Here is a 123,409-nt window from a genome sequence, read left to right on the forward strand (position 1 = left end):
GGATTTAGGGTGTAAAGAAAGTGCAGATAAAGTGCCAGGGGGCAGAGTGACCTCATCAGAGGAAGAAGGTGGGGGAAGTGGGGGGTTCTGGCTGGCCCTCCTGCCTTGCCTGTCTCTCCAGCCTCATCCCTCGCCAATCTCTGCCCCGCCCCACCCCCACGAGAGCATCTCCTTCCACTCCAGCCCTTTGTTCAAAATGTACCTCCCTCCTAAAAAGCCTGCAGAGAGGCCGACTTCCACTCATCTGCCACATCTTAGCTCAGCCCTTCCCCCATTCCTTCACTGATGCTCCTTAAACCCTGCACTGTGGCCGTCACTGTGCCTGACTTTCAGGCATTGGAAAGACAGTCAAGGACAAGGCGTGAGGTCTCTTGCCTGCATGGAGCTTACATTCTAGAGGGTGAGACAGAGAGCAAACTGATCAGCAACCAAAGCATCAGCCTCCTCCAGGAAGCCTCCCCTCCTCAAACCTGGGGCTTCCTCTCTGACCCTGGTGCCCCTCCCCCACCCACACTTGATTTCTGCCTGTCTCTGTCTCCACTTAGGAGACAGGACGGCTGAAATTCCTGCCTTTCCCACCATTTTCCCGGCAGACCTGGCACTGGTGATCACCGTAGCTCTGAGTTGAATTTCACAGGCTGGAGAGTTGAGGCCTGATGTTCTGGGCGGAGGGGTAGGGCCAGGGTACTGTGTGTGCAAGCGCCTGCACGTCTGGGGAGAGGATAGGGTACAGGTGAGGGGCGGGCTGAAGGCGGCATGACCATGTCATGGAGGGCTGCTCAGGTTTCAGATGGGGTTCTCTAGCTCTTGCTTTGCAAAGGGAATATTTTTTTACATATTTTACTAAAACATGTTTTAGTAAACTATGTTTTACTAAAGCACTGAGATGGCTAAGTTACCTGTGAGGTCACATCTGAATAAGTTGCCCCACTCTCTTCCCTGTCCTGCCCAACAGCGATTTGTAGAAGTGGAAAACGAAGCGTCACAGTCTCAATCAGCAAGTGCCTGGCTTAGGGAACCTGTTAGGTGACCAAGAGGTTAAGTAGAAGTTGGAGTTACTCTCATGAGTGACCTATCCATATAGGGTGGTAAAGGGAACTGGGATGACTTGGGGACATCCCTAACCTTTGAGGCTGACGTCATGGTGATAACCACTCACCCACAACACATCTCGTGGTGCCCATGCTGGACCGAGGTGAATGAGGTCCCTCACACGGGGCTGTGAGTCTGTTGCTCTTACGGGCACGCAAAGGGAGCCAGCCTCCGCCCCACCCCACCAGGAAACGGCAGAGACACTAGAATCGTTTGAAAGGCTCTTTATTCTTTTATTCGGCAAGTATTTCCCAGAGTCTTCTCCTCTAAGGTGCCCACCACGAAAGGAGTAATAAACCACACATAGGTACCCCGGAGATATTCGATTCAGCTCCAGACCAGCACAATAAAGCAAATATCTCAATAGAAGGGGTCACACAAAAGTTTTGCTTTCCCAGTGCCTATAAAAATTATGTTTACACTATACTGTAGTATGAAGTATGCAGTAGAATTATGTCTAAAAAAACAATGTACATACCTCAGTTTGCGCTCAGTCATATCCAGCTCTCTGCGACCCCATGGACTGTAGCCCACCAGGCTCCACTGTCCACGGGATTCTCCAGGAGAGAATACTGGAATCTGTTAGGTGACCAAGGTGATCCTCCTCCAGGGGATCTTCCCGACCCTGGAGTCTCCTGCCTTGCAAGTGGATTCCTCACCCACTGAGTCACCTGGGAAGCCCCAATTTAAATTTACCTTAATTTAAAAATACTTTATTGTTAAAAACGCTAACTCATCTGAGCCTTCTGAGTCCTAATCTTTTTGTAAGCCTCCTGTAGGGTGTGGCATCACACAGGAGGAGGTGCTTGAGATGGGCACTGAAGGATGGGCTGTATGACCACCAGGTAGAAGGGTGTTCCAGAAGAACAGACACTTAGGGACGCAGAGAGGTGTGAAACAGCAGGTCCCGTGGAGTGAGCATTAGGCAGCTCTGGGTGTGGCTCCATTTATCCTGGCCATCCTGTGTGCCCAGCACTGGACCACACTGTCTCACTAATCAAGCCCAACTCAAAGGTGATTTATAGATGAATAAGCTGGTGCCCAAAGAGGCTGGGTAATTTGTCTGAAGTCCTATACAACCAGTGGCAGAGCTCAGGTTCAAATTCAGGCTCATCAGGTTCCCAAATCTGTGCTCCTAACCACCATACTGAACTGCCCCATGACATGATACATGCCCCCATTACATGATACAGGACCTGAGAATCCAGGGAAAACCATTCAGACTTGAGTACCAAGGGCAGAATTCCCTGAACACGGGGCATTTGAGCTCCATCTTCAGGAGACCTGTCATATCTTCAGATGTTCATTGTCTAAATGCTTTTCTTTATTTTAAAAAAGTTTTTCTTTAGACTTATGGACATGGGGAGAGGGGAGGAGAGGGTGAGATATATGGAAAGAGTAACATGGAAACTTACATTATCATATGTAAAATAGATAGCCAATTAGAATTTGCTGTATGGCTCAGGAAACTCAAACAGGGGCTCTGTATCAACCTAAAGGAGTGGGATGGGGAAGCAGGTGGGAGGGAGGTTCAAAAGGGAGGGGATAAATGTATACATATGGCGGATTCATGTTGAGGTTTGACAGAAAACAACAAAATTCTGTAAAGCTATTATCCTTCAATAAAAAAATAAATTAAAAAGAAAAAAAATTTTATGTTTGTAAATTGGAGTAAAGGTGACATATGATGTTGTGTGAGTTTCAGGTATACAGCAAAGTGATTCACAAAGTGATTCACAAACCTATTCAGTAGGTTCTTGTTGGTTATCTGGTTTATATATAGTAGTGTGTGTATGTTAATTCCAAACTCCTCATTCATCCCTCCTGAAACACTTGTCTTTATATGTTTCACTTTTAAAAACTCAAATTTAAGTCATTTCTTCTTGACATACAACACATATGAAGAAGTACACAAATCAACTGACTTTCACTCAAGTAAGAAAAAGCAATTTTTCGCCTGGGTCAATAATATTGTGTGCTCTCAGCCACCTATATTGTGGCTAGTACTTCCATATATTGTGTCTAGTACTGCCTCCTAGACACAGACCCTCAGGTTACCACTCTCTGAGTTGTAACAGCCCAGATTAGTTTCATTTGCATTTGAACGTCTCATAAATGCAACTTTAAAAACTGTTCTTTTTAATGTGTCTGGCTCAACATTTGTGTAGTTTAATTTATTCATTCTCACTTTTATACAGCATTCCATTATGCGAATATAACAGGATGTATTTCTCCATTCTCTGCTGACATGTAACTTGTTTTCAGTTTGGGACTATTATGAGTAGAGCTGCCATGAGTATTCTTATGTATGATTCTTGGTGTCCACACATACTCATTTCTGCTGGGTTTATACCAGGAGTTGAATTCCTAGGTCAGAGAGCAGTATGGAAATGCCCAGGTTCAGTGAATATGGCCAGTTTCCCAAAGTAGTTGTTAAAAATTACATCCTTACTACCAATGAGTCAGAGCTCCAATTACTCCACAGTCCTGTCAACATTTGATATTGAAAGTCCTTTTTTTCTTTTTAGTCCTGGTGGGTGTACAGGGATATCAAATTGTAGTTTTAATTCACATTTCTCTGATGACTAATGTGGTTGAGCATTTTTCATCTGTTCATTGGTCCTTTATATATCATCTTTCTTTGAAAAGTTTCAGCCTTTTGCTCATTTTTCTATTTGCTTTTTCACTTCTTTTCATTTTCCTTATTGACAAGAGTTCTTTATATAATTCTGGATGTTATTCCTTTGATGGATATATGATTTATGATATCTTTTCCCAAATAAATTAATTTTATCGACCATGATTACTATGAATAAAAAATCAATATCACATCTCATGGATAGTAGGTAATTGCAAAATACAGAAGATAAAAAGAAGACAATGTTACTATATTCTAGCTAAATATCACACAGCTGGCAGCATGGCTAGAATCCTGTTAAAAGATTAGCAAGTGAAAAAGAGGTGTTAATGACATTCTAGCAGCACGTGGAAACTTTCCCCTTGATATCTTCAGAAGGCTGGTGGCTTCCTAGGTGAGGCAGTGGTAAAGAATCCACCTGGCAACACAGGAGATGCAAGAGACTTGGGTTCCATCCCTCCAGGGGGTTTAATCACTGAGTCAGGATGATACTTTGGGGTAGAAATGGCAACCCATTCCAGTATTCTTGTTTGGTTCCCGGTTTAGGGACGACCCTACATGTGGCATGGTGCACCCTGCCCCCAAAAAGAGAAGGTTGGAAAGAATTAGAAAAGAAACAACTTTCTCATTTTGCAGCTCCATGTTAATTATCACCTCAGTCTACCCTTTGTCCTGAGCTTCCTATAGTTATACCACCCACTGTGTGAGGTGGGCACAACTGCAATGAGGATTTTTTAAATTTTTAATTAAATGAATTATTTTGGGGCTGTGCTGGGTCTTTATTGTTGTGCAGGCTTTTGTCTAGTTGCAGTGAACAGGGGCTACTCTCTAGTTGCGGTGTGCAGGCTTCTCATTGATGTGGCTTCTCTTGTTGCAGAGCAACCAGCTCTAGGGCACTTGGGCTTTGGTTGCGGCTTGCTGACTCAAGGCACAGGCTCAGTAGTGGTGCATGGACTTAGTCGCTCCGCAGCATGTGGGATCTTCCCAGATCAGGGACCGAACCCATATCACCTGCACTGGCAGGTGGATTCTTTACCACTGAACCGCCCGGAAAGTCCCAATGAAGTGTTTTTTTTTTTTTTTTTTAAATAAGGGGTTGACATATTGAAGTTGATGTTTTAGAAAAATCGTTTAGATGAAAATGTGAATAAAAAGCAGAACTAGAAGTGAGGGACCCAAGTTAGGAGGAGGTGAAGAAGTCCAGGTGGTAAGTGTCAAGGGTCTAAAGCAGGGGTGAGCCAGGGACTGGAGTGAATGTGGGGACTGGAAAGAGGTAGAATCGGGACAATGCAGTGGCTGTTGATGTGTTAAGAGAGTAAAAGGAGATGTCTAGGGTGACTGGGGGGTTTTAAGTTGGAGGACTGGGAGGAGGGAGGCAGCAGAGACTGGAGAAGCAAATTGTGTGAGGGAGGAGATGGTGAAATCAATCTGGTGTGTGGAATCTGAACTGTTTGCAGGACCTCACAGGGAGAGTCTCCCATTTCTCTATTCATTCATTCATTTCACAAATATTCACTGAGCACGTATGGGTGCCAGAGGTGCAGCAGTGAATCCAATGAATAAGATTTCTGCTCTGATGGACCTTAACATTCATGAGAAAGACGGGTGGTGGGAAAGATAGATAAGAACAAGCAAAGAATGCCCAGGGCTCAGGGCCATGGGGTGAATTGGGGCCCTGATGGAGTAAGCGCAGCAGTTAAAGCTGTCAGTGTGAGGGAGCTTGCCTAGGGAGAGGGGCAGAGCGAACCAGAGAGGAGGGTGGAATGCCACCGTTAGGGGCAGCAGGGGAAGGAGCACCCTTTAAGTAAACCAGAGGAATAATCGGAAGGGGAGGAGGGCAGAAGTGGATCAAAGGAAGAGGGGCTCAAAGATCTTTCAACGGATGCATTCATTCATTTATTTGATCAGACTTTACTTGGCGCCTCTGAGTACCAGGCTCTGGGGAACCAGAGATGAATGTGAAGTCTCTGGGGAAGGCAGTCATGTAACCTACCAGTGATTAGGCTACAAGAGAAATTTTCTATTATGGAATGCACACATGTATGTCCTGGGAGCGCAGAGGCTGGGAACTCCCACTTTTTGAACCTACTATGTGCTGGGCTTCCTAGAGGAGTGGGCACAGAGCTAAGAGAATGGGAGGAGGGGAGGCAAGGGCACTGACAGAGAAGGACCAGCTTGAGCAAGGGCAGGAGGTGGAAAGCTGCTTGGTGAGTTCTGGCAGCCGGGCATCCACAAGCACCAGAAGGGTGGAGCAAGCCAGAGGACCAGAAGGCTGGGACAGCCTTAAGATCACGCCAGGAGAGTGGGCTGAATTCAGAAGATGGTGGAGCTGCTGCAGGTTTGGAAGAGAGTGCCTGCCACTTGGCACTGTTCCACCAAGCCCACAGGAGCCAGAGCCCCTGGAGATGCCCTTCTCTTCCCACCTCTCCCTGCCCCAGCGGTTAGGAGGAGCTGCACAGTGAAGCCAGGGCCCACTCTGCAAGCCCCACAGAGCCTAGAGCACCCTGGGTGAGCCCTGGGAGAGGGAGTGGGCTCGTGCTAAAAGGCGTCTTTCAGAGAGGCATGTGAGCGCCGGATAGAGTATGGGGCGCTCCAGCGTCTTGGGAGCGTTCTTGGAAGAGTGGGCTGAGAACTGAGGGCACCTGTCAGGGATGGAGAAGAATGAATGGGGTGGAAGGTGTCAGGGTCCAGCCTGGTGGCCTGAGCTCCGAGCAACCCCTTGAGCGAGAGCCCTGGGCTGATGAAGAGTCAGAGCCCTCTCTCTCTGCATCTCCTCTTGGTCCATGTTTCACCTTACCTCCTCCCCCAGGGCTTCCCTGGGCGCTCAGACAGTAGAGAATCTGCCTGCAATGCAGGAGACCTGGGTTCGATCCCTGGGTTGGGAAGATCCCCTAGAGAAGAGAATGGCTACCCACTCCAGTATTCTTGGCTGGAGAATTCTATGGACAGAAAGGCGACTAACATACGCACATGCCTCCTCCCTTTCTACACATCATCAGCCTCATCTTCCAGCCTTGCAATTTGGGGCTGCGCTGAAACTTGGGGGTTGGGGGTTGTAGGGGGACAAGACTCTAGGTTCTCTTGGCCAACGCCCACAGAGGCCTAAAGCTCTGGGCAAACCCTCCTGGGTATTCAGGGTTGGGACTCACCCTTTGCGGAAAAGACCTCTGGCGCCCCCTACTGCCATCTCAGCTTCAGCAATCACAATCCTATCTCTCCCAGCCCACCCTGAACCCTGAGGCCAGAATACACTGAGGGCCAGTTTCAGTGGCAGGAAGTAATGTGGAACCTCACAGGGACCCAGGTCTGGCTTGTGATGTTCACCTGGACTCTGGCAGCTTCCTAACTGATCTCCCTCCCCCCTTCCTCCACTCACAGATTAAAGAGAATCTCTTTAAAAGCATAACTGTGGAATCAGTTCAGTCGGACTGCAGCACTCCAGGCCTCCTTGTTCATCACCAACTCCCAGAGCTTCCTCAAACTCGTGTCCATTGAGTCGGTGATGCCATCCAACCATCTCATCCTCTGTCGTCCCCTTCTTCTCCTGCCTTCAATCTTTCCCAGCATCAGACTCTTTTCAAATCAGTCAGGTCTTCATATCAGGTGGCCAAATATTGGAGTTTCAGCTTCAGCATCAGTCCTTCCAATGAATATTCAGGACTGATTTCCTTTAGGATGGAATGGTTGGATCTCCTTGCAGTCCAAGGGACTCTCAAGAGTCTTCTCCAACATCACAGTTCAAAAGCATCAATTTTTTGGTGCTCAGCTTTCTTTATAGTCCAACTCTCACATCCATACATGACTATTGGAAAAACCATAGCTTTGACTAAATGGACCTTTGTTGGCAAAGTAATGTCTCTGCTTTTTAATATGTTGTCTAGGTTGGTCATAACTTTTCTTCCAAGGAACAAGCATCTTTTAATTTCATGGCTGCAGTCACCATCTTCAGTGATTTTGAAGCCCCCCAAAATAAAGTGTCACTGTTTCCACTGTTTCCCTATCTATTTGCCATGAAGTGATGGGACCAGATGCCATGATCTTAGTTTTCAGAATGCTGAGTTTTAAGGCAACTTTTTCCACTCTCCTCTTTCACTTTCATTAAGAGGCTCTTGAGTTCTTCGTTTTCTCCCATAAAGGTGGTGTCATCTGCATATCTGAGGTTATTGATATTTCTCCCCACAATCTGGATTCCAGTTTGTGCTTCATCTAGTCCAGCATTTCTCATGATGTACTCTGCATATCAGTTAAATAAGCAGAGTGACAATATACAGCCTTGATGTACTCCTTTCCCAATTTGGAACCAGTCTGTTGTTCCATGTCCACTTCTAACTGTTGCTTCTTGATAACGAGTAGTGAACTACCCAACCACGCAACAACTTAAATGGCTCTTAAGGACATTAAGCTGAGGGCAAAAAGCCAACCTCAAAAGGTTACATACTTTATGATTTCATCATATAACATTCTTGAAGTGACACAATTATTGCCAGGTTGCCAGTCATCCAGGAACGGGAAGGAGGACAAGCCTGTAAAAGGGCAGCAGAAGCCATTTCTTTTAAGGTGATGGAACAATTCTGTATCTTGTTTGTGGCGGTGGTTAGATGAATCTAGACATGTAACAAAATGCCATGTAATTATACACAAAGAAACACACAAAAAAAGTGCCCAAAATGGTGAAACTGAGAGAGGTCTGTAGTCTAGTTGGGTCTAATGTCAATCACTTCTCTGGCTTTTGTAACAAGCTGCTGCTGCTGCTGCTAAGTCACTTCAGTCGTGTCCGACTCTGTGCAACCCCATAGACAGCAGCCCACCAGGCTCCCCCGTCCCTGGGATTCTCCAGGCAAGATCACTGGAGTGGGTTGTCATTGCCTTCTCCAATGCATGAAAGTGAAAAGTGAAAGTGAAGCCGCTCAGTCGTGTCCGACTCCTAGTGACCCCATGGACTGCAACCTACCAGGCTCCTCTGTCCATGGGATTTTCCAGGCAAGAGTACTGGAGTGGGGTGCCATTGCCTTCTCCGTTGTAACAAGCTACAATTATGTAAATTGTCATCGCTGGGGGAAGCTGGGTGATGTGTACATGCAACTTCTTTGTACTATTCATGTGACTTCTTTTGAGTCAATAATTCTTTCAAAATAAATAGCTTATGCAAAGGGGAAAAAAAGCACAGCTGGCCATATCAGCTACCTGTTTATCTCTACCTTGTGTCACTGGTGGGCTACAGAGGATGAAGTCCTTTGAATGAAAAGTGCTACCTCCTTCAATAAACCAAGCTCTCCTCTGAGGCTGGCAATAGAAAAATAGTCCCTCTTGGTGGGCACAGGGGGCTGGGCCCCACAACCTGGGGGATTGTTGTTGTTCAGTTGCTTAGTCATGTTCAACTCTTTGTGACTCCATGGACTCCAGCACACCAGTCTTCCCTGTCCTTCACTATCTCCTGGTGTTTGCTCAAACTCACGTCCATCCAATCATCCCATCCTCTGTTGCCTCCTTCTCCTCCTGCCCTCAGTGTTTCCCAGCATCAGGGTCTATTCCAATGAGTCAGCTCTTCGAATCAGATGGCTAAAGCTTCAGCTTTAGCATCAGTCCTTCCAATGAATATTCAATGTTGATTTCCTTTAAATCCTAAAGATGCCGGATGCTATGATCTTCATTTTTTGAATGTTGAGTTTTAAGCTAGCTTTTTCACTCTCCTCTTTCGCCTTCATCAAGAAGCTCTTTAGTTCCTTTTCGCTTTCTTCCTGGGGAGACTTGCTTGTTAATTCCAATGGGTCCTCTCCTGTACTGGCCTGAGGCAGCACTCTCTCATCTCTGATACTCTGGTCCTCAAGTGGACAAAGTACCCTTCTCTTAACACTGGGGGCTCAATCTTTTTTTTTTTTTTAAGTTTTTCTCTCAAATTTTTTAAATGATGACATTAATTTTGTAATCGGGAAACAAATTTTTTTAACTTAAAAAAATTTGAGACATCTCAAGCTTCATATGTAGATACAGTCATGTATGAAAATCATATCTGAGCACTTTAAAAAAATTAATTGATTTACTTGTATTTATTTTTGGCTGTGCTGGGTCTTTGTTGCTGTTCTTGGGCTTTCTCTAGTTGCAGCGAGCGGGGGGGCACTTTCTGGTTGCAGTGTGCGGGCTTCTCTTGTTGCATAGCACAGACTGTTAGGGCACAGGCTCGGCAGTTGCGGCACATGGACTCTAGAGTGCAGGCTAGTAGCTGCGGCACATGGGCTTGGTTGCTCCTTGGCACATGAAATCTTCCAGTACCAGGGATTGAAACCATGTGCCCTGCATTCACAGGTAGATTCTTAACCGCTGGACCACAGGCAAGTCCTCAGCACTTTTCTATATCACTCTAAATCATTTCAATGGCTGTGTTCCTCTATATGATGTTAGAAAGCTAACTAAGCATTGAAAGGCAAACATTTCACCAGCTAAATATTTAGTCCTATTTCAGTAAGACATTTTATTTAAACATATTAATAAAATTTCACAAGAATACAGCCTGGGAGTGGTAGAACTATCCGTTGACAGATGCTGCTTACATGCATAACACAATAATAAGCCTCTATGAAAATGTTTCTGCAGAATGCTGGTATCCTCCTGGGTATCGCGAATACATTCCTGGGGCTCAGTCTTAAAGAAAAGGCTGCTCTGGACCACCAGGAAACAAAAAAGCCATAGCCCAGTGTGCTGTCCTGCCCCGTGGCTGCACCCTGGGGGCTCCCCCAGGACGCTTCCACGGGTCCCATCATAGAGACTGTCTTGCCCCAGGACCCAGGACTCTCCTTGGGTCTGAGGGAGGAAGATTAGCAGGACTTCACGATGTTTGCATCAGTTTCTGGGCGATGTGTGTTGCACCTGTCTCATTTTATAATCATAAGAACTCTCCAAGGTCAGTGTGAATGTCCTAACCATCCATAGGAGCACATGGAGCTGTACAACCTGGCCAGGGTCCCTTGATGGGAAAAGGCAGAGCTGGGTCTTGAGCTCTGACTTTCTACCTTTTCATGTGTTGGTTCATTAATGAGTATCTACTGAATACCTATCTCATGCCAGGCACTATGCTAGGTGCCAGGCATATTGGGGTGAGCAACAACAGAGTCCTCACCCTCCTGGGGCTTACAGTATCATGGCAGGGGATATGTGTGAAGTCTCTAAGTCACGTCCAACTCTTTTGTGACCCTATGGACTGTAGCCCTGAAAGGCTCCTCTGTCCAGGGGATTCTCCAGGCAAGAGTACTGGAGTGGGTTGCCATGCCCCCGTCCAGGGGATCTTTCCAACCCAGGGATGGAAGTTGCCTCTCTTTTTATCTCCTGTACTGGCAGGCGGGTTCTTTACCACTAGTGCTACTGGGCATAGATAACAATAAATAATCATGATATATGATTGTAAAATGCCAAGCTGAGATAAGAGAGGCACATGGGTCTCCAGTGGTATATAACCAAGAAAATTGACTGAGCTGGGCATTCAGAGGAGCTGCCTGAGGAAGGGTTGCCTAAGCAGAATGCAAAAAGATGACTGAAGAAGGGGAGAACAGAACTGCACTCAGACCACTCCGACTCCTCGTGACCCCGAGGACTCTAGCCCTCCAGGCTCCTCTGTCCATGGGATTCTCCAGGCAAGAATACTGGAGTGGATTACCATTCCCTTCTCCAGGGGATCTTCCCAACCCAGGGATCGAACCCAGGTCTCTGGTCTTGCAGGCAGATTCTTTACCTTCTGAGCCCCCAGGGAAGCCTGGAAGAGTGAGCAAGGGCTGCAAATGGTGAGAGGAAGGAGCCAGCTGGATGTTGTGGTGGTCGCCCTGGGTACCACCCAGGTGCCCCTCCAGGACTGAAGCACTAATTGCTCCAGCTTCAGGAAGGTTGGCAGCTGAGAGCTCTCATCTGAGCCTCTCTTCTGGACGAGCCCTGGGCTATAGAGAGCCTCTTTGCTCAAATTCATGCACCCCACCACCAGCTCCCCCTCCCCCAATTGTCCAAAGAAGCCTTGATCCAATGACTGGTAGATAAGGCCTTTTACAGTCCTGGCCTCATTGCCACAATGTGCGGCCATACTTAGCGTGTCCCAGCCTCAGAGTTTCCTGCAGGGCTGGCTGAGGCCTGAGATGGGCCTCCATCACAGTTCAGCTTTTCCCTTGACCCAGCTCTTTTCCCTTGGTCCATCCCACACAATCCTTGAACGCCCCCTAGTTAACTGCCTACAGGCTTCTCTCCGTATCCTGCAGAACTCAACCAGAGACAGCAATTAAAAGCAGAAGAGAGGAAATGGCCGGTGATCGGGATACTTTCTGAAACAAAGGCAAGAGATGAGCTGCACCCTGGAGAGAGGTCTGCTCTGAGGTATCAGGGACAAGGAGGTGAGGGGGGTTGTGGTGAGGGAGCTCCGAGCTTGACGGTGGGATGTACAAGGGTTCCCATATTTTCTGTGGCATAGCGAGGTTGCCTGTTGAGAGAGAGAGAGAGAGTGGGGGCAGGGGGCTGGGGAGAATGAAGGCCTCAAACAGATGTCACAGCAGGCAATAGAGAACAGAAACCTCCCACGTTGCAGGTTGGGAATGTACAATGATGCAATCAGTGGAGAAAAACAGAGTTTGACCAAAACTGTAGTTTGACAGTTCCTCAAAAAGCTAAACATAGTTACTGTATGAACTAGCAATTCCACTCCTAAGTATATATGGAAGAGAGTGAGACATATTCCTATGAACTGACTGTGTCCCTCCCTAAGTCATGTGTTGAAGTTTTAACACCCAATGTGACGGCGTTTGGAGGCGGGGCCTTTGAGAGGTAATTAGGTTAGATGAGATCATGAGGGTGGGGCCTCAGGGTGGGATTAGGGTATTTATAAGAAGAGGAAGAGATGAGCACACTTGAAACTAACCCAACATCGTAAATCAACTAGAATCCAATATAAAATAATTTAAAAAAGAAAGCCATTACCAGAATCATTTTTAAAATAAACAAACTGATAAATTTGGCCCTGTGCTGTGCTCAGCTGTGTCCCACTCTCTGTGACCCTATGAACTGTAGCCCACCAGGCTCCTCCATCCATGGGGGGTCTCCAGGCAAAGAACAGTGGAGTGGGTTGCCATGCCCTCCTCCAGGGGATCTTCCCAACCTATGGATTGAATCCAGGTCTCCCACATTGCACGTGGATTTTTTACCATCTGAGCCACCAGAGAAGCCCAAGAATACTGGAGTAGGTAGCCTATCTCTTCTCCAGTGGAGCTTCCTAACTTAGGAATCGAACCAGGGTCTCCTGCACTGCAGGCGGATTCTTTTACCAACTGAGCTATCTGGGAAGCCAAATTTGGCCCTAAAATGCATCAATTTTCTTCACTATAGAACTATGCCACAAAAAGCTTGATTATAACTTTTAAATTGAATCACAGGTACTATAATTAATTGGTTGATTCTTGTTATAGATAAATGCATAAAACTGAAGCGGAAATAAATTATGTTTTTAAATAATGCAATGTAAGTTTTTAAGGATATTGAGTGAGGCATTATAGTGAGTTGGCTGGTTACCATTTTACAGTGCAGCAGAAGAGAACCAGAATGAATTCTCAAGACTTTGTGTTCACTTTACCTTGTAGATGAAACTGGCCAATGGTAGTCAGTGCTGGACTATTGTTAAGTTTACCCCTCAAAATATTTGATAAATGAATGAATATTTTTTACTTTTGATTTTTAAATTTTTTGACTCAAAAAAAAGTGAAGAGGAAGAGATGAACTTTCTCTCTCCCTGCCTCCCTCTCCCTCTCTGCTGTATAAGGACACAGCAAGAAGGCAGCCATCTGCAAGCCAGAAAGAGAGCCCTCACCACAACCCCACTGTGCTGGCATCCTGATCTCAGAATTCCAGTCTCTAGAACTGAGACAAATGATTTCTGTTGTTGAAGCTACCCAGTCTATGTTATTTTGTTATAGAAGCCCAAGCTGACTAAGACAGTATTTCCACATTAGAAGCTCATGCCTGAATGTTCACAGCAGTATTATTCATCAGTTCAGTCGCTCAGTCGCTCAATCGTGTCCAACTCTTTGTGACCCCATGAATCGCAGCACACCAGGCCTCCCTGTCCATCACCAACTCCCGGAGTTCATTCAGACTCACATCCATCGAGTCCGTGATGCCACCCAGCCATCTCATCCTCAGTAGTCCCCTTCTCCTCCTGCGCCCAATCCCTCCCAGCATCAGAGTCTTTTCCAATGAGTCAACTCTTCTCATGAGGTGGCCAAAGTACTGGAGTTTCAGCTTTAGCATCATTCCTTCCAAAGAAATCCCAGGGCTGATCTCCTTCAGAATGGACTGGTTGGATCTCCTTGCAGTCCAAGGGACTCGCAAGAGTCTTCTCCAACACCACAGTTCAAAAGCATCAATTCTCTGGCGCTCAGCTTTCTTCACAGTCCAACTCTCACATCCATACATGACCACAGGAAAAACCATAGCCTTGGCTAGACAGACCTTTGTTGCAAAGTAATGTCCCTGCTTTTCAATATGCTATCTAGGTTGGTCATAACTTTTCTTCCAAGGAGTAAGCGTCTTTTAATTTCATGGCTACAGTCACCATCTGCAGTGATTTTGGAGCCCCCCAAAATAAAGCCTGACACTGTTTCCACTGTTTCCCCATCTATTTCCCATGAAGTGATGGGACCAGATGCCATGATCTTCGTTTTCTGAATGTTGAACTTTAAGCCAACTTTTTCACTCTCCTCTTTCACTTTCATCAAGAGGCTTTTTAGTTCCTCTTCACTTTCTGTCATAAGGGTGATGTCATCTGCATATCTGAGGTTATTGATATTTCTCCCGGCAATCTTGATTCCAGTTTGTGTTTCTTCCAGTCCAGCATTTCTCATGATGTACTCTGCATATAAGTTAAATAAGCAGGGTGACAATATACAGACTTGACGTACTCCTTTTCCTGTTTGGAACCAGTCTGTTGTTCCATGTCCAGTTCTAACTGTTGCTTCCTCACCTGCATACAGGTTTCTCAAGAGGCAGGTCAGGTGGTCTGGTATGCCCATCTCTTTCAGAATTTTCCACAGTTGATTGTGATCCTCACAGTCAAAGGCTTTGGCATAGTCAATAAAGCAGAAATAGATGTTTTTCTGGAACTCTCTTGCTTTTTCCATGATCCAGCGGATGTTGGCAATTGGATCTCTGGTTCCTCTGCCTTTTCTAAAACCAGCTTGAACATCAGGAAGTTCATGGTTCACGTATTGCTGAAGCCTGGCTTGGAGAATTTTGAGCATTACTTTACTAGCATGTGAGATGAGTGCAATTGTGCGGTAGTTTGAGCATTCTTTGGCATGGTCTTTCTTTGGGATTGGAATGAAAACTGACCTTTTCCAGTCCTGTGGCCACTGCTGAGTTTTCCAAATTTACTGGCATATTGAGTGCAGCACTTTCACAGCATCATCTTTCAGGATTTGAAATAGCTCAACTGGAATTCTATCACCTCCACTAGCTTTGAAACAATCCAAATGTTCATCAATTAGTGAATGGATGAAAAAAAATGTCACATATATGGTTTTTTCAGTAGTCATGTACAGATGTGAGAGTTGGACCATAAAGAAGGCTGAGCTTTTGAACTGTGGTGTTGGAGAAGACTCTTGAGAGTCCCTTGGACTGCAAAGAGATCAAACCAGTCAATCCTAAAGGAAATCAACCCTGAATATTCATTGGAAGGACTGTTGCTGAAACTCCAACACTTTGGCCACTTGATGTGTAAAGCCAATTCATTGGAAAAGACCCTGATGGTGGGAAGGACAACAGAGGATGAGCTGGTTGGATAGCATCATCGATTCAATGGATGTGAGTTTGAGCAAACTCCAGGAGATGGTGAAGGACAGGGAAGCCTGGAGTGCTGCAGTCCATAGGGTCTCAAAGAGTTGGACATGACCTAGCAACTGAACAAAACCAAAATCTGTACAGTGGAATGTTATTTGGCCTTAAGAGTGAATGATGTAGCCCACGTAGCCATGAGCTACATGGATGCATCTTGAAGACATGTAGCCCGTAGCCTAGTGGTGACAACAAGGACATGGAGGCGCAGTTACATCACAGGGAGGCAAGTGTGATGAGAGAGAAAGGCCTGTTTGCTACGAGAAGAGATCTGAGATCTGGGGGCAAGTGTGAGCTGAGGCTGGGAGGGGGAAGAGGAGGCCAGGGGAAGGGGAGGAAGACGGGAGACTGTGGGCCCAAAGGCAGGGAGGCAAGGAACATTCTGGAGTGGGCTGGGAGCCACACCCATGGGCACAGAGGTGTGCAGAAATGGGGGGTGTGGCTGGGAAGGGCCTCAGGGGTCTTGGTCAAATGGCTGCTAAGGGGAGGATGGAACAGGGAGGGAAGGAGCCCATCCAGATGAGAGGCTGAGTGGAGGTGGGAGAGGCTGAGCTGGGAAACACTTAGGAGGAAGATAGGGACTTGGTGGCTGACTGGTTGTGGTGGGAGAGGTGCCTCGGATGCTTGGAGGTGCTGTGCCCTGAAAAGGAGGGAGGGGCTGGTTTCAGTTTTGTTGCAGGCAGGCTGCACTTGGGGTGCCTGGCAGCCACCCATGTGGGTGGACATTTGCACTTGGAACTCCGAAAGGAGCCGTATGGGCTGCTGACAGAGATCTGGGTGACGCACGTGCTGGCTTGGTGACTGAGTCCCCGGAGTGGATCGGATGAGGGTCGTCAGGGAGGGTGGAGGGAGAGAGCAGTGGGCCAGGGACATCTACAGGCTGGGCCAATGAGCGAAGGATGCTGTGTCTCTAGGATGACAGGCAGTTCAGAAGTCCACTCACATGAGGGCTGGGCGTGACCTCCGAACTTAGCATCCAGACAGGCACCAGAGGCTGTTTCTAGGGCAGCATCAGAGGACCTGGGGCTTCTGCTGAGAGGGAGAGAGAGACGGGGAGGGGGCCCCCTGTGACAGCCCTTATCAGCTGTGATACCCCCAATTATTTTTGTCTGCCCCCCAACCCGATGGCACTTCAAGACAGCAGATACTATTTCTATGTATCTTTGTGTCTTCAGACAAAATCCAACTCATCTCAAATGTATTCACTATACACCTTCTAGCTTGCAGTGGAGGGTTTATGACTGAGGAAGGGCTTCCCTTGTGGCTCAGACGGTAAAGCATCTGCCTACAATGTGGGAGACCCGGGTTCGATCCCTGGGTCGGGAGATTCCCCTGGAGAAAGAGATGGCAAACCATTCTTGCCTGGAAAATCCCATGGATGGAGGAGCCTGGTAGGCTACAGTCCATGGGGTCCCAAAGAGTTGGACATGACTGAGCGACTTCACTTCTTTAGACTTCTAGTGGGCTCACAGTAGATGCTCAGACCACATACAATAAGCTCTGCCACCAACCTGCCCTGTGACCTCAGGTGAGTTATGACATCTCTCCAGGAGCTTGCTCATTGGTAGTAGGTAATTTCTTTCCTGCTTTCTCTTTCTTTTTAAAAATATTAATTTATTTGGCACCGAGTCTTAGTTGCAGCCTGCAGGATCTTTTAGTTGCAGTACTCAGGACTTAGTTCCCTGACTAAGGATAGAACCCAGGCCTCCTGCGTTGGGAGCTTGAAGTCTTAACCACTGGACCACCAGGGAAGTCCCCACAGTAGGTCCTTTCTGAAGCTCCGCCTGGTGATAGAATGTGATGATTTCGGGACTTCCGTGTCTGTGACTATATTACTGAACACCCACCAAACTCTTGGCAGGGTCAAAAACCTGGGGTGGGCTGGGGTGGGGAGCTGACATTTCCCAAGACCTTCCTGCCCCAGGATCCTCCTGCCACTGTCCTGCCACAGGCCCCCCTTCATCGTGGTCCCAAGGCCCTGAGCACTCTCCCCTCTGCCGGCCTCTCCAGCCTCACCTCCCACCCATGCCCACTGGCTTTGCGGGCTTCGGTCACCATGGTCTTCGCTCAGATTTTGTTCTCTCCACAAGCCTCCCTGCTTCAGAGCTTTTGCTCATGCCGTTTCCTCTGACTAGACACCCCTTCCCTTACTTCCTCACCCTGTTGACTCCTCTTCGTTCTCTAGTGCTTGGCTCAAATGTGACTTCCGCAAAGGCATCTTGGGCCCCTGGGGGACAGTCACACCCCAGTGACACACCTTCAGAGCACCCTGCACTTTTCCCAGCTACCATACACACATGGTTAGCCAAGTAGTTGGCTGTTTAATATCCATCTAGTTCTGCCCTTAGAGCTGTGAGAGGGGGTCCCTGCCCTGCCATGAGTCTCACTTTAGAAGGTTCTACTGTGGTACTGGAAAAGACTCCTGAGAGTCCCTTGGACACCAAGATCAACCAGTCAATCTTAAAGGAAGTCAACCCTGAATACCCATTGGAAGGATTAATGCTGAAGCTGACATTCCAATACTTTGGTTACCTGATGCAAATAGCCAACTCGCTGGAAAAGATACTGATGCTGGGAAAGACAGAGGGTAGGAGGAGAAAGGGGTAAGAAAAGATGAGATGGTGGGATGGCATCACAGATTCAGTGGACATGAACTTGGGCAAATTCTGGGAGATGGTGTGGGACAGCAAAGACTGGCATGCTGCAGTCCATGGGGTTGCAGAGTTGGACACGACTTGGCAACTGAACAACAACTCTGGACATTCTCTGTGCCTCTCCCCCCAGAATGAGGACTCTGTGGGGTCCCCTTAGAGCCCAGGCCCATCCCTTTAGACCATGCTCCTGATATGTGGGACCCCATGTCCCTTCCCTCAGAGGGTGGACTGTGTGGGGCGACCAGGGACAGCAATTTGCACTCGTGGTTGGAATGCCCACGTGTGTCCCTCTCCTTGGGCCAGGATGGCCTAAAGGTGGGAAGATTAGGGGTGGGGCTGGGTTGAGAGCAGAGCCAAAGAAGTTAACGTTAGAACCTGGCTTTCCAGGTCATTGTAAAAGCATATTTATCAGAGTGGGAGAATTACAACATCCCTGGCGGTCCAGTGGTTAAGAAACCACCTGCCAATGCAGGGACATGGGTTCGATCCCTGATCTGGGAAGATGCCATAGGGCAACTAAGCCCAGGGCCCACAGCTACTGAGTCGGCATGCTGTAGAGCCTGTGCTTGGCCGCAAGAGCAGACACTGCAATGAGAAGCCTGTGCATCGCAACTAGAGAGTAGGCCCCACTCTCCGCAGCTACAGAAAGCCCGAGCACAGCAATGAAGATCCACAATGGCTAAAATAAATAATGAAATAATAACAATAACAAAGTAGGAGAATATTTTTAAAAAAATTAAACAACAAAGTAGGAGAATAGAACACATTTTATCGGTTCAGCTTGATTTATAACTTTACAACATGTTGACGTAGGGAATGAAGCCTTCATTTGTCCTCTTGCCCCAGGCCTGCTGGCATCAGGGCTGGGCTTGGGTCAGTCCCATCCACCAGGCCAGAAGCTCCACCAGGGAGGCAGTGTGTGGTATCCCTGCCCCAGAGCACAGTGCCGGGCACAGAAAAGTAGATAATAAATACTGGCTGTGAGAAACGAGTGAGATAATCCAAGTAAGATGCTTGGCGTGGTACAAATGTCAATAAATATAGCTTCTGTTGTTTGAACGCATGAACGGGTGGGTGGGGGAAGGAGGCCGAGATCCATAAACTGAGGTGGTTTGTGTCGAAGAAGGGAAGGGGGGCCCGATGACGCCGGGGTCGGGTTCACACTTCCTTTCCTGAGGTCATGCCTGCCTTCCCCCTACCCTGCAGGTCTCTTTCCCAGTTCTTCACAGCAAGGTGGGCACCAGGGAGGTACACGTGACAGCAAGGGCACTGAGAGGGGCTAGGATAACTCCTGCCAGTGCTATTATTCCTCCCCCCAGAGACGAACAGCTGCGCAGACTCCCTCTCTGCCCTCAGGGGCCTCCTCAGACAGAACCCACCGGCTTCGTTTCACTGCTTTATCCGAAAGGCCATGCTGTTGTGGGGAGCTGGGGAGCTGGAAGGACTGATGGCACCTTCACAGGAGGCTGTGCTCTGGTGTGACAGAAGGCCGAGCTGGGGAGTCCAATCACCCACCAGACCCAGAACAAGTCGCTTGGCCTCTGTAAGCCTCAGTTTCCTCATCTGTCAAATGGGATTGTGAGTAGAAATGGTGGGTGTCAAGTGGCAGGTGCAGAGTACACATTTAGTGACCAGGAAGAACCCTTGCACAGAGCACAAAGTGGATCAAGGGAGTGCAGAGACCCAGAACTCCAACTGGGAAAGTGCTTGAAAATGGTGCACAGCCAGCCAGTGGCTGGGCCTGGCAGGAGCTTCAGCCCAGAGGCCTGGGGAAAAGCAAGTTCAGCCGCCCACTGGATCAGTCCTGTTTCCGCAGCAGGGAAGCTGTCACTTGCTGCTTCATGATGCCACGCACAGGGCCGGGGACCCGCAGGGTTGCCGTGAAGGCCTCCACCAGGTGCAGGCCTGACGAAACTCCCTCGGCCACATCCCCACCGGGCATCAGCAGCTGTCCCAGAAAACTCGCCCCCCACCCTGCATCCTCGCACGTGCCCAGTAGGTGGCGCTGTGGTAAAGAACAGACCCCAATTAACCGAACAGGCCAACTCCGGGGGTGGGGTGTGGGGGTGGGGGTGGGGAACCCCCACAGTTTAAGAACTGCCCACCAGGGGTCACCATGCCCTCAGAACCGAGGGGTTGCAGAACTCGCAGCCGCCTACGGTCTGGAGGGAGGCGGAGGTCTCAGCCAGAGATTAACAGTCTAGCCTTGCGGCCTCCAGCTGCCCATGCAGGACCACTGTCGCCGCCTCCACTCCCAGGCCCAGCAGCTGGGGTGGGGCTGGGGGCTCGCAGTCAGTGCGGCGGGAAGATGTCCGAGCACTGTTGCAGGATGAGCTCCACCACCTGATTCTGGAACACCATGGTCATGGGCATGCTGGCTTCCTCCGTCTCGGGCCGCAGCAGCGTGGGCCCGAAGACTATGGCCACGTTCTGCACTGACATGCGGTTCCGTTCTCCGTGCTCGATCACCCTGCAGCGGGGTTGGAAGGTTGGAATCAATCCCCAGAGCTGGGGGGAGAGGGGTGGGGTCCCCTCGGGCCGCCTCCCCATTCCCGCGCAGCTCCCCGCGCTCACCGGCACAGGTGCTGGAAGAGCACCCGCAGCGTGTCGTGATTAGGGACGGGCAGCGAGCGCACCAGGTCCCGCACACAGCGGAAACGCTTGGCCGGATCCTGTAGCTCTGAGCAAGGGTCGGGTCAGAGGGAGGAGAGGGGGGAAACAGACGGGGCTGACTTCGGTATTTGGCGGGGAGGCCTGGTCGCCGCAGGAGCGTGCGTGAGGCAGACCAGGCCCACCGTACCCTATCCGCCCCACCTCCCCCAGGCGCTCACTGATTGCCGCGAGGAACTGGCGGAAGTGTGAGAAGGGGAAGAGGGGCTCGGGCAGCTCTCGAAAGAAGAGCTTCAGGGCGCCGGTGATAACATGAACGTCCTCCCAGTGCCCGTCTTCCAGATCCAGACGTTCATCTGCGGCGGGGGGTCGAGGGGGTAGGGGGGGAAGGAAGAAGAGGTCAGCTCGTTCCTTCAAGCGCCTGCAGGCCTGGGGCAGGGCCAGGGGGCGGGCCTCACCGTGGTCCACCTTATAGCGCAGCTTCTGGATGGTGGCCAGGTTCCCACTGATGCGGTACAGACCGTCGATGTCCAGCCCTGGAGCGGAGGGAGGCGCTGACCCCGGGTTCAGTGGCCTGGCGCTAAAGCCCTTGCTCTGATTCCTGCTCGGAAGCTCTCGTTCTTTCCCCCTCGACCCTGCGCCCCACCCCCTCCCTGGAGGTCTCCGTCTGGGGTTCTGGAAGGAGGCCTTCAGGCTCGGGAATGCCCGGCCGGTGCGGTTACATACCCCGGGCCTCGACGGCGCGGATGCTCTGCTGCACGAAGCGCGGCACTGAGCTCTTCTCGCGCTCACACAGCTCGGCCAGCGGACAGCCGAACACCTGGTCTGGGGGAGAGGCTCGTCAGCGCCGCCTGGCCCCTGGGCCACTGGCGCCCCGCTCTCCGGGTCCCTCGGGTACCTTTGATGTAGCCCTTCTCCCGCAGCGACTGCAGCGTGGGCCGCCTCAGCAGGAACTTGAGGAGCTTCTGCCGGACCTTGCTGATGTCACCCTCCAGACCTCCGGGCCCGGGGGTGGGCGGTGCTGCCCAACGCCAATGGGAACGCGAGGGCTGGGTCAGTCGTTGGCACCACAGTTGGTCGGCCCGGAGGCCCCAGCCCGGTGGTCACCGCTCCCCTTAAGAGTGTCTGCCATCCGCCTCCACCCGCCTCACCCCCACCCAAGCACACCTGCACCAGGCCGTGGCTCGTCCTCCCGCCAGCTTCCTAGGCGCTCACTGGACCCAAAGTTCACGCCGCTGTTCTCACTTTCCTCCTCGGGAGGCAGGTCTGCGGACTAGAATCACACAGTCTCAGAGAGGCAGAGCTTGGGGCCAACTGGCGGGGGCGGGGCGGGGGGATCCTTCTGGGATCGGGTGAGGGACTGAAATGCCCTCCCAGCAGGCCTGGACTGAAGACCCCCAGGCAGAGAATTCTCTGTTCCCTTATCCAGGTCAACTCAGCTTTTCTTCCATCAGGGAACCCATGCACACCCCCCCCCCCCCCCCCCCCGTTAGCTGCATGGACCCCTCCAGGTGTTGGAGTCAGGCATCCTGTTCTCCCCTACGTTTTCTCATCCTGACTACCCCTACCACTTCCTGGTTCCTGGTCCCCTTCACCAGCATTTTCCTTAGCTCTTCTGTACACACTCCACTAGGTCAGCATTTCGCAATACGTAGCTCCCAGTTAAATTTCGCTGGGACCAGAGCACTGCCAACCACTTCACCAGCATCACCTTTCTGGATCTGGATTCCTACCATTATTAATATAGCCAAGCAGGGCATCCAGTGTTGCCTATTTCCTTAATAGGGAATAAGGATCAAAAAGCCCCAGGCTGTTTCCAGGTGAAGAGCTGTCAGAGTGGGCCTGCCCCATCTCTACTTATGCAATTGATATATTGAACTTAAAAAAATAGTAGACCCATCAATTCAGTCCTTTTAAATGATGTCTTCTGGTTTCAGCCTTTCTCTCCAGCCTGAGGTTGTTTACCAGAGTATTTACTTTTCTCCTGTCTCAGTGTGGAATGGGTCACTACTCTAGGATACCTGGACAGGCATCCTGTAGGGCCAACCCCAGGGGCTGGATTCACTTACTTAAGAAAGGCTGTTTCTTCAGCAGCCCATCTGTGTCTGCAGAGAGGACTACTTACCCACCAGTGTCATGGAGCTCCCAGTACCCAAGTGGAGGGCCCCACCCACAGTGGATACAGCTGCCCTGCATAATGGCTGGCCACCCCCTCCCCACCAGCCCTGGCAGCCCCCAGCTCTGCCTACCATCTCCTGGATGCCCTGGATGATGGCACTGTGCCAGGTGCTGATGATGGCCTCCGAGTCGTGCTGGATCAGGTATTCTGAGCCATCTCGGCTCCGAAGCTGGTGGGACACAAGTCACTCAGTCATCTCTGGTTTCCTGGGTCTGCCCCAGGGCTAAGCCCCAAGGGGGATACAGGGGTAGAGGTGATCTATTCCTGTCTCCAGGAACCCAAAGACTAATAGAGCCAGGTCCTCTCCCCAAGCCAAGGTATTCCACCTCCTTAAAGAAGTAGGTAACAGCATCTCTGTGTTACAGATGGGCAAACTGAGGCTCAGTGAGTTTAAGCAACTTCCTTGTGGACACACAGCTAGTGACTAATGGAGCGAGGATCTGAGTGCAGCAGAACTGCATGGCTTAGCCATCTGGTGTGCCTTCTCTTACCCCATCCTGCCTCCCCATGGGAGGCCTACCCAGAGCAACAGCCAGCAAAAAATCAATGAAAGGAATTCCGTGTGGGAGGCCCTGAAGCCACTACTCTATACTATTGTGTTGCAAGCAGATATTAACCACCTGGGTTCTTTATCAGTTGACTGCTGTTTCTGTAACGAAGCCTACAAAGAACAAGGCTAACTTGGATGGATCTCTCCTCGGCCTCTGGCTCTGAGAACCAAGCCTTCAAGGTGGATGGGAATGGTTGGTTGCTGCAGCTCATACCAGCCCTGCCTTTGGGTCCTGTGAGAGAATAAGAGTCAGCAAAAACTGTCTGAGGGTCTTCCCTGGTGGTCCAGTTAAGAATCTGCCTTGCAATGTAGCAGACGCTGGTTGGATCCCTGGTCTGGGTACGAAGATCCCCCATGCAGCAGAGCAACTAAGCCCATGCACCCCAAGTAGAGAGTCCATGCTCCGCAATGAAAGATCCATATGACACAACGAAGAACCTGTGTGCTGTAACTATGACTCGACACAGCTGAATAAATAAATAAACAGATAAAGCTGTCTCAGACAGGTTATAGCTTCCAGACGCAGTGCAGTGCTTTGGCTGTCTAATTATTTAACTTGGACTTGAATGAAATTTAAAATGCTTTCAAAGGCAAAACAAAACAAACCTGAATGTTCTACTCCATCCTCCTCTCTGCAAAGACCAGAGACCCTTCAGTGGGCAGAGAGCACAACCTCATTCTAATCTAAATGGACAGGGGCCCTATCTGTTATTCCAGAGAACGAATGGCCTAACAATGCTTCTAAAACAATTGCCATTCTTTTCGGCAGCTGTCTCAAAAGCGGTAATCAGTTCACATTCGAGTTTCATATGGAAGGCAAATCTGTCTAGTTACGTATCAATATATGTACAAGACATCCATTCTGTTGAATGCACAGGCAGCTATTGTCAAGCCAGCTATTGTCAGGGGCCACTAGGACAACTAGGAAGACCAGCCATCCTCGATGATACAGTATTTAGGGCGGTCTCCTGAAAAAGGGCTTCCCAGGAGGTACTAGTGGTAAAGAACCTGCCTGTTAATGCAGGTGAGATGAAAGAGTTCTATATCTGGGTGGGGAAGATCCCATGGAGGAAGGCACAGGAACCCAGCCCAGTATTCTTGCCTGAAGAATCCCATGGACAGAGAAGCCTGATAGGCTACAGTCCATAGAGTCAAAAAGAGTTGGACACAACTGAAGTGACTTAGCACGCATGCATGCTTGAGAAAAATCCGAAGTTGCCTACAGGTGGCAGGCTTCCCTGATAGCTCAGTTGGTAAAGAATCTGTCTGCAATGCAGGAGGCCCCGGTTCAGTTCCTGGATTGGGAAGATCCCCTGGAGAAGGGTTAGGCTACCCACTCCAGTATTCTTGGGCTTCCCTTGTGGCTCAGCTGGTAAAGAATCCACCTGCAATAAGAGAGACTTGGGTTTGATCCCTGGGTTGGGAAGATCCCCTGGAGAAGGGAAAGGCTACCCACTCCAGTATTCTGGCCTAGAGAATTCCATGGACTGTATACCCATGGACTCACAAAGAGTCAGACACAACTGAATGACTTTCACTTTCACTTTCTTTCCACCCCTGAGTGGAGGAAAGATGACTGCCAGCCAGTGGGAAGCGGGGGACTCCAGGATTTCCATTCCAGACTGTCAGCCTTCCTGTCAGCTTGAGGCGCTTCCAAGAACACCATCTGCCTTCTGGTCTTTGCCAGAAAAGACAACTCAGAAGCGTCTACTCTGAAACTTTCATCAAAAACCCAGTCAGAGGGGTGACATTCAGAAAGCACTGTTTGAAGACTTTCCCCCCCAGTTAAAATATGATGTCCCACCTCAACCTGATGTTCACAACAGACATAGCTAGTCGATCACAGAGCTCTACTCGGTGGAGTCTGGGGAAGGCTCCAGACCTACTGATCAGAGCTCAGGAGATACAACTGGTTTCCAGCTCTGCTCTGTGGATTGTTGTTGTTTAGTTCCTAAGTCATGTCACACCCCATGGACTATAGTCTGCCAGGTTCTCTGTCCATGGAATTCTCCAGGCAAGAATACTGGAGTGGGTAGCCATGCCCTCCTCCAGGGGATCTTCCTGACTCAGGGATAGAACCCGTGCTTCCTTCATTGGCAGGCAGATTCTTTGCCACTGAGCCATCAGGGAAGCTCCTGCTCTGCGGATACTCTGCTTCTGAAACTGAGTGAAGCTGGGTGAATCATCATTAAACGACACACTCAAGCTCCTTGCAGAACTGCTTTTTCTGAGCTGAAATGGAAGGTCATGCATTTTTTAGCTTTCAGCAAATGTTACCTGAAGCAACCCCAAGAGTCCCTTACTAAACTAGAATAGAGCTGCACACTAAAAATTTCTTCTAGAGCCAAGGGTTAGGAAAAAGCTTTGATTTCCCTCAAAATCTAGAATGGTTTCCCCCTCACTCCCCTGACCCAATGAGAGTCATGCTTCACTTTGGCTGCCAGGAGACCAGGAGCTGACTTTTTTTCACCAACAATAACCTTAGTATTTGTATATCCCCTGTTTCCTAATCCCACTCCACACTGCCCTCTTCCTCTAACTTGTTTTTCCTGCTCCTGGCTTTTCAGTAGCTTTTACCACCTCACCTATATGCATTTTCATTGTGAGCTGCCTCAAAACACTTGGAGATTGAGGTGAGGGTGCTTGCCTGTTTAATTTCTCAGTCATGTTTGACTCTTTGCGACCCCATGGACTGTAGCCCACCAGGCTCCTCTGTCCCTGGAATTTTCCAGGCAAGAATGCTGGCTGGAGTGGGTTGCCACTCCCTGTTCTAGGGGATCTTCCCAATCCAGGGATCGACTCCGCATTTCTTACGTCTCCTGCGTTGGCAGGCAGATTCTTTACCACTGTGCCGCCTGGAGAAGCCCAGGTGAGGACAAGAGTAGTTTAAAAACAAGACAACACATGGACAGTGAAGGGTGTGGCCTGGGCCCCATCTGGCCTCTCTTCCTCTGGGGGAGCCTGAGAAATGTGTCCACTTCCCTGCCCTGGTCTATTCACTTCCATTTGGAAGCTGGGTTCTAACCAGCCAGAGGAGGTGTCCCAGCCTATCAGTCTGAGTAGGGGGGACCCAGCATCTCCTGTCTGTCTCAGGCCAAAGCAGTGGGATGAGGACTGCCCTTCCAGACATGAGTGTTATTCCCCAGGGACCTCTACTTGGGGACAAAGGGCTCCAGGGAGCTCTGCTCCTGGAGAGGGAGCTGCAGAAGCCTGATGCCAGGAAACACTGTGGACAGATCCCCAAGGTGGGGACAGCTTTGGTTTTGAGCCCCGAGAATTCCAGCCTTAGCTCTGCCAGGGTCCCCCTGCTCAGGGCTTGCTTAGTCAGGGCCCCAAGCCATCAGTAGGCTGCTTCTCCTTCTCCTTACCCCCACCACTCACCTCCAGCACATTCTTCTTGCTGGATTTGTCTTTGGGGGCCCAGGTGAGAGAGGCCCCCTTCAGGTCCACCGTGAACTCAGGGATGGAGAGCTTGGAAGGCTGCCTCTGCAGAGAAGGGGAAAAGGGTTGGGTTTCAGGACACCTGCAGCTCAGCTCTGGCCTGTCACAGCATCCTGGCTCCAATCCACCATGCTCCCTTGGCTCTAGGCACAATGAGGGTCATGGCCCTGGAGGCAAGAGACCCAAGAGTTCCTAGAATCATGGAGCCCGGGGGCTGGCTGGTTGTTTGCTATCTGCCCACTCAGGAAAGGAAAGGAAAGGAAAAAGGAGTGCAGTCCCATCTCTGCGAGCAGGTGCATCTGGTTTCGTCTCCTTGCCCACCAGGCTGGAGCTGTCCATCCTCAAGGACTGGTTCCCACACCCGACGTGACTGGATGGCTTGTCCTGGGGTGATCTGCTCTCATCGCCCCTGCCAAGGCCCAGCTCCCTGGACCCTCACATTCCACGGTCTCAGACCTAGCCTTCAGCAAACCTGATTAAGCAAAGCCCCTCGGGAGTCAGGAGCAGATGGGGTGGCCCCTGCTCTGGAGGTCTGGGGCTTACCAAGCCACCAGCAGCTGAGTTTTTCGAGTCTTTGAAGAAAGTCAGGATTCCACCCTCCAGCACTGTCCAGGAGGCACTCCAATGCTTCTTCCTGGGTAGGGGCAGTGGTGGCAGGGCTTGGGTTGGTCCTGGGTTGAGGCGCCCCCTTCCACCCTCAGGATCAGGGCACAGAGTTTAAGAACTTGGGGCACCCAGTCATGAGAGGTGGACTCCCAGGGCTAACACCTGGCAGTCAAAGGGCTTTGGGCAAGTCATCTCTCTGTGCCTCAGGGTCCTCACAGGATCTCATAAAGGGTTAATAAGAGCTTGGCATATAGGAGGTGCTCAGTGAACATCATCATTAAGGCCCACCCTGGGGTCTGGAGGGAGCTGAGCTCTCACCGGAGCCGCTTTCCTTTGTCCACTATCTTGGTGCGATGGAGCACGCCTGCCTTGTCCAGGGTCTTGATCTTAGAGAAAGAGGGCGACGGAGGAGGTAGTTAAGGGGAGAAGCCACTCTCCCTCTCAGCCAGCAGCTCCCCACAGGTTGGGCCTGAGTCTCCACTGAACCCTCTCTGCTGGCACCTTGCCGGTGGTGGGGGGTGCCTGCTCCCACGGAAGCCGCAGCAGCAGGGGAGACATCCTTCCAGCCCCCAGCCTTGTCCAGCTGAGTCTGGGACAACCCAGAACCCAGGGTAGTGCTTGGGCCTATGGTGGAGATGTGCCTCCAGACCTAATCGCAGAACCTCCAGAAACACCCCAATTTTTCTGTGGGGTCCTGCCAGGTCCTACATGCCGCCTCCCTTACCTTCTCCTCTGAGGGGGTGGCCTGGGCTGGGGTCTCACTGTTCTGGTTGGATTTGTGGCTGTTTCGAGGGGCAGGGAGAGGGACTGGGACCTGGGGAGAAAGAAACTGTCATATTGAGCCCCCACCTCTCTCCCAGGCACTCTCCTTTCCCCAGTTGGTTACCTCGGGCAGGGCCCACTGAACGGAGGCGTCATCTGGATTGTAGAAGTAAGGCTTCCCATGTTGGTTCTCCAGCCTTACCCACTGTGGGGAAAGGGATGGTCAGGCCGCTTAGTTCACAGGATAGGGGAACAAAAGTTTCTCTCCAGAGCCCAACACCGCCCCAAGGAGTTTAAAGGGGCGGCTGTGGGAGATACAGTCTTGGACTGGCATGGAGCCCGTGAGGGAACTTCACTATCGAGTGGTAAGGGAAGCGACCCCGCGACTGTCTGCGCCCATTTGTCCGCTGCCCCTACCTGTTCTTCGGTGATGTTGTTGGTGTACACCGTCTGCCCATCTGGGCTCACATGACAAGACCAGCCTGGGGGCGTGACAAAGGGAGAGGCGGGGCTGGGCTCACTGAAGGAGCCCACGGGGGAATAGTCTTCCTCTGGGTAACTGGTCAGCAAATCAGGGTAGTCCGTCTCAGGGGTGGGGGGCTGCAGGGAGCAGAAGAGCCAGAAATTCTCAGAGCCAGGAGAATTTCTGGCGTCCCGCCCTTTCGGCCCAGGCCACGCCCCCTACCATAGTTTCCCCCCCAGCTGAGTGATAGCCCCACCCACCCACGACCAAGGCCCCTCCCTCTCAGTCCCCAGGGCTGTGCAGAGCCGGAGGCGGGGTCAGAGGCCCTGAAAGTCAGCCCCGCCCATCCGGACAAGGTCCCGCCCCCTTCGAGCGAGGCCCCGCCCCTCACCCTCTGGTTGCTGGGGCTCAGGCTCTGCTGCATCTCCTGCTCGTCCTCCGGCTGGTCCTCGAACTCGTCCTCCCAAGCCGTCTCTCCCGTCAGCGGGTTGTAGAAGAACACCCTGCGGCTCTCCTCATCCCAGTACTGGCCCCACTCGGTCTCGAGGCTCTCGTGGCTGCCCACCGAGGCCGGGGACGTGGCCGGGCTGGCGGCGCCCTCAGCAGCCTCGAAGGGCGACTCCCAGGTGGTCACGCCCGTGTCCGGGTTGTAGTAGTAGGGGCGCCCGGTGCCCGCGTCCGTGTGTGTCTCCCACACCGACTCTCCCACACCGCGAGGGGCCGCGGAAGCGCCGGGCGATGTGGCTGGAGGCTGCCTCTCTACGTTCGCGTACACGGGCTCCGGGGGCTCGTCCACCTGCTCGAGGAGGAAGGAGACGTGACCTTCGGGCCTGCTCAGCGGTCACACTGTCCCCACTCGCACACTCGCCACTCGGGCGACTTTCAGCAAGTCTCAGCACCTCTCGGCCTCGGTTCCCCCAACTGCAAAATGTATGCCTTGCCCTCGCTCCGGAACTCGGAAATCGTAGTGAATAGAGAATGAGGACTTGGTCTGGAAAGTGCTTTGTAAAATATGAAGTGCCCCAGAAGCGTGGGGCAGCTCCATTAATTATTAACAATAGTAAAATACTAACAGGTAAATTCTCCCAGCTGCGCACTCACAGGTGTGAGTCAAAGACTGCGTAGGAACAGAGAAATGGCCTCAGGACACTTGAGGGCGGGGCCCTGCTGCCTTCTACAACCCCCACCAAGAACATCCAGCCTTCCCTCCTCCTTCTCCAAAAAAGCTCCGGAACTGGAACCCACACTGCCTCTGGTTTTGGATTTGGAGCTGACACTTCCCCAGTACAGGAATTGCAGACCTCAGAATCCATTCCAGACAAGAGAAAGAGAAGAAGGAAGGGCAAAAAAAAAAAAAAGGGTATGCCTCTCTCCCCACCCCACCAAAGCAAAGTGAAGTGGGAGAGAGAAGCGGGGTCAAGAGCCGGATCCACCCACTCTGGCTAGGCAATCCACACCGCCCCCCCCCCGCCCCACCCCCACAACCCTTACCCTCTGGAGGGTCCAGTTAACACAGAATATAAACCTGGTCATGCTTGATGGCCGCACGGCTCCCTGCTGCCTGCTGGGCAAAGTCTAAGCCCTTACCAGGGCACCAGAGGCCCTCCATCACCAGACTGTCTTCCCCCCTATATTTCCTGCCACTCCTGGCCCTTACCTTGAACTTTAAGCTCCAGTAGCACCCAGTTGCTAGAGGCCCCCACCCTCTCTGCTGTGTCTGCTACAGACCTCAGCTCATTCACACTCTGAACCTCTCCTTACCCGCTTTCTCACCTGGCTGACTCCTATTCCTCCTTTAGGACTCAGCTCAGGTGTCAGGTTTAAGACCTTTCCTGAGATTTCTCCTGTGTGACCACCACACCCAGCCTGCTGCTAAGTCACTTCAGTCATGTCTGACTCTGTGCGACCCCATAGACGGCAGCCCACCAGGCTCCCCCGTCCCTGGGATTCTCCAGGCAAGAACACTGGAGTGGGTTTCCATTTCCTTCTCCAATGCATGAAAGTGAAAAAGTGAAAGTGAAGTCGCTCAGTTGTATCTGACTCTTAGCGACCCCATGGATTGCAGCCTACAGGGCTCCTCCGTCCATAGGATTTTCCAGGAAAGAATACTGGAGTGGGGTGCCATTGCCTTCTCCCAGCCTAGTACCCATTAGAAAGAAAAATAATGACACTATCAAACTCCAGACAGCAGAATAGCATGAGATTAATACTGTGTTCTAAGAATGCATAATGTTACAAGGGAAAAGCAGATTTCAAAATGGTAAACTCGGGGACTTCCCTGATGGTCTAGTGATTAAGAATCCACCTTCTCACGCAGGGAACAAAGATTTGAATCCTGTTCAGGGAACTAGGAACCCCCATGCCAAGGGGCAACTAAGCCCATGTGCCACACTACTGTGCTCATGAGCTTTAAAGCCCATGAGCCCCAACTAGAGAGAAACCTGTGCACCCACATGCCATAATGGAGATTCTGTGTCCCTGCTGCAACTAAGACCCGATGCAGCCAAATTTAAAAAAAATTTTTTTTTATAGTAAACTTGGCACAATTTTCATTTTGCATTTTTAAAGTAACTCTCCAAATTGTTAACAGAGGTTATCTCTGAGTTGTGTAATTATAGGAATTGGGTTTGGTTTTGTTTCAGTTTTTTCTTTTTTGCAGCAACAATTTTTTTTTTTTGACAATAAGTCTCTTTAAAAAAACAAATCATAGAAGTTCCTCCATTTCTGTAACACCTTCATTCAGCTATAAACTACTCAAGAGGGGAAGTGCATCCTGGTCAATGCAACCTCTCACTGGGCCTGCAAAAGCATCCATTTGGCCAACAAAGATCTGCCTGCTGTGTGCCGGGCGCATGTCTGCGCACTGGGAATGCAGCCAAGGACAATCAGACACAAATTTGCCCTGGTGGGGCTGCCACACTAGTGCACACGCGTGTAAATGGTGTGTGGGGTGGGGAGGGAACCCAGCAGAGTGATAAGGAAATGCACTGCACCTCGGTGATGACTGCTGCTGACAAGAAAGCAAAAATAGAAGGGGGTGTTACCAGTTTAGATAGTGTGACAGGTCCCAGGCCTGGAGGTGGCAAGAAGACTTGAGCATTCCTCCCAGTCCACTCTGCTCCCTCGCCCCACAAACTCCTGTCTGGCTGAAATGGGACCTTCCACACCACTTCTTTTTTCTCTGTCCACAACAGATCTCCTGTGGCATCCTGTATTCCAACCACACCAGCCTGCTGACCCTCCCCCAGACACAAAAGGCATCTTCTTCATCAGTGTTCCCCGCCCACCCCTGACCTGTGCCTTTGCTCCAGAAGTTCCCACACTCTGGAACTGCCCCCCACCCCATCTCCATTCCCTGTCTGTCCAAGTCCTGATCCTCTGCTGTGCTCAGCTCACAAGTCTCACCTGGGGGAAGTGTGTTCCCTCCGGTGAGAAGTCTAACCAGCTGGCACTCTGCTTAATCCTTCTGTTGGGCCCAATGGCGTTCTGCCTTAGTGGTCCGTTCATTGTCCACCCATCTGTCCACCTTCTCTGCCCCCTCAAAGGCAGGAGATTCTTGACATCCACACCCAAGATGATGTAACTGACCACAGTTGAGCACCCAGCGGATGGTCCAATGCCCCGAGGCACACAGCCAATCCACCAGAAACACTCACTGCTTGAGTGAAAGTGATAGTGTTAGTTGGTCTTTGTGATCCCCTGGACTGTAGCCCACCTGGCTCCTCTGTCTATGCGATTCCTCAGGCAAGCATACTGGAGTGGGTTGCCATTCCCTTCTCCAGGGGATCTTCCCGACCCAAGGATTGAACCTAGGTCTCCTGCATTACAGGCAGATTCTTTACAGTCTAAGCCACCAGGGAATGCAAGTCATTTCCATGCCAAACTTAGCAACAAACAAAACCAAGCATACCTAGAACTTATGTGCCAAAACTAGAGTCTGTGAGCTGCAATGAAAGATCCTGCATGCTGCAACTAAGACCTGACACTTGCTAAATAAATATTAAAAAAAAAAGAAAAGTAAAGAAACCCAAAGACACCTGACACTTCAGGAGAGACCGGGGTTAGCTCTGAGCAAGAACTTCCTGAAAATGAGCATTCAGGCACAGAAACCAGGAAAATCCTTGGGAGGATAGGATGGAGGCAGTAGATGGAGGCAGATGGATAATCAGAGATACCTCCTACCCACTCCAGCTGGACCCACTGAGGCAATGACCTTGCTCGTCCCTGGGACAGGAGCTGGAAGGGAACCAATGAAGGAGACAGGTTCTTGGACACGGGGATTTCCAATTGGCCAGGCTGCTGGCCTTGGCTGAGTCCACGGGGAGTCCCAGGCTGGTTGGGCTGATGGGAATCTTGTACAAGGAACATCCCCAGCTGGTACATAGGAGATTTGGGAGGTAGAAAGTTAGCCCTGCGCCCCCCCACCCCCACCCCGCCCATGTGACAGGGCTGTCAGCAGGAAGAGAAGACACAGAATTACACCGTGGGGCTCCAGACTGCAATCAGAGGCCAAACAGGGGCTGGGCAATGCCCCTTAGAGGGAAGCGCAATCTAAGGATTGGCGCTGCCCCAGAGACACAGGCTGCCTGGGCAGGTTGTGAGGGGCCTTCTTGTGAGGTAGGTGAGTGGAGTCCAACCCCTGCTAGGGTTGCTGCAGCCCTGCAGAAAGAGCTGGACTGAAGTAGCCCTGAGGCCCCTTCAAACTTGAGAACTCTCTGTACAGGCCCCACAGTGCTACTAATAAAACAGAGGTGGCTTCCTCTCCTGGCACAGCCTCAGCCAGGTGCAGACTGGCTCTTGGAAGCCAGGCGGAACCAAGCTCTCCAGGCCCTCAGGCCTTCCAGGGGGGAGCTCGGACAGATTGGAGCGGGGCTGCCTCCCCGCCCCCAGCTCCTGGAGGCCCAGGCCAGATGCAGACACAGCCCATCCACAGGGCCTGTCTGGGGCACCAGGGGCCTCTGGGGGCCCATACCCCAGGCAGGTGAGAGACACTGGGGACACTGAATGAGAAAGAAGAAGTGGTCTCCCACCTCAGAACCGAGAACAGAGCCAAGAGGGGCCCAGCTGTCACCACATCCAGCTACCCAGTTCCCCCAGCCCTCCAGCCGCTCTCATCACCAGTCTCCTTCCTTTGCCCACAAGCAGGTGACAGGCTTGCCCCTTTCTCCACACCGCCCCCCCCCCAACCCTGTCCACCATCCCCAAGCGGATCACTGCCTCTCAGCATCCCTATGCCACCCCCGGAGAGACAGGTGGGGCCTCGGAGAAGGAAAGAGTTTAGAAAGAAGGGAGGAGTCCCAACCTCCATGAGGCTCCCAGCTCCTGACTCTGCTCCCTGAACTCCTAACGGAGCCAGAGGATGGAGGCCTGACTGGTAGCCCCTGGACCCCACAGGCCCCTCTGCCATCCCCATCAAAGGCTGAGCTCACTCCCAGTGCCAGGGTCCCTTACCTGTCCCCGCAGGTCCCGACTCTGCCTCTTGGTCAGTTTGGCGGTGATGTCCACCATCCTGTCCCCTCTGAGCTGCTGGGATGCAGCCCTGGGAAGGCTTTGGGGGTGGAGTTAAGGGGCACAACCCCAGGACTGGCACGGGGCAACAGGGAAACAAGAAGTTGCCTTGAGATGGCGGGAGGCTGAGCCTCCAGCCCATTTCCTGTCAGGGCTGCGGAAGTGCTGCCTGAGACAGAGGCTGCCTGAGACAGGGTGGGGGTGCCTCCGGTCGGGGGTATTTTTATGTCCAGGGAAACCGCGGACCACCCCACTCAGTGCTCTGATTACCAGTGAGTTCTGAACCCCAGGCCCAGACATAGCCATGGGGCAGGCTTCACGGAGGATGGCATTAGGCCCATGGGTGGGGGAAGGGTGGGCTGCACAGATGGGGGCTGCCAGAGGGGGCAGCCGGAGCCTGAGCTGCCGGAGACTGGACAATGAGTGGCCATCGACTCCCCTAAGGCCCAGGGAGGATGTGATGGAAAAGAGGAAGCTTGTATGTGAAGAGGCAGGGGGGGAGTATCTCAAAGAGGAAGGGGCTTGGGCAGATATGGTCTCAGAGGGAGCTGGGTCCGGATGCCTCCAGCCACGTGGAGGACCGGAGGGCTTCTGACCACACCGCCATCTACCCGCCTGACCCCCTGGGTCTGCCTCCTGCAACCTTGGTCACCAGACGCCTGTGTGCACCCCTGCTGGCGTGCCCACACACATGCACAAGTATGCCCAGGCCCCTTCCCCACTCTCCATGGACCAGAGAGAGGGGGCATGGACTAGTCTCCCATCCTACCCTGAGAGCTTCCTTCTAGCCTCTTGTCTCTTCACTCCTCAGCAGGTGGGTACTCACAGAGGACAGACACAGCCTGTCCTGGGTGAGAAACTGTGGTCTGTCCTCCAAGCCCTTGGGTCCATCTTGTCTTCATTAACCCCCTCAGAGGTGCTTCCTCCTCAGCCCCAAGTGCCCACCACTGCGCTCTGGCAGTGGCTAAACAGGAAGCTCTGACCTTAACCCTTCCACCAGGATCCCAGGGCCCTCATCTCACATATCAGTCATCCTCTAGCTCCAAGCCCTGACTCTCCTTCCTCCCTGGCCTCCCGGGGGCTCTCCTCCCCTGCATCCACTGTGGGCTCAGCATGGGGACACCCAAGTAGAGCCAGGCCTGGCATGGATTTGGGGTGTGGGACACTTGGGATGCCCCATCCAGAGCAAGTCTGGGGCCTGTGCCCTACTCTGCCCTCAGAGTTCCAGTACCGCCTCTCTACCATCCCCTGTGGCCCAATCTAGAAGCCAGTGGCCCAGAGACACACTAATTCCCCCCCGAGAGACCTGGAGTCCTCACCCTTGTTACACATATGACACGTCACTTTGTCTCCACCTGGAGGGCCAGGAGACACACACACACACAGAGGCACCTAGAGAGGTGCAGCCAAGCCGGAAGACAGATGGGAAGAGCCACTGTAAATTCCAGGGCAGCTGAGCCACTAGGGAGGAGCTGGGTGGGGAAGGCAGAGAGGAGGACTGGCGTGGGAACCCAGGCCCTCGGCACTGCCCTGCAGGTGCAGCGGGGGAGCAGCGTCTGCTTGTGGCAGGAACCAGGAGCGACAGGGTCTCCCCGAGGCAGAGGCCAGGAGTGACAGTGGCGGGAGGGGACTGGGACCACAGGAAAGGCAGCCAGCACCCCGCCCGCTGTCCCTCCTCCGTAAGAGGCCTGGCTCCCACACCTGAGCTCCCCCCCTGGGCTCTGGCCCCACCCTTCAGGGATGGAGCCAGCCCCACACAGATCCGGCCAGTCTGGGTTACCGAGGAGGCTGCCCCTCCCCCAGTGAGAGGAGGTGGTGACAACGGCGGGGTCCTCCTCGGTCACCACACCCGAGGCACATGCTGGGGGAGGAACAGAAGAAGCCAGCAGCACCTCACCCATCTTCCCCAAACCCTCACTGAAGTGTCGGGTCAGGAGCAGGTGCAACCAGAAAATCCCTTCCGCTCTCTGGAGCCAGAGGCAAGGGAAATGCCTGCAGACCAGTGACTTGGCCCAAGGACTGGCTAGAGGGGCTGGATGGAGGAGGGTGGGCAGGTCCTCCTTGGCTGACTCTGGGCCTGAGAGCCTGCTTTCTGCCATCCAGCTGGGGTGGGGCGGGGGTGGGGGGGTGGGGGGGTGGGGGGGTTGGAGGTGGGGTGGAAATGAATGGTGATCTTTGCCCCCAGGGACTTAGCCGAGTACAGAACCACCCCAGGTCTGGAGTCTGCTCCTCCTCTGAGCACGCCTTCTCCAGGACAGAGTCCAGGTCTCACTCCGTACCCACCCCTAACCCAGAGCCACGCTGTCACCAACGTGCTGTGGGGAGGCTGGGGGTCAGCCAGCCGGGGTTCTCAAACCTTAGACTACAGGTAGCCATGCCTGGCCCCGCCCCCCGGAGGCATCTAGTGTGATGAGATTCCAATGGTAAATGACCTGGGGTGAGGTTCTTCTCCTGGAATTGGGGCAGAAGCTCCGTTCAATTAAAAGGAAATAAGAATAGAGCTGGAGTCCAGAAACCTGGTGTCTTGTGTAGACTCCGCCTCGGTTTCTTTCTGGGAGACCCGTGGGATCTCTGGGCCTCAGTCTCTTTATTCAACAGGTTGCCATTCTCTCCTCTCTCATAGGGTTGGTTGGTGTGAAGGAGCCAAGCTGATGCCCTAGTTCCCACCACACTTGCAGTCTTGGGGAAGAGAGCAGCGTTACATTTCTGCTTTTCTTGCCTTTGGGTTTTGATTGAGTGCCCTTGGTTCTGGACTCTGCCCCTAGCCTCTTGGTGACCTTGAGAAGCTGTCTGGTTGGCCTGCTCCTCCAGGGTGAGGCCTGGGGTGGAGCCCCTTCACCACTCACCACCCGCTGGGGTCTGAGTAAGGCTGGCAGACACCCAGGAGGTCTCCTGCTGCTGGGCCAGGAGGAATCAGAAGTGGTCTGTCGGACTTCCCTGGTGGTCCAGTGGTTAAGAATCCACCTGCCAGTGCAGAGGACATGGGCTCGATCCCTGGTCTGGGAAGATTCCATGTGCCATGGGGCAACTAAGCCCATGTGCTACAACTACTGTAGCCTGCAAGAGAAGCCACGCAGAGAAGCCGAGCACGGGGATTAGAGAGTGGACCCTAATCACCACAGCTAGAGCAAGCCTGCACACAGCAATGAAGACCCAGTGCAGCCAAAACAATTAACTAGTGAAAAAGAAATGGTCTGTCAAGGACCCTCCTGAGCCAACCTCAGGAGGTGGGACACTGTGACAGGGTGGTCATCTTCTGCCGCCCCCTCCAGCCAATCTGCACCTGTGCTCACCTTTCCTTCTCCCTCCCCTGGGGAGCCCCCTGGGGGCTCAGGGTCCGCCCATCCAAGCCGACCTACCCAACCTGAGCCCTGGGAACCCAAGTGACTCTCATCGGCTCAGGAGTTGCCTCATCTCAAATCTCCAGTCCCATCCACCTGACTGCCTTTGTCCCTTTGGCATTTCAACAAACTCAAGGCCTCTCCAACTTGGGGGAAAAAAAAGTGTGCCCCTGGTGAAGGAGGAAACAGAACAGGCTCTATCTTGAAAGCAGGACTCCATCTTGGGCCCGACCGTGGACTTTGAGCCACACTCTCTACGGTGTGCCCAGTATCTATGGAAATGACATACCAAATGGAAAACCAGGTCCCCCGGAAGGAAGAGTCCCAGGTCTCTCCCTCGGCTAAAAGAATACCCTAATCATCTGTGTAACTGAACAGAATCACACATTCTATTATGTTTATTGGGGTATGACCACAAGCCTATTGGTAATTGTCCACTGTTAACTACCTAGGCTTAAGGCATATGAATCACAGGTTAACTTGGATTGTATCTTTCTTTTTCCTTTGTTTAGACTAGGTTCAGGGAATTTGGGGAGGTGGGTATGGGCACGTATGCTTAGGGTATATAAGGCTTTCACGAAAACGGGGTCCTTGGCTAAGAGGAGACTCGGCCTCGGGCCCGCCGGTGTAATAAAACTACACTATCTGCATTGTCCTTCTGAGTGAGTTTGTTTCCCAGAATGCGTGGCTACAACACTGGAACCAGCCCTCCCCTCCTTCTGTTCAGAGCCAACTTCTCAAAGGAGTCTGTTCACCTAGCATCTCGCCATCTGCTCTCTCAGACCTCCAGCCCCTCGCTCAGGTCTCCTACAACCTCAAGGGCAAGTTTGGTCCTGGTCTGGCCTGGCTCCTCTCCTAAGTAGTCTGTATCATCCTCTCACTCCTGGATGCCTCAGGCTACAGCCTCTTGCCCGTCTCCTGGGTGCTTGCTATCTCATCTCTGCTTCTCATCCGACTGTCCTGGGAAAGCTCAACCCACTTTATTGGGTTAACAACTTTCAACTGTATCTTCAGGTTGAGCAATCCAACTGCCCGGGGAAGTCCTTGAAAAGATACTGAAAAAAAGCCACTGAAAAGATACACAAACTGAGTTCATCTTCCTCCTTCTCCCCATCCCAGCATCACCTCTGGTGCTCAAGCAGAGCCCTAGAGTCACCGTTGATTCCTGCTTCTCTTGTCTCATCTGTCTCAGAGTCCTGGCGACCCTACTTATGGAAACCTTTCAGACTCACCAGTCCCCGGGTAACACCAGGGTTAGAGGAACATGGGAACATCACCACAGGAAGCCAACATTCAAATCTAAAACAGACATTCTGGGATGTCTCTGGTGGTCCAGTGGCTGGAACTTCGAATTCCCGATGCAGGGGGCCTGAGTTCGATCCCCGGTCAGGAAACTAGATTCCACGTGCCACAACTCAGAGTTCACATGCTGCAACTAAAGATTTCATGTGCTTCAACTAAATATTCCACAGGTCACAACTAAAAAAGGTCTCAAATGCGGCAAGGCAGATTGAAGATGCCACGCACCCACTACTGTTGGTGCAGCCAAATAAATAAATATTTTAAGAATAAATAAAACAGACATTCTACAGGACAACTGGTCTGGTCTCTTTGTGTCAGGGCAGAAGGAAAAGGAAGGGGTTGTCTAGGGAGAGTTCAACCAAATGCAATGAATGCATAGGATTGGATCCTGGTTTGAACGGGCTATAAGAGACTTGTCTTAGGATAATGGGGAAAATTTGACTATGGCCTGAATCTTAGACTATATTAAGGCATTAATGTAATGGTATCATGGTTACAGAGAAGAAGATCATTTTTAGGAGATGCATGCTGAAGTTTTCAAGTGAAGTGAAGTGAAAGTCGCTCAGTCATGTCCGACTCTTTGCGAGTCCATGGAATTCTCCAAGCCAGAATACTGGAGTTGGGTAGCCAATCCCTTCTCCAGGGGATTTTCCCAACCCAGGGATCGAACCCAGGTGTCCCTCATTGCAGGTGGATTCTTTACCAGCTGAGCCACAAGAGAAGCCCAAGAGTACTGGAGTGGGTAGCCTATCCCTTCTCCAGGGGATCTTCCCGACCCAGGAATCGAACCGTGGGCTCCTGCATTGCAGGAGGATTCTTTACCAACTGAGCTATCAGGGAAGTCCTGGTATCAGGTAAGTTTTCAAGGGTGAAATATAATGAAGCCTGGAATTTACAACTTTTATAATTTTATTCTTGGCAAAGAAGATAGAACAAACATGGAAAATAGTCATTGTTGAATCTAGGTAATAGGTATAATTATATTCATGTCAGTATTCTTTTTTACTTTTTCATATGATTGAAAAATTTCATAATAAAAGGCAAGGAAAAAACCTTCAAATTTCTTTTTTAACTCTTCTGCATCCTCAGTGTTACTACTCCGCAAGGTATTCATTATTTCTTATCTGAAAACAGACCAGCCCTTCCAGCTCCCCCCTACTCCCAACCTATCACAGACAAAGGAAGTTCTCTCCCTTTAAGATACAGTTCTGGGGCCAAGGATTCTGGGAATATGGCAGCTTAAACATGCCCTGCTTCTCTTCCCCTCTTAACTGCTACCCTCTACTGCCCAAACCAAGTAGGGGCTGGGGAAGATGAATGGGCAGGACCTGGCTGGCACAGGTGAGAGGCCCTGAGACAGGCTGGGACCTGGGAAATCCTGGGGCAAACTGTGCCTGGCATGGGACCCTGGAGTGAAGGCAAGATGAGCCTTGTCCAGACCCCTTGCTCCCAGGAGCTGATGGGGAGCCAAGTAGGTGGGCCAAGTAGCCTCTGTGCTTACTCTAGGGACCCCCACGAAGGGGGGCGTTCTAGCATCTCACCTCCAGTCCTGATGAGCAAAGATATATGACCAACATCACTCCTTTGATGGGGCTGGAGAGAGGTGGAACAAACAGAGCTACCCAACAGGCCATGCTATCAGACCCCAGCATGACTAGGACTCAGGACACACTAAAGACACCATCACAAATCATGGCGGGAAGAACTGGTCAGTAGTACAGGGGGATGGGGCAACTGGGTGACCATCCAGAAAAAAAAAAGATAGTTAAAGACGAGTCTATACCTTATTCTGTCCACTCAGACATACCCCCAAAGTATCTAAGATTCAGATGTTAAAAGTGAAGACATAACAATACTCAGGGAGGAAAATATGAGCAAAATTCTCTACTTAAAAAAAAAAAAAAGCCTTTCTAACAAAGGCTCTAAATCTAAACGCCATAAGATAAGTGGTTTATACACTTGGCTACACAAACTCATTTCAAGAAAACTTGAGTGGCGAAAAAGTATCATTAGCAAAGCCAAAAAATGAACTTTGACAAGGGAGTACAACTCATGTAATACACAAAGGGCTATTTTCCCCATAGAAGGACCACCTGGAAAAAAAAAAAAAAAAGACCAATAACTTAATATATAAGTGGGCCAAGGACAGAAACAGACCATTCACAGAAAAATAGAAACAAATAGTCCTCAGATACATAAAAAGATGCTCATTCTCACTGGAAAGAGAAATGCAAACTCAAGCTACCTTATAATGTATTTTAGGATCAGATTGGCAGAAAACAAAATTTTGATGACAGTTGGCAAGGTTGAGGGGAGACAGGTGTGTTCATTTGTGTTGGTGGGAGAGCAAATTGATATAAGCCCTGAATGCAGAAATTTGTTAACATCTAAAAAATGCCTACTGTTTACCCTTTGCCCCAGCAACTGTACTTTTGGGATTTCACTGCAGTTTATCTGTACAGGTTTAAAAGATTATTTATTATAATGTTGTTTTTAATAGCAAAAGATAGGACACAATCCAAGTGTCCATCAACAGTGGACTGGTTAAATTATTTATGCTACATCCCTACGATGGGAAAGCATGTAGCTATAAGGAAGGATACTTTCTATGTACAAGCTCCAAGGCACATGGTTAAATCAAAAAGGCGAAAAAATAAAAAACAAGATATCCTGCATACTATCTTTGTGTAAGACAGAAAATAATCAATATATTATACTAGTCTGTGTTTGCAGAAAGCAACTCTGAGAGAACAGAGAAAGAATTGGTTTAAGTGGTAACTTTTAAGCTGATAAAGAACAGGGCAAGGAAAATGATGTGTATGAGAATTATTGTTATATACTTTTTAATGCTTAGATTAAAAAAAAAACACGTAAGTATATAACCTAGTTTAAAAGAAAAAACCCATACCTTGAGGCTATTGGCAAGATAGAGGGCTGGAAAATATAATTACCATGTGAACAAGAAGAAGAAAAAACTCTCTGAGATTCAAGTAAGGCACAAAAGAAGAAGAAAAGGACTGCTTTAGAACTTTAAAATAAATATACTGTTGTACTACTAATTGGAGGAGAAGATAGTTACTCTTGATATTCAAATGTGTGACCTGGGAGATCAAGCAGAAAAAAGATCTCAAACCTCAGAGCAAAAGCACATAGAGATGGAAGTAAAGAGGGAGAAGATAAGAAACTGGGAGATTCAGCCAGGAGAGCCAACATGCAAAAGAAAAAGGAAAAGAAGCAAGAGTCACTTTAACAAGTAGATTTCCCTAAGCTGAAAAGCAGATCCGAGTCTACAGACTGGCAGGGCTCTGTGAGTTCCAGATGCGTCGCTGAGAAAAAGAATCCTCATCACACACACGCTCCAGAACACATTGGATTAGGAACTGGAGGGAAAAGCAGAAGCCACTAATGATGGGGAAAGTACCGAAGGACAAGAGATTAACAGAAGGAGAAAAAAGGGAATCAATAGCAACCTCATCGAAGGGGGAAAGAATGCCACAAGGTAAACCAATAAATGTGACATAAACCACTAGTAACAAAATCAAGGACAGTGTACCAACTGTTAAATGAAATGTGAACAGACTGAATTATCCCATTAAGAGACAGCTTGGGTGTAAAAAGCAGTGATATGATACACACAAGAAATATGCTTTTTTTTTAATAAAAAAATGATAATGGTTGAAAATAATAGTACACAGAGAGATACAAGCAAGTGAAAAGCTTAAACCTGAAATTCTACCTTTCTGTTATTAATATGGTCATGCTTCCTTTTTATTTCATTTTATTTTAACCCTTTCACTTGCTGGTATCTCTCTGTGTCCTTTATTTTCAACCATTATTATTATTACTATTATTTTAAAGAAGGCTGAGTGTTGAAGAATTGATGCTTCTGAACTGTGGTATTAGAGAAAACTCTTGAGAGAGGCAATGGCAATGGCAATGGCACCCCACTCCAGTACTCTTGCCTGGAGAATCCCAGGGACAGAGGAGCCTGGTGGGCTGCAGTCCATGGGGTCGCTAAGAGTCGGACCCCACTGAGCGACTTCACTTTCACTTTTCACTTTCACGCACTGGAGAAGGAAATAGTAACCCACTCCAGTGTTCTTGCCTAGAGAGTCCCAGGGACGGGGGAGCCTGGTGGGCTGCCGTCTATGGGCTCGCACAGAGTCGGACATGACTGAAGCGACTTTGCAGTTGAGAGTCCCTTGGACTGCAAGATCAAATCAGTCAATCCTAAAGGAAATCAATCCTGAATATTCATTGGAAGGACTGATGCTGAAGCTGAAGTTCAAATACTTTGGCCACCTGGTGCGAAGATCTGACTCATTAGAAAAGACCCTGATGCTGGGAAAGATTGAAGACAGGAGGAGAAGGGGATGACAGAGGATGAGATGTTTGGATGGCATCACCGACTTAGTGATGAGCAAGCTCTGGGAGATGGTGATGGACTGGCAAGACTGGTGCGCTGCAGTATATGGGGCTGCAAAGAGTCAGACACAGCTGAGCTACTGAGCAACAGGCACTAAGCAAGATAAAAAGGGATATAACATACTGATACAAAGGCACAGTTTGTGATGACAGGACAGTCAAAATCTGCATGCTCCCAATAGCATTATAGTTAAATAGAAAAAGTGAAAAACTATTACAAGTACGAGAAAAGGGCTTCTCTGGTGGTCCAGTGGTTAAGAATCCCCCTGCCAATGCAGGGGACATGGGTTTGATCCCTGGTCTGGGAAGATCCCACGTGCCGCGGAGCAACTAAGCCCACGCGCCATAACTACTGAGCCCACTCTCTATAGCCCATGCACCGCAAACAAGAGAAGCCCCCACTGTGGGAAGCCAGTGCACCACAATGAAGAGTAGCCTCCACTCATCACTAGAGAAAGCCTGTGCGCAGCAAGGAAGACCCAGTACAACCAAAAATAAAAATAAATGAATAAATAAATCTTTTTTTAAAAAAGTTCATGAAGCACTTTATAGAGAGAATCTGAGACGGAGATTTAATAAACCTCTATCAGAATCAGAACAAAAGAAGAAAAGAAGCATATAAAGAAACTGTATTTGAATAATCAATAAACTTGATTTGATACATATGGAACCTTACATCCCTTAAGTATACAAAAATATTTGTATAGAAAATATACAGGGACTTCCTTAGGTGGCCCATTGGTTAAGAATCCATCTGTCAATGCAGGGGACATAGGTTTGATCCCTGGTCCAGGAAGATCCCACAGGCAGTGAGCAACTAAGCCCGCAAGGCACGACTAGAGAGTTTGTGTGCCGCCAAGATCCTACAGGACGCAATGAAGATCTGATGCAACCAAAGAAACAAAGAAAATGTACAGGTTTTCTCTGTCTTTGAAAACTTAAAAAATTGTTTCCTAGGCCAGAAGGAAATCCATCACAAAAGTGGAGCTTTTACAAATCTAGAAAAAAGGAACACTTCCCTGGAAAAATAAAAAACTGCCAAAAATAAATTAAAAAATGACATGGCCAAAATTAGCGAACCAGTGGAAAACCTAAAAAGACTAATTACCATTGATGAGCAAAATTAATAAATAAAATCTGCCACTGACAAAGCACCAGGTCCAGAAGGTTTCTCAGGAGGCTGAATTGTAGATGCCGTTAGAGTTCACCTCTGAGATCACCTCCCTGGACAGTATTGTAGATTTCCCTCTCGCCTGAGAGATGTGGGATGGAGGCGGGTGTGCTCCTTGCACGTGTGCCCCATAGCACCCTGCATTGGAATTCACCACAGAATAGTGTAACTGTCATTTATTTGTCAGTCGCTCCTTCTGGAATGTAAGCTACCTTCAGGCAGGACCACCTCTGATTTTTCATTGTTTCCAGTGCCTGGTAGCATTACCTGCTTTTTACTGAATCAAGAGATGTGGAAGCGCAAAAGTGCATCATAAATGTCAGCATACACTGGGACAACCCTATGTCTGTAAAACTCCCCAACATGTAAGCCTAGGAAAGCAGAATGGATGGAGAGAAACCAAAACCCCGAATCATTAGATTTAAATCCCCCCCATTATCCAAATGTTTGTAATGGGGTTAAACTATCTTTATGGGCTTTCCTGGTGGCTCAGATGGTAAAGAATCTGCCTACAATGAGGGAGACCTGGGTTTTATCCCTGGGTGGGGAAGATCCCCTGAAGGGGGGTATGGCAACCCACCCCAGTATTCTTGCCTAGAGAAACTCCATGGACAGAGGAGCCTGGTGGGCTATAGTCCATGGAGTCACAAAGAGTCGGACACGACTGAGCAACTAAACACACTCACACAAACTATCTTTATAGGGGGAACGTGCGTGCTCCCTTGCTTCAGTCGTGTCTGACTCTGCAGTCCCACGGACTGTAGCCCTCCAGGGTCCTCTGTCCATGGGATTCTCCAGGCAGAATGGGAAGGGAAAGTGAAAGTCACTCAACGCGTGTGACTCTTTGTGACCCCATGGACTATAGAGTCCATGGCATTCTCCAGGCCAGAATACTGGAGTGGGCAGCCTTTCCCTTCTCCAGGGGATCTTCCCCACCCAGGGGTTGAATCCATGTCTGCTATGGCTGCAGGTGGATTCTTTACGCTGAGCCACCGGGGAAGCCATCATCGGGGAAACAGTAATTTGCAAATTCAGACCAGGCAACGATCCTCCAGTTGCATAATGAGGAAGGAAGATGGCTGGCAGGATTGGAGGCAGGCCCCTCTCGGGCCCAAGTGCCTGCAGCCTCTAGGACAGACGTGAAGCCTAGGCACATGCCCCTGACCTGCTCCCCTTCATGCTCGCTGCGGACCTCCAGGCAGGGGAAGGAGAGATGCAGGGCGGCGGCATGGAGCCCAGAGCTGGGGCTGGACAGAGGGCCCTGCAGGCCTCACCTTACCAAGGCAGCAGCTCTGGAAATCCCCCAACACCACAATCTTTCCTCAGTTTGGAAACAGAGTCTCTGAATTTGAGCAAGCACCCCTCCCCGGGGCCCAGCCCTAGCAGCCCCATTTCACTGGACACCAAGCAACATCAAGTGTCCCCTCACTGCTCCACCTAGTGAAAGTGTTAGTCGCTCAGTCTTGTCCGACTCTTTGCGACCCCATGTGCCGTAGCTCACCAGGCTCCTCTGTCCATGGAATTCTCTAGGCAAGAATACTGGAGTAGCCATTCCCTTCTCCAGGGGATCTTCCCAACCCAGGGAATGAATCCCGGTCTCCAGCACTGCAGGCAGATTCTTTACCATCTGAGCCATCAGGGAAGCCCCACCTAGATCCAGCTCCAAATCGCCCCAACACTCTGCCATGGAACAGTGACTGTGTTCTGATCATCGGGTACCCCGTCATGATCATGGGCTTTCCTGTGCCCAGGACGTGACACTGACCGGCCATGAGGGCTGGCATTTGGTACCACTGCCCATCGTCTCCCACTATAGGATCGACAGCTCCAGGAAGAACAGAGCAAATAGAAATAGGGCGAAGCAAGCTGCGGAGCTCAGGGAGGAAGTGGGGAGGCTGGTGGGCTTGCCAGGGGATTGTCTCAGGAAGCCTGGGGGCTGAAGCGAGCCAGGTGAGACCCAGGCTGGGGGTGGGGGTAGGGGTGGGGGGACCACTCAGTGACAGTAGCCTGCAGGGCTGGAGGCTGTGCCTTTCTACCTTGGGAACAGTGGGCAGGGAGGGCTCTCAGCGGCCAGCAATGTGGGTAAGCATGGGAGGGGGCGTCCCCTAGGACATACTCTTTCAGAAACCAGGTCATAGGCTGGGCAGTGGGGCCCTCGGGTCAGCTTGGGGCTGCAGGTGAGTCACGGGGAGGGTGAGTTCAGGCCAGGTGTAAAGAAACCAGCTGGGCCACTCTAGGAGAGCTATCCTAACTGGGCAGTGGGGAGAGCTGTTAGAAGGGAGGGCGGACAAGCGGACACGTGAGTCCCTCTACTTGGCCTCCGCTCTTCTGTTCTGACCACCCCCTCCTTTACAGAAGCCCCCCTCCCGCCAGCTGGTCCCAAAGGGGGATCCCGCTGGGTCTGCCCAAGGCCAGTTCCCTCATCTCGGTCACAGCTCCCTGGGGCTGCCCTTGGAGTCTGTCCCACGGAGTGCGGGGCCGGGATCCAGAGGGGAGGGCAGGGCCCGTGGCAGCAGGGGTCACCAGGTGGGTTCTCTTCTGGGGTGGGCTGACGGAATGATCGGGAGGGGACGCAGAAGGGTGTGGGAAAACCGCGGGCATGCCCCTCCTCTCCCAGGGTCCCGACTCCAGGGCACATTTCCTGGTCACTCACCGGTCTGGCGAGGAGGAGGAAGGAGCGCCCGGGGGCTCCTAGCCGTCTGGAAGCTGCTCAGGTGCAGTGCCTCCTGGGCCGTTTGCCTAAGACACTGCGGACGCTGTGACCCCTTCCTCCCAGTGGCCAATGCCCGGCGGCAGGGGCGGGCTCCAGTCCAGGTGGCCGGCCCGGCCCTTCCCACCTCTGAGTTGTTCTAGGGCGCGGTGGTGACCACACCCTGAAGTCCCCGGGGCCGAACGGCCCCTGGGCCAGGGGTGGGCCCTGCAGTCTCTGGGGAGGAGTCACAGAGGCCCCTTCCTCACGCGGCTTCCCTGGGTTCCCAGACTGCCTCCTGGCAGCATGTGGCGGGTGGGGGCGGGGAGGAGCGGGAGAGTCCTGCACTTTCCTCCCCGCCACCTCTCCCTCCTCGGAAGGGGTGCTTCTACCTCTCTCCGGTTATTATTGTTTAGTTACCGATTGTGTCCGACCCCATGGACTGCAGCCCGCCAGGCTCCTCTGTCCATGGGATTTCCCAGGCAAGAACACTGGAGCAGGTTGCCATTTCCTTCTCCAGGGAATCCTCCTGGACCAGGAATTGAACGTGTCTCCTGCATTGGCAGGTGGGTCCCTTATCACTGAGCCACCAGGGAAGGCCCTCTACCCTCTCCTGGGACATCTCATTCTCCCACCTCACCATCAGGCGCAGAGAATTCCTGCCTCCTCTCTGCCCCAGTGCCCATGACACGGCTGGGCACATACCGGGCACTCTGAAAGGTGAATACCTGTTTGCCTTGGGCTTGTACTGTCCTTGCTGAGGGGAACGGGGCGGCCAGGCCTGAAAGCCGCCTGGCTGAGACTCAGCCTGGGAGTCAGCGTGGGCTTTGGGGCCTGGAGGAATGCATCTGGTCTTGACACCGCCTGCTCCTGGCTGTGTGACCTTTGGTCAGCCTCTAAACCTCTTTGAAACTCTGTCTGTACTCTGGGCAAGTGTGGGGTGTGCCCAGGCCTGCCTTCCGAGCCACTGGGAATATGAGTTGTTGTTTTTTAAAAATATGGAACACTTCACGAACTTCTGTGTCATCCTTGCTCAGGGGCCATGCTAATCCCCTCCGTATTGTTCCAATTTGGATTTACGTGCTGCCAAAGTGAGCAATGGGAGGGTGAGAGCTCACAGGATGGGTGAGAGCTCGTGGAACTGTCAGCCCCTTTGAGACAGGGGCTGTTGCGTCTTCCCAGGCTGTGCGTCCCAGTGGCCAACCCACAGCACGCGCTTACTACGTGCTAGCCTAGCTGGGTGACTGGTGAAATGCCCCATGTGGTAGAGGCTTCTCGCTTCTAGGGGCGCCAGTGCCTGCCTCTGCCGATCATCCTGCCCTCCTCACCACCCTCTCCCCTTGCCCGATGGTCCACCTATTGGACACTGTCCCCACCTGCTCTGATGACCCCACGTCACCTCCACCCACACAGCCCTCCCCCTCCTCCGCTCCCCCTCCTCCCCTCCCCCTCCTCCTCCCTCTCCCCCTTCTCCTCCCCCCTTGCTCCCAGCCTCTGCTCCTCACTTCTTCCTCCTGGCATGGAATCTCTTCAACTACCTCCTCGCCATCCTCTGCCTCCCTGTCTTCCTGCCCCTCTCAGGAGATTCTGGGGAGCCCCCACCCAAGATTTACACCCACATCTGGCCACACAGGGTCTCCCCTCTCTGCCTAGCTTCTGAGAATTGTCTACGCTCTGCACCTGTGTCCTCAGCCTTCATTCCTCTGACTCTTTGCTTTCTGCCTTCAGCAACCCCTGGACCAGCTCCTGATAAGGTAGCCACTGACCTTCTGGTGGCCGCTTCCGATAAAGCCCAGTGACCTTTATCTCACTTTCTCTTTTCTTCTGGACGCTCCTTGGCTTTTGGACCAGTGCTCTGCTGCTTTCCCTTCTTGTTCCCTGACCTTTCCTCTTTCGCTCCTCTCTCCTCCCTCTATCACCCAAACGCTGTAGCCCCAGGGCTGTCTCGAATGCAGTGGCCCCAGGACTGTCTCAGGCGCTCTTGTCCACCCCCATCACTCCACTATCGCACGCCGAGGGCCTCCTCCTGGGCAGCAGTCCTAGCTGTCCCGGACTGGAGCCAGGCACGGACAGAGTGGGCATCGCCTCTTTCCTCCACCACCTCCTCCCCAGTATCCAGGCCGCAAACAGCACCACTGCCAGTGCCAGAAGGCACGCTGGGAGGCGAGCTCCTCCTGATATCCTCCTCACCCCCTCAGCCCATTGGCCACCAGGTCCCACCCAGCCTACCTCCCAAATCTCCCGCCACCACTGCGTGCCTGGGAGACCGCGAAGGTCCTCATCATTCTCCAAGGCCCAGCTGCAGGGGTCTTCCCTCAATCCCCTTCCCCTCTCTGCTGAGAGCCTTCCAACAGCTGCACAATAAAGCCCAAATTCCTGCCGAGAGCCCATGAGTCCCTGCTCAGCAAGACACCATCCACTCCCGACCCCACACTCTCATCCCTGAGCCCCACCTGTAAGGTCCCAAAGGTGCCACACCTTCTTGCACCTCGCCTCTGCCCACGCATCTCAGCACCTCGAGTAGCTCCATCACAGACGGCCTGTGCCCCACACTGAAGATCTGTTCCCTCCTGCCAGTCTCCCAAGCCAGACAGTGAGCCCCCCAGAGCTGGAGCCGTGCCTCAGTCGCCTTTAGATCCAAAGGCTCACCTGGTGCTTGGCAGGTGTTCCATCAATTCACACTTAGTGAATGGAGGGGGAAAGGTGGGAACTTTCTCCTCCAAGGAGATTACAGGCAGGCTCACGTTTCAGGAAACTCCTTCTCTAAGCGCTGCGGAACAGAGAGCAGGGTGGGACCTCCTTCCCAGGAAGGAACCAACTCCCCTCCTCTGGAGTTTGTCCTGGATGGAGTGTCAAGGGAGGCTGACAGCTGACACTCAAATAAAACATGGCCACAGGGAGCGTGGCCTTATTCCCATTACTCAAGGGAGGAAACAGGACCAGAGATGCTAAGTGACTTGTTGAGGTCACACAGTGAATTAGGGCCAGAGCTGCGAATGAGCAGAGAATCTCGGTGGAAACCCAGGTCTCCGGCAGACACCTCAGTTCCTCCCTGTACAAGCCCTACCCCCTACGCTGATCATCTATGTCCACCTACTCCTAACACACCACTGCAGCTGCAGAAGCTGGAGGCTCGAGGCGGAGACGCTGGCTGCTGGGATTTTTCTTTGAGCTCAGGAGGCACTGGGGTCTGGGCGGGAGGTCTTCTCCCACTGTGGTCCTGGGCTCTGCTGTGATGCCCCTTGGGCAGACTTGCAGAGCCTGGGTTCATGGTTAAGGGAGCTGCCTCTCCTTGTCCCTCCTCAGCACATTCCTTAAGGCTCTGGCCCAGGCTCGATGCCAGGAGCTGGGGTTCAGAGAGCAAGGCCAGTCCCCCACCTCCAGAAGGGAGTGCACCTCCAACAGCCAAACAGACATTCCCACCATCACAAGGACAAAGAGTGTGGAGAGGCGCGAGAGCCTGCCGAAGAAACGGAGCGGCGCCGAGGGCAAGGAGAGCAGGCGTGCAGCCATTCCAGAGAAGATGGAATAGATAGATGGTGGGCTGGCAGAGGCGCTTGACGGAAGGGTTTGGCTCCATCACCCTCCACCTCCCCAGCTCTCTCCTCTCAGGGTCCTCGATCTCTTTCCTTGCCCGCCGCACGTTGTTCTCCATTGTGGCCACCAGAGGGCGGGTTGCCCCTTGCAAAAACTAGCGAAGGTGGAGCGGGCCCTCAGCCAGTCTTGGCAGACCGCCTACTACGTGTCAAGCACTTCCACGCTTCACCTCTTTTAAGGCTCTCAACAACTCGAATCCTTTGCTATTGTTCTGCGTGTATACAGGAGGGCGGGGGTAGTGAAGTGACTCGTTTAGCAGCTGGCAGGTGATCCAGCAGAGTCAAATTCGAGTCTCTATAGCCTCAAATCCTGAACACTGCGCCATAAGAAGACCAGGAGTGAGGACCCGGGGCCTCGCAGAAGGGGACGGTGCGTCCTTCCTCTGGGCATCCCAGACTCAGTCTCCGCACGTGGCAGGCATCAATATTTATCATAATCATATTGGGTCCAAAAAAGGAAATCAGAGACTCACAAGTTTCAGGAGTCATCTCTCCACCGTTCCCTAGCCTCTTGGTCTAAACGCAAACTGAGACTCTGAGTGAGGAAGTGGATTGCCCATAATTACACAGCCGCAGCAGATGTCAGAAGGGGGCCTGTGCACCAACTCCCCGCCCCACACACACATCTTTCCCGGAAAAGTCCCTAAACTTGAAGAAGTCCGGGCCAGCAAAGTATTCTGAGGTTGTAAGAGTTTTTAAAACGTGCCCCTATTTTTAAAATAATATTTAAATATTATTTCAGAAATCCCCAAATTTACATAACCAGGAGGCAAAAAGAACATCCTCACTATAACTGGACTTATTTCTGAAACAAACCCATCGAAATTAAAAAAAAAAAAAGGAACTAAAATGTTGGAACCAGCCAAAAAAAGGAAGCAGACCCCTGACTTTCACATCCATTATCTCCTCCGAAGCCCAAGCTCATGTGAGAAACGCGAGGCAGGTAGAGCCGGCGGCGGCACTCCGCCACCATCCCTTATTTCATTCCAGATGTGTTTTGGAATGGTTTGGATTTTAGAAAGGTAACGGGCCCGCACCTGCTACAGGGGGCATAACGCTCCCAGCAAGGCTTGGGCGGCACCGTATCGGGTTTACTTGAACTTCTACAGCAAAACTTGAATATTCACACTAAATGGGGTATACTAAGGCTGCCCACGGCCGCACATCGGCTCAAGTTAAATTCTGCCATTAACTGAGTTACAGAAGCCCTTTGAGCTCCAGGGAGCTTTGGCATTTGGGAACGGCAGATAAGAAATCTTGAGTGCGCCTATACCCCTCTGGTTTCGTGGTTGAGCAAAGTCAGGCTCGGCGTGAGCGTGTTGGTCAAAGCCGGCAGACACTGCTGCTCCGTCGAGCCGGGACTTAAGGCTCAGGGGGTCTCCCAGCGTCAGGGGTCTTGGAGCGGGGGAGTAACCCCCGCCCCGGTCTCCCCGCTCCCGACTCCCAGTGGCGTACCTGCTCCGCCCGCTGCTCCGTCGAGGGGCCGCGCACGTCCTGGATGGCCTCGTAGACGTTCTCGGAGCCGCTGCGCGCCAGGGGCCGCGGGCACACCCATGAGCCGGCCACGCTGCAGGCCTTGAAGCCGCCTCCGCTCCCGAGGAGGCCGGCAGGGGGCGCGGCGGTGCGGGCCAGGTCGTCCAAGGACTGCGCGGGCCGCACGGGCGCCGCGGGCCGCGTGTACAGGCAGGCGGGCGAGCCAGGCGCCAGGCTTCGACGCTGGGTGGCCGCGCCCGGTCGAGCTCGGCCGCACAGGGAGCCCGCGCGGCCCCGGGGCTCGGCGGGGCCGCCGTCGGGTGCGGCGGGCGTCGACGCACTCACGAAGCGGTAATCATAGGCGAGCGGTTCGGGAGCTGCGGGGCCCTGGAGGGGCGCGGGCGGCGGCGGGGCGGGCGCGGGGTGGCCGAGGGCCGGCAGCTCGCGCACGTACTGCGCCGGCAGGTAGAAGGGGCGGCCGCCCGGCTCGCTCCGCACGTGCCACCAGTGCTCGGTGCTGCGGCGCAGCAGTCGGTAGCGCTCGTTGGGCTGGATGGCGACGCGGCGCCCGTCCTTGCCCGTGTACTCGAAGGGATGCTCCACCAGCACGTACACGTCCCCCTCGACGTCCGCCGCCATCGCCGCCGCCGCGTGTCCCTGTGGGCGACGAGAAGGAGGGGCGCGGAGGTCAGGGCCGCCGAGAGGGCCGCGCTCCACACAGGGGAGCCCGAAGACTTCGAGTCCCGAAGCTACAATCGTGTACGTTCGGGCCTCGGTTTTCCTATCTCTAAAACGCGGGGCTTGGATGAAATAATCTCTACGGTTTTAATTCTTACACGCAGCGATGGAATTAAGACAGCCCTTTCATTCTGCGGCCTGGAGTATAAAATTCTATCCCTCGGTGGGGAGATGGTGGCTAACAACGGTCCGGCTTTAAAGCCAGGGAAGCTTTAAGGCTGGTTGGTGGGGACTGCCCGCGATAACCTGGTAGGCTGCAGTTCATGAGGTCGCAAAGAGTCGGACACGACTGAGCGACTTCACTTTCACTTTTCACTTTCATGCATTGGAGAAGGAAATGGCAACCCACTCCAGTGGTCCTGCCTGGAGAATCCCAGGGATGGAGCTTGGTGGGCTGCCGTCTATGGGGTCGCACAGAGTCAGACACAACTGAAGTGACTTAGCAGCAGCAGCCCGCGATAAAGTTGACATCACGTGTGTATAAAAATTGACTGGGCCTCGGTTTCCGCATTTGTAAAGTGGGAAAAATAGCCTATACCTCCATTCTGCCCTGTCCCAACACTTCCAGGAGCCCTCAGGGAATCGCGTCCTTGGCAGCTCCTATCACCCCAGCCACCCACCCCGGCGCGTGCGCCTCAGGCCCGACCGAGGGGGACAGAGTTGGGGTGCAGGTTCTGGGAGCGGCCCCTGCTTCGCTCTACTCTGGGAGTGTCCCTGCCCTGCTTAGTCCAAGGGCCTTGGCATAAGGGGCTGCGACTGCCAAGGCCGGGGAAACCGGTTCTCTTGGTTTCTCTTTCTTCTCCAGCAGCTTAGCCACAGACGTGACCCCGGAGCCCCGCCCGCCCAGACCGACCAGCACCGCCCCCTGCGCTCCGGCTCCCACCTCCACGTCCAGAGAGAGAGGCTTGGCCCTTGCGGCCTGCCCCCTGCCCTGCGGTCTCTATATTGCCCCATGAGAGTGGCCCCTAGAGAATGCACTCTTTGATAGTGACTGTCCGTGCGGTGTACCCAAGGGGCCCCCAAAGTTATCCCGGAGTGAGCACCACAACCCACTCTCCCTCCTGCAGGCTCATCCCGGCCCCAGGTGTGTCGGGGGAGCGGCGTCACAGCCCAACTGGAAGCCCGTCTGTGAGGCTGGTGCCTCCAAGCCTTTACATCGGCCACACCGACTGCCCCACGACGGTGACCTGCGACCCGCAGGTGCAGGTGGGAGCTCGGCCTCTGAGTCTGAGGGATCCAAGGCACAGCGTCTGGCCGCGGGGCGCCTAGCGCTCCTTCTCTACTTTCTCAAACTTTCCTCGACGGGGAAGGAGTGTAAACAGCCACTGAGCACACTGCGCCCTGGACGCGGGTCCGTGAGCTGACTGGAGCTAAGCCAACCAAGCTTAAGGAGGACACCCTTCTCTCCACCTTCCCCGGACCCCCTGCCTCTCACTTACGTCGGCAGGGCGGGCCTCGAGGAGCCCATGGGCGGGCTGGGTGGAGCCGGCGGATGGATGCAGGTTAGGGCCCTGCCATCTCCTTGGGCGGGGCTTCAGACGGCTTGGCTGGAGAGACTTCAGGGAGCTGGAGCTGGCAAGGAGAGCAAAGAAGGTGAGGGACGCTTGGAAGGACCGCCTTCAATTCCCGAAGCGGCGGTGTCTGGGAGGGGCGAGGCGGAGCCTGAAGAAATCCGCCTGGGCCGGTGGGGCCTTGGAGGCGGGACCTGAGCAGGAGAAGGCCTGAGGGAGGGGCAGGGCCAGGGCCAGGGAGGGCTGCGGCCGAAGGGGCACGGAAGGTACACGAGTGGAGCCAAGGGAGGGTAGGGTCCGGCCCCTGCCGCACCCCACCCCCACGCTCGGGATAGGCTCCAAGAGGCTCTGCGTCCCGCGGACGCGATGCTTCAGGACTGCTCGACCCCGCTTGCCGTCTAGCTGGAGCGTCCCCAGTCCTAGCAAGGCTATTTGCATCCTGAACCACCCGGATTGCAGGCACTGCCGCTCCGGTCCCATCCTCGTCCTCCCCAGGCCCTTTCTGAACTCAGCTCGGCCAGGCCTGGAAAAACTTGGAGCGGGGTTCCCGCTGCAGAGACGCTCCCCGGAGCGCTGGGTCACTGGCTGGGTGGGGAGGGGACCCGGTCTTCGTCTCCTTCCCCGATCCTAGGGGGAGCGAAGAGGAGAGGGATCGTGGGAGCGGGGAGGGTCCTTGGAGCGAGAGGACCGACCCTTCACCAGGAGGTGCCCTAGCGTCCACGGCTTGGGAGACAGACAAGAGTCACAGCGGCGCCCACGCCTGAGTCGGCGCAGGGGGCCTGCACCTGGGCCCCTCCTGTCCCAGGACGGCGGGCAGCCCTTCGCCTCCCACCTCCTCCCGAGCGAGGGCAAGATCCGTCCCGAGCCGCGCTCCTCCCAGGACCGCTCAGCTCCGGCTCCTGAGCGGTGCGCGAAGGGTGCTTGGTGCTGCCGGGTGAGGACCCCGCCACCTGCAGTCCCCCTCCCCACCCCAGATCAGCACCCCCGCCCAGTCCGCCCAGCACCTCGGTGTCCGCTCGCTGGCCTCGCCTCCACTTGTCCTGGTAGGCGCGCGGGGGGCTCGGCGTCCGGTGCTCCCTCCACCGCCCGGCTCCCGCGCTGCCCTGTTTCCTGTTCAACAATATAGCGAGGGAGGCACCGGCGGAGAGCACCCGGCAGAACTTCCTCCCGGGGCTGGGGCTGCGGCTGCGAGAGACAATCCCCGGTGTCCTGGCTTCCTGTCCTCTCTGGGACGGGCCAGCGCCCGAGGAGCGCAGACGCCACCCCCTTCCCCTGCACCTCCCGGGGATCCTGGGCCACACCTGGCTGTCTCCTGGAGGAAGGCAGCAGAGCCTGGACGGTGGGATGAGCGGGGAGGAAGGCGGGTCAGGTTTCCCCTCCACTGCTGCTCTACTCCACCCCCTTTCCCCTACCTCCTGGCCTTGATCCTTGTGGGGGAGGAGCCCCCCTAACCCCCAGCCAATCCGTCAAAGCTCAGAACAACCTCCTGGGGTTGAACTCAAGATGCTCACCTTATCTCTGCATCTCAGTTTGCTTTCCTGTAAACTGGGGACAGTAACACCCACTTCATAGGATTGTTGTTGGTGTTCAGTCACTAAGTTGTGACTCTCTGTGACCCCATAGACTGCAGCAGGTCAGGCTAACGTATTGTTACCATCACATTGTAAGAACACACATCTGATGAGTTATTATTATCACTAATTTTATTACGAGATGAGCCCTCCTCTTGGGTTGAATTGGGGTCTCCAAACCCCCCATCCGCTATCCTCCTTTAGGGCAGGAGGGGGAAGGGAAAAACAAGTATTCTCAGAAACACCTTGCTAAGGATGGATGACTGAGTCCAAAGGCAGCACATTGGCCGTGTGCTCTTCTGGGTCCCGCCTCTTCACACCAGGTCCCTCAAGGCTCCTCCGAGCCCACCACCTGCGGCCCCCAAGTGAAGCTGGGGCTCACGAAATGGGCAGAGGGCGCTTCCTCAAAGGCCCGAAAGGCTGCTTCAAGGACAGGAAATTGCAGACATGAATCTTTCAGTCCCAAGTTCCTGCACCTTGATTTCCCTGGGAATTAGCCTGTTTCCTTCTCCTGTCTTTACAAGGGCAGCAGTGGGCTTCCTCCTGCAGGCCCTCCCCGCCCCCCAGACTTCTGCCGGAACTTCAGAGGAAAGCTGGCCGCCAAGGCCAGGTGGGAGCCCTGAAACCATGAGCCCTGAATCCGGCCCTGCTCACAAGCCTTTCCTTCCTGAGCTTCTTCTCTCACCTTGGATGACCAGTGTGAATGGTTTCACACGTTCCAGGGTCAGGGGTCTGTGCTTTGACATTTAAGGAACAGGAAAGAAGCCATCACAGTGGGATTCCAGGCGTTAGCTTCAGTTACATAAGTGTATGTGAATAAACCTCCCCAAAGGCCCTGAAATCCTACCCCATGGCAGGGGAAGGGCTGACTCGGAGGAGAGGCAAGGAGGGCGGGCAGACTGAAGAATTACTTTTACTATTCTCCATGCTCACTCCTGGCACACAAGCCTCCTGCTTGCAAATGTTTACCTATTTACCCGCCCCGCCCCGCCCCGCCCCCCCCCGCCCCCCCACCCCCCCGCCCCCCCACCCCCCCGCCCCCCCACCCCCCCGCCCTGCCCCCCCCGCCCCCCACCCCCCACCCCCCCCCCCCCCCCGCCATGCCGTTTACCTATAACCAACCCCCTCCAGCCCTCCCCTATGCCCAGGGACTGACTGAGAAGAGAACAGTGGAGGCTATCAGACAGTATCTGAGGGCCTGTGGTCTCCCCCAGTCAGTGGAAGCTTTCAGATTCAGAAACCAGACCACAGGTTAGAAACAGCAGGTCTTTACTGCAAAATCACTCAAAAGTCACATGGCCGCAGTTCCTTCGGTACATGGCAAAGCACTTCTCAGGGCCAGGGCCCTGCACTAGAAACAGTTTATTGCATAAAACGAAATTTTAAAAATAGTGTGGGCACTACTGAGGTTCATATCAGCTTTCCACTGGAGGTGAAGAGGGTGAATCAACTCATCTGAAAGCATCAGCAGCTTTTTGGTGGTGGGAGGGAGGCAGTCAGCTTTAATGCTACTGGTCTCGGAGAAGGTGGGGAGTGTGGTGTGCCAGGCCCCGCTGAACCAAAGTGGGCTTCTCCAGGGCCTCATTCCCACTGCCACCTAGGGATCTCCTGGGATACAGAATACACTCACAGGGCTGGGCTTAGGCAGTGCTGCCCACCCCAGGACCACCAAATATGGCTCTGATCCGGCTGTGTTTCTGGTGGAGCATTAATGCTGGCTGGGGGTGCGGGTGGGGCTAAGGATCCACTTTCTGGTTTAGGAGGCTTTGGTACGCTGAGCACAGGTGTGCACTACCTTCTGTGATGGGGACAAAGAAGCTGTGTGACAGCCCCTTTCCTGACCCGCCCACCACCTCCTCCATTCTATTGCACAATTTATCCAGCTCCACAGGGCTGGGCAGGTGACTCAGCAGCCGAATCACCCCAAGGGAGAGGTGGGAGTGGGTTCGTCTTTTGACAGTGAAGGTGGCTATCTACCTGAGGCCTCCTATCTCAGCTGAGCACAGACAAGATGGTCAGGGGGGTCCCAGGGCTGAGGGGGGCCTGCTGGGTCCAGGAGAAATGGGGGGGAGGCAACAGAGAAATCATGCCCCCCCAAAGCCCCAGGGTCTAAATATCGCTTTGAAAACAATTTCAGGCTCCACCTGAAGACCCCTTCCAAAGGCAGTCATGCTCCAATGAAATGTTCCAATCTCTTGGCAGCGGCCCTCCTGGGCTAGTCCAGCAAAACTTTGTGAACTCATGGCTTCATAAACTGGCTGAGCATCCTTCCACAGGTGGCTTCTCCTGCGTGTCTCTGTGCATCTCTGCAGCAGGGCTGGCACTCTTCGTGGAAGGATGGTGGGGGGCAGTGTGGACCCAGCCTACCTCAGTCCCCACAGGTCCGTCAGGCAGGGGTGCGTTCCTGAAATGCGTCTGCAGCAACCCCCTGCCCATCTGGCTGCCAGTCGGGGGTAGGAGTGAGGAGGGCAGAGGGCTGAGGGTTGGGCTAGATGACAACCCTTCCCTGGACCAAGGAAGGCTCAAAGTGCTGACAGTGCTGGTTCCGAGTCATAGCCCTCCTCCTTCGGGACCAAGATCCCAGGCTATAGGAGAGCTGCAGGAGGGATGGGGGGTGGGTTCTGACACAGAGAAATTGAAGGGCTTTTCAGGTGGAGGGGGGACCAGGGAGCAGATGGGGGTGGAGGAGGGGAAAGGACGTGGTCCTCAGGACTGAGCCTGCCTGGCCCACGGCAGTTTGGCACGTTGTACAGGAGCTGTCAGCAGCAAGCGCCCAGTGAGGGCAAAGGAAAGGCACCCGCCAGCTGGTGGGCTCTGTCCTGGGTCCACCCAGCCACCACCCACCTCCAGGCTGGGCCTGAGCGGTTTCTACACATGTGCTCAGGGTGAGAATGCCTGGATTTCTTGGGTGACTTGTGGAGGGTCAAGAATAAAAAAATATTTTCTGTCGAAATATGAAGGGAAAAAAACCCACCATAAAAAAACTAGACCTTTTAATCAGGAATGTGGAATTGAAAATGCTCCCCAAATCTTGTTTCCACAGTGTTGAACAGCCCTCATGGGGATGGGGTGTCAGTGAGGGGAGCTGGGCTGATTAGTGCAAAGGCCCCCTCCTCCCACACCGTCAGACATGGGGCACCTGCTGGTGTCCGTGCCTCCTGGAGCAGATGGATAGGGGGCAGGAGGTGTCATCAGGGGCTCCCGGGGCTCCCTCTTGTAGGCCAGTGCTCTGGTCTCATCTGAGTGTCTTCCTGGCTCTGTGACACCTTGAGAGTGTGGCCAGGCTGGTGGCCAACCCAGCTGGGATGGTTGAGCCCCGGGTCCCGGGTGGGGACAAGAGGTGGGATTAGGTGAGACTGCTCTGCTCCTGGTATTTGCGCCGGCGGGCACAGCGGGGGCAGCCCTTCTTGACCACGGCCTGGCAGGTCTGGTGGAAGACGGTCTTGCATTCGCCGCACCTGGGAGAAAGCCGCAAGCACTGCTGGGACCTCGAGCCTCCAGGGCTCGAGGCTGGTCAGTGCTCCTGACCAGACCCGGCCACGCAAGGCACGGGGCACTGCCTCTCCATCCTGGGACAAAAGGTTCCCGCCGCAGTGCTGATCTCTAAGCCCCACGATGCACACCAATGCCCTCTATTCTATTTCCCTTCTTATAAATACTGCTGAGACTCCCTGATTCCTTGCCTGTGTTCCAAATACTCTACGGCTTAAAAAACTCAGCCCCAGGTCTGTTCTGGGGGGTCGAGTTTGGGTCTGGGGACACCTACTGAAAATGAACGGGTACTTCCACCGGCTCAGTTTTTCACTCCCACATGGGTTGGAGTGGGAGTTTGGTGGAGGCCTCCTTCTATTTAGAGGCTTCTGATAATGAGCGACGACTGGGGACAATCGTTACGGGGCAGAGGCAGTGGGGGGTACTGCCCACCAGGTGCCCACTTTGTGCCCGGCCTTGTGCCAGCACTCCAGGCCAGTAACTCACCCAGCCCCTCCTCCACCTGTTTGCAGAGGACAAAAGTGAGGTGCTCCCCACGCAACTCAAAGGTGCAGCAGCTACCTCTTCCCTAGGAAGACGGGCGGCTCGGGGGAGGCAGGGAGTCCCGTGAGGGCTCGGCTGGTCCCCCTTGCAGTGGCACCTGGGACTTGCCCCCCACCCAGCCCCTGGGTGGGGGTGGTGGGGCAGGCTGGCAGGCATGGTGTCTGCATACCTGACTGTGGTGTCAAACTCAAAGGGAAAGATGATGTCATGGTGGTGGCAGATCTGGCAAATGAAGCCGCGCTGGGTGCACAGGTCACAGTGGTAGACGTGCTGGGAGGCAAACTCGATCAGGGCCTTGAGGAAGCCTTCATACACCCCGTCCGCGATCTGTGGAGGGCAAGCGCCGGCCGCCAAGGCCTTCTGAGAGGCCGTGCCAAGCCCGAGGCCGTCTGCAAAACGTGGCCTGCTGCTCCTCCTGGCACCCTGCCTGGAGCACTCCTACCCCAAGAGGAGTTTCCTTCCACTTGGGCAAGAAAACCTCCCCGAGAGAGGCCGAGCCATGCAGGCGTGCAGTCCCTGTGCGCAGAATCCACTGTCCCCTCCCTCGAGGAAAGGGGAAAGGAATGTCCCAAACCCTCACCCTCCCTATGCCCTCGCAGCCTGGAAGGCGGCTGAGCCCTGTGATCCCGGGCTTCGCTGTGGTGCCTGCCTGTCCCAGCCTGCCAAGGGCTCAGTCACTGCCCCAGGAAGTGTGGATGGCCGGACAGCCATTCTGAGCTGCTGAAAGGCTGAAGATGGGATGGCTTGCCTCAGTAAACTGCAGGCAGCAGCCCTTGCCCCAACATCTCCCTTCCTGATTTCTCCAGGAGTAAGTTTCTAGGAATTAGGTTCCTCTGGGCTTCCCTGGTGACTCAGACGGTAAAGAATCTGCTTGCAATATAGGAAAGTCGGGTCCTATCCCTGTGTCGGGAAGATCCCCTGGAGAAGGGAATGGCAACCCACTCTAGTATTCTTGCCTGGACTCTTTGCAACCCCATGGACAGAGAGCCTGGGAGGCTACAGTCCATAGGGTCACAAAGAGTCGGACATGACTGAGTGACTAACACACACCTCAGGGATGGCATTCTCACCTGCTGGAGGTCGGCGACACTGTACTTGTGAGGCGACTCCAAGAGATAATTCCTGTGGTTGAGCCTTCAAAGAAAAGACAAGAGGCTCCTCAGAAGGAATCTGGGCCCACCTGTGTTTGCTTTCATTCCCTCAGCGCCGCTAACCAAGGAGAAACAGCTCCAGCCTGGGCTCGGGTCCTGGACTTCCAGGTGCCCAGCTGTCAGGACCTTGGGCAAGTTCCTTAACCTCTCTGAACCTCAGGTTTCCTCACCTGAGCAAGAGAGCTCTTTTCGGGATTAAATAATTTATTAAAAGCATTTGGCACAGTGCCTTGTACACAGTAAATGAATAATTATTAACCATAGTTGATAGCATTGTATTGCATAATTGAAATTTAAGAGCAGAACTCAAATGTTCTCTCTCTCTCATACACACACTATACAGGTAGCTCAGATGGTACAGAATCTGCCTGCAATGCAGGAGATGCAAATTCAATCCCTGGGTCGGGAAGAACCCTGGGCGGACGAAATGGCAACCCACTCCAGTATTCCTGCCTGGAGAACTCCATGGGCAGAGGAGTCTGGCGGGTTATAGTCCTTAAGGACACAAAGAGTTGGGCACGACTGAGTGACTAACACTTTAACTTTTCATATATACATATAATACATATAAAATATGTGAGGATGATGAATGTGTGAATTAATAAGATGGGAGGAACTCTTTCACAGAATAATCATATATCAAATCATCACAAAAATACTATAAATATCTTACAATTTTGTAGATTATACTCAATGAAGTTGAAAAAAATTTTTAAGATATTTTAAAAAGTCTATTAAAAAAATAATGATGAGGAGGATGATGAAAGCTAACGCTTGGAGCCAGGAACTGGACTAAAGGCTTGATATATATTAATTCATTTAATTCTCACAAGAATCCTGTGAGGTTGACGCTATTATAACCCTCATTTTGAGAAGAGGAAACAGAGGCACAGAGAAGTTAAAGAACTTGCCTGTGGCCACACAGCTAGTAAGAGGCACAGCTGGAGTCTGAAAGCAGTAGTCTGGCCCCAGAGCCTGCATCCTTATCTCCCAGGTGAATGCCTAGAGGCTGTTATTAACAGCTGTTGTCATTACTGCCACCATCATGTACCAGGGACAGTGCTGGGGACAGAAATGCACCGGACGTGGCCTCTGCCTTCCTGCTGTAGCCCCTGGTCTAGATTAGGGACAGACGCTTAAGCATCTGGTTTTGGCGCTCTGGGAGAGGAGCTGAGGTGTCCTGAGTGCACAGATCCCATTTCAGAGGTGGGGGTGGGGGGCAGAGGACGAGGGCTCAGCTGCCACCAGCCTGGCTCTAGTTTCCACCTCACCGATGGCAGGGATCCCAAGGGTTACATCCTGAGAGATGGACAGGAAACAGCTGCAAAAAATCCCTGCCTGGCCTTGCTGTGTCTGTGTGGTAGTGGGGGTGGGGGGAGAATTCCCCAGTCCGAGGATGCGCGGGAGCCTGCCCCAGGGTGCTCCAGACATCTGGAGGCAGGAAGGTGCCCGGCCCCGCGGCATCTGGAGTGGGTGCTTGACTGTGCCCACCCCAGGGCACGGCCCCGTTTCTAGGAGGAACCCCACCCAGGGCCGAGATGGCAAGCTCCACCAGGCAGCCCACGCGGCGCTGCCAAGTGGCCACTCAGGGCAACCTGCCGGTCTCCCCGGTAAACGTCCAGCTTTCTGGGAACAGGAAGCTGCCGTTTATCACCAGGAAAACGCAGGGGGAGGGGCAGAGGGGGCGCACAGACTGTTCCTGAGCTGGCAGGAAGGGTGGGGCCTGTTTGGATGGACAGTCCTCTCTGTCGTCTGCCCTCTGCTCAGAGTTGTGGAAGTTCAGGGGGCCAGCTAGGCCACCTACCCTGGGCCTGTGAGACCCTCAGTGAGGCCCTCCAGCTGCTGTGGAGGGGAGGTCAGCACAGCCCCCTGAGAGAAAGGGGATCCCAGGATCTGCCAGTTTCTCCTCAACCCTTCCTGTCCTCTCAGCCTCCACCCCAACCACCTCAGTCCAGGCCTCCTCACCTCCTGTGCCAGTTACCACACCAGCCCCCACGCCCCACTGCTGCCAAACTGGTCTTCATGGGAGTGTGACCATCCCAGGCTCAAAACTCCTCAACAGCTTCGGCTGCCAGCAGAATAAAATCCAAGGCCTTTGTGGTGGCACAGAGGGTCTTCGAGGTCTAGCCCCTGCACCCACAATCTGGCTGCGCTGAGCCCTGCGAAGATCCTGGCAAGCCACACTCCCCCTCTACTCCCCAACCCCCCACAGCCATGGGTTTCCTGCAGAAAATCCAGTCCAGGCTTCCTCTGGTTCTCTCACTAAACCCTGGTTCACCACAAGGGCGATGCCATTTGTGTTGGGGCAATTCCGCTTTCCCGTAAGGACAGAGTGGGATCTGGCCAGACTGGAGAAGGGTGACCCCAGCTTTCTGCTTGGTTCCCTTTAATACTATTTGAATACTATCTTTGTAAAGAAGAAAATCATTTTTTTTTCTTTTTAAAAGGAGAAAGAAAACTCCACAAACCTTCAGGTGATGCCATCTCCTCCAAGAAGCTCCCTGGCCCTCTGCACTCTGCCTCCTTCCCTCACAGCACTGGCCTCCCTGACCCAGGGCCATCTGTTCACCTGTCTCTGTCTCTCCCTAGACACTGGGCCCCTCATGTGGCCCTCACCAACTCCGGCAGGTCACATAAACATGGGGATCACTGGCCCATTTTATAGACAAGAAAACTGAGGCTCGGAGAAGTGAAGCCACTTCCTTAAGTCACACAGCAAGTCTGGGGCCTCCTGAGCTCTTTCTTCACCCTATGCTGCTTCTGAAATGGGACTTCTGCAGGCCTGGCCCTGCTTTCATGAAGGCTGGAAACAGCAACCAGAAAGAAAGAGGCAAGATCGCCCCCAGTTTGCAGACAGGGCAAGCTGGACAGGCCAGTAAGGCTGCTGACCAATCTCAGCAGGGTAGGGATGGGCAAGTGAGGCTGGCACTCAGGACCCGCCCTACAGGCAGCTGGTCTACTCAGGTCTGCAGACATCCCTGAACTGGAGAGGGTCACAGGGTCCCACCTGACTTGAGATTTCACCACCCTGGACAGAGGGGCAGGAGGGCAGACTCTGGGGCCCTGGGTCCTGGAATCTCAGAAAGGATGGGAGTGAGGACCCACTGATGATGGAGACAGCAATAGCCTCCCCAGAAGCAGCCATCTGGGTCCCTCATGGTGGCCCCCAGAAGGCTTTCTGCTCTTCCAGGCCCTGTGGAGGAGACCAGGGATCAGCCAGCTACTCTGAGAGCCTGTGAGGGGCCAGCCTGTGTGCTTTGCCTAAGAGAGGGCTCCCCACAGCATCTCTCCAGTGCAGAGCAGCCCTGGGAGGGCAGGGACTAGGGCTGAGCAGGGGAGCCCAGCAGACAGGGGTTCTGCACCAGCCCTGTCGGGAGGAGTGGCTGCATGGGGAACGTGGAGGGGCTTGTGAGCTGCTCCAAGTCCCCAGAAACCAGCAATGAAGCCTAGCTGGGCAGCAGGCACCGGCTCGTCCACCCGAGGTCTGTCCTCCCGGGGCCCCAGGACAGCAGAGCCCCACAGAAGGTGTCACCCGCCACCCCCAGCTGAGCACTGAAAGTTCCTCCAGGCACTGGGCACCAAGAAGCTCTGTGCAGGGCATCCTGAGGGTCCTGCCCCAACCCTGTCCTCTTGCAAGGATTTGGGGAGGGCTGCTGCCAGGGCGGAGGTCTGGTGGGGCCCAGGAGAGCCAGGAGACCAGCCCCTCTCGCGTCTCCGGCCTCCTCTCACCACATCCCCGCTTCCCTTCTCACTGCCTGGAAATTTCTCCCTGTTCTTTCCACACACAGGGCCTTCATCCACAGCCCATGCACATCACTACTTCTGTCTGGAACACTCTTTCCTGCAAATCCCCTCTTTCCCACTCATTTCGCAGGTCTCACACTGGAGGTCAGTTCCTCCAGGAAGCCCCCTCCTCCATCAGCACCCTCCAATATGGGTCAGACCCCCGACTCCGCTGTACTTCCAGGGCGTCCTGCTCTCTCCTCCACCCTCACTCCTGGGGGAAGCCGCTGCCCTGCTCCCTGCTGTGCCCTCCAGAGGGCAGGACCCAAGTCCACTGTGCTCAGCCCTGAAGCCCACACCCCTCGCCTGGCACTGAGTGCATTCTCAATAAGCACTTGTCAAATGAATGAATGCATTACATGCACAAATAAAAGCCACTCCTGAATGCAGAGAGGGAGTCCTCCACCCAGCCCTGGCGTTCCTCCCGAGAACTTGCTTGTGCACTGACCCTGTGTGTAGTATGTGTGTGTGTGTCCCCACGTCCAGGCACTGAGCAAGCCACTCTTATGTGTATCTGTATGTGTATGTGTCTGTGTCCCTGTGTGTGTGTCTCTGTGTCTGTGTCCCTGTGTGTGTGTATGTTTCTGTGTGTGTGTATCTGTATCTCTGTGTGTGTCTGTATCTGTCATGTGTATGTGTGTCTCTTTGTGTATGTGTCCCTGTGTGTGTGTGTGTGTGCCTGTGTTTGTCTGAATCTGTATGTGTGTCTATGTGTCTGTGTGTCTCTGTGTGTGTGAGTGTTTCTCTCTCTGTGTGTCTCTTTGTGTGTGTGTGTCTGTCTGTGGTATGTGCGTGTCTCTCTGTCTCTGTGTGTGTCTTTGTGTGTGTGTTTGTATCTCTTTCTCTGTCTCTGTTTATGTGTGTCTCTGTGTCTGTGTCTCTCTTTGTGTGTGGTCTCTGTCTCTGTCTCTGTGTGTGTGTCTGTCTGTGTGTGTCTGTGTCTCTGCGTGTGTGTCAGTGTGTGTCTGTGTGTGTGTCTCTTTGTGTGTGTCTCTCTCTGTCTGTGTGTCTCTGTCTCTCGGTGTGTCTCTTTGTGCATGTGTGTGTGTCTCTCTCTCTGTGTCTCTCTCTGTGTGTCTGTGTGTCCCTGTGTGTGTCTGTGTGTGTGTGTCTTTGTGTCTGTGTGTGTCTCTCTGTGTCTGTGTGTGTGTGTCTCTCTGTCTGTGTGTCTCTCTGTCTGTGTGTCTCTGTGTCTGTGTGTGTGTCTCTCTCTCTGTGACTGTGTCTCTGTGTGTCTGTGTCTCTGTGTGTCTCTCTCTCTGTCTCTGTGTGTGTCCCTGTGTGTGTATGTGTGTCTCTGTGTCTGTGTGTGTCTTTGCGTGTGTGTGTCTCTCTTTGTGTGTGTGTCTCTGTGTCTGTATCTAGGTGTGTGTCTCTGTGTGTCTGTGTGTCCCTGTGTGTCTGTGTGTATGTGTGTCTCTGGGTGTGTCTTTGTGTCTGTGTCTGTGTGTCTGTGTGTGTGTCTGTGTGTGTCTCTGTACCTGTGTGTGTGCGTGTGTGTGTGTCTCTGTGTCTGTGTGTCTCTGTGTGTGTGTCTCTCTCTGTCTGTCTGTCTGTGTGTCTCTCTCTGTGTATGTGTGTCTCTGTGTGTGTGTTTCCCTCTCTGTCTGTGTGTGTGTGTCTCTGTCTGTCTGTCTGTGTCTCTGTGTGTGTGTGTGTGTGTGTGTCTGTCTGTCTGTCTCTGTCTGTGTGTCTGTGTCTCTGTCTGTCTGTCTGTCTGTGTGTCCCTCTCTGTCTGTGTGTGTGTGTGTCCTTGTGTCCGGGCGCTCACCTCTTGCTCAGCTCCTTCAGGGCTCCGCTCCGGCACAGGCCCAGGTAGTCCCCCAGCAGCTTCAGCTGCTCCCGGCTCCTCCCGATGAGGCGCATCTGCTCCACGTGCTCGTACAGCGACGCGTTCACCAGCTGCAGGTTGATGAGGGGCTGGACCCGGATCTGTGTCAGGAACTTCAGGGCCTGCCTGCAGACCTGAGGACACCACCGGCCAGCGAGGGTGAGACAGGAGGGCCATTTCGTGAGCACCTGAGGTCGCCAGGCGCTGGGCCACCTACTCTCTCGCTCACCCCTCCAGCCACCTGCCGAGGGAAGCGGCACCATCTTCATTTTACAGACGAGGAAACTGAGGTTCAGAGAGAGGAAGTGACTTGGCCAAGGCCCACAGCTCAGATAAGTCAGGATTTGAACTCAGCTGATCTGGCTTCCAAACCCACTCTTCCCCCTTGGCACCAGCGGCTGCCTCTGCCTGACCACATGGGGACGGGAAGGAGGGTCCAGGCGTCTCTTCTCCTGGGCCTCACAGATCCTTCCCACTATTTCCTGGCCTCCCTGCCCCTGCCCCTTTTCTGCTGAAAGGAAACAGACATTACCCTGGGCCAACTCAGGAATCAGGTGACCGATCTGAGTCAGGCTCCAACCACAGGAAACCATGGATCAGATACAGCTTAACCAGAGGTTTCCTGAGCTTCTTCCGTCCTCACTAACAGCACCAACCAGGGCAGGGCCTCCCTCCAAGTCTCCAAGTGGAGTCGAGTGATCGATCTGGGTTTCTCCCACACGATAGACGTGGAAGGTTCTACCCTCAGCCCTGACCCTAACACCAAGTACTGAGCACCTATTATTTGCCAGACACTGGGCTAAGCACCTTGACCGCATCCTTTCTTCACCCTCACAACAACCCAGAGGGGAAGGTGTCATCATCCCCATTTTACAGATACGGAAACTGAGACTCAGAGGAACTGAAGTGACTGATTCAAGCCACCAGAAAGAAAGCAGAGCCCAGGTGTGAACGGAACCCTTGGCCTCCTCACTTACAAAGAGAAGCCCCTTCCCCTGCAGCTTCTTTGGGGAGGATAAGGATGGAGGAGCTGAGGTGTTCTCCACCATCAGTCACCCTGCAGTGCTTAGTCCGACTTTGGATCCTGGCTCCACCCCTTCTCAACTGTATGACCTCAAGAAACTTACTTAACCTCTCTGTGATTCAGTTTCCTCATCTGTAAAATGGGGGAAATAAAAGCACCTACTGCATGGGATTGAGTTTAGATTAAAAGAAAATCCAGGTAAGCAGCTCCTCGGTGAATGGGAGTTGCCATCAGACTCTGTGGGCGCCTGTGTGGTCCCGGCATCTGTCTACTGGCCCCGGGGGATGGGCCAGGCCCAGAGGAGACTGTCAGGCCAGGGGCTGCTCTACCGGCTTCCCCAGCACGTCTCACCTCACGGATATCTCCATTTTTTCGCATTTCCCAGAGCCCTGAGGAACCAGCCCCCAGCCCACAGACATCGCACTGGCAAAGGCCTGGTGAGTCAGTGACTCAGGTCAGACTGCAGTTGCCCAGCCCTGCCCACAACTCAGCCCCAGGCTTAGGGTGAGGCCCAGATGAAATAACATGCAGGAATGTGCGCTGAAAACTGCCAAGTACATAGACAGGCATGAGCTTTGAGCTCTCCTGGGACTGTTCCTCCCCTACGGGTGTGGAGGAGACAGACAATGGGAGAAGCCCCAGGCTTGGGCTGACATCCTGCCAAGTGCCAGCCAGGCCTTGCACAAGTGGGTCAGCCAGACAGTGAACAAGGGGCCCCTAACCTGCCAGCCTGCCACTTCCTATTCTGAACCTTCCTGTCTTTCCCAGGTCTGGCGTCTGAGAGAGTTGGATGCTTCCTGACCTTAGGTATGCCGAGGGAATTGTTAGAATTTTCTAGTTGGAAAAAGGAAGTGGCACCAAAATTATAGCAGTGAATAGGGAGATGGCTCAACAGGGGCATCCGGATGTTGTAAATGGTGAGAGTGTTTTATGACCAGAGGGTTCTTTGTATTTGTGGTCATCTTGAGGTTTAATTTTCTCCATGTAGTTAGTTAAATACTTAACGCTGAGGGCAGGGGTGAGGATGAGGTAACCAACAAAAAAGCCAAAGTGAGGCTAACGTAGCAGCTTCTCTAAGCTAATGTGGTCCAGTGGTGAAGGTTCTGTGCTTCCGATGCCGGGGGTGCGGTTCGATCCCTGGTGGGGAAAGTAAGATCCCATATGCAACACGGCCAAAAAAAGAGAAAGAGAACCAAAGCGAAGGTAACAGGTGTTTCCATCCCCAGTGGGTGGAGGTCAGGGTGGTACAGGTTCCGAGAATTATGTTCTCTGGGCTCTGATGGGGACATATGAGGAGACAGCATGGCTGGCAGGCCTGGGTCTTGAGAGAAGTAAACAGCTACTTCCTGTTTCTGTGTCTTGTCTCAGCAGAAATCTGTGCCTTTGGGAGAAAGCCAAGTCCGCACCTCTGGAGGCAGACCCTGACCGAATGAATTAGGGGCAGAAGGTGAGGCCTTAGGAAAGGGAAGGGGCACCATCTAAGAGACTGGTGGGTTCTGTTTCCTTTAGTCCTCACTGCCCGGAGACAGACACTGTAATTAACCCCCCTTCATGGACAAGGAGCCGGGTGGGCTGCCGTCTATGGGGTCGCACAGAGTTGGACACGAGGGAAGCAACTTGGCAGCAGCAGCAGCAGCATGGACAAGGAAGTGGGAAGTGGAAGAGTTTGCACAGGGTAACACAGCTATGTAAGTAGATGAGCTCAGCTGAAGAAGAGGAAAATCTGAAAGACTGCAGAAGACATCATATTTGAAGGCATTTGGTGAACATCAAAAAGTATCTAAGATGTAATACTAACTGAACAAACATGTTACAAAGCAGTATAAGCTCAGTATGACTCCAAAAGTAACAAAAAGTAGATGCTTGTATGCCTGGAAAAGGTTGACTGCTCCTAGGGGGAAGTGTACCAGCTGGCTGGCCCATTCATCCATCCATCATCCATCCATCCATCCATTATCTACCCATCTACATTCATCTATCCACCCATCTATACATCCATCCACATATCTACCATCCATCCATTCATATCCATCCACCAAGCCACCCCTCAACCCATGCATGCAACTACCCACCTAACCCATCCACCCATCCTCTATATCTAATCTGTTCTATCATTTCTGCCTATCTGTCTACGCTGGTGCTCTAAGCAGTTTTATCTGCACCCATGGGGAGCTACAGTGAACCATCCTGATTCCCACCTGAGGACCGAGGCAGGCATGGACAGAGCTCTGCCCAGGCGCTGTAGACCGGCACCAAATTACCTTCTTGGTCTGCTCCCCCACATCATGGAGCCTAACCTAGTGACCCTGGCTTCTCTAGAGCCAAACTCCCCCAGACATATGAACGGCAGCTGCAAACAGGAGCGACCCCTTCTCTGTTGCTCAGCAGCCCTGTATGGCCATGACTGGCTGGGTTCAAGACTTACCAGGCGCTTGGTGAGGTCCCAGTTGTGGATGATCCTGGCCGGGATCACTGAGGCATCGTCTTGATGGCAGATGTCACAGTAATAGAGGCCAGAGAAGGCACAGAGCTTGGGTCGCACAAATGAGAAGCCGATCTGCCGGGAGCAGCCTGGGGAGAGGAACGGGGGGAGGGTGAGCAGCAGTGGGGCCAGAGTCAGCTCGTGAGCAACACAGTAGCTGCCGAGGCAAAGGGCCTACCGGCTAGGGAATGCAGCCAGGTTAGAAAGGAGAGCATGAAGATAAAAACAGCTGCCATTCACATTCCCACCAATCAGAATCAACTCTGGTAATTAACCTTTACGACAAAACTCTGTAAGAATTATTGTCACTGTTTCCCAGCTGTAGAAACTGATACACAGAGAGGTTAGGAAACCTGCCCACTCACACCACGACTGGGTGCACAGCTGGAGTCAAGTTTGGGTCAGGTTGGAGCAGAGCCCGCGTTCTCTTATTCCTAACTGCCTCTGTTCAATGTTTCTATGGCTTATCCACCAATCCCAGCCTCTGCTAAGCTCACCCCTCCACTGGGGCCCAGAAATGGAAGCAGGGAGTCAAGGTCTCGGCAAGGAGCTGGGGACACGGGGCTGGACACAAAGGTGGTGGACATGGCCTGGTGCCAGCTTGAAGCCAGGGCCTGTTACCTCAGGATGGGGTGCAGGGACCAGCTTCAGCCCCTCTGTTGGAGGCCCCCAAAGCAGGGGGCAGAGGGAATCAAAGTAGGGTGTGCCCAGGGCACCAGAGGCAGGGCTCAAATCCTGAGCACAGGCCCTGCCTCCTACAGGGCCAGGGGGAGTCCCTTCAGCCTCCTGGATACTAGGAGGGCTGGTTCTTCGGTGTATGGGCTGTCTCATTCTGACCCTCACTGAATTTTTGCAAGGTTCCAATTCAGCTACTATTTGCTACTTTGTGGGGTTATTACAAAGTTTAAATGAGGTTTTGAAAGTAAACTATGAGATAGATACAAGCCAGGTGTCAGAGGCCAGTGGCCCGGCCACAGAGCTCTGTGGGCAGAAAGAAGCTCTCCAGTTTCAGTCTGGCTGGCTGGGGGCTGGCGGAGGTGGGGAAGATAGTGGTGGCAGGTGCAGGGAAAGCTGCCTGCTAGCATCCAAATCTCCAGTGGGGAAGCCCTCCTCCTAGTCCTGGGGGCCTGGCCTCCTCTTTGAACCTGGAGCCCGTGGATTAAAGGGCAAAGTGTGAGTGTTAGGGGCTGGCAGGTGGGGGAGGGGGGTGAGGGGTGAACAGGGGCTTGAAGACTTTTTTCTGCAAGAAGCTCTGCTCTGCATAGCTTCTCCATCCTCCGGGGCTGGGGGCGGGGGAGGGGGATCAACCGCAGACCACTTCCTTCAGATGTTTGAAGCAGGCTTTCCCCTCCAGTCCCACACGCTCCACCCCGACGGGACAGCTCCTAGACCACGCGGAGCTGCGTCTCTCTGTGCGGCAGGGCCACCTCCTCACAGTTCAGCTGGAGGGCCTGGGCTGAAGGAAATGGGGGGTCTGGACCAGGGAGAAGACCTAAAAATGGGACGTGAGCAAGGGAAAATCATGCAGCCTTGAAAGCATGGGAGTGGAGAGGCCCTGTGGGCGCCTGGCTAAGAGCACAGGTTCTGGGGCCATTAAGTCCTCTTCCGGCTCCACCATCGCTCACTGTGTGAACCTAGGACAGGTACTCAACAGTCCTGTGACTCAGTTTCCTCAGCTATAAATAGAGACAAATCCCAACGGGGCTGTTGTGAGGATTAAATGAGACAATCCAAAGAAAGCATCTGGCCCAGCTGCCTGGCATGGAAGGACTGGATCTGATGATGCTAATGACACAGCAGATGTACTGATGCAGAAGAATGTGCATAACATATTCCTAACTGGATTAAAGCCAAGCTGCAGAACAATAGATACAGCTGAGCTGTCTAGAATCATGGCCACAAGCCAAAGGTGTCCATTTCAATATATTATTAAAAGGGATTTCCCAGGTGGCTCAGTGGTAAAGAATCTGCCCGCTAATGCAGGAGACCCAGGAGACGTGGGTTCGACCCTTGGGTCAAGAAGATCCCCTGGAGGAGGAAATGGCAACCCACTCCAGTATTCTTGCCTGGGAAATTCCATGGACAGAGGAGCCTGGTAGGTTGCAGTCCAAGGGATTGCAAAGAGTCAGACATGACTGAGCATGCACACACATATATTATTAAAGGCAAATGAAAATTCAGTTCCTTCCACACCAGGAAGCCACACGAAGTATACATGGCTTGTAGCTACGTGACTGGATGGCACAGATTCTAGAACATTGTCATCGTCACAGAAAGTTCTGTTGGCCAGCAAGTAGCATGAGCCTATTTTTGTAATTAAATACCTGTGTACACTTGTAAAAGCTTGCAAAAATATCTGAAGCCCTGGCTCCAGAAGAATATGATACGATCGTGGAACAGCTTAATTTGGTGCAACATCCCCAAGGCATTATGGGGGCGCCTGTGGGGAGCAGGAAGGAGTGCAGAGCCCAGAGCAGAAACCCCAGTGCGGGCAGGCGGGAGGTGGGGGACAGGGAGTCAGCACCTGCACAGAAGCAGCCCTGGGAGTCGAGGCCTTTCTCTGTGGGGATGGCCACCAGGTACTGCAGCAGGAAGCCGTTCTCCCGCGTGGCAAACTTCAGCACCTCCTGACAGCTTTCATCCAGACTGCCGCCCAGGGTCACTGCCTCCTCGGCCGATTCCAGGTAGGACGCCAGGACCTTGCGTAGCACGTCCCTCCACAGGGCAGCCTCCTCGGCATTCCCGGCCTGCAGCTTCAGGATGGCCTTGGCCGTAATGATTTTGAAGAAGGCTGGGCCCCCGAGGCTCGTGTCCGGCAGGATATCTCGGATGGTCTCGACTCCGTGGCTGTCACTTAACATCTTCTCGTTGTTCCTCACGCGGAAGCACTTGAGGGACTCCAAGGACAGGGAAAAGATATAGGGCATCCATGTGCGGTCCGTGTACAGATAGAGAAGGGACTCTTTGATAGCGTCAGGCTCAGGCACCTGGGAGAAGGACCAGTTGAACTGCAGGCCCTGGGGGGTTTCAGCCTCTGTGTGCAGGTCCGAGGGGGCGGGGTGGCCACCCTGGGAGGCCTCTGGAGGGTCTTCGGGCTGCTCCGGGTACTGGATGGTCACCCACTCCTCCTCCTGCAGAGGCCGGCACTTCTGCAGCACCTCGCGCACCCGGTCCAGCCAGTCCTCGGCTTCATCCCGGGACGAGGCGCGCAGGGTCAGCTTCTTGCCGGAGAAGAGCAGCTCGAAGCGGCCGTCACTGTGGGCTGGCCCCACAGACTCGCAGCGCAGCAGTGAGCAGGTGTCCACGCAGGTGCGCTCCTTGCCACTCAGGTAGAGGCGCAACTCCAGTGGGGAGAGCTCGCAGAAGAGTTCCTTCCAGATGCCCATGGCCCCCCGCCGCTCCACCGTGCCCAGCTTCAGGAGCCCCCGGAATGGGTTGGACAGCCCTGCAGGCAGAAAGAGGCACTTTAGATGATAGGCCTGGCCCTTTGTCACCCTGGATAATCTCCGGGGCCTGAGTCCTGTCCTGGGTGTGGACTCCGTGACCACCTGGAGAACACAGGCCACCGCCAGCTGGATGGGAACGTATTTTGAGAGCCTCCCTCCCACCCTCGCCCCGGCTGATGACTGTGTTCTTGAATTTCACTGAGAAAATAAAAGCACTTCAACAATCACCTCCATGAGCGCTTCACTACACCCTCCCCTTCCAGCATCTGCAGCCACACTCTGAGCCCCGTCGCTGGGGATGAACTGACTGTGCTCCTGAGGCCACCCTCCCATCTGTGCAATTGCGCAGGGGTCCCCCCACCACCACCCCGCCTGCTCAAGGACAAGGACGTCTCTCCAGCAATCTTTTCTGCCCCTCCTGCATCACTGTCTTCTCCCTCTCTCCTGGATCATTCCCACCAGCCCACAAACACGCTGTTATTTCTCCCAGCATTAAAAATATCTCTCGACTCTGCTCACATCTCTAATTACCACCCTGGGTCTCTGTCCCCTTTACAGAAACCCCCCTGAGGAGGTGTGGGAATGTCTCTGGGTCCCCCTCCTTCTGTTCTTTCTCGAACCTCCTCCGAGCAGCCTTCTGTCCCGAGTCCACAGAACCTGCCCTTGGGAAGGCTACCAGGCCCTCCTGTTGCCAAGTCCAAAGCCTAGTCGTTGGTCCCCATCTGGCCTGGCCCATCAGCATCACTGTGCACAGCAGAGCCCCCCTTTCCTGGGGTCTTCTCTGCTGTCACTGGCCCCCCTCTCCTGTCTCCCTGATGCTCCCTCCTCTCACTGGCCTCTTCATGGAGGCCCTGGGCTCGGCCCTGGTTCTCTCCTCTACTAATACCCACTTTTCCTAGCTGATCTTCCCTGGTCTTGGGGCTTTATGCCAACAACTTCTCAGTTTTTATCTCCAGCCTGGACCTCACCCTTGAGCTTTAGATTCCGATCTCCATCTGCTCCGTGTATGTCTAATAGGCTTCTCAAAGTTGACACGTCCAAAAACGTGTTCCTGATTCTCCCACTCCAAACCCACTTCTCTCCTGATGTTCTTCATCTAGTAAAATGGCAAACTTCATCCTCCCAGATGCTTGGGCTAAAAACTTTGGAGCTATCCTTGATATTTTTTTTCCCTTTCACACCCCACATCTAATCTATCAGCAAATCCTCTTGGTATATCCAGAGCCTTCCTCCACTTCTCACCTCCTCCAACACTACCACAGGGGATTGGTTCACCATCATTCCTGGCCAGGCTTATGGCTGTGGCCTCCTGACTGGTCTATGTCCCTCTGAAGTGCCTCAAGAAATGAGCCAGGATGACTCCCCCAGAGAGTCCCCCAAGTCAGATCGCGTCTCTCTCAGAGCAAAAGCCAATGTCCTTACTGTGGCCCATGAGGCCCCCCATCACTCTGACCTCATCTCTAGCCACCCCCCTCCCATCTCCTCTGTTCCAGCTACTCTGGTCTCTGCTGCTTACTGGACACATCAAGTATGTTCCTGTTGCAGGGCCTTTGCACACGTTCTCTCTGCTTGAAATACAACGATCGCCTCATGCCTCTCTTCCCACCTTTCAAGCCTCCTCAAATGTCACCTAATTTGTGCGGGCTTCCTTGGCCAGCCTTTACTCATTTATTTACTTTCTGGCCGTGCTGTGCAGCTTGCAGGGTCTTCATTCCCCGAACAGGGACTGAACGTGGGCCCCAGCAGTGAAAGTGTGGACTCCTAACCACTGGACCATGAGGGGAGTCCCCGGCCGTCCTTTATGAAATCGTACCCTGCCCACCTCCCGTTTACTATTCCCCACAGGAATGATCACCCGCCCCGACTATACGCTGACTTGTTCATCTGCTTATTTCCTGTCTCTCACGCTAGAATATAACTCCCATGAAGATAAGGACCTGGCTTGGTTTCCTGTCGTGTCCCCAGCACCTAGAATAGTACCTGGCACATCGCAGGTGCCCAATAAGTATCTGTTGAGTAGGGAGTGTGTGTACTACACACAGCCCAAGGCTCCCTGATCTTCCTGGGGTTGGGGGGGGGGGCGGCTAGCCATCTTCCTGAAAAAGGGGGTCCAAAGGACACACAATTCTCTCTCCCAGCTTGGACTAGCCTTAGAGATTTCAAACCACTGTGCAGGGCCTTCCTATCCTTCCGGGTACCTGATCACGCAGGCATAAAGCACACCTTCTCTGGTATGGTTGTAACCATTACATGGGCTGGAAGAAAAACCTAAGAGGAGGTGGCATGGAAACCAGGGCTGTGCCAGACATAAAAATTAGGTTATGGTTATTTAATGCTTTATGGAATTTCATAGGGTGTGGGGGTCAAGCTGGCCTCCTTGTAAACTGCACACAGAGGACACGGAACAAACTGCAGATCTGATAAACCCCACCAGAGCTGCTAAATAAACCATCTGAGAGAAGGGCCTTAGGGAGGAGCAGTTGAAACATCTGAGCCTTCAAGAGGTGGGGCTTTCGTTCTGGGCTCCAGACAGAGTCCAGAGGCCTATATACTCATAAGATTATCTTATGTATCTTACATATAATCTTATGTATAATCATTAAGATTTATAGGAGAGTTTCAGGGAAGTTATTTTCCATTTTCGTGTATGAAACAGCATTCATGTACTCTGCAGGCCGTTTTGAGCATTACTTTCTTAAGATTTTAAGAGTGGATGTATGTATCTGTGTGGCTGATTCACTGTGCGGTACACCTAAAACTAACAAGACAGAGTAAATCAACTATATTCCAATAAAAATTTTAAAAAAGATCTTATGAGAAAATACAGTACTCTTCCTGAAATGCCTTCCTGAATTACTCTGCAAGGGTGTTCCTTATTACATTTTGGGATAAGGTTTTTCTTGGGAGAAGATGCCGCCCAATTGGTTACGCAAGAGAGGACTTAAAAACTGTTCTCCGAAAGGCACTGCTCAGGCGCAGTGCGGCACCGGGACGCCCGCTGAGCTGCCTACCCATCTGCCGGCGATGCACCACCCTGAAGTTCCTGTGATCCGGCGGCGCCGGGGCAGCCCTGCTTCTCTCGCTTCCTGGGGAAGGCGCGCAAGCTTTGTCTAAGGCCTCCATGGAGCAGCTTCGTCTTGGTTCTTGCGCAAGGAGGCCAGGCCTTGCCTCGGGAATCCCTCTGGGAGAAGCTGTGGTGGCATCAGAAGGACTCCCTCTGGGCTGCTCCCGGGGAGGCCGGTAGAAGTCATCTTCTGAGATCCAGCTCTTGCTTTTCTATTGGGAAAGAAGGAAAGGCAGGTTTGTTTGTTTTTAAAAGCACCTTTATTGAGACATGATTCACACCATAACATTAAACCATTTAAAGTGTATACTTCAGGGACTTCCCTGGCAGTTCAGTGGTTACAACTCCAGCCCTTCCACTGCAGGGGGAGTGGGTTCCATCCCTGATTGGGGAACTAAGATCTAACATGATGTGAACAACAAAAAAAAGTGTGTAATTCGGTAGTTTTAGCATACTCACGGAGTTGTGCAACCATCACCACAATTTATGTTTAGAACATTTTCATTGTTCCATAAGGAAACCCCATCCGCAGCCACTCCCTGTTTCCCCTCAGCCACTCCAGTTCCAGGCAATCAATAATCTACTTTCTGTTTCCATGTGTGAGGACTCGGTCGTGTCCAACTCTTTGTGACCCCATGGACTGTAGCCTGCCAGGCTCCTCTGTCCATGGGATTCTCCAGGCAAGAATACTGGAGTGGCTTGCCATTTCCTCCTCCAGGGGATCTTCCTAACCCAGGGATCAAACTCACCTTTCTTGTGTCTCTGCATTGCAGACAGATTCTTTACCCCTGCGCCACCTGGGAAACCCCCTGTTTCCTTAGGTTGGCCCATTTTGAATATGTGTAAATGAAACTTTATGACATGTGGTCTTTTGAAACTGGTTTCCCTGGTGGCTCAGAGGTTAAAGCATCTGCCTGGAATTCAGGAGACCCGGGTTCGATCCCTAGGTCGGGAAGATCCCCTGGAGAAGGAAATGGCAACCCACTCCAGTACTCTTGCCTGAAAATCCCATGGAGGGAGGAGCCTGGTGGGCTACAGTCCATGGGGTCACAAAGAGTCGGACACGACTGAGTGACTTCACTTTCACTTTCTTTCCCTTAGCATGATGTTTTCAAGGTTTATCCATGTCCTGGCATGTATCATTACTTCATTCCTTTTTATTACCAATTAATATTCCAATTATAGATTTATCATGTTTTATATATCCGCTCCTCAGAAGATGGACATATGAGTAGTTTTCTACTTTTTGACAATTATGAATAATGCTGCAGAGAACCTTGCTGTGTAAGTTCTTCTGTGGACGCATGTTTTCTACTCTCTAGGCACACACCTCGGAGTGGAATTAATGGATAATACGATAACAAAAAATACCTTAATGACCCAGATAACCACGATGGTGTGATCACTCACCTAGAGCCAGACATCCTGGAATGCAAGTCAAGTGGGCCTTAGGAAGCATTACTACAAACAAAGTTAGTGGAGGTGATGGAATTCCAGCTGAGTTACTTCAGATCCTAAAAGATGATGTGTGAAAGTGCTGCACTTAATATGCCAGCAAATGTGGAACACTCAGCAGTGGCCACAGGACTAGAAAAGGTCAGTTTTCATTCCAATCTCAAAGAAAGGCAATGCCAAGAATGTTCAAAGTACTACACAATCGCACCCATCTCACACACTAGCAAAGTAATGCTCAAAATTCTCCAAGCCAGGCTCCAATAGTACGTGAACTGAGAACTTCCAGGTGTTCAAGCTGGATTTAGAAAAGGCAGAGGAACCAGAGATCAAATTGCCAATATCTGGTGGATCATCGAAAAAGCAAAAGAATTCCAGAAAAACATCTGCTTCATTGACTATGCTAAAGCCTTTGACTGTGTGGATCACAACAAATTGTGAAAGATTCTTTAAGACACGGGAATACCAGATCATCTTACCTGCCTCCTGAGAAACCTGTATACAGGTCAAGAAGCAACAGTTAGAACCGGACATGGAACAACAGACTGGTTCCAAATCGGGAAAGGAGTATGTCAAGGCTACATATTGTCACTCTGCTTATTTAACTTATATACAGAGTACATCAAGAGAAACGCTGGACTGTATGAAGCACAAACTGGAATCAGGACTGCTGGGAGAAATATCAATAACCTCAGATATGCAGATGATACCACCCTTATGGCAGAAAGCTAAGAGGAATTAAAGAGCCTCTTTTTGAAAGTGAAAGAGAGTGAAAAAGCTGACTTAAAACTCAACATTCAAAAAATGAAGATGATGGCATCTGGTCCCATAATTTCCTAGCAAATAGATGGGCAAACAGTGGAAACAGTGACAGTCTTTATTTTCTTGGGCTGCAAAATCATTGCAGATGATGACTGCAGCCATGAAATTAAAAAGACGCTTGCTCCTTGAAAGAAAAGCTATGACCAACCTAGACAGCATATTAAAAAGCAGAGACATTACTTTGCCAACAAAGGTCCGTCTAGTCAAAGCTATAGTTTTTCCAGTAGCCATGTTATGGATGTGAGAGTTGGACCATAAAGAAAGCAAGAAAGCTGAGTGCCGAAGAATTAATGCTTTTGAACTGTGGTGTTGGAGGAGACTCTTGAGAGTCCCTTGGACTGCAAGGAGATCCAACCAGTCAATCCTAAAGGAAATCAATCCTGAATATTCATTGGAAGGATTGATGCTGAAGCTGAAGCTCCAATACTTTGGCCACATGATGCGAATAACTGACTCATTAGAAAAGACCCTGAAGCTAGGAAAGATTGAAGGTGGGAAGAGAAGGGGACGACAGAGGATGGGATGGTTGGATGGCATCACAGACTCAATGGACATGAGTTTGAGGAAGCTCTGGGAGTTGGTGATGGACAGGGAAACCTGGCATGCTGCAGTCCACAAGGTCACAAAGAACTGGACACAACTAAGCAACTGAACTCAACTGATGATAACTACGTCTAACATTTGAGGAATTTCCAAACTGTTTTCCTAGGTGGCTGTACCATTTTACCTTCCCACCAGCAAGGTATGAGGGCTCCAATTTTTCCACATCCTCTCCATCATTATTATCTGTACTTTTGATTATAGTCAGATGAATGTATGGCTATAATATGAAGTGCAAACTTATGGCTTTGATTTGCATTTCTCTGATGTCTGAAAACACTGGGCATGTTTTCATATGCTTATTGGTCATTTGTAAATTTTCTTTGGAGAAAGGTCTATTCAAATCCTTTGCCGATTTTCAAATTGGTTTATTTGTTCTTTTGTCGTGTAATGGGTTGAATTGTGTGTGTCCCCCCCCCAACCCTGAAAAAGATATGCTGGAATCCTACCCCCCAGGACCTTAGAACATGACCTTACTTGAAAGTAGCGTTGTTGCAAATGTGTTAAGATGAGGTCATACTGGGTTACGGTGGGCCCTTCATCCAATGTGACCGATCTACTTATAAAAGGAGAAAAGAGAACACACAGAGAACACCAAGTGAAGCCAGAGATACAGAGGGAGAACCCCGTGTGATGACAGAGGCAGGGCCTGCAGTGATGTGTCTCCAAGCCAGGGAATGCCCAAGGCTGCTGCTGACACTACAAGCCGAGAGAAAGGCGTGGAACAGATTCTTTCTCAGAATCTCCCGAAGGAACCAACCCTGCCAGCATCTGGACTGTGAACTTCTGGCCTCCAGAACCATCAGATTCACCAGTTCCCCCTTATCTATGGTTTCAATCACCCACAGCCAACTATATTTTCCACAAAAACATTAAGTGGCAAATTCCAGAAATAAACAATTCACAAGTTTTGCACTGTGACCATTCTGAGTAGTGTGATGAAACCTCTCATCCTCCTTCTCCATCCTGCCTGGGACGTGTGAATCACCCCTTTGTCCCACCATTAGTCACTTCGTTAGTAGCCCTCTTGGTTATCAGATCGCCCACTGTGACATCGCAGTGCTTGTGTTCATGCAACCCTGATTTACTTAATAATGGCCCCAAAGCACAAGACGAGTGATGCTGGCAATTCGGATCTGCCAGAGAAGCCGTAAAGTGCTGTCTTTAAGTAACACAGTAAAAGTTCTCGACTAAATAAGGAAAGAAAGAAATGATATTCAAAAGTTAAGATCTGTGGTAAGAAAGAGTCTTCTATCTGTGAGATGATGAAGAAGGAAAAATAAATTTGTGCCAGCTTTGTTGCTGCACCTCAAACTACAGAAGCTATACCCACAGCATGTGAATAAGTGCTTAAAGTTAAGATGGAAAAGGCATTACATTGGTACAATAAGATATTGGGGGGCTGAGAGGTCACATTCACGTAACTTTTGTTACAGAACACTGTTTTACTTGCTCTATTTTCTTATTGTTATGTTAATCTCTTACTCTGCCTAATTTTTTTAATAGATTTTTTTGATGTGGGCCATTTTTAAAGTCTTTATTGAGTTTGTTACAATATTGCTTCTGTTTTCTGTTTTGATTTTTTGATCACCAGGCATGTAAGACCTTAGCCTCCCAACCAGGGATTGAACCTGCACCCCCTGCGTTGGAAGGTGAAATCCTAAGCGCTGGACCACTAGGGATGGCCCTTACTGTGCCTAACTTATAAATTAAACTTTATCATTGGTATGTGTGTATGGGAAAAAATATAGTATATATAGGATTTGGTACTATCCACAGTTTCAGGCATCCACTGGGGATCTTAGAACATATCCCTGGGGATAAGGGGTAACCACTATAATACATTTCTGTGGTTGCAAGCCATCTAGTTTATAGTCCTTTGTTACAGAAGCTGCTGCTGCTGCTAAGTTGCTTCAGTCGTGTATAACTCTGTGTGACCCCATAGATGCCAGCCCACCAGGCTCCCCTGTCCCTGGGATTCTCCAGGCAAGAACACTGGAGTGAGTTGCCATTTCCTTCTCCAATGCGTGAAAGTGAAAAGTGAAAGTGAAGTCACTCAGCCGTGTCCGACTGTTAGGGACCCCACGGACTGCAGCCTACCAGGCTCCTCCATCCATGGGATTTTCCAGGCAAGAGTACTGGATTGGGATGCCACTGCCTTCTCCGGTTACAGAAGCCCTAGGAAGCAAATACTAGTTGCAAGGTTTCTAAGTTCGGGGTACTAGGCCCATATCAGATACATGATCTGCAAATCATTTCTCCAGTTCTGTGAGTTACCTTTTAACTTTCTTGATAGTGCCCTTTAAGGCTTCCCTGGTGACTCAGAGGTTAAAGCGTCTGCCTGCAATGCGGGAGACCGGGTTCAATCCCTGGGTTGGGAAGATCCCCTGGAGACGAGAATGGCAACCCACTCCAGTATTCTTGCCTGGAGAATCCCGTGGATGGAGGAGCCTGGTAGGCTACAGTCCACAGGGTCGAAAAGAGTCAGACACGGCTGAGCGACTTCACTTTCACTTTTCACTTTCTTTCTTTAAGGCAGAAAATTTTTAAATTTTGATGAAGACCAATTTATCTGTTTTTTCTTTTGTCTCTATGCTTTTGGTATCACACTTAAGAACCCACTGCCTGGGCCTGCCCTGGTGGACCAGTGGTTCAACCCTTGGTCAGGGAACTAAGATCTCCTGTGCCATGGGGCAACTAAAGGCAGCATGCCACAACTAGAGAGCCCCCATGCTGCAGTGAACAGCCTGCATGCGGCAATGAAAGGATTCCACGTGCTGTGGCTAGGACCCGATGCAGCCAAATCAATAAACACATAAACATTAAAAAAAAAGCAATTATTGCCTAAGCCAAGGTTACAAAGATTTACTCCTATGTTTTCTGCAAAGGGGTTTACAGGTTTAGCTTTTATCCCTAGATCTGTGATCAATTTTGAGTTAATTTTTGTATATGATGTGAGGAAAGGATCCACCTTTATGCATGTGGATATCCAGTTGTCCCAGCACCATTTGTTAAAGGGATGTTGAATTTTTCAGCGCTGCTTGTAGGGTTTGAGATGGAGGAGGCATGGGCAGGCAAGACCCAGAGATATCACTAGCTCCTCTGCGTCTACTTCCCATTTCTGAGCAGGTCCCCAAGGCTCCAGGCAGCCAGGCCATGCCCCTTCCCTTCTGCTGCTATCTCCCTGAATCTGATGTTGCTCACTGGGCTGACGGAAGTGCGGTGGGGGTCAGGAGGCTCGTGGGAATGAATTCTGGCGCTTTCTCTTCACTATTTCAAGTGCTCCCTGTCTTTTTGTGCCTAAGCGTCATGGGAGAGCAGAGGCAAGGAAGCTGGCTGGATGCCCTCAGTGGCTGTCTACACAGAGGAAGTGAGTCACCCAAGGGCTGCAACCAGCCCAGTTGTTGTGTTAAGTGCCAAAAACCTCACCCTAATGTTGCTATTTCCAACCCCTAAATTAACACTGCCCTCCCCACTCCCACAGACAGGGAAGGGGAGCGGGGCTGGAGCTGCCCAGAATGTCAGAAGGATTGGTTTGAACAGCTTAATCCATTCAGATGCTGTCAAGTTCCTTAAGCCAAGAGTGGTGAGTTCTGAGTCAGGAGCTTGGTGGCAGGGAGGCTCACAGAGCTTGGCTTCCAAAGCTTCTTCCAAAACCCTCAGAACCAGCAGGTGCTTCCTTCTGCCAGTGACAGGACAATGTGTCAATCAGGGTGACTGCCAGGGACCACTCACAACTCAGGATCCTGAACAAAGCCTGTCTAAGTCATCAAGACCCAGGGGAACTCCCCAAGGAAAATGAGCTGCAGGAGCAATCCCGTGGCCATCCAGGGAAATTCCTGGAGCCTGGCGCACACAACCTGGGAAACCCTTATGGGAGAGACCACTCTTCCTTAAGACTCAGCTCAGAGGTCATTCATCACCTCCTGGAAGCTGTCCTTACTCATCCTCAGCCTACACCCCCTCCAAACCACCCCCAGGTAGGTTTGAGATCCCTTCTGGGCTCCTATGGCATTTTACGCTTACCTCCATCCTAGCACCTGCAAAGCTGTTTGGAATGGTCATTCTTTGTGCCTGGTACAGAATTATAAAAGATGAGGGGGGTACTTCCCTAGTGGTCCAGTGGCTAAGACTCTGCACCTTCTAAGCAGGGGACCTGGGTTCAATCCTCGGTCAGGGAACTAGATTCCACATGCCACAACTAAAGATCCCACATGCTGAAACTAAGACCTGATGCAGTAACTAAGACCCAACACAGTAAAAAAAAAATATATATGTATATTTACATATATTATATATATTTACATATATTATATATATATTTATATATATTTTAAAGATAAGGTGGGAATTCCCTGGTGGTCCAGTGATTGGAATTGGTGCTTTTCACTGCTGAGGGCCCAGGGTTCAGTCCCTAGTTGAGGAATTAAGATCCCACAAGTCACAGGCATAGCATGGTTCCCCCAAAAACCCAAAAAGATGAGGGAATAAATCTTGACTGTCCAAATGTTTTCAATGTAAAATAACAAAGGTGGGGTGAGGAAACAAGGAAGGAGACAGATGTGGATTTTGTGACGCTGTATGCTGCTATACCATACAACTGCGCTTATTTCACATGCTAGCAAGGTTATGTTCAAAATCTTTCAATGTAGCTGCATGAACCGAGAACTTCCAGATGTACAAGCTGGGTTTCAAAGAGGCAGAGGAGCCAGAGAGCAAATTGCCAACATTTATTGGATGGACTTTTGCCTGGAAAATCCCATGGATGGAGGAGCCTGGTAGGCTGCAGTCCATGGGGTTGCTAGAGTCGGGCACGACTGAGCGACTTCACTTTCACTCTTCACTCTCATGCATTGGAGAAGGAAATGGCAACTCACTCCAGTGTTCTTGCCTGGAGAATCCCAGGGACAGGGGAGCCTGGTGGGCTGCCGTCTATGGGGTCGCACAGAGTCGGACACGACTGAAGTGACTTAGCAGCATTGGATGGAAAAACATCTACTTCTGCTTTGCCGACTATGCTGAAGCTTTTGAATGTGTGGATCACAGTAAACTGGAAACTTCTTAAAGAGACTGGAGTGCGAGACCACCTGACCTGCCTCCCAGGAAACTTGTACGCAGGTCAAGGAGCAACAGTTAGAACTGGATACACAACTGACTGGTTCACAACTGGCAAAGGAGTGAGTCAAGGCTGTATATTGTCACCCTGAGTACATCAGGCGAAATGCTGGACTGGATGAATCACAAATTGGAATCAAGATTGCTAGGAGAAATATCAACAACCTTAGACATGCAGACAATACCACTCTAGTGGAAGAAAGTGAAGAGGATAAAGAGCCTCTTGAAGAGGGTGAAAGAGGAGAGTAAAAAAGCTGGCTTGAAATTCAACATTCAAAAAACTAAGATCATGGCACCAGGTCCCATCACTTCATGGCAAATAGAAGGGGAAAAAGTGGAAGCAGTGACAGATTTTATTTTCTTGGGCTCCAAAATCACTTTGGACAGCGACTGCAGCCATGAAATTAAAAGACATTTGCTCCTTGGCAGGAAAGCTATGACAAACCTAGACAGCATATTAAAAAACACAGACATCACCTTGCCGACAAAGGTCTGTATAGTCAAAGCTACTGTTTTTCCAGTAGTTACGTATGGATGTGAGAGCTGGACCATAAAGAAGGCTGAGTGCCAAAGAACTGATGCTTTCAAATAGTGGTGCTGGAGAAGATTCTTGAGAGCCTCTTGGACTGCATGGAAATCAAACCAGTCAATCCTAAAGGAATTCAGCCCTGAACACTGATTGGAAGGACTGCTGCTGAAACTGAAGCTCCAGTACTTTGACCACCTGATGCGAAAAGCCAACTCATTGGAAAAGATCCTGATGCTGGGCAAGAGAAAAAGGCAAAAGGAGAAGGGGGCAGCAGAGGTGAGGTGGTTGGAGAGCATCGCCAATGCAATGGACTTGAATCTGAGCAAATTCCCAGAGATGGTGGAGGACAGAGGAGCCTGGCACACTGCAGTCCATGACTTAGTGACTGAGCAATAACATGCTCACTGGTGAGGGCCTCTCTCTCCAGGGAGGAGAGGGACACTGCTGGGAAGTGTCCACACATGGCCCAGTGACCACAGGCTGCCCACCAGGAAATAAGACTCTGGGGAAAAGCTTTTGTTCTCTTAAGCAACAGAGAAAAACAGTGGGAACACTGGGTCCTTGGAGCTTCTGCACATGAGCCTGGACTGAGCTCTATAGCTGTGCCCCACTCCAGGATCCTGAGTTATTACAGGGAGGGGGAAGCACACCACTGTGCCCCTCCCCCCACCACCTTCCTGCCTCCTGCTCACTCAGGGCCCCGCATCTGGCCCGTTCCCTTGTGGGGGGAGATCACCATTGACCCAGGATCTAAGCCAGAGCAGCACCTGCCACCAGCACCCAAGACGGAAGAATGCCACGTGGAGTTACTACAGGTACCAGGATGCTACGTACAACAGCTGAATCCCTGAGAGGGGTCTGGCAGAGGGGTGAGATGTCAGGTCTCTAGACCACGTTCAAAACATCCCTTTTGTTCAGTCTGTCCTCATCCTGTCAGGTAAAAGGACTGCCTGTAGCCTGACTTGTCAGTGGTCCCTGAAGGGAGTGATTAGAGCCAAGTCTTAGAAGTCAGACTGTCCTCTGGGAGTCAAACTGAGAAACCAACTCACGACCTTCCAGATGCCACATACGCAGAGTCACTCCAGTCCTTCCCAGCACTCAACACAAGTGTAATTACGATGCAGATGGCCTTTGTCTAACCCAGTGTCTGTCTCCAGAGAGCAGGGCCTCTGTCATGCTCCATCACCCTACCAAGCGTAGTGCTGGGCCCATAGCTGGGGTTCTGAATAAAATTAATTAAAAACAAAGTTTTAAAGCAAGGCTGAATGGCTCTCGGATAAACAGCAATGACTAAGTGACGGCAGCAGAGAAAGAGTCGAATCCCAGGGGCAGCACAGGGACTGTCTCCTGGGCAAGGGGGACGGATGGGCACACAGCTGCCCCCTGGGGACAGGCCCCGGGAGGGACCAGCATCTTACACTGGGCTCGGCCTCTGGTGCCCTGATGCCGTGTTCCCCAAGCAACCCTCCAGCAACCAGACTGCCCTGAGGCTGGCCAGGAGGCAGCGGGTGACCTGGTTGGACTGACCTGCCTGCCCCATGCACCCAGTGGAGCATTCCTCCATGTAAACTTACAAGCTGGCATCTTGAGAGTCTTTGGAGGACTTAACAACTATTCACCGATACCTACTCTCTCTCAGGTACAGTACTCAGAGCTAAGGGACCAGGCATGGTCTTCTGTATCATGCAGATAATATTCTAGACAGAAATAAGGCAATAAACGAGTAGACAAAGAATCTAACCAAGTGAAGAGTGCCATAGAGTGAAGCAGGTGAGAGGGAAAGAGAGTCACTGGGGAGGGGGCTTTTGAAACAGGGTTGTCAGGGAAGGTTGAAAGGACACTGAGGAAAAGCAGCGAGATGGGAAACAGTTCAAGCAGAGGGGACTGCAAACGTGAAAGCTGCAGGGACTTCCCCGGTGGGCCACTGGTTAAGAATCCAGCTGCCAATGCATGGGACACAGGTTCGATCTCTGGTCCAGGAACTAAGATCCCACATGCCACAGGGCAACTAAGCCTGCAAACCACAACTACTGAAGCCTGACAGCCTAGGGCCCGTGTTCCACAAGAGAAGCCACCGCAGTGAGAGGCCCGTGCACTGCAGCAAAGAGTAGCCCCCGCTCACCGCAACTAGAGAAAAGTCTGTGTACGGCAACGAAGACCTAGTACAGTCAAAAATAAATAAGTAACCCCTTATTTTTAAAAATGTAAAAGCCAGGGCTGGAAGGTGCTCGGTTTGTGAGCAGCTGCATGGAGGCTGGGGTGGCGTTTGGGGGAGGTGTCAAAACTTGGTGAGCACAGGAAGATTTTTGTTGACAAAGCAAGCTGTCCCGTCCAACCAGCTTTGGGACCCTGGCAAGATAGGATGCCTGAGCCTACAAAGCAGAAGCCAGCCCTGGACAGGAGTGAACGCACCCCGGTCAAAGGCACTCTGGGGAACGCTGTTTGGGGCCCACAGCCGCCAACCCCAGGGACGTCCCTCTCCTTTAGCGGGGGCCACAGAGCCTTTCTCTTCAGCCTCAGTGTGCTGCTGTTTTCAGTCACAGCCTTCAGGGCCTTGTGACATTCTGGGCTTGAAGTCACCTTTGGGATAGCAAGAAAGGACAGTCTGACCCACACGTACACGGCGCCACGATTTATAGTCGTATTCAATAAACGGCGCGAGGTCAACCTGACATCCATGTGGAAAACACCAACCTCACACCAGATCTAAATAAGCTCAGGTGGAGCATATACCTAATTGTAAAAGGTAAAATAAGAAAGCTTCTAGAGGAAAATACAGGGATTTCCACAGCCTTCATAGCCTTGGGGTAGAAAGAGATTTTAAAAATAGACACAAAACACATTGATTGAAAAACAGAAAGACTGATGGGACTTCCCTGGTGGCCCAGCGGCTGAGACTCCGCACTCCCAATGCAGGGGGCCCCAGGTCTGATCCTGGGCAGGGAACCAGACCCCACGTGCTGAAACTATTAAAAAAAAAGATTCCACATGCCACAATCAAAGCCCAGCATAGCTAAATAAATAATACTAAAAAGATACCATTGAGAGGTTGCAAAGAGTCAGACACGACTGAACGACTGAACTGAAAGGCCAGCCATAGATTATATGAACATATTTGCTATTATATGTATTTTTTTTCCTCCAATAAAAGACACATCCATAGTATATAAAGAGCTGCTACAAATCAACTAGGAAAACACAACTCAATTCAAGAATGGGACAATGACTTTAAAGAATGCTTCCAAAAAGCAGATGAAAAGGCATCAGTATCATTAGTCATCAGGGAAATGCAAATTAAAACCACAGTGAGACCCCACTATACACCTACCAGAGTAGCCAGAATGTAGAAGATTGCCAATACCACTGACTATGACGAAGGACAATGAAAATGCTCACGTTGCAAATGTGAGTATAAGTTAGTACAAGCCCTCTGAAAACTGTTTGGCAGTATCTCAGTTCAGTCCGGTTCAGTTCAGTCGCTCAGTCACGTCCAACTCTGTGACCCCATGGACTGCAGCACGCCAGGCTTCCCTGTCTAGAGCTCAACACATGCCTACTCAGTGACCTAGCAATTCCATTCCTAGAGGCACACCCAGAAACGAATGGAGAAGGCAATGGCACCCCACTCCAGTACTCTTGCCTGGAAAATCCCATGGACAGAGGAGCCTGGTAGGTTGCAGTCCATGGGGTCACTGAGAGTCAGGCATGACGGAGCGACTTCACTTTCACTTTTCACTTTCATGCACTGGAGTAGGAAATGGCAACCCACTCCAGTATTCTTGCCTGGAGAATCCCAGGGACAGAGGAGCCTGGTGGGCTGCTGTCTATGGGGTCGCACAGAGTTAGACACGACTGAAGCGACTTAGCAGCAGCAGCAGCAGCAGAAACGAACACATGGGTTCACTGAAAGGCAAGTATAGGAATGCTCATATCTCCTTTCTTCATAATAGCCCAAACCTGAAAACAACTCAAACGTCTGTTACAGGACAGTGAATACATTACAGGAATTGACTATACGGGACATTGTGATATATTCTGTGGGGTTCCCAGGTGGCGCTAGTGGTAAAGAATCTGTATTCTTATGGTGGCATACTACAGAACAATGGAAAAGAACCTCAGGCTATAGATGAGGCTCACATATATAACGTTCAGTGAAAGAACTAAAAGAATATATACTATATGATTCTATCTATATAAAGTTCAACAACAGGAAAGACTTTATGGGCTACAAGTCAGAACTGTGGTTTCCTTTGGAGTGGGGGGGCCAGTGAGTGGAAGAGGGCAGAAGCGAAACTTCTGGTGGCTGGAAATGTTCTATATCTCAATCTGGATGGTGGTTACAGAGTGTATGTGATATATAAGTATCCACTGAGGTGTACATTGAGGATCTGGGTGCTTTAAATACTTCATTTCTCAAAAAAAATGTTTAAAGGGGAAAGTGGGACAATTCAACAGGCAAACAGTAGTCTTACCAGGGACTTCCCTGGTGGTCCAGTGGTAAAGAATCTGCCTCCTAATGCGGGGGATGTGCGTTTGAGCCCTGGTTGGGGAACTAAGATCCCATATGCCGCTGGGCAACCATGCTTGTGTGCTACAACTAGAGAAGCCCTTGAGCCACAATGAAGACCCAGCCCAGCCAATAAATAAATAAAAATGTGAAAAAAAAGTCTTTCCAACAAATGGTGCTCGTATAACTATATAAGCACATGTAAAAAAATGAAGTCAGGCACCATTCTTCTACCGAATACAAAAATTAACTCTAAGTGGATCATAGATTGAAAAGTAAGAGATGAAACTATAACATTTAGAACACATGGGAGTAACTTTCCATGACCTTGGATTAGAAAAGGAGTACTTAGAGATGAAACCAAAAGTACAAGCGACAAAAAAGAGACTACATCAAAATTCAAAACTTTTATGCTTCAAATGATACCATCAAGAAAGTGAAAAGACGATGCACAAAATGGGAGAAAAATCTGCACATCAGTCATCTAAGAAAGGTCTAGCGTCCAGAACACACACAAAAACTGTAACTTATTACATAACCCTGTTTAAGTCTGGGCAATCTTTTTTGGCCATGGTACAAGGCATGTGGAAATCTTAGTTCCCTGACCAGGGACTGAACCTGTATCCTCCAGCATTGGAAGTACAGAGTCTTAACCACTGGACCACCAGGGAATTCCCAAGAATGAGCAAATGTTTTGAATAGACATTGTTCTTCAAACAAAAACACAAATGATAATGAGCACATGAAAAGATGCTCAACATCATTAGTCATCAGGGAAATGTAAATTAAAACCATAATGAGATACCACTTGTATAATAAAAAAAAACAGTAAGAACTGTTGGTGATGATGCACAGAAATACACTGCTGGTTGAAATACAAAACAAGACAACTGCTTTTGGAAAACAGTTTGGCAGTTTCTCAAAAGGTTAAATATAGATACGATATGATCCCAAAATTGTACTTCAAGCTATGCATCCAAAAAAGTTAAAAATATATGTCCAAGCAAAAAATTATACATGAATGTTCATAGTAGCATTATTCACAACAGTCAAAAAAGTAGGAAAAATGCCAATGATCATTAACTCATAATGGATAAATAAAACGTGATACATCCATATGATGGAATTTACAATGGGATATTTAAAAAAAAAAGACAAAGTGCTAATACATGCCACAACATGGATGAACTTTAAAAAACATTTTGCTAATTGAAACTAAGCCAATCACAAATGTGATTATATGATTCTATGTATGTAACATGTCCAGAACAGGCAAATCTATAGACAGAGTAGATCAGTGGTTGCTTGGGGTTGAGCAAGGTGAGGAGAGGCAGGAGAGTGGGAGGAAAGGACAGGAGTCATTGCTAATGGGGAGGGGGATTCTTTAATGGAAGATGAAAATATGTAGACTTAGACTGTGGCGATGCTTGTACAACTACGAATTAAAAAACTGATTTATACACTTAATTAGGTGAATAGTATGGTATGTGAATTATATCACAATAAAGCTGTTAAAAGAGGGGGTGGGGGTGCCCCCTGTAGTCAATTTCACGGCCCTGGCCCATCCAGAGTTATAGAATCTGGAAGCTACAGGCCAGAGGAGGGACGTTTGTGGATAGAGTTGAAAGAGTAAGACTGTATGCCCAACATGAGCCCCAGACAAAGCTGGGACGAGCTCTGGGTTGCGTGGGTGCACGTGCACTCCAGTTCCTGTTTCTGCTTTTCATGACCCAAGAACAAATGTGAAATGGCGTAAGAACTCGAGTTCACAGTTTGATTACTGCTTTGCAGTAGTAGGGCCCCCCGTTCTAGCCTCTACCCTCAGGGGTCTTTCCAAGACAGTCCCAGGGTTGGCTTCTTCAGGTCTTCAACACACTGGAATAGCTTATTCTAGAACAGTGTCGTCCCAAAGAAACACAATGCAAGCCACATAGGTCATCTTAGATGCTCTAGGACCCACATTAAAGAAAGTTAAAAAAAAAAAGTGAAGTTAATTTTAATAACGTTAATTTTAGTTAGAACTTTAATTAAAATATCATTTAATTGACTAAAACTTAAATTTTATATTAAAAATACATATTTAAAATGCTTTCATTTTAATGTGATCAATAAACACACTTATGGTTGCCAAGGGGAAGGGAAGAGATAGTTAGGGAGTTTGGGATGCTATATTAAATGGATAACCAACAAGGACCTACTGTATAGCACGTGGAACTCTACTCAATGTTATGCGGCCGCCTGGATGGGAGGGGAATTAGGGGGAGAATAAATACATGTATACGTATGGCTGAGCTCGTTTGCTGTTCACCTGAAACTATCACAACATTGTTAATCAGCTATACCCCAATACCAAATAAAAAGTTCAAAAATTAAAAAAAAAGACACAGTGGCCAAAAAAAAAAAATCTGCCTTGCAATGTAGGGAACTCGGGTTCGATCCCTGGTTGTGGAACTAAGATCCCATATGCTGTGGAGCAAGTCAGCCCATGAGCCACAACTAGAGAATCCCTGCACTACCACAAAAGATCCCGCATGCCGCAACTGAGCCCTGACGCAGCTACGTAAATAAATAAACAATAACAAGCACCGAGGAGGAAACCGAAGCTCAGTGAGGCATAAGCTGGTGAGTGTCTGTGGTGAAGAGCAGAGCCTGTGGTCGGGAGAGAACTACCTTCTCCATGGCGTGGGTGTGCAGGTGATAGAGATCCCCATGGGAAGTGATGGGGAAGGAGCCCTGCTCCCATCCACTACTCACACCCCACAGAACATTAGCTCCATCAGCTCGATGTTCTATTAACACCGAACCATGCAAGGCGAGGGGGCTCAGAGGGAGAAGGCAGAGGTCACTTGGGTCACTAGCTGGGGAAACCCTACACTGGCTCTGAGACATGCGCCAACACCCGCCTCCTCCAGTCCCTTCCCCCCCAAACCCAGCTTATACCACTCACCGGACTGGTGGGGGAGGGAACCGCAGGGCTCAGCCGAGGTCCGCCATCCTCCAGGGGCTTCTGCTGGCCGCTTTCCTGGCTGGCTGCTCTGGTGGTCTCTCTCATGGGATGAGGAGGCTGCTGGCCTGAAGCGCTCCCCAAAAGGACAGCGTGGGCAGGGCCCGGCTGTGGCCAGCCCAGGGCACCAGGCGCCTGGGCAAGTGGCTCCTGCTTGTGGTCCCCATCTCCAGTCCCAGGGGAGGCCTGGGCGTGGCGGGGCTCTGCTGGTTCCTCCAAGTGCAGGGACGTGCTGGTGTCGAGGCCAGGGAGGGGGAGCGGGGCCTGCAGCGTGAGAACCTCCGTTCCTCGGCTCGGTTCATTGGCTGGCACAGAGTTTACCTGGGCTTTGCTGAATTCCGACAACACCCTAGAAGTTTTTAAACAAAGAAACCCGTGTGATGGGGCTGTCAGCTGGAATGCCCAAGGCTAAGTGGAAAACTGCTGTTTTGTGACTGAACAAAACAACCCCCTTAGTCATGGCAGTGCTCCCAGGTCCCACACACAGACCCTCCCACCAGTTTTTCTCCAGCTGGGACTTGGGCAGGTTCGGTGGCCAGGTGAGTTGTGCGGCCCAGGGTCTCAGGTGACAAAAGCTGGACTCGAGGCGAATGGGAACTGCTTGTCTTTTACCCTCTGAGCAGGCTAACAGTGGGTCAGGCAAGTCTGCTCAGCCAAATGGCCGTGTGGCCTGTCCCACCCCACGTTGACCTTGGCAGAGCCCCGGTGAATGGTGTCTCCGGGCTGGGCTCCAGCACTGTACTTGCTGAGATGTGGGCTGGGGTGAAGTGAGGATCCTCTTTGTCCCTGGAATAGTAACTGGGCAGCAGGGTTGGGGTGATGGGCCGGGCGTGGAGCCAGAGAAGCCTCACAGTTTCAGAAGCTGCTGCTGGAGAACAGTGCACACAGGCGATGTGGTATGCGTGCCCACGTCCATGGGGGGTGTGCCTGATGGGACTGTGCTTCCTGCCCCTCAGTGGCAACGTCTGGGGCTAAGGGGGCCAATGTCACTGCCCTTGTGTGTACACACACACACACACTGCTATACCTTCTGGAATGTGCACTGGCTAGTGGCTGCTCCTCCCTCCCTCCCTCTCCTGAGGCTTCAGAGGATCTGAGTTCTGTTTCTGAAGTAAACCTGTTTGCTGTCTCCACCTCTGCTTATGAACGCAGTGAGGATGCCATAGACAAATGCAGGGTCTGGTGTCAAAAGAGCTGTCTGGAGCCCAAGAGATCGCACACATCTGCCTTAAAGGCTTAGAGTGGGTGCAGAAGAAAGATCAAGCTCCCCTGCATGTGGGCTCATGGAAACAAGTACTTCAGATCTCAGGTTTTCATCTGACTGCCTTCTAGGTGAGCTCTGCTCTTATTTATACCATCATGACCCCAAACAACATTTTAAAGCATTCTAGTCAAGAAGAGGTGACCAAGCCACACATTTCTCAGCAACTGATTTTCAGCACAGGTGCTGAGACATTTCAGTGGGGAAAGAACAGTCTTTTCAACAAATGGTGCTGGGATAAGTGAATAGTTCCATCCAAAAGAATGAAGTTGGACCCCTATCTCACACCACATAAAAAAAAAAAAAATTAACCCCAGGGGATTTCCCTGTTGGTCCAGTGGTTAAGAATCCACCTTGCAATGCAGGGAATGTGGGTTCAATCCTTGGCTGGGGAACTAAGATCCCATATGTCACAGAGCAACTAAGCCCAGAAACCATAACTTGAGAGTCTGTGTATCACAACTGCTGAGTCCATGGGCCACAACTAGAGAATCTGTGTGTCGCGTGAAGATCCCACATGCCACAGCTAAGAGCTGAGGAAGCTAAATAAATGAATGAACAGTAAAAAAAAAAAAAATTAACCTAGGTAATTCCCTGGCGATCCAGGGGTTAGGATTTGGCCCTTTCATTGCCTTGGCCTGGAAACTAAGTTCCCACAAGCTGCATGGCACCGCCAAAAAAGAAAAATTTAACCCCAAATTGGATCGAAGACCTAAAGGTAAGAAGTAAAACTATAAAACTCTTAGAAGGAAACAAGCATAAAGCTTCATATCTTTGGATCAGGCAATGGTTTCTTAGATATGACATCTAATGCATAAGCAACTAATAAAAAATATATCTAGTAGAAATATTTGCATACAAAATATGCAAATATTACCATATATCTAAGGGTCTAGTACCCAGAATATTGAGCTCTTACAACTTAATAATAAATAACCCAATTTAAAGCCACTTAAAAAATGGGCAAAGGGTTTAAATAGCTATAACTCCAAAGAAAGCATACAAATGGCCAACAACGACAAGAAAAAGTGTTCAAAATCATTAGACAATAGTGAAATACAAACCAAAACCACAATGAGATACTACTCTATGCCCAGTAGGATGGCTATTATAAAAAAGGTAGCAAATACCAAGTATCGGCAAAGATGTAGAGAAATTGGAACTCTTACACGTTGTTGGTGGAAATGTAAAATGGTGTAGTTTCTGTGGAAAATGATGTGATGGTTCCTCAGGATATTAAACATAGAGTTACTACTGGACTCAGCCGTTCTATGCTTAGGTACATACCCAAGAGAATTAAAAACATGTCCACACAGAACACTTGTACATGAATACACATAGCAACATGATAGCTAAAAAGCAGAAAGAAAACAAATGCCCATTAACTGATGGATAAATAAACAAACTGTAGTATATCTTACACAATGGACAATGGAATATTATTTGGCCATGATATGTGCTATAACGTGGATGAACCTTGAAAACACGGTACTGAGTGAAAGCAGACAGTCACAAAAAGCCACATATTGCATGATCTGACTGATATTAAACGTCCAGAATAGGTAAATTTATAACTAATGGGTAAGGGATGAACATATTCTTGAATTAGATAATAGTAGATGCTGGGGACTCTCCTGGTGGTCCAGTGGCTAAGACTCTGCACTCAACGAAGGGGGACTGGGTTTGATCCTTGGTCAGGGAACTAGATCCTACATGCTGCAACTAAAGATCACATAGGCTACAACAAAGATACAAGATCCTGTGTGGCGCAACTAACACATAATGCACCTAAATAAATCTTTTTTAAAAAAGATAGTATAGATGTTGAATTCACAACCTTGAGACTATAGTGAAAACCACTGAAAACTACACTTTAAAATGGTGAATTTTATGGTATGTGAATTCTGTCTCGATAAGTAATGCGGAAGACCTGGGTTCAATCCCTGGGTTGGGAAGATCCCCTGGAGGAGGGCATGGCAACCCACTCCAGTATTCGTGCCAGGAGAATCCCGACGGACAAAGAAATGCATGGGGTCACAAAGAGTTGGACGTGACTAAGCAACTAAGCACAGCACAGCAAATAAATGTTTGACCTGTCAGAGAAAGGGACAGTTGTATTTGTGGGAGAGTTATGGGGGGAGGCAGGTGGGGCTCATTCCTGCTCTAAAGCTGCACTCTGAAAACAGACCCATGAGAAATCCAAGAGTGCAGCGTGTAGAGAGAAGGCAATGATGAGTTCTGGAGAGAAAAGGGGAGTTTCCACCAGCAAAGGAGGAAGGGACATTTGCTAACCAATTGTATGTGTCCAAACCGCTGGGACAGAATGGGGCCCCATCTGAAATGAACTAGCGAGGCAGAGTTTTGACAAGGTCCTCTGTGAGGTCTTGACTCCTTGTGGGCTCCCAGGAGGTGGTGTGGTGAGTGATTAAGAGCAGGGCCCCTGAGTCCACCTGGCCTTGGTTAGCATGTGGCTGTGGGCCCCACAATGTGAACATGAAGTTCATGGACATAATTCCCTTATCTGAAAAACAGATGTGGTAATAGCATCCATCTTTTATGACTCTGACAAAGATTAAATGAGATAATACAGGTAGAGTGCTTAGTACAGGGTTTGGCACAAAATAAGCACTCGATAAACACTAACCTCATTATCACTGATTAGGCTGCTTAGCCTCCCTGTACACAAACATAAAAATGTAAGCAAAGGAGCAGATTTATTGAAACACTCACTAGCATTGCCAAAATGGTTATCAAATAGACATGAATCCTGATCTAGAAAAAAGATTTTAATGATAAGAATGGATGGGGTGTTAGAATAAGTGAGTGATTTAATGCCTAGAGAAATGCCACTAAACGGCAAGAGGCCTGTGTGATCAGTTAGAGCTTCTGTCAAATCAAAACTAAAGGCAAGGTGAAATCAAGTTCACAGCGCTTCATCAGAACTGGTACCAGTCTTCAGGATCCAGTGAGAATAAGAGGCATGTACATCAAGTGGGATAAAGCGATAGAGATGAGATCGTGAAGCAAAGGCAAAGAAAGAAAACTGTCAAACGTTTTGACAGCTTTATATTTGTATTTATAAAATACAACATAGAAATGAAACAGTGAAAAAAAGGAAAACCAAGAAATGAAACTGTGAAACTGCTACAGTCCTTCCACTGGGGTCTGGTGCAAGGCCCTGTTTACCAAAAGCTTTCTATTTGAAGTTTCTAACTTTGTGCTTTCACTTAGAGAGCAATCTGGTGGGAAAATATATGTATTATGAGTATTTATATGTGTAAAATAAATAAAAAGCATGGCCTGGAGAATCTGAATGGTTACCTTATAAAGGATTCCTCATAAGCAATTCTGAGCCTGTGGTTTTCTTGAACATCCCAACTATGGTGGTGATACATGGTACTATTTGGCAGTCAAGAGCCACTAATAAAAGCACAGAGGTGGGCTACATATACTAAAGAATCATTTCTCCCCCAAGGGAAGGCCTCATGACGGTGACCTCTGACAAACATTACTAAGCAAGGTTTTTCAGCAGTGGATATGGGGACAAGCAGAGCTGATGTCACAGGTACCCAAAAGTAACAGCATGCTGAGTCAGACACTGTTCTAAACGCTTGAAGATCTCTATTCGCTGCATCGCCCCAGCATTCCTTTGACGCATTCTCACCCCCATTTTACAGATGAGGACATCAAGGCCAGAAAGGTTTACTAACTTGCCTGAGTTGGTAAAGCTGGCTGATGAAGGACTCAGGCAGCCTGGCTCTTGAGTCCACACTCTTTACCACTAGACGGTACCTGTGCTTCTCAGCGATAATTATAACTCAGACCTAACAAATGCCAAAGAAGCTGTGAGAGCCAGCTAATCTCTTCACAAGGTAAACTGTAGATTGGTTTCTGCCAAACATTGATAAATTTCATTTGAAATAGGTTTTGCATTTCAGGTCTGATTTGTAGTTTTGTTTTGTTTTTTCCTATACAGCCCAGCTTGCTGGATCTTAGTTCCCCTACCAGGGATTGAACCCTGGGCCCAGAGCAGTGAAAGCGTGGAGGTCTAATCGCTGGACCACCAGGGAATTCCCAATTTGCAGATGTTCTGGTTTTTATAGATGTAAGAGTTTAAGCACAATGAGTTTACACCCAATTTTAAGTTACATACATTTCAGTAATACGTTAACTTAAGTAAACTCTTTAAGTGTTGGTGAGAATCTCCCTTAAAACACACACTCCAAGAAACGCTGGTCTCTGTGGATGCTCTAAGAACGGTGGTGCTGGCTGCGTGCTTCTGCGTGTGTGTGGTATCTGGTTCCCCACATCACTGTCCAGTCTGGGTCTACACTTCCTGACCTCGTCTTCCCTTCCGTTCCCCCAGAATACGCAGGACAACACTTCCCCTGAAGGAGGGCGGATGGTCACTGATTCAACAACCTTAAGCTGGAATTTTCCAATCACAAGACACATGAAAGATAAAGGCAAGACACATGACAGAGAGAAGCCTGGCTGGTCTGCGGGGGGAGAAGCACCAAAGGCTAGGACAGGTGGCTGACAGTCAGGCACGCCTCGGGCCCTGCCATCTCTGGGGCAGGGGTCACTCCTTCTCAGAACATTATATCTAATCCTTCCATTTGGACACATGAAAATTCCATCTGATGTGTTCAAAGTTCAGAAGCCGTTTCTGGAAACTACCACACATTCTTATATGTGCAACTGATTGATGGGCATCTCATTTGACTTTCAAACGGCCCTATGAGGGAATTTCCATTTTAAAGATAAAGAAGCAATGAGACAGTAACTATAGTAACAGTAAGGACCTTCTGTACAGCACAGGAAAATCTACTCAATACTCTAATGGCCTATATGGGAAAAGAATATAAAAATGAGTGGATAGATGTATCCATACAACTGAATCCCTTTGCTGTACGGCGGAAACTAACACAACATTGTAAATCAACTATACTCTGGGGGGATAAAAAAAGATAAACAGAACCTCCAAAAGAGCTAGTAATATGCAGGACACTACTGAGCTTGTAAGTGGTAGAACTGGCTTGAAACTGATCTGCTTCCGGGCCAGTCCAGGACACCCAGTCCTGGTGTGATTCCCACAAGCCCTGTAAAGACCTGAACCAAGGTGGGGGTGAGGGTGGGGACAGCAGTTGTGGAAGGAAAGTCCTAACACAGTTGATGGAAAAATGAGTCCTACCTGGAGGGAATGCTTCATAAACAGCTACCGTTTTTACCTATCAGATGAGATAACATCCAAAAGTTTGCCAATACCTTCTGTTGTCAAGGCTGAGAGGACACAGGCATACCCCTGATGAAGTGTAGATAGGCAACATCTATAAAAATCATTAATTAATCTACCCTTTGGTTCAGTAATTTTTCTTCTGGGAATTTACTGAACAGAGAGAACTCGCATAGAGCTAAAGGACCACATTCACAGGTTACTTATAGAAATCCTGAACTCCAATGTCCATTAAACGCAGGGCTGATTCAATAAACTAAGGTACATTCATACAGTGAACAAATATGTAATAGAAAAAGAAGCTCCGATATGACAAGATCTCCCAAATAAGGTATATGTGTGTGTGTTAATCACTCAGTCGTGTCTGACTCTTTGTGATCCCATGGACTGTAGAGCCTACCACGTTCCTCTGTCCGTGGAATTCTCCAGGCCAGAATACTGGAGTGGGTTGCCATTTCCTTCTCCAGGGGATCTTTCCAACCCAGGGATCAAACCTGGGTCTCCTACACTGTGGGCAGATTCTTTACCACTGAGCCACAGGGAAGCCCTGGTAAGCTATAGAATGGTGTATTTATAATTTATACTAGCTTTTGTGGAAAGAAGTGGGGAAATAAGAAACAAGAGATAAAGGACTTCTCCTGTGGTCCAGTGGTAAAGAATCTGACTTCAATGTAGGGGACATGGGTTTAATCCCTAGTTGGGGAACTAGGATCCCACATGCCATGAGGTAACCAAGCCTGTGTACCCCAACTACTAAGCCTGTGCTCCAGAGCCCGTGAGCCACATGTGCCACAACCAGACAAGCTTGTGTGCGTCACAGCTAGAGAAAGCCCATGTGCAGCGACAAAGACTAGCGCAGCCAAAAAAGAAATAAGAAAGATAATAACCTATAAAGGAAAAGGATATATATATAAACCTATATATAAAACCTATAAACCTATATATAAAAGGATATATATATATCTGAAGCTAACACAATACTGTAAATCATCTATACTTCAATCAAAAAAAGAAATAAGAAAGAAAAAGTTCAAATCTATATATTCACACATGGTACAGCTGGATTTAGAGACACTGGAAAAATATGTAAGAAATTAATATTTATGGTTACAGGGGTGGGAGAGATTTTTCACTGTACACATTTTAGATTTTTTTTAACTATAAAAATTGATTATCAAAAATCAATGTTAAAAAGCCTGAATGAAGGAAGGCTCCGCCCAGGCTCCTGTTTCCAGCCAAGTTTGTCACTCCATGTCCTCCTCCTCCACACACTCACTCGTCCCCATCTGCCTGCCACTCCCGTGCAGGCATCACCTAGGTTTTATGTCCTCCAGAAGACCTTCCATGAGGTCCCAGAAGATCACGCTATGCACTGTGCTTCACTGTATTTTTTGGAAGTTGTACACAGAGCTCTGAACTATTGGTTTCCTTCTCTCTAGATGAAGATGACAATGATATTTGACATTGAAACTCAGAGAGACTAACTAACTTGTCACAGGTCACCTAGGACAGAGCTGGGGCTGGAACCAGCTCTAAGCCCCATCTAAAGGCATTCCAGGGATTTCCCTGCTGGACCATGCTAAGACTCCATGCTCCCAATGCAGGGGGCCGGGGTTTGATCCCTGATCAGGGAACTAGATCTGACATGCCACAACTAAGAGTTCCCATGCCACAACTAAAGATCCTGCATACCACAATGAAGATGGAAGAGTTCAAGTGTTGCAACTAACTTGGCACAGCCAAATAAATAAGTAAATATATATTTTAAAACGCATTCTATGCATTCTCCCCACTAGCCCCAGTTTGTCTCCAGGTACAGCTCCCAGTAACTCTGGTCCCTGAGGGAGAGTTTATGACCTCTGTTTGTCTTTCTGCCCTAACAAGAATCCTGAGATCAGCGACAGGCAATCATGTGCTCCAGGAAGGGCGGGAGAACAAGAAGAGAAGCAGGAAGGGGAAGGGGTGGGGGAGGGGAACTCACTCTTGCAGAGACATGTCCGAGTCATCGGCATTGGCCATCCCCAGGTCTGAGTCATAGGACATGGGCTCCTCGGAATGGTCTGGACTCTTGGAGCCATTCTCTTGGAGGAGGCAGCTGTCAGAGTTAAGGCTGCAGGAAAGCTGGGATGAACTGGCCGTGTCCAGGCTGAGGGAGGAGGCAGTGAGCTGCCGGTTCCGTCGGATCTTGTGGCCTGAGTGCTGGACCTCGATGTCTTCTGAGCCCGAGGAATGGGAGATGGAGTCCAGGGACTCCTTCCGCTGCAGTTCAGCTCCAGGGGTAGTGAGGGGGTCGAGCTCTGACAGTGGGCAGAGCCCCGAGAGGGCCAGTGGGGTGAGCGTCCACTCGTTGAGGATGGCAGACTTGTAGGAGAGCTCAAAGGACAGGGACGTCAGGCCCTGAAGGAAGCTCAGGAGGAACTCGCCCTCCTCGGCGTCGCGGAGCAGGGCTGTGGGCTGGTAGTACTCGCACAGGCGGGCCTGCTCCTGTAGCAGCAGCTTCAGGTAGCACTCCATCAGGCCGTCGTTGAGGGCCAGCCGCAGCCAGGCCCGGCAGCGGCCCACGTCCGTGCTCACAAAGATCAGGTGCTCCAACTCTGAGATGATGTGTCTGGGAAGATGGAGAACAGACACATTTCAAGAAACGACTGCCAGTCACCGAGATGTCATTTTATCCACTGGTTAGCAAGAGCCAAGAACAATGACTGCAAGTATACATAGGCATGAAAAATTCTTGGATAACAGCATTTAAAGGGAAATTCAGAAAGATTCAGCTATAACCCCCAGTGTTCTTAGGCTGGTATCATGAAGGATCATTGCCATTTTCATGACAACTATCTGTCCGGCCCGACAACATCTGCTCATCTGGGACACGTCTGTTGAGCCCCCAGGGCAAGGTCTTTGGAGCTGTGAAGACACGGGGTCGAGACATGGTCCCTACCCTTGGTCTAGGTAATGACTTTTCAAGGGCATACTGAGGTGAGCCCTGTTGTTAGCAGCACTGTGGTGGGGGCCAAGCAATCATTTCTGGGTTGGAATAAGAAAACTGTCATAGAAAAGGGGTCTCTGCACTGGGCCTTGAGGGATTTCAAGAGGCAAAGGTAGAAGGAGAACTTTCAAGGTGTAAGAGACCGATAGAGAAAAAAGCCTAAAGGGGAGAAAAGCGACAGACTATAACAGGAGTGGGGAGCTCTGGTTGCAGCCTGGGGAGGAGGAGCGGAAGATCGGGTTGCAAGGCGAGGTAATAATGCAGAGTCTTGAGTATCAAATGGGGGAAGCTGAATGGGGCAATGGTACCCACACCTGGCTGTGCATTAGAACTCTGTAGAGAATGAGACCAGGATACAGGTTCCGGGGCCCCAGGCAAGTGAATCAGACTCCAGCCTGACAGATGGCTACAGGGTTTTGCTCAGGAAAGCTACACGCCCACAGCTATGCAGACTTCAGGGCAGGGTGTTCCGTCCTGGCCCCATGTGTACCAAACTCAGCTCCTAAAATGTGTGTCTGCTGTAAATGCCCCTCCTCTGACTACACCATCCCCAGTGTATGGCTCCCCCGCAGGAGCACTGACCATACTCTGCAGAACCCAGGGATGGAGCTCGGGTCAGCTTGAGCTCGCTAAAGGCTGGCCGACTGACCGAAGAAAAGACAGAAGGAGATAAGGGGGACACTTAGAAAGGCACTTCCACCCAGAATTAAGGTGAGAGCCTGAGACAGGGCAGCGGCAGGAGGCACAAAAAGGAAGACTGGAGACTGACACGACTCCCTGGGGCAGGACTGACAAGACACCAGGGGCATTTAATAGACCAGAGAGGCTCCATGCCAGCTGCCTGCTCCAAAGCCCAGGTGGTTCAGGGCAGGGCAGACAAGACAAACGTCTCAGGGCACACATTCAGATGCTCTGGTTGGAGGCTGCTCTTCTTAAACTGAAAAAAAAAAAAGAAGCCCTACCTCCTTACAAGTATGTTACTTAGCACAGAAATATGCAAACATCCTCAGGCAGGGTCAGCAAATTTCTGGAAAGGGGCAGACAGTAAAGATTTTAGGCTTTGCAGGCCACATAGCTTCTGTTGCAACTACAGAATTTGCCAGAGGATGGAAAAAAGACAGCTCTTGCTTCCACTCAGGGTGCCCAGCCTGGGGCTCGACACTGCGCCGGGCCACTGCCTGAGGGGTCCACTGCCTGAGAGGTCCACTGAGGCCTGGTCTAACACCACCCTCCTCTGGGCCATCTCCTCTCCACACCACGGGACTCCCTGTGGCTTTCCACAGAAAAGTCCTGGAAGGAAGAGCCCAGAGCTCCACATTCTGAAGCTCCACTCTGACATGAACCCCGCCCCCACCCAGCAGCTCTCACTTGTGGGTGACAGCTTTCAGGAGAGGCCAGAAGACGGGCTGAGGCAGAGGCTTCTGGTGGGCGCCTTTTTTCCTCTTCCCTCCGGCTTCGGCGCGGATGTGCTTGGCGTGCAGCCCATGGATGAAGACGGCCTCCAGGGCGCTGCACATGCTGTTGGCATCTCCGTCTTCGCTTGTGACCACCGCGTCCGAGGACACATATTGCTTCTGCAGCGCCTTCACGGAGCCCACTAGCTTCTTCTTGATGACCTGGGCGGCGCCAGACACAACACAGGTCTTTAGAGGCTCCTGCGGCAACCCCTGCAATGTCACTCTGCTTGCTGCCAAACACGTGGGTCCCCACGCAAGCACAAATCCGTGTATCTCTGCAACACGACTAGGACAGGCCGGGACCTCCCTGATGGTCCAATGGCTAAGACTGTGCGCTCTCAATGCAGGGGTCCCTGGTCAGGGAGCTAGAGCCCAGATGCCCCAACTAAATATACTGCATGCAGCAACAAAGACCCAGTGCAGCCAAATACATAAATTAAACTTTTTTCTTTTTTAAAATTTTTAAAAAAGAAAATCAAAATTTTTTAATTAAAAATAAAAGAAAAAATTTAGTAGGGCTAATGGTAGAAAATAAACAGAAAGAAGAAAAAGAAAAAAATCACACTGAGAAGTGTTACTATTATTATTAATTATTGCAAAGATATTTGTGGGGTTTTTTTGCTTGGTTTTCAGTTTTTAAATTTATTTACTTATTTATTGGCCATGCTGCGAGGCTTATAGGATCTTAGTTCCCCAACCAGGGATTGAACCTGGGTCACAGAAATGAAAGCACCAGGTCCTAACCACTGGACTGCCAGGGAACTGCCTGTTGCTTGTTTTTTAAACCAAACTGCAGTGAGCTGACAGCTACATAAACCTTGTGTTTAAGTACTGACTCCACTATAGTTACAGATATGGAAGCTGAAGTAATTCATCTAGGGCGGGAGTGAGATTTTTCCATCTTAATCATATGACCAACATTCCACAGAGAGTCAATAAGTTAAGAGGCAAAAAGTGCTGTGTTAGAACAATAAAAACACCCAGAAACAGGAGCATGGTTTATAGGAAGAAAGATCCTAGACCTGGCAGTCAGAGCCTGGGTTTAGTCTCAGTTCTGGACAGCTGGGTCACCTCGATATTCCACTTAACCTCTCTGAGCCTCAATTTCCTATCTGTTATACAGAAACAATACCTTGTGATTCACAGCACTGGAGCGGGGGTACTCTTTGAGGGCAGGACTAGCTTTTTATTCATCCTCATGCCCTCAACAATGGTCCTGGTTCTCGGCATGTGTATTCGGTAAATGTTTGCTAAATGAATAAATAGGAGTCTTCGCTGGTGGTCCAGCGGTTAAGAAACCACTTTTGGATTCAGAGGAAGAAGCCAGGGTTTGATCCCTGGTCAGGGAATTAAGATCCCACATGCCCTGGGGCAACTAAGCCCGAACACTGTAACTAAAGAGCCCGTGAGCCACAATTAGAGAAGCCGACGCACACTGCAACTAGAGAAAGCCTATATTTAAACATACATAAAGTCCTCTGCAAATACAGAGTTAAGATTGTTCTAGCATAATAGAAGTACATATGTCAAAATTACCTAAGGGTTTGGACAAGGACTGGAAGGGATTACAGAAAAACTGGTTTGAATTATTAGGTGACAGGATTATGGACAAATATCTCACTGGTTTTTATTTTAGACAACACAATCCCTGTTAATGTTCTTTGAAAAGTTAAATGTTCTTTTGTTAGAACAGCTTTAATGAGAAATAATTTGCATATCATAAAATCCGCTCATTAAAACACACAGCTCGATGGTTTTTAGTACTTTCACAGAACTGTGCAACCATTTCTACTATCTAATTTTAGAACATTTCATTGCCCTCAAAAGAAACCTTGTACCCATTAGCAATCACTCACTATTCCCTTCTTCCCCCAACCTCTGGCAACCACTATCTACTTTCTGTTTCTATGGATTTGCCTATTTTCTGGACATTTCACATAAATGGAATCATACAACATGCAGCCTTTTGTGTCTGACTTCTTTCACTTAGTATGTTTTCAAGTTAGTCGGTGTAGTAGCATGGATCAGTAGTTCATTCCTTTTTATTGCTAAATAATAGCCCATTGCACGGATATATCACATTTTATTTATGCATTCGTCAATTAATAGATATTTGGGTTGTTTCCACTTTTTTAGCTGCAATGTTGCTATGAACATTCACGTACAAGTTTCTGTGTAGACATATGTTTTCAGTTCTCTTGGGTATATACCTAGGAATGGAATTGCTGGGTTGTATGTAACACTGTTTCACTTTTTGAGGAACTATCAAAGTGTTTTCCACAGTGGCTATACCATTTTACACTCCCACCAGCAAGGGATGCGGATTCCAACTTCTCCACAACCTCACCAACACTTATTATTGTCTGCCATTGTCATTACAGCCATCCTAGTAGGTATGAAGAAGTATCTCAATATGGTTCCCCCCCCCCCCCCACTGCTCAGCATGTGGGATTTTAGTTCCCTTACCAGGGAGTTAACCCACACCCCCTGCAATGGAAACTCAGAGTCTTAACCACTGGGCCACCTGGGAAGTCCTTCATTACGGCTTTTTTTTCCTTACTGGAAAAATTTTTATTTTTAAAATTTTTGTTGGAGTATAGTTGATTTATAATGTGTTAGTTTCAGGGGCACAGCAAAGTGAATCAGATGTGTGTATATATATATATATAACTATAACTATATATATAACTTTATATATCATGTTATATATATATAACTATATATATAACTATAACTATATAAATATATAACTATATATATAAAGATTATTCTCCCATAAAGGCTATTATAGACTATTGACCTGTGCTACACAGCAGCTGCTTATTGTTGTTGTTGTCGTTCAGTTGCTAAGTCATGTCCAACTCTTTGCAACCCCATGGACTGTAGCACGCCAGGTTCCCTGTCCTTCACTATCTCCTGGAGTTTGTGAAGGAGAAGGAGACATGTCCCCAATGCATGTCCACTGATTCAGTGATGCCATCCAACCATCTCATCCTCTGTTGCCCCCTTCTCCTCCAGCCCTCAATCTTTCTCAGCATCAGGGTCTTTTCCAATGAGTCAGTTCTTTGCATCAGGTAGCCAAAGTATTGGTCCTTATTAGTTATCTGTTTTATATATATTAGTGTGTGTATCAGTCCCAATCTCCCAATTTATCCCTCCCCGACCCTTATCCCCCAATAACCATGTTTGTTTCCTACACTAGTGACTTTACTTCTATTTTCCTCATTATGGTTTTGATTTGTCTTTGTCTAACATCTAATGATATTGAGCATCTTTTTATGTATTTATTGGTCATCTGTATATCTTCTTTGGAGAAATCCTTGGTCTTCAGATAACCTATATTCAATCCCCATTGTTTTATGTAAATCCCCATTTTATCACCAGTAAGATGATTTTGGGCAGGATCTTTTGGGTACAACTTTTTCTCAACCTGAGGCTTCTCTTTCTAAACAGTGCTAATTCATTTCAAAGTCAGAAAAAACAAAGACATGGCTGTCCCAGGCACCCCTTCTCCCACCCTGATCTTCCCTTGTTGCCTACCGGGATGGCAGCCCGGGGGTCCAGTCCATTCTCCACCCCTGAGAGCATCTCCACTCCAGCAGCAGCTCCCCAGGAGAATCACATGACACCTGCAGAGAAGACATGGCTGTAGGGATAATCGCTGTGCCGGCCCGCGTCTTCACCACACCTCACCCCCATCTTATGCAAACTGCAACTGAGAGGAGTTTTAATACAAATGTGAAAACTGAGCGTGGATTTTAAGGAAGGAAATAGGAAGAAAAAAAAAAGGCTGATGGATTGGACCTCATGAGGAGAGGAGCCCTGGGTGCCAAGGGTGGGTCTGTCCCAAAAGGCGGGTAGAAAGGGCCCTTTGTACTTAGTTGCTCAGTCATGTCTGACTCTTTGTGACCCCATGGACTGTAGGCCCCCAGGCTACTCTGTCCATGGGGATTCTCCAGGCAAGAATACTGGAGTGGGTTGCCCTGCACTCCTCCAGGGGATCTTCCCAACCTAGGGACTGAACCCAGGTCTCCCACATTGCAGGTGGATTCTTTACTGTCTGAGCACCAGCGAAGCCCAAGAATACTGGAGTGGGTAGCCTATCCCTTCTCCAGGGGATCTTTCTGACCCAGTAATCAAACCGGGGTCTCCTGCACTGCAGGTGGATTCTTTACCAGCTGAGCTACCAGAGAAGCCCAGAAAGGGCCCTTCATGCCACACCAAACACGGGCACAAAAAGGCAGGGGACGAAAGGCAGATCTGATACAGAGCTGAGGGCGCAAGGGGGCTGCTGCAGCTGAAGGCGCCAAGAACCCACAGGGGCTGAGAAACAGCAGCTCACAATTCACATTCGGGGCCTGGGCCTTGCAACTGTCCCCTGATTCCTCTCCTACCCAGGCTTGGCCAGCTCAGTGGGGAAAAGTACAACTGGCTTCAGACGGAACGGCGCTCCTGCCACGCCGCTGCTTCTCCTCTGGGCCATGAGCGTCCAGCCTGAACAGCACAGGCACATGTCTAAAGGGTAACAACATGGGCTCTAATCCTGATTTGCCACTAACCAACTTGGCACACTGGGGCATGTATCAGACCTCTCGGATGGCGACTATGAGTGTGGACAGCGCCAAGCACAGGGCCTGATATTTACCAAGGATAAATGGTATCTCAACCCCTAGGGGATGTGGTCGTTCAAATTTACAGGCAAAGGATGCCACTGCCTAAATAAGCGTGTGTAGGCAGCTCAAGTCAGTATGCAGAGACATCTCTTGGGGCAGCTGGCTTTCTCCTGAGGCAACTAGGCCAAGGGTGGCATGGTAGCAGATGGTGGGGACTTTGGCCTGAACCTGAGGGGGCTGCTGCCTGGTCCCACCGCAGCAACCTGTACAGACCAGGACTGGACAGGCACACTCACATCTAAACAAATCTCGAGTGGCCACACAACTGAGCATGAGGGGACACCAAAAAAAGAAGAGAAAAAAGGGTTATTGCTGTCTCTGCTCTCAAAAACTCATGGCCCATGGGAGTCCCATGGCAGTCCAGTGGTTAAGACTCCATGTTTCCATTGCAGGGGCTGTAAGTTCAATCCCTGGTTGGGAAACTGAGATCCCACATGCCATGTGGTGCAGCCAAAAAAACAATCAACCGAAACTCACGGCCCAAAGACGTTACTAAAACCAAGGCACGCTCAGTGGGTTTTGTACCTTTTACATATATCACCTCATTCATTTCTCATAACCACCCTGGGAGTGTTTTATTATCTTAGTCTGACAGATAAGAAACAGAAGCTGATGCAGGTCAAGGAAATTCCCAAGATTCCAGGGCTGGTAAGTGGCCAACTCTACCACCCACTGCCAGGACAAGGATCACCCCTGCTCGAGGGAAATCCTCAGACTGATGGAGTATGATCACCTCCCTCCTGGAAGAGGTGGGTGTAGGTGAGGGCTAAGGCAGGGAGGGACAAGGGGGCAGGGAGGCCTTGGGGGTCCAGGTGAGGGGCTTCAGTGGGACACTGAGGTCAGCCTGGAGGGAAAGGTTTACAGGAGGACAGGAGCGCGACATCTGGAAGTGACAGAGGCAGCGTGGCCCTTAACGGTGGGAGATGGTCTGATTCAGTGCCTGGTCCCTGGAGCTGGCAGAGGGTAAACAGGACCCAGAGCTGACCTCCCCCAGTGAAGACACATGGAGTGAGGGATGGGTTTGGAGGGTGGGCCCTGCAGAGACAGCCCTGGTCAGGGCGTGACGGACCACAGGATGCAACCCTTGACCTCAGGCCCTGCCTTACCGTCTCACCCTCACTTCATTCCCCCTCCCACCTACAGGGATTCTTGGGCTGCGTCCAGTTTCCAGCCACCGGCACACCAAGCGGAAGGACCGGTATTGCAGACAATCCCTCCGGACAACGTTCCTTCCAGGCCAACTTGTGTGGCTCAGGAGGCCAAATCCAGGTGTTCTGGCTCCAAGACCCTGGGCACCAATCCCCTTCAGTAATTCCAGTGGTCACAGGCCTCCCCTCCGGCCACAGGCTTCCCCTCAGGCCTGCTTCTTCTGGAAGGAGCCTCAAGCCCCACAGCTGCCCTTTCCTCAACCAGCCACAGGTCAGGACAGGAAAGGCTTAGGCCTCAGCAACTCGAACAATAGCCTGGCTTCATTAAGGCTTCATAATGAATTAACTGAAGCTAATATTCATGGGTGGGGGGAGGAGGGTAGCCTTGTTAGTAAGCAGGTGCTCCAGGCCAGAAAGGGTCTCTTCACACGTAGACTGATGCTGAGAGGTCAGAGCAGGGCCAGACAAGGACCTGTCGCTTTTAAAACCAAGTGTCAGAAAAGCTACAGAATGACAGCGCAGAGGAGTTCAGAAGGCAATGGCCACTTGATAATTCACAAAACAGGACTGAGGCTTTGGGGTTCATGCCACACTTTAGGGCACACCTTTCTTTGCAAGAAGCCAAAGCATCCCGCCTATGTAGGTCTGCCCCAGCATGCCTCAGGGAGGCAGGAATCAGCTCAGAGGCAGGAGTGTGATGGCTGATGCCATGAGAACTTGCTGATGGAACCAGAATGGGGCTCGGTCTCCTGACTGCTGGGTCAGCACTCCATCACTCTCCAGGCCCCCCCAGTCTACCTTCCCATGGGACGGGTTTCACTTCCTGTCCTCAGAACACTCTTCACTGACACCAAAAACCAAACCAAAGGGCGGGGAGGGGCTGCAAAGAGACCTAGGCTAGGAAGAGTAAGGGGATAATGTGGGGAACACTGCTAAAAGGTTCTTCAAACACCACTGGTGGAGTTTGAAAGAAAAGGTGACTTCTGTCTGCCCCTTAGGCAAATCCTAACCTTGAAAAGTCTACCTCTCCCCCCAAGTATCAATTCACCTGGACTCAATGCTTCAAGCTTCTCTAATCTCATGTAATTCTTAAATCAATCCTGTGAGAGAAGGGTGATTATCCCCATTTTACAGAGGAGAAAACTGAGGCTCAGTAGGGATAGAACTCTTTGGTTTCCTCATTCTAAGTCTTGTGTCTTTCGCCAGATCAAAGTGTCTCAGGTCTTTGATTCTAAGAGTTTCAGGCAAAACTTATTACTTTGGAACTAAGTAATAATTAACTTTGCACTCAGAAACTCAAACAATCTTACCCATCAAGTCTGTAGTCCCAACCAGCTGAGGCCAAGTCCTTTCCATGGTACCCAGGTTTCACAGTTGTCTTTTCTTAAATGTTCCAACACACAGGAAGGAATTGTTCTGGTTGCTTTTCTTTCTTATGCTGCCTGGCCTTCTATGTATGTCCAATTTCACTTCACCAAGGAAGAAAGAAAAGAAAAGAATGGCTTAGATGAGACTTACACTAAAGGAAGAAAAGAACTGCTGGGCTTCTTCAGTTCTGAAACACTCCATCCGTCAGTAAACAGCAGCCTCCTCTCCTTAGAGAGTTCTCAGCTATTCCCAACAGCCTGCTCTCTACGGCCTGAATCCAACCCTGTACGGAGCTATTGAGAACAGTCTGGCATTTAAGCCATCCAGCTGCTGTATGAACTGATGAGTCATGGTTTACAGTTGGAAAAGAAGGACAAAGTTATCTTCTGATTCAGAAGGGCAGCTGATCTTTCAGACATGTGAGTGCTGAGTGAGTAAAGTATACCTCTTTCCACCTGAAGACAGTTGCATTTCTGGACAAGTGTCTTGAGGCAGGAGAAGTGAGTGGGGAGAGTGTGGAACAGGCTTTGAAGTCATCAGATGCCAGCTAGAGGGAGAGAAATTTCTAGCCCTGTGATTCTCAAACCAAAGGCAAGTGAGTAAGGCCAGAAATGTGAAGTCAGTGAAGACAGAGCAATTTTCTTTCCTCCTTCCTTCCTTCCATCAATAACACCCATCTGCCCCATATTCTTGTCCCATCCTTAGGATTCCAGCAAGGACCAACTAACTCTGAATGAATGATAACAGGAATTTTGTCTGACTCATTCACCATTGCATTTCTGGTGCCTAGAGCAACACACAGCACACAGTTGTGCTCAAAAAATATCTACTGGATGTACAGAAGAATAAAACAAAAATAAGGCTCAGGGCACGAATCTCCATTTCACAGGCTGAGGGAAGCTGAGGTATGTAGTTCTCAGCCAGGACGGACCACCTTCCATTAAACCACCCTGCCAGCTGGCTAAAACTATTTCAATGTATCCCACCTTAATAGGGTGCCGAGGTGGACACTGAAGGGAGAAGAGCATTCAACTTTTCAAAGGAACAAGACTATAAATGGCAAGAGGGCGTCCCTGGTGGTCCAGTGGCTAACATTCCATGGTCCCAGTGCAGGGGACCTAGGTGTGATCCCTGGTCACGGAACTAGATCCTGCATGCTGCAATTAAAAAGATCCTGCGTGCTACAACTAGAACTCAGTGCAGCCAAAAAGTAAATAAATATGAAAAAAAGAGACTAGGAATGGCAAACAAAGACAACAGGTCCTACTGGGGACCCTTTAAAATTGCTACCAAATGGCCTCTAAAGCCAGGTCGTCAGAATTTGAAGAGAATGTGTACCCCCAAAGCCTAGGCGATGATAAATGCTGAAAGGGGGGCCTCAGGAATGTCCCTCTGCCTCAGCTACTCAGATATCTGGGCTCCCCATGTTCATGGGTAACCAAACGGCCCAAACTCAAAGATCCAGCACCTGCAGAAAGAGGAAGTGATTTAACAGCCGCTGTACCCGCCTGAGCCTTAGCCCCCTGGGAGCCCTCTCACCTCACAGCGTGTAACATCATCTCTGGCATCCACTGCGTTCCCTGTGTTCAGTGTCAGGACAGGCCTGCTCTCAGCTCTAGCTGGCAGGAGCACCAGGCGAAGGTCCATAACAAGTGACCACACTCACGGACACGGCTCTGTGAACACGGTTACACAGCGGCACTCCCTGAGCTTATTCCCGGCCAGAAAACCAACCAACAGGAAGTGATGGCTTCCACTGCCCCAGGCTATGTGGGAGCCAGGTGAGCGGCCATTATTCACCTTCCAGGTATCTGGTGACTCCTACCATTCCGGCAGCAGCACAGGTCATTTAATATGAATGTTAGACATATAATTTCAGGGGGCAAGTCCAGGGGACCAGACACCTGGGCAAAATATCCCTGACCCTGACCCAAGGCAGTGAGCTCTACTTCTCCACACTTAACCTACCACCTGAGGCCCTGCCTGCACCCATCAAGCCCCTCAGTGTCTAACTGCTGGGTTCCCAGCAGGCAGTGACATTTGGCTGTTGAGGGGCAGCTGGTGAGGTTGGCAGGGGGACTCTTCACTAATTCTCAGACTGAGTGGGGACTGGGTTAAGGGAAAAACGGGTGTAGAACTGAGATGGGGACAGCAGAGGTGAGAGGGCAGGAGACCTCATTTTTAGTAAGATTGGGTGAGGACGTTAAGAACTGGGCACCAAGAGTCGCGGGCAGTTTAGCAAAGACTTAGGGACAGGAGTGTCCTCTGATGGTTGGAGATGGATAGGAAGTCTATGGTGGGCTAAGAAGTGAGGGGTTGAGTCTGTGAAGGCAAGAGGTGTGTAAGACTTGAGAAAGGGCTGAGATCAGAGTTACCAAAAAGAAAAGTGTGTGCTCAACAGGGCGTCTACTTTGGTGGTGGGTCTTAAACGACAGTGGGACAGAGATGGGGTGTTCAGGATGGGCATACCTTGGGGAGCTGAGCAGAGGGTGTGGAAGATTAGGATAAGAAGGCTGATCATGAAAAGGGCGAACCGAACCAGAATCGAGGCTAGTGTGCAGCATGAGGATCGCCAGAAGGGTTGGGGGGAAGCAGAGGCATGTGGTCAAGGTCGGGGGTGGAGGTGGGCTACAGTGAGGTCAAGGATGAGGCTGCATTTACGCAAGACCGGTGGGGGGGGGGGTGGTCGGGTGGTAAGCCCTAGGGTCAAGTCACGAGTGGCAAATGGAGGGGACAGGCCAGCAGCGGCAGTGCGGGCCGAAGGCTAGGGTTGGAGTGGGGCGCGGAGCTTGGGCTGGGAAGGGTGAGGGCTCAGAAGCAAGGCAGTCTCAAGGCAACCAGGGGTCTGGATTCACGGAAAGGGCTGGTGTCCCCTGGCCCATATGCGTCCCGGCCTCGCCGCCCCTCTGCTGCCCGCCTCGCCCCGGATCCTTAACTCACCGAAGGGAGAAGCGAGGGGGCAGGGGCACTGCCAGCCGCTGCAACCCCTAAGCCTCGGATGGGACGCCGCGGCCTCCCGGCCACTGACAACAGGAAGCGACTCCCGCGGCGCCTGACGCCGTAACGTCAGCTCTGCGTCCGGCCCCGCCCCTGCCCGTGGAGCCAATCGTGGGGCCCGGAGGGGCCACGGGGCGGGGCCAGCGCTCTGCTGCGCCTGAGGATTCTCAGCCCCGGAGTAGATACGTGGTCTGGGAGGCTCACGGTCGCCGTAGCCTAGCAGGGCACGGAGAAGCAAGGCCGCCGGCGCCCGGCGGAATGCGTCCTCACTGCCCGCCTGCCGCTGGATCTGTGTCAGACGAGATCCTGGCTTCTGAGTTCCCATCTGCGTAGAACTGGGGCCGTCACTTGGCCTCCAGAGAAGGTTCCCCGCTTGTAAAATGGGACCAACGCCTACCCTATTTTTGCCTCCCCCAGGGAATCAGTGTAGCCAAATGGGCAGAGCCCAAGGCCCAACTTGGAGCTTCTGTCCCGCCTGGCGTTTCTCAGGAAAAGCGTGTATGTTTTAAGCACAGCTTGTATCAAGGGAACTCCTTGAGGTCCCCCAGCATTATCTAGTAACTTACCATCATGCCTGCGCCACACTCGCTCAAGCAGTTATTCTCACGTAGCCTTGTGGTTGTTTGCTTTCCGTCGTAGAAGCGATATTTCTCTTTCAAATGGAATCAGAATAGGGACTTCCTTGGTGGTGCAGTGGTTAAGACTCCATGCTGCCAGTGAAGGGGGTTCCATCCCTGCTCAGGGAACTAGCTCCCACAAACCAATGAAGTCCTGACGCAGCCAAATATTTTTTAAAAAGGAGGGGTACAGAGAACCAAAGGTCAAAAGTGGGGGTGGGGGGTGGGTCCTGACATTCTTGAGACATTTAACACGAGCAGGTTTCTATCGAGTGAGACTAGGGCCTGCTTGTGGAAGAGGTACCACTACACGCAGGGCCGTGGGACTTTGAGGTGGCTTTACAGGACTGGGGGATGGGGGACACACCAGTTCTTGGGAGGAAGCTCCACTGATCCCTGCTGCAATCTTATGCTCCATCCACCTCTTCAGGGAAGATGTCCCTCATGTCTCTGGAAAGGTTGAGGTCCCAGTGTAAGCAGATAGAATGGGGGGGATGGGGAAGTCCTAGGAGGAAAAGAACTCAATATAGCTTTTTGACATAAGAGAAGCCATTTTCTGCCTAAGCTGTTTCGTGATCTAAGCCTGGCCACAATGCTTGCCCTTGAACGGGTCTCAGTAATTAATGATCTGAAAGGAACAAAGGATTGCAATCAGGAAACAATAATTCAGCTATGAAACAAGAATCCTAGTTCCTCCTCAAGGGCTGGACATAATCTGATACACATCTTTGAGTTGTGCTACAAGAACTAAGTCCCCCTTGCCCCCCTCACCCCCACCTCCCCACCCTTCCTCCCACCAAGTGGAGGGTGGTAACTGCATGCTCAGTTACCAGCCTGAAGGAAAAATAAGGAATAATGTTGACCTTCTCTGACTTTGTGACTTCAATCAACTAAAACCTGAACTCTGTCAACATTTTCCATTATTCTATGTTAAATCCCTCTGCTGAAGCCCCTTCATGAAGGTGCATACACTACCCAAGCCCCTTCATGAAATACGCGTGTTCAGAAAGGCAAAATGGTCTGAGGAGGCCTTACAAATAACTGAGAAAAAAAGAGAAGCAAAAGGCAAAGGAGAAAAGGAAAGATACCCATCTGAATGCAGACTTCTAGAGAATATCAAGGAGAGATAAGAAAAACTTTTAAAGTGAACAGTGCAAAGATATAGAGGAAAACAATAGAAAGGGAAAGACTGGAGATCTCTTCAAGAAAATTATAGATACCAAGGGAACATTTCATGCAAAGTGAAGTGAAGTTGCACAGTCGTGTCCAACTCTTTGAAACCCCATGGACTGTAAACTACCAGGCTCCTCCATCCATGGGATTTTCCAGGCAAGAGTACTGGAGGAGGTTGCCATTTCCTTCTCCAGAGGATCTTCCCAACCCAGGCATTGAACCTGGGTCTCCTGCATTCATGCAAAGATGTGCACAATAAAGGACAGAAAGGGTATGGACCTAACAGAAGCAGAAGATGTTAAGAACAAGTGGCAAGAATACACAGAAGGACTGTACAAAAGAGATCTTCATGACCCAGATAACTATGATGGTGTGATCACTCACCTAGAGCCAGACATCCTGGAATGTGAATTCAAGTGGGCCTTAGGAAGCATTACTACAAACAAACCTAGTGGAGGTGATGGAATTCCAACTGAGCTATTTCAAATCCTAAAGGATGATGCTGTGGAAGTGCTGCACTCAATATGGCAACAAATTTGGAAAACTCAGCAGTGACCACAGGACTGGAAAAGGTCAGTTTTCATTCCAGACCCAAAGAAGGGCAATGCCAAAGAATGTTAAAATTACTGCACAATTGCACTTGTCTCACATGCCAGCAAACTAATGCTCAAAATCCTTCAAGCTAGGCTTCAACAGTATGTGAACTGAGAACTTCTAGATGGACAAGCTAAATGTAGAAAAGGCAGAGGAACCAGAGGTCAAATTGCTAACATCCATTGGATCACAGAAAAAGTAAAAGAATTCCAGAAAAACATCTACTTCTGCTTCATATGCTAAAGCGTTTGACTGTGTAGATCACAACAACTGTGGAAAATCAAAAAGAGATAGGAATATCAGACCACTTTACCTGCCTCCTGCAAAACCTGTATGCAGGTCAAGAAGCAACAGTTAGAACTGGACCTGGAACAATGGACTGATTTCAAATTGGGAAAGGTACATGAAGGCTATATATTGTTTATCAACCTGCCTATTTAGTATGTCAACCCTTCTTATTTAATTTCTATGCAGAGTTCAGTTCAGTTCAGTCATTCAGTCGTATTTGACTCTTTGCTACCCCATGAATTGCAGCACGCCAGGCCTCCCTGTCCATCACAAACTCCCAGAGTTCACTCAAACTCATGTGCATCAACTCGGTGATGCCATCCAGCCATCTCATCCTCTGTCGTCCCCTTCTCCTCCTGCCCCCAATCCCTCCCAGCATCAGGGTCTTTTCCAGTGAGTCAGCTCTATGCATGAAGTGGCCAAAGTATTGGAGTTGGGTAGTGTCATCTGCATATCTGAGGTTATTGATATTTCTTCCGGCAGTCTTGATTCCAGCTTGTGCTTCTTCCAGCCCAGCATTCTTCATGATGTACTCTGCGTATAAGTTAAATAAGCAGGGTGACAATATACAGCCTTGATGTACTCCTTTTCCTATTTGGAACCAGTCCGTTGTTCCATGTCCAGTTCTAACTGTTACTTCCTGACCTGCATATAGGTTTCTCAAGAGGCAGGTTAGGTGGTCTGGTATTCCCATCTCTTTCAGAATTTTCCACAGTTTATTGTGATCCACACAGTCAAAGGCTTTGGCATAATCAATAAAGCAGCAATAGATGTTTTTCTGGAACTCTCTTGCTTTTTCGATGATCCAGTGGATGTTGGCAGTTTCATCTCTGGTTCCTCTGCCTTTTCTAAAACTGGCTTGAACATCAGGAAGTTCGCAGTTTGCGTATTGCTGAAGCCTGGCTTGAAGAATTTTGAGCATTACTTTACTAGTGTGTGAGATGAATGCAATTGTGCGGTAGTTTGAGCATTCTTTGGCATTGCCTTTCGATTGGAATGAAAACTGACCTTTTCCAGTCCTGTGGCCACTGCTGAGTCAAACTCATGTCCACTGAGTCTGTGATGCCATCCAACCATCTTGTCTTCTGTCGTCCCCCTTTCCTGCCTTCAATCTTTCCTAGCATCAGGGTCTTTTCCAGTAAGTCAGATCTTCACATCTGGTAGCCTAAGTATTAGAGCTTCAGCTTCAGCATAAGTCCTTCCCATGAACATTCAGGGTTGATTTCCTTTAGGATTGACTGGTTTGATCTCCTTGCAGCCCAAGAGATGTCAAAGGCTTTGGCATAGTCAATAAGGCAGAAATAGATGTTTTTCTGGAACTCATTGAGCTGGTGATACCATCCAGCCATCTCATCCTCTGTCGTCCCCTTCTCCTCCTGCCTTCAATCTTTCCCAGCATCAGGGTCTTTTCAAATGAGTCAGTTCTTCTCATCAGGTGGTCAAATTATTGGTGTTTCAGCTTCAGCATCAGTCTTTTCAATGAATATTCGGGACTGATTTCCTTTAGGATGGACTGGTTGGATCTCCTTGCAGCCCAAGAGACTCTCAAGAGTCTTCTCCAACACCACACTTCAAAAGCATCAATTCTTTGGTGCTCAGCTTTCTTTATAGTCCAACTCTCACATCCATACATGACTACTGGAAAAACCATAGCCTTGACTAGATGGACCTTTGTTGGCAAAATAATGTCTCTGCTTTTTAATATGCTGTCTAGGTTGGTCATAAATTTTCTTCCAAGGAGCAAGTATCTTTTAATGTCATGGCTGCAGTCACCATCTGCAGTGATTTTGGAGCCCCCAAAATAAAATCTTTCACTGTTTCCACTGTTTCCCCATCTACTTGCCATGAAGTGATGGGAGCAGGTGCCTGATCTTAGTTTTCTGAATGTTGAGTTTTAAGCCAACTTTTTCACTCTCCTCTTTCACTTTCATCAAGAGGCTCTTCAGTTCTTCTTCACTTTCTGCCATAAGGGTGATGTCATGTACGTATCTGATGTTATTGATATTTCTCCCGGCAATCTTGATTCCAGCTTGTGCTTCTTCCAGCCCAGGGTTTCTCATGATGTACTCTATATATAAGTTAAATAAGTAGGGTGACAATATACAGCTTTGACGTACTCCTTTCCCTATTTGGAACCAGTCTGCTGTTTCATGTCCAGTTCTAACTGTTGCTTCCCGACCTGCATACAGGTTTCTCAGGAGGCAGGCAAGGTGGTCTGGTATTCCCATCTCTTTCAGAATTTTCCACATTTTGTTGTGATCCATACAGTCAAGGGCTTTGGCATAGTCAATAAAGCAGAAATAGATGTTTTTCTGGAACTCTCTTGGTGTCTCGATGATCCAGCAGATGTTGGCAATTTGATCTCTGGTTTCTCTGCCTTTTCTAAACCAGCTTGAACATCTGGAAGTCCATGGTTCATATACTGTTGAAGCCTGGCTTGGAGAATTTTGAGCATTACTTTACTAGAGTGTGAGATGAGTGCAATTGTGTAATTGTTTGAGCATTCTTTGGCATTGCCTTTCTTTGAGATTGGAATGAAAACTGACCTTTTCCAGTCCTGTGGCCACTGCTGAGTCTTCCAAATTTGCTGGCATACTGAGTGCAGCACTTTCACAGCATCCTCCTTTAGGATATGAAATAGCTCAACTGGAATTCCATCACCTCCACTAGCTTTGTTTGTAGTGATGCTTCCTAAGGCACACTTGACTTCACATTCCAGGGTGTCTGGCTCTAGGTGAGTAATCATACCACTGTGATTATCTGGGTCTTGAAGATCTTTTTTGTATAGTTCTGTGTATTCTTGCCACCTGTTCTTAATATCTTCTGCCTCTGTTAGGTCCATACCATTTCTGTCCTTTATCGAGCCCATCTTTGCATGAAATGTTCCCTTGGTATCTCTAATTTTCTTGAAGAGATCTCTAGTCTTTCCCATTCTGTTGTTTTCCTCTATTGCTTTGCACTGATTACCCACACTATAACATCCTAGCCATCCTAATACCACCCTTCCAGTAGAATTTGTCTCTGTTTTAAGAACTTCCCTGGTGGCTCAGATGGTACAGTGTCTGCCTACAATGAGGGAGACCCAGGTTCATTCCCTGGGTTGGGAAGATCTCCTGGAGAAGGAAATGGCAGCCCACTCCAGTATTCTTGCCTGGAAAATCCCATGGACGGAGGAGCCTAGTAGGCTACAGTCCATGGGGTTGCAAAGAGTTGGACATGACTAAATGACTTCACTTCACTCACTTCTTAAGGCTATAAAGATTTGCAACTAACCCTTGAAAAGGGTTGGCTCTCCCTTGAGCTAGCCTGTTGTTCTAATCGCGTCTCCCACTCTAATAAACTCTATTCTCTTCTCAGAAAAAATAATGATAATAATAACCACCTGCCTGGCTGTTGGCATTGTGGTCTGCCCCTTTTGAAATTGTCCAGGAGTGAGAACCACCCCGTCTTTGGCTTTAGGTTTGCTGAGTCTGACTGCTGAGTGCATTCACCAGAGTTAATTGTTTATCAGGAAGATTAGAAAGAAGGATATAGAGGCAAAGTATTCTCATTGTTAAACCCCTTTTTAAAATTAATGAATGTTTTTATTTTTAGCTGCGCTGAGTCCTCATTGCTGCGCACGGGCTTTCTCTGGCTGCAGTGAGTGAGGGCTTCTTTTTAGTTTCTGTGAGAGGGCTTCTTGTGGTGGCTTCTCCTGTTGCAGCACATGGGGCCTCAGCTGCCCTGCATCATGGGGGATTTTCCCAGACCAGAGATGGAACCTGTGTCCCAGCACTGGCAGGTGGATTCTTAACCACTGAACCACCAGGGAAGTCCCAGTCTTAAATGCATTTTAAACAAGGTGGAAAGTAAGAGAGTCACTAGGGAAATCTGGTCACCTTGGCCAAAGGGCAGTATTTTTGGTCATAAGTGGCACAGCAAGAGCCTCACCAGCTTGGCACAAGCATACCCTCCCCTCAAGTGGAGCATGCAATGTCCCTTGGTTATTCTGGTAGGGACATGTAAGGGGACAAGATAGGTGATTAAACAGTTATTTCCACTAAGGCATTGTAAGTAGAAAGAATAGTGTGGGGGACCCTACTAGGTAAGTTAGTGATTACTCAAGAAAGGAGAGGTTTGCTTAACTACAAAACCAAGTGGGCTCGCTGAGCAAGAAAACCGCACAACAGAAGCACAAGACGTGCCCCAAACAACAAAACAGTGGTGACAGGAGGCCCGCATCCTGCCCAGTGGGCTCAGTAATTTAATGACCCTGGACATACTCTCTGCAGACATCAAAAACAGGAATTTATGGAAATGTGACATTTCAAAGTGAAAGGCACTCGTTGTAATGAGACCTGAAATATTTTTCCATAGTGTCATGACAGTCCCAGCTCAGCCACATAGGGACGAGAAAACTATGTTCCCGCGCTCCCCCCCAACCCCCACATGAGATAGAGGAGGACCCAACGGTGGAAGTCTATTCATGGATAAGGAAGAAGATGGTCTTTTCTCCTCCCCACTTTTCCTTTGATTATAAAACTGTAGCCCACTAAGTTCTCGAGGCAAGGCAACCTCTCACCTCCTGCTTGTATACCTCAAAAGCACCCTATTCTAATGAATCACTTCTTATCTATCACTTTGCCTCTTGCTGAATTCTTTCTGTTCTGAGACATAAAGAACCAGAGCTCTTCAAGCCTCCTGAAATGCCACCCAGCAATTTCAATTTCAGTGAATTTTTGCACTACTGCCATCTGCAAAAGCTGTGGGAAACCCCTGGGATAATCTGTTGTCTGATTTTTCAGGAGCACGCCCATCTCTCAGTCCTCTCCTTCTTCCCAGGCTTCTCAGCCTCTGTGCAAAGTCTGCGAGCTTGTCTTCCTCTCTTCCTCTTGTTCTACAAGTCTTTGTGAAACTGAATAAAGCCTTGAATCCTGGCAGGGGTTGGGGGGTTGGAGGGTTGGAGAGTGAAGGTGAGTGTGCATTCCCATGAAAAATTTTATGTGGACCATGAGTGCACCAGGTAGACTCCAGCCAGAAAAAGAATCTCACATTACTACATAATTTGAACAATAATAAAGGCACCCCCAAAGTGTTAGACAAGAGAGCTCAAAAGGCATCCCTGAGGAGATGACTTTTGATCTGGGCCTTCTTGTCAATAGAGGATCCCACATACCACAACTAAATATATCGCATGCTGCAGCAAAGACCTGTTGCAACCAAATAAATAAATATTAAAAGAAGAAGGAGAAGAAGAAATGGCTGCTGGGTAGAAATGCAAGCTGAGCTCAGGGGAGGGTGGCCCAAGACGGGGAGGGGAAGCAAGGAAGTAAGGAAAGGGAAAAGTCAGAGCAGGGGGTCAGGATAAAAGGGAAGATAAAGATAGATTACACCAGAGAGAAACGGAGGAGGTACAGACACAATTGGAGACCAGGGCAAGGAGGGCTCAAAACGTTTGCAAAGGCAGCTTATCTCCTACTGGTCTGAAAGCTTAGATTTCTAGCACTATCCAGAGTTATCTGAAGCCAGATAGAAGAACTGCAGCCATCCAAATTCCCTGGGGACAAGTCCAACATATAGAATCCTGAAACCCACCCCTACTCTAAAGAGTCATTACAAGACAGGGTCCAAAAATTTGGGCTTGATCATCCCTCTTATCTTCTGCCCTCAGCTCTGATGGATGTGAAGCATAACAAAATGTGAGAATCTGCCCCAACCTGGGAGATGAAGGGTAAGGGTTGACATTTGTGGAAAACAGAAGCTCCTACTGTTTGCCCAGATGGAATTGTGATCTGCCCTTACCAAGCACTTGAGAGGTAGGCATCCTTGTTATGCCCACAGAATTGCAGGAAGGGGGCCTCCTTTCAAGGCCTGAGAGTGAGGTCTTGTCTAACATTCAGAGATGAATTGTCCAAAGGAGAAGACATGCTAACAAAGCAAGAGACTTCACTGGGAAAGGGGTGCCCCAGCAGAGAGCAGTAGGGTAAGAGAATCCAGGAGAACTCTGCCATGCAGTTCACAGTATTAGGTTTTATGGTGATGGTATTAGTTTCTGGGCTGTCTCCACCTTTTTTTTTTTTTGGCTGCTCTGGGTCTTAGTTGCTGCATGTGGTATCTTTAGTTGTGGCATGTAAAATCTCAGTTGCAGCATGTGGGACCTATTTCCGTGACCAGGGACTGAACCCGGGCCCCCTGCATTGGGAGTATGGAATCTTAGTCACTGGACCACCAGGGAAGTCCCTCTGGCTGATCATTCTGACTCAGGGTCCTTCCTGATGGCATGCACGTTGCTCAGCCAAGATGGATTCCAGTGAGAAGGATTCTGGGAGGTTGGTAGGACATATGGACTGGCGTCTCCTCTCTCCTTTTGACCTTTCCCAACTTCTTCCTGGTTGGTGGTAGCTTGTTAGTTTCATGTTCCTTCCCAGGACCTCCTGTTGTAAGATAACACATGGAAGTGGTTATTATTGGGTCTGGCCAGGGAGGATGGTTTCGGTATGGTTTCGGTCAGAGCTTCCCCTAACAACTTTACAAATAAAAAAAGAGGCTTAAGAGAGGTTAAGTGACTTGGGGCCCAAGGCCACACAATGAATAAACAGCAGAAGCAGGATTCTCAC

The 123,409-nt window shown here is 50.5% G+C and overlaps 2 protein-coding genes and 1 non-coding gene across 9 annotated transcripts; all 3 read right to left on the reverse strand.

The window, feature by feature from the left end:
- Window positions 1–19,032: 19,032 nt before the first annotated feature.
- ARHGAP27 (Rho GTPase activating protein 27) lies at window positions 19,033–55,694 on the reverse strand. Of its 7 annotated transcripts, none has more exons than XM_068978484.1 (18): window positions 55,604–55,694; window positions 54,528–54,660; window positions 52,333–53,007; window positions 29,237–29,641; window positions 28,800–28,982; window positions 28,507–28,587; window positions 28,345–28,434; window positions 27,939–28,006; window positions 27,558–27,648; window positions 26,955–27,059; window positions 23,094–23,192; window positions 22,012–22,117; window positions 21,743–21,865; window positions 21,571–21,669; window positions 21,303–21,380; window positions 21,066–21,200; window positions 20,809–20,914; window positions 19,033–20,704 (listed from the first exon to the last, which is right to left on the reverse strand). In XM_068978484.1, the coding sequence occupies exons 3-18, from the start codon at window positions 52,987–52,989 to the stop codon at window positions 20,527–20,529; spliced, it is 2,604 nt and encodes an 867-aa protein (XP_068834585.1). In that variant the 5' UTR covers window positions 52,990–53,007; window positions 54,528–54,660; window positions 55,604–55,694; the 3' UTR covers window positions 19,033–20,526. The 7 variants fall into 7 exon arrangements, with proteins under 7 accessions (XP_068834585.1, XP_068834589.1, XP_068834586.1 ...); XM_068978488.1 differs by lacking the exons at window positions 52,333–53,007; window positions 54,528–54,660; window positions 55,604–55,694 and adding exons at window positions 28,107–28,109; window positions 28,153–28,203; window positions 34,297–34,353 and having other exon boundaries at window positions 28,333–28,434; window positions 29,399–29,641; XM_068978485.1 differs by lacking the exons at window positions 52,333–53,007; window positions 54,528–54,660; window positions 55,604–55,694 and adding exons at window positions 28,107–28,109; window positions 28,153–28,203; window positions 34,297–34,353 and having other exon boundaries at window positions 28,333–28,434.
- On the reverse strand, window positions 48,274–48,380 carry LOC138084836 (U6 spliceosomal RNA). The gene has a single exon (XR_011145244.1). It is a non-coding gene; the product is annotated as a U6 spliceosomal RNA (small nuclear RNA).
- Window positions 55,695–57,482: 1,788 nt separating the features above from the next.
- On the reverse strand, window positions 57,483–111,202 carry PLEKHM1 (pleckstrin homology and RUN domain containing M1). Its single transcript, XM_068976953.1, has 12 exons — window positions 111,087–111,202; window positions 107,496–107,584; window positions 103,867–104,114; window positions 101,494–102,120; window positions 92,959–93,364; window positions 76,934–77,198; window positions 73,001–73,921; window positions 70,420–70,565; window positions 66,911–67,104; window positions 61,276–61,339; window positions 60,375–60,532; window positions 57,483–59,628 (listed from the first exon to the last, which is right to left on the reverse strand). Exons 2-12 carry the CDS (start codon window positions 107,541–107,543, stop codon window positions 59,517–59,519), a joined length of 3,189 nt encoding a protein of 1,062 aa, XP_068833054.1. The 5' UTR covers window positions 107,544–107,584; window positions 111,087–111,202; the 3' UTR covers window positions 57,483–59,516.
- Window positions 111,203–123,409: the final 12,207 nt, after the last annotated feature.

This window comes from Capricornis sumatraensis, chromosome 8, assembly GCF_032405125.1.
Source record: "Capricornis sumatraensis isolate serow.1 chromosome 8, serow.2, whole genome shotgun sequence".
NCBI classification, from domain to species: Eukaryota; Metazoa; Chordata; class Mammalia; order Artiodactyla; family Bovidae; genus Capricornis; species Capricornis sumatraensis.

Bases quoted from the DNA above. Each gene is read 5' to 3' on its own strand.
- ARHGAP27 (XM_068978484.1), bottom strand. From the start codon at position 52,989: ATGGCGGCGGACGTCGAGGGGGACGTGTACGTGCTGGTGGAGCATCCC. The intron at 27,060-27,557 runs GTAAGCCCCAGA...CCTTCTCTGCAG, and splicing joins ACTCAGCTGCTGGTGGCTTG to AGGCAGCCTTCCAAGCTCTC. The intron at 22,118-23,093 runs GTAGGCAGAGCT...GTGTGATTCTAG, and splicing joins TCCAGGGCATCCAGGAGATG to TCCGCAGACCTGCCTCCCGA.
- PLEKHM1 (XM_068976953.1), bottom strand. From the start codon at position 107,543: ATGCTCTCAGGGGTGGAGAATGGACTGGACCCCCGGGCTGCCATCCCG. The intron at 77,199-92,958 runs GTGAGTGGTATA...CTTTCCCAATAG, and splicing joins TTCCCTCCCCCACCAGTCCG to AAAAGCAAGAGCTGGATCTC. The intron at 67,105-70,419 runs GTAAGTCTTGAA...TGGTGTCCTCAG, and splicing joins GGGACCTCACCAAGCGCCTG to GTCTGCAGGCAGGCCCTGAA.